This window comes from Lissotriton helveticus, chromosome 5_1, assembly GCF_964261635.1.
Source record: "Lissotriton helveticus chromosome 5_1, aLisHel1.1, whole genome shotgun sequence".
Lineage (NCBI taxonomy): Eukaryota > Metazoa > Chordata > Amphibia > Caudata > Salamandridae > Lissotriton > Lissotriton helveticus.
Window position 1 is genome coordinate 636,489,394 of NC_136065.1, and position 144,179 is coordinate 636,633,572.

A 144,179-nucleotide genomic window follows, 5' to 3' on the forward strand; every position below is an offset into this window, starting at 1 on the left:
GCCCAAGCAATAAGCAGACAATAGTGTTGAGTGACTCACAGTTCCAGATGCTGCACTCCAAAGGCCACCAGCGGTTGTATACTCTTACTCCCTCCAGGCAGCACTGGCAGTCCTTGATTAGGAGTTAAGAGAGGAGCACCCACCACAAAAAGTCACCAATGAGGAGCAACAGACTGTCCTGGGAAGTAATACATTGATTCCTCCGTGTATGGGCTCACTGTGGGTGCCAGAATGTTCTGTGAGGGGTGATTACTCGTGTTCACACTTTGATCTGGAAGCGTGTTATTTCTGCTGGGCCATCACTCTAGTTCACTTCCCTTTGAGTAGCGCTGCCTCAGCGGGAGTCACAACGCCGCTATAACGGGTCGTCGCGCCCCCTCCAGCTAGCATGTCGCTTATGCCCTGGGCCCCACTTGCACTTCCAGCCCCCTGCACTCGGCCCAGCGATTTTCTTTGCGCGGGCCCAAAAGCAGCTGATGGCCGCACAGGCCCGGGATCACTTAGATCAGCACTGCTGTGGGCCCCACTATCGGAGCAGCTGCAATCAGCTCCAACACCGGATCACACCCACCTCACCCACGGGAGCACGAGGGGGCTCGGGCACTTCCTCCAAGTCACTGGCAGCACGAGGTCCGCCCCCGATCTGCCGCAGGCAATGAGGAAAGGCCAGGCCGGTCGCAGTCTCTTCGGTCCGGTGCAGCTCCTCCTTGCGGATCGCGAGGCCCCAGAGGTATGCAATGATTCCACCACTACTCCACTGCCAAGTCAGATCCAGACGGGTTGGATAGGCGGGTAGATGCCCAAATTCATAGTTTAAACGGCTCAGCGGAGCTCTTCTACAGCATGATCATTTTCCTTGCCGGCAAGTTCCGCCCCCTTGCATGGAGTGTCCACTTATGTAATCTTTTCTGACATGATCACTAATACCACACTAAAAATATTAGTAGCTCGATATGATTTTCATTGAACATAAGTAGCTCTTGTTCCAGAAAAGGTTGGAGACACCTAGTATAGATCGATGGGCTAATGTGAACACACAGAATGATGGTGATACCAGACTAGATGGGCAGAAGCTTTACAGAAGGAAATCTCAGATTCAAATTGGGGGAGGATCTGGAGATCACTTCTCAAATATCATACTGCAATTGCCTCCAGAGAAATAATATATAAAATCCTCTATTTTCATTACATGGCCATGCTTCATATCTGGTCGAATTGGCTTTTTGGAAATAGATCCTAAGTCATAAAAAGGCTGTGCTGGGATACCACATACCCCAAGACCAAGGGTTGATTCTGTTGGGATTAGAGAGGTAAGAGAATAGTATCACACAGACATTGCACAGAGCATTCTTTTCTCGGCTCACAAGGGCAGCAAACCCCTGATAGCTTCTCAATGAAAATCAGAGACCCATCCCATCTCATATTACAGTTTCACAGGTCATAGAAGGTCCTGGCCTATGAAAAACTGTCACCTTAAACAAAAGGAAAGAGTTTTTTAAAAGCAGTTGGAAACCATTCATTAGGTATTTTGTTCAGACAGGATGTGAACACTATACACCAATAAGATTGAGGGCTCTCCAGATGTGTGAATATCGAGATTACAGAGTGAACGTACTGTTTGATTTAACAGGGTAGGGAACAGCTCCAAATATGACTGTTGCTAGAAGGTGATAGAGAAGGTTAGGTGAGACTTCTGTTACGGAAGGCAAAGATGTGAGGCTGGGGACAGGAAGGAAATAGAGGGAGGGGAAAGATGAGGAAGGTTGGGACGGGACACTACTGTTGGGGAATGTTATCATGCGTAGGAGTTCAAAATTTACGAACATACGTGACAAGAATTTTCAATTCTATTAGGGACACGGACGCGAGAATTATGCTTCTCATTTCTTTAATTAGAAATCTCAGCAGCCAATCAGATAAAAGTAAAGTAAAATAATACTACAATACCCATGAGCATACTGGGTATCACCTGACAACCATAGAATAACCCCTTATAAAAGGTCCATAAGAGAACACCACATCCTTTTTCTCTGGTAAAACATAATAGTTAAAGTGAAGAAAAATAGTCCAACATGAAGAATGTGGAAGAAAAGAAGTTCTTCACTGAAAACAGCAGTCCACCGGGCTGGAGCAGAAGATTTGATGCTTGCAACTTCAGAAAAACCGGAACCTACAGGTAGTCATCAGACAGTCCAAGGAGACAGAACAACGCACCTCATTTAGGATCAGAACCTGAAAAGAGATATAGAGACGTAATATACCATTCCCCCATGGTAGAAAAGATCACAGTAAAAAAGGGGGGAAACAAGGAGTATATATATATATATATATATATATATATATAAAATATACAATATAAACATGCAATAAATGCAAATAATGCAAACAACATTTGAAATACAGAAAACATGGGTGGGATAATCCTCGCCTCCGTGTCCTTAATAGAATTGAAAATTCTTGTCACGTATGTTCGCTAATTTTGAATTCTGTGTCAGGACCGGAGGCTCCAACTACGCTTGTTCAAAGCTGCGCCACCACAATAGATGCAATATCCACAATTGATTTATAATAAAAAGTCTTAAACATAGAATCAGTTGACCAATCAGCTGCCTTCATAATGTCCATTAAACTCACTCCCATAGAAAAAGCTTTGGAAGCCATAGCTCCATGAGCTGAATGTGCACCAAATGTTGCAATATCGATACCTGCCTCACCCATGAGCTATCTCAACCATCTTGCTAATGTAGCTGGGGTCTCAGGGCGAAAAGCTTTTTGCAGAGCAATCAACAATTGACCATGCATATCTTGTCGCAATTGAGCAGTACTTACCTCATAATCCTTAATACATTGCACTACACAAAGTTTTGGATTATTGGGAAAACTCGGGTAAGTAACAGAGGTAGTATTACACTTAGTGCGTCTGGAGATAGCAAAAGTGACACCTTCAGGTGAAAACCTACGACCTGCAAGATCCAGAGCACGGATATCAGAAACGCGTTTACAAGAAACCAAGCATAATAGCATAGTTAGTTTTGCTGAAAGCTGTTTGCTGGATAGAGAATTATTGGAGGGCCAAGCCTCTAAGAATCGCAAAACAGTAGAAACATCCCATAAATGAACATACTTCGGACAAGGTGGTTTTACCAACCTGATTCCCCTGAGTAACTTGCAAACTAATGGATGCTCACCAGCAGGTTTGTCATTGATTATTATATGGCCTGCAGAAATGGCAGATCGAAAATAATTAACCGTTCTATAACCAAGACCGGAAGTAGCAATTGATGCAAGAAAATTCACAATCAAAGAGATGTCTGCTGAAGCGGGATCCACCTCCCGTTGATTGCACCAACAACACCATTGTCTCCAAGCTGTGGCATAACGTTTGTGTGTGTTGGGGGACCAAGCCTCGCTGATAAATCTGGTAGCGTCTTGCGAAAGGCCTGGGATTTTCCAGCGGTCCTCGAAACCCGCCATGCAACTAGAAGGAGTTGATCTCACTCTATCAGTGGATGCGGGTTGTTGAGAGGGTCCAGCAACAGATTCCAAAGCTGGGGAAGAAGGAGCGGTACTGCACAAATCATCTCCAGAAGAACTGGGAACCAAGCCTGAGCCCTCCACAGAGGAGTGATCAGAATCAGTTCCGACTGATAAAGCTTTGTGTGTGCTAAGACCCTGGGGATCATTACAAACGGGGAAAAGGCATAACACAGAAGAGACGGCCAGACTTGCAGAAAAGCATCCGTGGCCAGAGCCTCCGGATCCGGGCGCCAACTTAAAAACATTGGAATTTGCCAGTTGAGCCGAGAGTCAAACAGATCGATCTGGCACTGACCCCATAAGCGAGTTAGGGACCTGAATACATGAGGATGAAGCCTCCAATCGCTGAAATCTCAGAGGTGACAAGAATTCCAGTCTGCAATCAGATTGTGGCACTCCGGAAGATATTCCGCAATCACTGTGATGTTTCTCTGAAGACAAAAGTGCCAGAAATCCTTGGCGATTTCTGACAGAATCTTGGACCTTGTCCCCCCAACTTGTTGACATACCGAACCGCTGACACATTGTCTATGCGGAGAAGTATGCAAAAGTTCGTCATGCGTGGAGACAGACAACGAATCGCAAAAGACCCTCCCAGAAGCTCCAGGCAAATGATATGGAGAGACAATTCGTCCTGAGACCACCGCCCCCCCGTGGTTATCTGACCGCAACGGGCTCCTCATCCCCACCGACTGGCGTCGGACTCTATCACCACTTCCAGAGACACTCCGAACAGGGCTCGACCATTCCAAGATTCCATGTGTTCTAACCACCACAACATCTCCCACCTCCCCTCCTCCGAAAGAGGAATCTGATCTGAATACTTGAGGCCTTTCTGGAGATGGCGGATTTTGAGTCGCTGAAGTGCTCGGTAATGGAGAGGACTTGGAAATATGGCTTGGATCGAGGAAGCTAACAGACCGACTATCCGAGCTACAGACCTCAATGATACAATCTGTTTGTGTAAAATCAATCTCAACTCCCTCTTGATAGATCTGATCTTCTGATTGGGCAAGAGGAGTTGGCAAGTGAGGGAATTGACTAGAAAACCCAGGAATTCCATTGATTGGGACGGAATGAAAACTGACTTCTGAGCATTCACCAGAAATCCGAGTAACTGTAACAGATCTATTGACCACTCCAAATAAGTCATTAACAGATGAGGGCAATGAGCCATGATGAGAATGCCATCCAGATAAACTATCAGACGAACACCCCGGGCACGCAGAGATTCCACGACAGGCCTCAGGAGTTTCGTGAAGCACCAAGGTGCTGACGAGAGGCCGAAAGGGAGAACTTTGCACTCCAACCAGGGAACATTCTTTACAACGAGGATGTTACCCCGCACTACAGTTACGACGCGTCTTTTACAACGCAAGTCGTAACCACGACTTGCGCTGGAGGGCGCTCAAGGACAAGGAATAGTAGATTTACTATTCCAACAACTTCCCTACTGTATGTAGGCTGGTGTTGGAATAGTAAATTTAACTATTCTAAGTCCAGCACTCCTACAGCGCAAGTCGTGGTAACGACTTGCGTTGTAAAAAACGCGCTGTAACGGTACGCATCGTAATACCACGCGTTGTACCGTCATACATCCCTCGAACCAGACTCCCTGCCATTGGAACTGTAGAAACCGACGATGAGGGCCGTAAATGGGAATCGACAAATACGCATCCTTCAGATCTAGATGGACCATCCAGTCTCCTTCCTAAAGAAGATCCCGCTGAAGATGGATGCCCTCCATCTTGAAGTGTTGGTGAACAACTCAGCCGTTGAATTCCTTGAGGTTGAGAACTAGTCTGGAATCACCCCCTTTTTTCTGAACCAGAAAGACGTTGCTGGAGAAACCCTGAGGATGACGGTTGGTCTGAACTATGGCCCCTTTTCTTAGAAGAGAAACAATTTCCGCGGAAATGACAGCTTGGTCTTGAAGGGAAAAAACCAGGGGCGAAGGAGGATGAGGTTGAATCGGACAACTGAAGAACTCTATTTTGTAACCTTGGACAGTCTCCAACACCCATGCATCGCTCGAGATCAATTGCCAACTGGGAAGAAAAAATTGAATTCTGCCCCCCAACACAACCACTGAAGCTGAGATTAGGCTCACCTGAAGCTGAGGCATTGTGATGTCCTTCTTGATTCCCACCATAGCGTCCTTTCTTGAATTGGTTTCGTACTTTGTGAGTGGGGTGGAAGGAGGATTTGTTGTTGTAGCCTAAGTCCTGATTATCTCCATGATGGGACTGATAACCACGCTGGGTATTTTGGTTAAAACCACGGCCGAACGATCGTCCCCTATATCGTCCGGCCCGTCCAAAAAAATGGAAGAAAAGCCTGTCTAAGGGAGGACTGAGCTTTATCGAGTCCACTAAACGTGGCAACAAATCTAGTAAATTCCTTAAGAAAAGGTTGACCAAACAATAATCCTTGAGCTAAAGGGCCAGACTCAGAAGTTGACAATTCTGCTAATTTCGGGTCTAACTTCAAAAGAATAGAGCGTCTACGCTCACATGACATTGCACAATTGGCGTTTCCCAATTGACAAATGGCCCTCTGAGACCACCCAATTAACTCATCAGGGTCGATGGCGGTGGAAGACTCCTTAGCACGAACTCCCAGGTCCAAAATTTTTGTGAGGGATCCCAGTAAGTCCAACAATTTGTCCTGACAAGAGCGCCATGCTCTATCAATACCTTTTTTGGGATCTTTAGCGTATTTTTTAAGGTAAGTAACCATGGTTGAATCAACCTCCGGTGTGTCAGCTAAATTATCCGCTAAATCTGGCCGAGGACATTCAGACCTTAGACGGGTCCTCACCTCTTTGTCAAATGGTTGACAAATATGGGACTGAACATACTCAGCCACTTCCGCAGACGGAAGCCAAAAAGAAGAGTTAGGGTGCACAATGTTTGAAGGGTCAAATGTAAGGAGTTGGGGATGTGTAGGCGCATCCACTAAATGCTCCATATGAGCCTTCTTAGTGGGAGGAGGAGAGACATCATGGTCCGAGGACATGGTAGAAGAAGTGTCACCATCGTCCGTCTGGCAAGACTGAGAGGCCAGAGCCTCCTTAGAAGACTGACCATAGGAATGGTCATTAGAGAGAGCCTTAGCCAACTTAACAAAATCGGACTTGTGAGGATTTGCACCTGATGGAGCGAGATTTAGAAATATATTTATTTCAACTCGCAAAGTTAAACTCCCATAACAAAATAATTATATTAACGTGAATGGAGTGAATATTACTTACCAATCTAGATTAAATTGCAGATCATGACACGTGGGAACTAATATATGTGCTCATATATGTGCTCCATGTTGCAAATGCTTGTCTGTGAAAAATAATAAACTAATCTTGTCTATTGTCTTTGTCAGAATTTAATGCGGCTGTTTTATTAATGGCATGTGTTTATTTCTGTGTGCTCATGTTTTGTCTTTTCGTCTTTATGTTGCACAAATTCTGTTTGTTGCTGGAAAGCTTTGGCTAGGTAACATAGATTAATGGGTTAATAATTAGCAACGGTGGGTGGGTAACAGAACGAATTCTATTTCTTTCATTAATCGATGTTTTGTGTTTGTTTATACATTAGTTTTACGAATGGGCCTAACGAAAATGGCTGGCAGTGCTGCAGTTTATGAAACTTGACCAGAGTGAAGCCTTCACTCATGCGCAGAGTATTTTGCTGAGCTGACAACGTTTAATGCAGAAGCAATTGTGGTCGAGTTGAATGTGTTCTTGGTGACATTTCCAAGGACAGGATGCTGAATGGCCTGCCGAGATTAGGAAGTGAGGAGTTTCTCCTCGGGAAAAGTATCGTTTTGAGGAAGCAAAAAGGATGGTGAAACTAAGAACAATAAGGGCTATGATGAGGCCCCGGACTTGGTCAGGAGAGCGTGACCTAATAGTGGACTGACATGGCTAAGCCAATTAAAAGTTTGGATTGACAGAAAAAATGTTCGATAAGGATACTTTAGTTAGTCAGAAAAGGTATAAAAACTGTCCCCATGGGAGGGAGGGGGATCTTGCTGCTCATCTTCTCCTGATTCCTGTTAGGCGTGACGTGCAGACGGACACTTTGGAGCACGTAAGGATCAATAGGGCTAAATGACTTTTAATTTTATTCCTTTAGGTGAAGTGAGTTTTAGATAGGGAAATGATGGAAAAACTGTTTATTCTTCATTTAACATGCTAATTGATTTTGCTTAGAACTGTCAATCTGATTTGCTATTCCTCTAATAAAATGCACTTTCCTTGAATAAATAGTTAATAAATAAGATTTTTTGAAAAGACAAGCTGGACTTGTTATTTCATGATCATTACCATCAGCAGATCCATTTGCCTAAGTGACTTAATTAAATGCAAAGCTTTACAAAAATCATGGTGAAATCATTATACTGCAGTTGTATATAAATGTGTATATAATTTGTGAATAGGTTTTATTAATTAGGTCACATGACTCAGTTGCTCAAAATATGTCACGTTAGTTTATGGGCCTTGTTCTATGATTAATGGTGAATATTGTGGAGTTGGGTAGCGTTGTTATGACATATTTTCTACAAGGGCATATTTTCTATATGCTACATGGTAATTACATAGGATCGATGTTTAACATATGTTGAGTTTGTTCATTTGTTACATGTAGTCGAAAGGTTTTTCCTGCAGTGTGAAAAATCCTAGTTGTGCCGGCATATGAGTGGTGTGACAAATGAAGTTACACAGTGCATTTGTTCTGTTTCAAAATAGTGGTTTTGTCATATATCTCTAGTGTTGTGGACGTACAGCACGAATTTAGGGATTTTAGGTGTGCTAGGTAGAATGTAAAGTGAGGATTGTCTATAAAATTGTAGCTTTTGAGTATAGGGACTAAGAGCCTGTTTTAAAACTCAATGCGAAAAGAGTAGAATTTTATCCGAGCTTGTGTGAAGGGTAAGGAAGCGTCGTCTATTCTTACTGGCAAATGTGGATTTCTATGGTTGGTTAAAGTCCTACCAAGATTTTATGTATGGTTAGGGAAACTTTCCGTTTGAAAGTGCGTAAATGATTTTGTAAATTCGATCGAGTCAAACTTTGAATTGCTACTTAATGTGCATTCAGAGGGAAACGAGTTCGTTATTACTTGTTAGATGGGTAGAGTAAAGGTTTACTTTATCAACGATTGTATATTCTGTGAGAGTAGTGTCGTCTATTCCACGCAAAAGAATACTTAAATGATTGTATAAGCTATCACTTTATTTTAGCGAAACAGACAAATGGTTTGTTTATTTGTTGTTATTAATTGAAATTCATTGAAAAAGTTTTCTTAAAATGGCGCTGTGAAAATATTTTGTGAAGGAGGGGTGAGCGCTAAGAGTGAGAGACGAGAAGCTGCAGCGGCTGTGTACGTCACAGGGTTCGCGCTGTGATTGGCTAACATACGTCACAGCTAGTGCACTGATTGGCTCACGTGACTCTGACGAGCTGTTAGCTGATTGGCTTTTCCAGAAAGTGACAATTCTATTGGTTGAGCAAGGTGGTGACGTGGCTTAATCCAATTGGCTTGTTGGTGTGTTTCGCGTACGGATTGGCTAGTTTTGCGGAATAACCAGGAAACATTTACGATCATTTTAAATTAAGTGGATTTGATTAAAACATGAGTTATTACTATAAAAAAGAGGAGGAAAAGCTTACATGGCTTCAGAAATTAAAAAAATTATTTTCACCCGATAAGAAAATTGAGACGCGGGGTGGAAAATTACTTCATAAGTATAAAACACCTGCAGCCTATAGGGAACGTGAATATGGTTATCATACGTGCCTTTGGTTTGATAACTGGATGGATTATACCAAGAATGATGGTGTTTTAGCTTGGCCAGAGGATGGCTCATTTAATATGAGAATTTTGAAAAATTTGAGAGAGAAAATGACTGCTCTTGTGCCAAAGCCTAGACCAACACAATTTGAGGCTTTAGTTGAATGGGAGGATGAGATGTTTCAACTTCAACGGGAAGCAAGTGGTATAATAAGACCTCCAAATTCAAATTTTAAAAGAGAAACCCATGAGGATAGAATGCGTCGATGGAGACAGGCAGACATGTGTGATGGTCTCTACCCACTGAGAGTAATGATTACTGAAATACCAGGTCAAAAGAATACCCAAAAGAAAAATAATATTCAAGAAAGTGATTTAGAAGATCCAGCTTTAGAAGAAATATACCTTACAAATAAGAAGCAAACTCCTTTAAAACCAGCTTGTTCATGGTCTACCCCGATGGTTTCTACAGGAACCACACCAAGTGCACCTCCACTTAATGAGGAAACACCCAGATTTTACCCGAATAATACAGAAACTCCTGAAAGAATAGAAACGAGAACTAATTCTAGTGCATATGGTGAAAGTAGAAATTTTACTGAAACTCCAATTTCAAGAAATGAGACTCTTTCCAGAGGTCTAATGGGTGCTGGAAGAGATGAGGAAACTCTAAGTACTTCAGAATATTTACGATCAAAAGAAGAATTAATTTGGCAGTTAACTAAAGGCATGGAAGCAGTAACAGTTCCAGTAACAATTGGTCCTGTTGAGCCTGTTTTTGATCAAGGAGAAATTAGACATCCAGGTTTGATTATTCCATTAAATGCAGAAATTCATAAAGTGGCTGAAAAATTTTACTCGGAATTAACTGAAATTCATCGAGAGAAAACAATGATGCCTGATTTAACTTTTACTCCAGGTTCATTATGTAGAACACCAATAGGTGCGGAATCAGATACTGAATCTCCAGACAAGAGTGTTGAGAAAACTGACTCAAACCCAAAACTTGATGTTGCGAGACTTAAAGCAGATTTGGAGGAATTAATTATTGGCACAATTGGTCCTGACAGTTTAAAGCATTATCTAGATGATGAATTGTTATTCATTTGCAAAAGCATACAATGGAAAACTAAAAATAAATATGAACAGTTAGAAGAATTAGCTACGAAATTAGAAATTGACCTGAGCAAACAAAAAAATTTGGAAAAAAATTACTGATTAGATTTTACTGAAAAAGACATTGGGAATTTTAATGCAATGGGAAGAATTCTGCATATAAAGGATTTGATTGTGTACATCAAAAAATTGGGTGATTTGAGTAAGTGGAGAGTAAAATGGACAAAGAAAAGAGAGGAAGAAAGGAGAGAAAGGAGCATGGTGACTAATCAGTACCCAATGAGAGAAATAGCAGGAGGTGGTTATGTGCATGTTCCTTGGTCTAGACAGGACATTTTGTTGTTCACAAATGATTTTCCTCGGCTGAGAGAAAAGCCAGTGGAATGGTATCGACAGGTGGACAGATTCATAAAGGTTTCGAAAGTTCTGTGGATTGATCTGGATGGATTCTTTGACATTGTTGTCCCGTCAGATCTTTGGACAGAATGTAAAGTCTCTGTAAGTTGACCAAAGGAAGAACCTGCTAGAGATGAAGCAACAGGTGCTCCTTCACCAGTTGTTATGGATCTATATGATAAAGTAATTGTTTGGTTGAAAAACAAAATTGCCCCTAAAGAAGTAGATTGGGTTAAAATTGACAGAACAAATCAGGAGCCAAAAGAATCAGTGCATTCATTCTATGAAAGACTACTGTTAGTTTTTAAACAGTACAGTGGCTATGAAAAATTAAGTGAAAAGGACATGAGCCACTCTATATACAGATTTGTTTATGGCCTGAGACCTGAAATTGGAGAGATGATTAGAAATGGAATTGTTGGCTGGCAATCACTTTCAGTTGACGATATACTGAGAAAAGCAAAATACTGCAGTGATGAGATAGATGCGAAGCAAAAGAAACTTAAGGAAAAGGCAATGTGGGCACAGGTGAAAGTAGCTGAACAACAGATTGCAAATTTGGAAAACAAAAATGTCAATGTTAATCAGAATCAGAGTCAAGGAAAATTTAAGGGTAATTTTAATAAACCAAAATTTAATGTTAATATTGATGAACTGAAACAAAAGCTGCCTTGTTTTAATTGTGGCGAAATTGGACACTGGAAGCGCGAGTGTAAAAATCTGCCCAGAAATTTAAAAAATGCATAATTAAATCCACAGATGCAGAATAATGTAAATCTGCAGCAACAGCTACAGCGACAGTTAAATGAGCTAAATCTTCAGCAACAGCTACAGCGACAGTTAGCGAATCAGCAGAGTCAGATTCCACAACCTCCTCCTCCAAATTGTATGAGTGGTCAGAGGTATAATTCGGAAACAGGATTCAGCGGAGGTGATCAGGTAATCAGACCACAAAGAGTGAATGTGCCAAATGTTTCTCGACAATTTTTGATGACAGAAAATAGTGGAAGTGATTCTGAGGATTACTTATGACGGTGCCTGAGAGAGGCGGAAGAGTGTGTGCTTGGAGCCACTCTTGAGGTTGACCAGTCTGGTCCATTTGTAAATGGCAAAGTGAATGATGTAGAAATCACTTTTCTTGTGGACACTGGTGCTACTAGTTCTACTGTTAGATCAGTAGAAATAGAAAACCTGCCTCTCTCTGGTGAATCAATCCAAGTAGTTGGTGTAGCTAATCAACAGATTAAAACAGATTTAACAGAGCCTGTAAAAATTGAAATTGGCAAATTCAAAGACAAACACAGATTTGTAGTTTGTAACAGCAGCCCTGTAAACTTGCTAGGGTGAGACATTCTCTGCAAGATGAATTGCAAAATATATTGCTCACCAGAGGGTATAGAGCTTCAGACATTAGAAGAAGATGGGCTTTAAAAATTGACAATGCTAATGGTTGAAGCAGAAGAAAGTAAATTATTTCCTGCATTTGATAAAGACAATTTACCTGAAGAACTGAAAAAGACAGTTAAAGCTGAAATTTGGGATTTGACAGGAAATGAAATGGGTTTGATGAAAAATGTAGACCCAGTTAAAGTCACAGTAAAACAGGGAATAGATTTTCCAAACATTCCACAATACAAAATGAAAGCAGAAACAATTGAAGGTGTCATTCCTGTGATTGACAAATTCATAAAACAGGGTGTTCTAAAAGAAATTGAAAGTAGTCCTTGTAATTCACCGATTATGGGGATCAAAAAGCCAAACGGAACGTACAGAATAGTACAGGATCTGAGAAAGGTTAACCAAATAGTTGTTCCATGTTGCCCAGTTGTTCCAAACCCAGCAGTGATTCTTTACCAAATTCCGCATGATGCAGAATGGTATACAGTCATTGATCTTTGCAATGCGTTCTTTACTGTTCCATTGTATCCAGACAGCCAGCAAATGTTTGCGTTCCGGTTCCAAGGTCATATATTAGCATGGTGTCGTATTCCTCAAGTGTATACAGAGAGTCTGTTTTAATCAGAATCTATTTTTAATCAGTTGTTAAAAATGTCTTTGGAGAATCTAAATTTACCTGGAAGATCGACATTGGTTCAGTACATTGATGATCTTCTTGTAGCAGAAAAAACACGAGATAACTGTGTCACAGATACAATTACTCTTTTGAATCATCTGGCAGATGAGGGACATAAAGTGTCACCTGCAAAATTACAGTTTTGCAAACAAGAAGTAAAATATCTTGGTCACAGAATTGCGAAGGGAATCAGACAAGTGACAATTGAGAGAATCAAAATGATTCAGGGAATGCAACCTCCAAAAACACAGAGACAGGTCAGAATGTTTCTAGGGATGGTTGGCTATTGTTGCCAATGGATTAGTGGATTTTCAGTAATTGCAAAACCATTGCAGAGATTAACAAAATCAGATATAAAAGATCCAATTGTTCTGACAGAAATTGAAATGGAAGCTTTTGAAAAATTAAAAAGAAGCTTATGTGAAGCACCTGCTCTGGGTATGCCAGACTATGAAAAATATTTTGAGCTGTACTGCAGTAATGTAATGTAATGTAATGTAAGTATGCACTTGTATAGCGCGACTGTCACTCCAGGGAGCATCCTGGCGCTGTGGCCCGTAGCCTAGATGAAATGGCCGGAAAAAGAGTCAGCTCACACATCAATCTCATCCATACCAATCACCCTGAGTCTAAACCAGAGTCATGCAGACTGCGTCTGGAAGGTTGAAAACCCAAGTTTTCAGAGCCTTACGGAAAGTGTTCTCAGCGGGGATGAGGCGAAGGTTAAGTGGGAGTTTATTCCAAGCTTTTGCGCCTAGTGTTGCGAGGGATTTACCTCCCTTGGTTGACAGTCTGAATTTGGGGGTCAGTAGCAAATTCATGTTGGCTGATCTGAGGGTACGTGTTGGTACATATTGTTTAAACCAGGGGAGGAAGTATTTGGGTCCTTGTTGGTGGTAAGCTCTAAAGGTAATCACCAAGATCTTAAACAGTATACGTTTATGAACAGGCAGCCAGTGTAGGGCCCTAAGTGCAGCCGAGGCAGATGACCTCCTCGGCCAATTTAGGACCAGACGGGCAGCAGCGTTTTGGACGACCTGCAGCTTATGCAGGACAGATCGATTTAATCCTGCATATAAACTGTTGCAGTAGTCCAAACGAGATGTTATAAGCGCTACTGTCACAGTCTTCCTGGCTGAAGAAGTGAAAGAGAAGGATGTGCATTGTCTGTCTTAATTCAGAGACATGGAAAACTGAGAAAGCCAATAGCATATTTCTCAGCAGTGCTTGATCCTGTTGCAAAAGCATTACCAGGCTGCTTAAAAGCAGTAGCTGCAACTAGTGTGAGCCTTGAGCAAAGTGAGGGAATTATAATGGGATTTCCTGTAAAAGTCTATGTACCCCATTCTGTTGAAATTCTTCTTACCAGAAGCAAAACTCAGCATTTAACAAGTAACAGATTGACAAAATATGAGAAAATTATTCTGGGATCAGATAACGTTTCGATAACAAGGTGTGTGAATTTAAATCCTTCCACATTATTGCCTGATGGTATTGTGACAGAAATCAGGAATGAAAATGACATTGACCATGAGTGCTTGGATGTTTTAGAATATTGCACCAAGCCTAGGCAGGACATTAAAGATGTTCCTTTGCCTGTGTCAGATTTTGTTTACTTTGTTGATGGTTCTTGTCTGAGAACAGAGGAGGGCTTTTTGAGAGCACCATATTCTGTCTGTACAGTTGCTGATGTAATTGAAGCATCATGTCTTGAAGGAATTCGTTCAGCTCAAGTAGCAGAATTGATTGCTTTGATTCGTGCATGTGAAAGAGCAAAAGATTTAAAAATCACTGTGGTAACAGACAGCCAATATGGGTACGGAGTTGTGCATGATTATGGACAGCTCTGGTCTCAAAGAGGTTATTTAACATCTGCAGGTTCTCCCATCAAACATGCAAAATTGATTAAAAGATTAATTGATGGCATTCAATTACCATAAAAAACTTGCTGTCGTGAAGTGTGCAGCTCATAAAAAGGGTGACGATTTTATCACAAAAGGAAATGCCTATGCAGATGAGATTGCTAGGTACTGTGCGAAAAACAATTGTTCAATTAATAGGGAGAAAAATGAAGAACATGTTCTGAGCTCACTTATGCTAACATCAGTAGTTGAAACATGGCAGGGAGTAAAAGATTTACAAGATGAAGCAAGTGATGAGGAGAAAAACACATGGTTAAAAGCAGAATGTAGACAGCGAGAAGAGGATGGAATTTGGACTTACAAAGATGGCAGACCAGTTTTACCAAATAGCATGATTGCTGACATGGCCAGGATGTATCATGGTCAGGGACATATAGGAAGAGATTCTATGAGCAGGCTTTTCAGACAGACTTGGTTCAATCCAAAGTTCAGAATTATAGCAGAATCTTTTTGCCAGAGGTGCTTGATTTGCCAACAAATGAACCCCACAGAAAAACAGTTGTGAATATGGGAACCATAGGACGGGAGGGTGGTCCATTCACAAGGTTACAAATGGATTTTATTGAAATGCCACCACACAACAAATTGCGTTATGTGCTTGTAATAATCTGTTTGTTTTCAAGATGGGTTGAGGCATTTCCTACACGCCACAATGATGCAATTACTGTTGAAAAGTTTCTTTTAAGGGAAATTATACCTAGGTAAGGTTTTCCGGTGACTGTGGAAAGTGATCGTGGAACACATTTTGAAAACAGATTATTGCAAATGATTTGTGAAGCTTTACACATAGAACAGAAGCTACATTGTGCATACAGACCAGAAGCATCAGGTGTTGTAGAGCAAGTGAATGGAACCATTAAGAATAGACTTGCAAAAATTTGTCTAGCTACAGGTATGAAGTGGACTGATGCACTTCCACTTGTTTTGATGTCTCTGAGAAGTACACCTGATAAAAAGACAGGTTTAAGCCCACATGATATTCTCATGGGCAGGGTCATGAGACAAGCATTCATACCAGTAGGAAAGTTGATGACTATTAATGATAGCGTCATTTTGGAGTACTGCAGGAACTTATCTGACATCGTGACTTCTGCGTTCCATCAGGTGGGAACTGAAGTGCAAACAAGAGAAAAAGAACAAGCACCTAATTTATTACCAGGTGTAAGGGTAAGGACAAAAGTTCATCGAAGAAGAAACTGTTTGGTATCCAGGTGGCAGAAAGCAAGACAAGTCATTCTAGTCACAACATATGCAGTGAAGTGCAAGGGTTTGAAGAGGTGGATCCACGCAAGCCATACCATTCGTGTACCTCCACCTGAAAATTCTGATGAAAGTGTCAGTGACACTACAGCAGATTCAGATTCTGAAGATGAACCTGAGAAAAATCCAGATCCTGAAGCTCGACAGGAAAGTCGACATCTGGAAAGTTCAAATGTAAATCAAGCATCGAATGAAAAAGATTTGGAAATTGTGATATTAGACTCTGAAAATTATGAAGATGTGCTACAAAAAGAATCTGATCAAATTGTGATTGTGAGACCAGGAGAGTATTGAAAAGCAGAAAAGAAAGTCTGAAAGCAGGAACAGAAAATCTGAAACTGGGAAGTTGAAGGTAATTGAGGAAGAAGAAGACGAGTTACCGAATACCAGTTATGAAGATAGAGTTCCTAACAGAGTGAAATTGCTGAGTAAAGAAGTACCTGAGTCCAGAATTCAAATTTCTGACAGTGAAACGGAAGAGAGTGATGAAGATTCTCAAATAAGAAATTTCAGAAAGAGGGCTTGGAGTACAGAGTGTAATGTGACCGAGCCAAAGAGGAAATTACCAAGAAAAGGTGATAACTGGCCAAGTGAAAATGAAGGTCTAAAATTCAAATTGATAAAAATTTCAAAGGAGCAAATTAATGAAATATCAAGTCAAAAGGATCATGAGAAGAAAAGTGAAGCAGGGAAGAAAATAGAAGTCATTAGTGGTAGGGTAAAGAGAATTGTAAAGCCAAACCAGAAATATAAGTCCCCTGAGTGGACTTACATTATTATTCCACCTGTAGTGGAGGTCAACAGCAGTAGTCAGGAAGATATAGAAGATAATAGTGACAATGATTGAAGTATTTTCTGTTAAAATTTAGGGTTTTCGTTTTTGGCATAAGGCTGAAGAAATTGTGTTAGGTGACACAAGGTCGAAGAAATTGTGTTAGCTGGAAAACAAATTGTGGCGCAAGGTTGAAGAAAAGCTGTTAGAAAGTGGGGTTTATTTAAAAGAAAAATTAAAATAGGGGGTATTAGAAATTTAGAAAATTTAGACATTTTGAATTTTAAATTTTTGTTTTCTTTATACGGCTCTGTTAAAAGAGTGAAAATGCCTTACATTTTTGTTAATTATAGTTCAAGGTGTTCCATTTTTAGGAGATGCTGTAAGATGTCTTTGATTTGTGTGGTTCTAATAATTGTACTTTGGTTAGTTTTAGCTGTCATTTTCCCTTTTGGAATTGATAAAGAAATGTATAAGGCCAATATGACGAGCAAAGCTTCAGTTAAACAAAATAAACCTAGTGCAAAAGCCAAAACTAATAGAGTTATTGATCATAATCCAGAGATTCATCAAGATAGATCAGTTGATGATTTTTCTAGCAATACTTTTTCAAGACACCTGGCTGAATATGTAAAGGTCATGGAAGTCAAAGACTGTTACATTTGTGTGAAATTGCCTGCTTCTGTTTCGGAGGGAGTGACCTATAATATGCTTCCTCTTACTTATGGCATAACCTGTAGTGTAATAGCTAGCTTATTTGATCAGACTGGTCGTTTGGAGTATTATTACTCTAATTATGATGAGATTTTTGCAAACCTGAAAATTGAGAAAAGCTTAAATAAGCATAAACAAGCCAAACAGATGAGGGGATTTTTCATTGTGACAAATGAATTCACCTATGAGTATGCTTTTAATAATAATTTAACTTGTAAATTGAGATCTGAGGAAAAGTCTTTCCTAAATTTAGTTGAGGAGAGAAGAGCAATTTACAAAAGAAATGAGATGTTCAAGCAGACCAAATCAAAATTCTGGCAGTTAGAGGACGAAAAACTTAATGGTAAATCATTTGAGAATGTTGCTATACACATAGACAAACCAATTAGTGGTAAATTTTGTATTAGGAGAGATAACACATTATTCGATAACTATTTTGTGGGTGCAAGTCATTGTGAGGACACTTATCAAATCATGGGGGGTTGGGGATTCAAAGGTGGCAAGGATCCAATTTTCCCTGGAATATATTTTGTATGTGGAGACAAAGCTTACTATTTTATTTATTTATTTATTTATTTATTTGCGAGTTTGTAACGCGCTAGGATCACTTCCCGAAGGAGTATCTCCGCGCCTTTGGCAACCTAGAAGCAAATAAACAACCTGTCGCTGTGTCTCCATGATTTAAAATAGGAACGTTTTCAGTTGTCGCCTAAATGCGGGGTGCTCATTGCAGAGTCTCAGGGAAAGTGGGAGGGTATTCCACAACATGGGACCCGCAATGGAAAGCGCTCTGTCCCCTTGTCTCACCTTTTTTGCTCTAGGTATCTGCAGCAAGGCCTGTTCACTAGATCTCAAGGACCGCGGAGGCACGTAAGGAGAAAATTTGCTAAGCAAATATAGAGGGCCTTTTCTCAAAAGACACTTGTGCATAATGCAGCACACCTTAAACTTCACCCTTTGTTTCACAGAGAGCCAATGCAACGCAGTCAGAAGGGGTTTAGAGGGTGTTCGAGGGGGTTTATTAAGAACAAGGCCGGCCGCCGTATTTTGAACAACCTGCAATCTAGAGGTAACCCCCTCATTTGCTGAGAGGAGCAACCCGTTGCAGTAGTCCAGCCGACTCAATATCAGGGCTTGTACCAGGGTCTTCCTGGTTGAGTCTGGAAGTAGTGGAAATACCTTCCGCAACATCCCAATTATGTGGAAACAGGACCCTACCACTTGGGCAGTATGGTTTTTAAAAGAGAGGTCCTGGTCTAGACGAACCCCGAGATCCTTGACCACCTGTTTAGGCTCAGGGACTGGGCCAAGGTCTTGTGGCCACCAGTCCGGGGACCAAAGGATTTTGGCTTCCCCGAACAGCATCACCTCAGTTTTCGCAACATTGCATTGCAGGAGGTTAGATGCCATCCAGTGGGCCACTGCCTTCATCCCCTGGGAGAAGGAGTTCTTGATCTCATCCGTAAGGATTTTAAAAGGGAAGAGGAGTTGGGTATCATCCGCGTATGACACAGGGATGAACCCATGGGGTCTCATGATGTTAGCGAGGGGGGCCACGTAGATATTAAATAAGGTAGGGCTCAAGCAGGAGCCCTGTGGCACCCCCTTTGAGATTCCCAACTCCTCTGACCGATAAGCACCCAAGGTGACTGTTTGGGTGCGATCCGTCAAGAAACTCCTCAACCATGCCAGAGCCTTATTTTCCAGGCCGATGTTAACAAGCCTGGCGGTCATGATGTCGTATGACACAGTATCAAACGCCGCAGACAGATCCAACAGGACCAGGATAACAGAGTAACCTTTATCCTGGAACCTGTGTAGATCGTCTGCGACTGACAGCAAGGTGGTCTCGGTGCTATGCCCTGGCCTAAAACCCGACTGGGAGGGATCCAACCCATTAGTCTCTTCGATGAATTTAGACAAATGTCGGTTAACGTGTTTCTCCATAATCTTACCCATAAAGGGGAGAAGGGAGATTGGCCGTAAATTGGCTAAGTCCGTCCAGGGAATGGTAGAGTTCTTCCTCAGAGGTCTCACCAAGGCCCGTTTCCAGTCTCTCGGCACTTCTCCAGTGCTCAGAGATAGGTTTATTAACTTTTGAATTTCTGGGCCCAGGACGTCAGACAGCAAAGGCATAATACGAGCTGGAATGATATCAAGGGGGCTACCGCTCTTGATCTGAGTAGTTAATGTAGTAACCTCTTCTAGTGAGATGGGGGGAAAGCTTTTAAGGCTATCTACGGTTGAGTTCGAACATACATTATTGTCAGGGAGATTTATGACAGCTGTCTCGTTTAACTTAGCAGCCACTATCTTTTCATAGATGGCATCAATTTTCCGCGTAAAAAATAGTGCGATCTCATCACATAATGCCTGAGAGGCATTCTCCGTTGTTTCACAAGCTGCCGGTTTGGTAAATGTTAATAGGATTTTATACAACAGCCCTGGATCTTTCCCAGCCTCTGCTAGTTGAGTTCCTATATAATTTTTCCGAGCTACCCTGATAGCTTTATGATATTTCCTTAAGGAAATTTTATGCAGTTCCTTATCCTCGAACCTTCGAGACCGTCTCCATGCTTTTTCTAACTTCCTGGTTTTTTGTTTGAGCAGTCTCAAGCTTTCAGAAAACCAGATTTCTTGTCTGTTTGCCTTGCGTGCTTTATATATTTTCAGTGGAATGGTAGAGTTTATGGCTGCACTAATAGCCTGCTCAAACCGCTGGAGCTCAGTAATTATGTCCACCGAATGACCAGTGGACAGGTTAGCTTTATATACCTCTCGAAAGGCCTCGGCAGTTAGTTTGTGCCAGGGTCTTCTTTTAGTGGCAAGCGCAGTCTGTATGGCTGGTGTATTCATGGCATCAGTATAGAATTCCAGAATAAAATGGTCTGTCCATTCAACCTGGGTGGAAGCTGCACATATTGTCCGGGGTGAATTCGAGAACACTAGGTCCAAAGTATGGCCTGCCTCATGCGTGGGCCCATAGTTAATTTTTTTTAGACCTAAGATCTCAAGATCCGTTAAAAGAGTTCTGACGTCCAGGCAGTCTTCCAACTCTCCATGCAAATTAAAATCTCCTATTAACAGGAAGTTTTGATTTTCCTCTACAAAAGGTAGTAGGGCTTCCATGAGGGAGATAGAAAAGTTTCCACTCGGGCCTGGGGGGCGATAAACCAGGGCACCCTTTCTTTGTTCCCTTGATGCGGAATTAAGTTTATAAACTAATAATTCCATCTGCGGGGTACTAATTTCATCCAGAATGGTAATTTTAAGTTCCTCCTTATGCACTATTGCAACCCCCCCTCCTACTTTTTTCAGACGATCCATCCGGACTATTTTGTACCCTAATGGGATGCTCAGCGCAATAGCAGGGACTAGATGGGGCTTGAGCCAGGTCTCCGTTATAAAACAGATATCTGGTAACTCCGTATCTATCATATCCCAAATTTGTGTGCTATGCTTTACTAGTGATCGTGCATTACATAGTAGGTTTTTACTCCCCGCAAAGGAATTAGGCTTACTGTAAGGTTCCTCCACGGTGTTGGACACTGTAGTGGGCCTAGCGTCACTGTTTTGCTGTTGATCGGTTCCCTCAGTATTATGGTGGAACTGCGTTCTACATACAAAACACGAGAACGGCCCCTCTAGATGATGGTCTATCTTACCGGCACAAGCAGTCGGTAGACGCTCACATACTGCTGTTAGCGTCTGGGGACATATGTGATCCTCTCATGTCCGGGGGCCTCGACCACACCGCCAGGGAGAGTCGCCATATCCTCCTGCCCCTAGCCCCGTCCTGGCGCGGACGAGCGCAGACGGGCTGGTCTTTGGCTCGTCTTAGGCGCAGATCACTGGTATGGGACGTGTTTTGTTGGACTTGTTTTTCCATAAATATTTAATGTTGACAGAAATGCAGAAGGTTCATTTGAAATCAGCAATCACTTGAATAGATATAAACGAGAAAGTTTTTCAGAAATTCTGGGAGACATTTTTGAAGCAGTAATACCTTTAGTGGGTATAACCCTGAATGCAGGTAGAATCAGAAAATTGTCTACAATTGTTGATAGATTGTCAACTGACACAGCTAGTAGTTTCCAATTAGTGGATACTGAGGTCATTGCTATATGGTCCATGGTAATGCAGAATCGTCTTGCTTTAGACATTCTGCTAGCAAAAGAGGGAGGAGTTTGTGGCATTTTACATGTCCAACACTGGTGTACCTATATTCCTGATGAGAGTAAGAATATTGAGATGTATATCAAACATATTACTGAGTTGCAATCAGAAATTGTACCCTTAGAAAAGGATGATTTTTCAGAACGTTTATCCAAAAGATTTGCTGCAATCAAAACTTGGTTTCAAGAAATTGGTGGTTCAATTCTTGGCAAAATACTGACACCTTTATTAGTTATAGTTTTTGGGATACTGTTGTTAAAGATTAGTTGCCTGTTACACAAGAGAAAGAAATACCTGAGGGAAAAGAAGAGAATATACAAGATCAGAAAGGAACAGGAGAAAGAGATAGAACTGGAAGAGTTTCGTAGAACTCAATATGAAAGTTGCAGACAAACAGCTGAGACAAGTCTTTAGAAATACTAATACAGTGAAAATTCAAAACATGTTCTTCTTTGGGATAAAATTTTGCTAAATTTTTGGGTGTGGTTTGGTGATTTTGAAATCACCAGAGGAGGGTGTTGATGGAGCGAGATTTAGAAATATATTTATTTCAACTCGCAAAGTTAAACTCCCATAACAAAATAATTATATTAACGTGAATGGAGTGAATATTACTAACCAATCTAGATTAAATTGCAGATCATGACATGTGGGAACTAATATATGTGCTCATATATGTGCTCCATGTTGCAAATGCTTGTCTGTGAAAAATAATAAACTAATCTTGTCTATTGTCTTTGTCATAATTTAATGCGGCTGTTTTATTAATGGCACGTGCTTATTTCTGTGTGCTCATGTTTTGTCTTTTCGTCTTTATGTTGCACAAATTCTGTTTGTTGCTGGAAAGCTTTGGCTAGGTAACATAGATTAATGGGTTAATAATTAGCAAAGGTGGGTGAGTAACAGAATGAATTCTATTTCTTTCATTAATCGATGTTTTGTGTTTGTTTATACATTAGTTTTACGAATGGGCCTAAAGAAAATGGCTGGCAGTGCTGCAGTTTATGAAACTTGACCAGAGTGAAGCCTTCACTCATGCGCAGAGTATTTTGCTGAGCTGACAACGTTTAATGCAGAAGCAATTGTGGTCGAGTTGAATGTGTTCTTGGTGACATTTCCAAGGACAGGATGCTGAATGGCCTGCCAAGATTAGGAAGTGAGGAGTTCTCCTCGGGAAAAGTATCGTTTTGAGGAAGCAAAAAGGATGGTGAAACTAAGAACAATAAGGGCTATGATGAGGCCCCGGACTTGGTCAGGAGAGCGTGACCTAATAGTGGACTGACATTGCTCAGCCAATTCAAAGTTTGGATTGACAGAAAAAATGTTCGATAAGGATACTTTAGTTAGTCAGAAAATGTATAAAAACTGTCCCCATGGGAGGGAGGGGGCTCTTTCTGCTCATCTTCTCCTGATTCCTGTTAGGAGTGAGGTGCAGACGGACACTTTGGAGCACGTAAGGATCAATAGGGCTAAATGACTTTTAATTTTATTCCTTTAAGTGAAGTGAGTTTTAGATAGGGAAAATAAGGCTTAGGTGATGGAAAAACTGTTTATTCTTCATTTAACATGCTAATTGATTTTGCTTAGAACTGTCTATCTGATTTGCTATTCCTCTAATAAAATGCACTTTCCTTGAATAAATAGGTAATAAATAAGATTTTTTGAAAAGACAAGCTGAACTTGTTATTTCATGGTCATTACCATCAGCAGATCCATTTGCCTAAGTGACTTAATTAAATGCAAAGCTTTACAAAAATCATGGTGAAATCATTATACTGTAGTTGTATATAAATGTGTATATAATTTGTGAATAGGTTTTATTAATTAGGTCACATGATTCAGTTTCTCAAATTATGTCACGTTAGTTTATGGGCCTTGTGAGTGTTTTATGATTAATGGTGAATATTGTGGAGTTGGGTAGCCTTGTTATGACATATTTTCTATAAGGGCGCTGGATCACACCTTTGGTAGCATGTGAGGAAGAACGTCCAGAAGACGAAGGTAGACAGCCCTGTTGAAAAGCATAATTAGATAGGTGACGTTTCAAGGGTTCAATAGCGCGGACCAGCGCTTTATTTACTGAGTGTTGAACCCCCATGTCAAGAGTTTCCACCAACTCTTGCTCCATGGAGCCAGAGGCCCCTTCATCATAATAATATCCTTCCTCATCATAGTATTCAGCCATATCGACATTTAAAGAGTCAGTAACGCCCACAAGAGGAAGTAGAAACACTGTAGCCAAGTGTAATGCCAAAGGCAAATGAAAGGGGGAGTGGTGAAACCCCGGGAAAGCCAAATAATACAGTCACAAAGTAACCAGTATACACAAATTAAATGTGGAGGGAAGGCTTGCCAGAAAAAACCCACTCTAGGCAGAGCCTAAGCAAATAATATGCAGCCCAAACTGGTAGTATTGCAGTTGGCCGTAAATTGGGGCTTGAAACAGACTTGTGGGCAATGAGCATTTGAACGCTGCTCCCGTGCTCAATATTGCGATGTGCGCACAAAATAAACAAGAAAAATGGCCCCTGCGCATGCGCGGTAACGGCCGCCTGTCAACAATAGAAAAAGCACTACGCGATATAGACTCGCGTAGTCCTCTAGCCCCGCACTCCCGCTCCACTAAACACAAGCGCGGTCGCAAAGCGCCCGAACTGGGGACGCGAAACACACGCTCCCTGCAACGATCCACAACAGGCAACGAAGACGGTGAAAGAAAACACAGAAAGCGACGAGCGCCGCACGGCTAAGAAAGTCAAAGTTAGGAACAACCACCACAGCAACGCGAGGAAAGCCGCACGGCTAATAAAGCCGAAGTCACCATCAAGCACCATAGCAACGCGATAAGTGCCGCACAGCTAAGAAAGCCGAAGTTAGGAGCAATCACCACAGCAACGCGCAGAGAGCCTGCGAAGCGCCAATACAGGTACAGCAAACAGTACGAATGAAATGCAGCTTATAACAAAGCAATACAGCGATTACAAACGCGCTGTAAAGCAAAACGACAATGCAATATGAAAAGTGAAGAGTAAAGCACTTAACTGGCTGCGGAGCAGCAAAGAAAGAGGATATGGTATTCTCTTATGGAACTTTTATAGGGGTTACTCTATGGTTGTCGGGTGATACCCAGTATGCTCATGGGTATTGCAGTATTATTTTACTTTACTTTTATCTGATTGGCTGCTGAGATTTCTACGTAAAGAAATGAGAAGCATAATCTGAGCCTCCGGTCCTGACATAGAATTTATCCTTAACAAAACCAGTATGTTTTGAGCAAAGATATGGTGCATGACTACTGCTCATGTGACCAACTCACATTCTTGGCATAATTTTCCTCATTTGACAGCATCTCTACCATGTACAATATGGATTACTGGGCCACAATTTAATGTTATGGATTTGTGGGGCCCCGGGCATGACACATTTTGGGATCCTTGCCGGAAAGTTTTGAATTTTATTGCCCATTTTGAGCTAATTAAAGCCCACACAATACCCAAAAATATTAAACTATACGTTAAAGTTTCAGAAATAGGATCAGGCAAAAGTAGCACACATATGTCTTGTGCAGGGAATGGAAAATCTTTCAAATTAATCTGGAGACAGATATTGAGGCAGAGAAATAGGCATTGGTGAGAGAGATCACTTTTTTAGAGAGCCCCTTTAAAGTGGCGAGCCCTGGGCAATTGCCCACTTTGTCCATGCCTTGAAACATCTCTCCTGGGCCATCTGATTATCTGCTTTTTTTGGTGTACACCCAACCAGCAGCCCTTATAACTCGGCTGGTGCCACATAGCTAAATATATTTTATTTCTAACTATCATTATAATTTGCATGCCTATCTCCCACAGGACCTCTTACATTTCGCTCCTAGGCGCAGCATTTCAAGACAACATTACCTTGCTAGCAACTCATGCATAGCACAAAATTCTTCCCACATAGGATCACAAAATGTTGTTGCCTACTACCCGTCTGAAAATGCGCTTCAGTGCCTCACACAAGAGGACTAAGTGCTTTATAAATGCTACAGTACAATACAGTTCACCACGGTTCTCAGACATTTGCCTATGGAAGTGACTTTTCCTCAACAGATACATATAGCCAGAGGCACAACTAGAGTCAAATTTGGGGGGGGGGATTTAAGAACAAATTTCGGGGGGGGGCTGAATCTTTAGGAAATCGGCACAGTCAAGCTGCAGGGGCTCTTAGAAGGGGTGAAACAACAACAAAGCCCCATTAACATGCACGATGTCTTTTAAAGACCTGTGAAGTGCTCGGGTGCAGCTGTGAGCGGGCCCGGGAAGTGTCTCATCCTGGGCTGTCACACACGATGGGGAGGGGCTGAAGCCCTTTGAGGCCAATGGGTGTTGCGCGCCTGCATATAGCCATATCTAATTGCACCCTAGAGCTTCACTGTGTCAAAGCAACTGATGTCTATCAGGATGCTTCCTTTAACCCAGGTTAGCATTCTTGTGTTTTTTTTTCAAACTATATTCTGTATGGCTTTCTAGTATAGGTGCCTCTGATTGCTAAAGCCGGATGCCGGGCTCAGCTCAAGTTCCTCTTGGACCCTCAAGCCCAAAACAGCTGAGCTTTCATGTAGCTCCTGCCTGCCACCCATGCTCTAACCTTTATACACCAAGAATTATCATGTTTGATGCATGATTTACATGACACAAGAACATTTTCATAGCTCTGCTTGTTTGACTCAAGTTTGAGCCACACCATGGGTTCGCTCTGGCTCGCATCTCCCTGTTAATTTCTGTCTCGACTTTCACTATTAATTTTTTTGTCTCACCCACTTCCAGTTTACAAGCGCAAGCTTAGTTTTGTCGGATTCTCGGAAACGATCGGGGCTGAACCCTTTCCCCATCCCTGCACGGTGGTTTTGTTGTGTGTATGCCTGAGTATCTGTAATTCTGTATGCGTCTTTCTTTGCTTTCCATGACAGACGTTTTGTCCTTTCTCTGTCTTCATTCTCAAATCGAAATGGAGGAAAGATGTTTCCACAATGCTCGGCTGACCCTGCTGCTACGGTCTCCATTGTAGTCCGTTCTCGAGCTCTAAACTCGTCTTTCTTCACCACACTGAGCAGCTCTAACCCTTTCGTGTTCTTGTTGAGGGGCTTTACTCTGACAGCGAGAAACTTTTACTGCCGCCTGCTGGCGTGAGATAGTACGTACCCCACAAGCTATATGGCCGCAGCTTTGTGACTCTAAGCCCCTTTCCCTGTCGTCGTTCCTCCGCACCCTTGTTTCACAGCCATCGGGCAGGAACTTTGGACATGGAGCCAGCCAGTGGGCGCAGGGATCGGCCCCGAGCTAAAGACCAATCTCAGAATCGGCTGGAGAAGGCAAAACAGAGGGCCGCCCAACAAGAGCTTAAGCAGAGACAGAGAGCGGAGGTGAGAGGCATAGAGCCCAGAGGTGATGGGGCATAGACAGAGATGGTGTCAGGGTGGAATAAAAGTTGTCGGAGGGATAGGTGGTAGAAAGGCAGTCATTTGGGGGTGAACGATAGTTCATAGAGGGGCAGCGTGGTGATAAAAGAAAAACAGAAATGAAAGGTGGTTGAAGACCAGTATGTCAATTAAAAGATGGGCGAGGAATGTAGCGGATCAAGAGCAATATGGAAGCAAAGTTTGGCAGACAGAAGTTACATTTATGGATAGGCCAGGCACTGGCACAGAGGCAGTACCTAACAATTTTCTCTTTAATACGAGCTATAGCTTCACTCTATGGTAAACAGTGGTCGAAGTAGGCTGGGGAACGACGTTACCACGCTTTATTAATCTGATCAACACTGGTAACGTGGTTTTTATTCAGAAAATCAACTGTTGTATTTGAGCTGTGAGTTCCTGCAGGTTGAAAAGGGTAAAGGAGCGTCTACTCTACTGTTAAGTGAGAGAAGGCAGAGGAAGTGGCAGAAGAATTAAGCTGTCTTCTCTACCTGAAAGAAATGTAAATGTGTGCAATTGGTTAATCAGCAAATATAAAGGCTATCTGGGAGCCAGTGCAGGCAAGCTTCTTAATAAAAACCATAAAGCACTAAATATTTAAACCATCTTTTTAAACATTTTGCAACAGTATTTATACTGTGTGCAACCTTGCACTGTGTGTAATATGTTTTTCAAACTGACACATATTCACAGTGCTTTCTGCCACAGGGGTGGACCTCTTAGCTCTATAAACAAACATCACTATTACCTCAGTGCACCGACCAGGTTTCAAATCAGTGGCCATACAGTCACACCCAAAGATATGGAAAGTAATCACATTAACCAAACAGGTTTTCATACCTGAGAAATGCATTTCCCAAAGATAAATGTAAGTTACATTTATTTTTCATTTGAAGTGTGTACATTATAATTTATAATGCAGTTATCCGTAGGTGAAATGTCAATAAAATAGTTAATACTTTGTTCTTTTTAGCAGCGTCTCTGACCCAGCCTCCCACACTCGCTAACCGTGCTCCTACTGTACTCAGGATCACAGTTCCCATACTGTTCATTATGCAATTTGATCGCTGATGGTAAGGTAATGTCAGTGTTCCCGTGCCATAGCCCGCAACTACTTATCTATTAATATGCAAAGGAGATTTCTATTAGAGTACACTTAGACACTTGAAATTCTTCTCCAGCGTGTAGACTCCATAAAAACGCCTCTGGACGGAATGACTGTTTGGGCGGGATATGGGAATTATCCATTATTTAGCTTAATCTGATGATATCTTGGCTGAAAGAAGAACTGATTGATCACGAGTAAGACTTATTGAAGTTTTCAGCTAAGTTTAGTCAAGGGTGACCTCTTGGCATGGACACACATTCTGGGCAGTGAAAGTAAAACATCAGGACAAAAAGTAAAACTGAGGAAAACATTTCAGGACAAAAGGTACATTTTACAGACGCATCTGAGGGTTATAGAAGCCACACAGAAGAAGAAATCAAAATAGGTTTATGGTCTTTGGTCTATATAATACATAACAGTATTGAACAGGCATTTATGTATAATTGGGCTTAATTAAAAACTAAAAAACTATCAAACTTGCAAAATTCCACTTCCTCGGAGGTCCTGGACCTCCGATTTCGATAACTCTGCATCAAATACGTCTACTGACCAAGCAGCATAGTTGCATTCATGGTTATTCCTCAGCTAGGGCAAAAGGTCCAGCTTTGCCCTTCCTATGGACTCCTAGCCATTCTAAATATCTTTGTTAAGCTTTACAATAAAATCTTGATTGATAGTGGTGATCTTTCCAAACTGGACTCGCACATATTAGACAGGGTACATTGACAACAATCAGATGCAAGACATCTGTTTTATAATCGACTTTATTGAAAAAACCTATGAAAATATATTCCAGCAGGATATGCCTAACGCTGTCATGCTCGTGCCCGCTGTTCGACCTCGGTCAGTTACCGCTACTACTGTTTCCGCTTGTTGCTGATTTCATTGTGCCCAGTGTAATGGTAGGTTTTGGCCATTTTGATATTGTTTTTTGGGCTTGCTTACCCCCCACCTTGTTCTATCCTCCCCTATTAGGTATTTTTGCCACTGTGTTCTTCTTCCATGGGGAGTCGGGGTGGTTGGGTGCAGGGCAGGGCTTTTCCTATTCTGATTCACTTTGGGACCTTGCTGATCCAGTACTCCCTAATAAAAGAAGTAACAAGCACATCCTTATACTACTTGATTGGGCGCTAGAATTAAACATAGTATTAATTAATGGTAGGTTTAACATCCACCCTGTAGATACATTTTCATGAGAGCGTAGAGCCCTTAGGTCCCTATTAGGTTAAGCTTTCATCCTGTTGTATAGTATTTTTGGACCCTAGTGTAATTTTCCCGATTCATGCCCTTATATAGGTATAACTCACCATCAGGAGTGTGGAATTTATTCAAATACCTACTTGTCCATGGGGCAGGTTGCTTCATAAATCTACTTGTCCTGTAACAAAACCCACTTGTCCCTTTGGTGCCATGTAGTGCGGCGACAAATTATGTCCGCAATCTCATTATATAAGAGCTCTGATATAGCTTCTCTGATTATGCTAGGGCTCATACCATAGTAGTGTTTGAATACTTGCAATGCCCTTGTGTTGCCACGTTTCCATACCATAGTAGTGTTTGAATACTATACTTGCAATGCCCTTGTGTTGCCACGTTTCCACAGATCTACATACTGGGGCTGAAGGTAGGGGTAGGCAATAGTTCCAGGTTTAGAATGCCCTTTAGAGTTTGTGCAAACCTACTAACTTGCATGTTTTAAGGGTTTACAACAACTTGTCTCTAATACTGAGAAATGTTGGAAATATACTCCTGACAAAGGCAGACTTAAGCCTTCTTCCAGAGTTGGGAAAAAAGGGGTTGGATAGAAAGTGAATTTGCAAACGCTCGCATGAGCAAATCTACACATGCAGATCTGCTCATGCGAAAATACAGTTCACAAATATTTTCTAGGAGTACGATTTTTTTGTCCTACTTTTGTAAATTCTTGGGAATTCACAAAAGCCGTATAGCTGCCCTTATTGCAAGGACATATACCATGGGTGCACTTTTGAGACTTTTTTTATAATTAGGCCCCTCATATAGTCTGGCCATGACCTTTTACGTTTATTAAAATTCTGTCACTCTCTCTATATCAGCTGGCTTCACTGTGAGTGACAGCATTCCGCTCTTTCTCAAAGATGATATCTGCACACAAAGTAGTTTTGTTCAGTGCCAGTAACTATTGTGGCAATGTGTGCTTTTTGAGAACATTTTTTTTTTGCTTTTGCCAATGTTTGTTATCGTGAGGGCATGCAGCTCCCACCCCAATAACATTTTGCAAAAACCATGGCAAATCAAGTCAACGTTGACAAAACTAAAAAGCTGACTACCAATTTCAGAACTACTGATTTTGCCAATGCTTGTTTGTTTTTCTTTCCCATAAACTGAAACTGGTTACACTGATTTTCCATTATGAATATTTTTGGGAGATACTAGCATGCACCAACACGTTACTAAATGATGCTGCAAAGAAATGGTTCCTGAAATTTTACAGTAGTTCAGCTAAATGTTTTTTTCCTGCTTTCATCTTTTGGTCAGCATTTTATTTTGAAAGCAAAGAATCATAAATCTTGCTTTCAAGCTTCTGCAACTATTTGCATCCGATCAGAGAGCATTCTGGGACATTAGATATAGCCTCATATTGCTAAACTTTGAAAATGTGTGTACACATTTTTATACTGGAACTATTGTCAGTAGTGCAGTCAGAGCTTACAACATTTACGTAGAGCGTTCACCCTAATAATAAAGGCGTTGCATTAATGAACCATAAAAACAAGTTTGAACAGCATTCACACATGGACAAAATATTACCTTAACTGCAGGCAGTGCCCTTCCCTGATTCATAATGTGGTACTGCACCCTGGCATCCAAAGGGTTTGTGCTGCAGGGGCCTGGGCCTGGGCCTACTTGTCTCAAGGACAAAATCAACATAAAAACTTGTTGCCCTTGACCCCAAACAATATGTCCTGGACGTCGGGCTATAGGAATTCCACATCCCTGCACCATGTCCTTATATAGGCATAGAAATCATAATCATATTTAGACATAGCTCATGCAGTCCAAATACGGCATGGCTACTTCCACTAGTTCCGAAAATCCACAGCGATTTCTTGGAAAACTCGGCTTCAGCAGTTAGGGACTTCCCCTTGCTTGAATATTGATTTGTCCAAGAACTCATGGAGTTTTCAAAGAACTAAGACTCTTTGATGACGTTATTATGTCCACCTTTACGTCAAACTCGGCACCTTCAAGGTATAAATATGCCCACACTTGCCCAAGCAAACACACAGTGGTTTGGAGCAGATCGACTATCTACTTGCCCGACGCATCCCGCTACAGCAAGTGCCGAAGGAAGCCGACCCTCCAGCAGAAGCACTGAGAGAGACGCTGTCTTTTCTCTTGCCGAGAAATCCAGCTCCAGTGTTTCCAAGCTCCCCTTGCGGGGTGTTGGGAAATCGAGTCCTGAGATTGACCTCCTTCATTCTAAACCAAGGTACGGAGCGGATTAGACCCTAAGAGAAATCTTGGATAGATTCTTGGCAAAAGAATACTAAACTTATGCTACACCACACTTACTTCTTCCCTCGTACTAGACTTAGGTAGGCGTATTTTAGAAGCACCAGTTGAGTACTTTTTAGACTTTTTTTTCTTTATTATATATTTTATGGCTCAGAAACCATACCATGCTTTTACAGTATTATTTCACAATACTCTTCTTGCGGTGTGCCTAATACTTTACAGCCAGTATCGCGATTGTAGCAGTTCATTTCTTCTGCATGAGAAAGAAGACTGTTCAATAAATACTTTTATTGAAAACGCCCGTCTCTCTATTTCTCACAATTAAGTCTAATATATTCGATAGAGACCTAGTAGACATAAGTCCTACGTCACATCTATAGGATATATTATTCCAATGAGCAGAACCTATTGGAAATATAGGAACTACACTACAATCCATTATTAAGACTCTAAATTCATTATTTAGTATCTCATTAGGTTCTAATTTTTGGAGCGGCCATTTCCAGTTCTTGATTGGTCTAGGTTATCAAATGACCTTTTAAATGTTGGTTCTGATGGTGACAGGACCTTTAAGAACCCTTCTAAACAGTATTTATGTGATCAACTCCGGTCACAATGCAAAAGTAAGTTTGACTATTCAACTTCATGTTAACTCTTCTCTAGAAAATGTTTCCATATCTTCCTTTGAGAAATCAGTTAAGTTTTGTCCAAACCTGTATGTCCTACTTCAAAAATGAGTATTCATTCTAGGAAAAAGACTGGTCATTTTAATTGGTTAAGAAGGCAACAAAGGGAGACTCAAATAGCGAGATTATGATGGTCCCTGCAATGTGCTCTTGTTTTAAGAAGTGCTGGTAAATTTTGGATTTCGGTTCATCATTGCAAAGTTCTTGGGCAAAGACAACTTCAAAAAACCGAATCCATTGGGTGAATTCGACTAGCAGCCATATATAGAGCAACTGTATGCAGGTACAGGAAAACCGTATTCTTTGCTTAGAATTTGAGTCTTCCATTACCACCCCCCTAACCCCCTGTCCCCGCCCAATACTTTGAGAAGACCTGAGTGTGGAATCATTAATGTAATCAAAGAGTTGGAAAAACATTTGGATGTTTGGCCTGGGATAAAATTATTGTAGGTATAAGAAAATAATTCCCAGTTCCTCGGCTCTATACTTGAAACAGCTCTTTGATCACTGTATAAACTCCAGATCTGTCCCATCATCTTGGAAGGGTAGTGTAATTATTCCTCTTTATATAAAGGGTTATAGAAATGACCCTAAAAGCTATAGACCTTTTGCCCAATTAGATATAATAGGTAAACCTTTTGTAAAGGACTTTTACACAGACTTTGTGGATGAGTAAACACAAAACATATTCTCTCGATGGAACAGTGTGGTTTCAGGGAGGGCTGTTGTACTATAGATAACATTGTAGCTTTAGTAATGATTGCTGAATATTATGTGAAGTTGAGGAAGGGCAAACTTTATATTGCTTTTCTTGATTTTAGCAACACAGTTGATAGAGTTGACCGTCACCTACTTTGGTAAAATTAATACATTGTGGCATTCCAGCAATGCTATTCAGTTCACTGATATCTTTATATTCTGACAACTGGTTAAAAGTCTTACTCTGTTCTGGATCTGAATATACCTCCAGTATTGTAGTTTGAAATGGCCTTAAAGAAAGCTGTATTATATTGCCCTTGTTATTTTCCCTTTACCTGGCTGATTTTCTTGAACTTATAAATGCACTAAATGCACTCCCTCCTAAATTTGGATTGAAACCAATTTCGCTATTGATGCATGCCGGAGATAACATTTTGTGGTCTCTAGTTCCTGTTGGCCTCCTAAGACAAATCTCGAAATAAATGGTTTTACAAAGGGACCAAATTAGAAATAGTGCGAGTGTATAATTATCTCTGGACTCTTATCTTAAACATCTTTTCATGGTCTAACCATGTCAAGGGGCAAATCTCAAAAGCCACTGCAATTGGGTTTGATTTAAAGAATGTTTTTAACTCGGTGGGGGGTAAAGACATTTCATCATTATCAAAAGTGTATGTCTCAAAAATCCCTTCCATAATACTATATGTGGCCGAGGCTCACTCGATAGCTGTTTGAAAAGTTACAACTGCATCTTATTTAAACTTTGGAAATATTACTTAGTTTTGAGGCAGTCCTACACAATAGAAATTATTAGTTTGGAGTTGGCAATAACCATAGGGCATTGGTCAAATTCTCCGATACGCTTATAAGCTGTTTAGCAGTCCTGAAGATGTTATTAAACAACTAATTTGGGGTGTATTTGTGCATGATTATGAAAGGGTGTTTACCTTTACTACATTTTTGTGGGACCCGGTGGCTCGATTAGATCTCTCAAAAGATATTTTTGGGTCTAACTCGATTAAAATCCTGATCTCGAATTTGAAATAATTGACAAAACTTAAAAGTTATCAAGTTGATTTAGCAAATTTTCAACAAATTCCAAGATTACAATTGAATTTTTCCCTTGTTACTCAGGGTGCAGTGCAGTTTTATTTACGAGCATATTTGAACTCTCATGTGTGGTCTATTTATATGAGGTTTAAGTTTGGCCTGCTCCCATTAAGCGTAAATTAATGGGCTAAGCAAAGGGGAGTCCAGGGGTGCGCAGAGTTGCCAGTTCTGTAACACCATTATACAAGATTTAGTGCATGTGCCTTTTTATCTCCAGGCCTAGAAATTTGGAGGTCGAAATATTTGTTAGCAATTTGGAAAACCATGTCCCCTGCCATACGCAATGAGTCGTAATGTTTAACCTAACATCTGTTAATATGTTATCGAATAAAAAGCTTTTTTTTTTTTATTTTTAAATTCTAAAATTTTATCAGGTTTTTTGAACCAGTTTAAAAGAGTCTGGGGCGAGCACTTGGCCCTTCTTGATAAAAGCATTATTGGTGATGGTTCTAAGAGCCTTTGTCAATGAGCAGTATTTTTTAAAAAATGATATCAGATAATCTATTGGCAAAATAATTTGATGAAGGATTGAGTGGACGTTGTATGACTGCGGTTTTTTAAAATTATGTTACCATTTGATGTATCTATAAATTAAAAAAATATATAATGATTCTCTTATCAAAAAATCAATTTTAGGAGGGGTTGAGTTGAGGATGTTTAATGGTATGTTTTAAATGGTTCATCTAACTTGTAATTTTAAGATGTGTTCTGTTTCCAATTTCAGTGTTTCTGTTGATTCACTGAGTAAATAAATAACTGTTATTAAATGTAGGTGTTCAGAAAGCGCTATTACCTTAACTCACTCAATAACGTCATGTCTTTTAAGAATTAGTTGGTTTTATGTTTGCTTTTGTTGATTCTGAAGTACGTGGTATATGTCTGTATTAAGAAATGACAGTGTTAATTACTTTAAAAAAATGTAATAAAACCTTCTTTGGGGAAAAGTAAATTTCTAGTGATTGAAAGTGCATCATTTTAGTTCTGCTTCTGGTATGGAAAGGAGTGAATTAAGAGGACACTAGCTTTTATTCACTGACACCTATAGCACTGTCTTCTGGCAACCCAACATAGCCTGTCTTTTGAAGTCATGCCAACAATTTTTGATCTAGCAAATGACAAGATGATATGCTTCTAAAATACAAGTCTTGCCCTCCTCCCTCCCCTAGCCAAAACTATAGAAAGCAATTAATTGCCTTTCACCTTGGTGCCACTCCAGTATACCACCACCTGTTCTCCGGGACTTTAACATCCCAGAGGCCATCAATCATCACTCTGTGATATCCGAGCTAAAAGAGGACTGTTTATTACTCTGTGAATTTATCACAACTCCAGCTAGCAGCATTAAAAGGGAAATGTTTATCTAATGATTGTCTGTTTCCAAAACAATGTACCTTCTCGTTTAATCCAAAGGGAGACAGGAACATTTCAAAACTCTAGTGAGACCTCTTAACAATATATCATGAGAGAATTCACTTTAAAATTATCTCATTGTCTTCAGCCATCCCATATACTATGGATGGTTTATTAAAGTGCATGAAAAGAAGACGTTGTTTGTGGCACTTGCAGTTGTTTTTGTGTGCTGTGGTTTTATTGTTGAAAGAACTGGGTGTTGGTACAAAATGAAGGTGGTATGGTACTTGAAGTAAATGAGAGAGAAAAATTACAAAATGGAACACTGGAGTGATAATGAACATTGGCAGATAAATGTGTATTAGAAGATCTTCACTAGGGTTCCAGATAATCACTTCCTACTTTTAGAAGGTGGAGAAAAATAATTTATGCAGTAGTTCAAAACACCAAATATTTTGTTCCCATTGTTAACATTTTGAACTGGTACAGTTTCAACCCATGGGTATGTTGTGTAACTCTTACTCTCTTTGCAACTGGATATTTATATCAAAGAAAATCTATTTATTATCTGTCTTCAATCCCATCTTCCGATCAAGCTACATCAAAATGTAGAGTGATTTGCTGTGGTGAGTACATGGTGATAACGCTGCTGTAGGCTCACTACTAGGCTAGTTGGAAGATGCGTTGGTAGAGCTCATCTATCCGTTATTCCCTATTTTATTCCATTGTATTTGCTTGATTATTTGGAGTAAAATATTCCAGTGTACCACATGTGTAATTATTATACTCTTACAAAGGTGCTAACCTGGGCGCTCTTATTAATTATTTTAATCTTGACTTAAAGGAGAGGAACAAAATGAGCATGTTGAATGCATTGATCTTTAATTAAATGCCTCCTACATACACAGGATCCCTTTTGTACAGTTATTGTATTATTTTGTACAGTAAATGCACAATAATTGTAAACAAATCCATGTGTCTTTTGTCATGGTAAGTGTATGATCTAACTATGCATCTTTAAGAAATAAATTACTTCTTCTGTGGATAAAACCAAGGGTCTTAATACACACACCACACACATATATAGGATTTGGGAATTATATACAGATGTCTTTCATTCAAATGCATGTTATTTGGTAGGTTTTGATCAGATCTACGTTCACATACTCCATTTGTGCACACATTGTCTTGCCATATAAGGAAATAGATTTCAGGACAATATGGGGAAAGAAAGCCTGCACATTTGGCGCAAGTCCCACCTTTGAGTTTTCTGGTCATTAGCTTCTAGAATTGTGCAGTGTTGGTATGTTTCTATGGGTCCAAAATCTGTACACATCTCACTTGCTAATGTTCAGTTATGATGTCATGAGTGATGTAATATGTGACCTCATCAGTAGTGCCTTGCGGGGGCGCGAGTTATAGTTAGCTCAGCTAACTATATCGGCTGAATTTATCTGGTTTTGTGCGAGTGAAATGTCAACCTAACTATAACATCCCTGAAACCTGTGTTTTTTTCAGTGAACTTCCAAGGTTTTCTAAATACTAATTTCTAACTATGCCTACATAGGTAGGACATGTGCAGAAAGAGGAAGAACAACGCAGAAAGAGGGAACTGGGTACAGCAAGAAGCAAGAGATATTCAAGGAGGTGTCTTTGCAGAGTGGTGGACAAACAGGGCGTGGCCTCCAAAATCCTCTTAGCAATCCCACTGTGCGGGACTCACTGGAGGTAACAGATGGGATAGAAGGCAACAACCCCTCATATTACCTCCACTAAGTCTCACACATCAGGATTGCTAAATTCTGAAAGCAGGCCACACCCCCTTTGCCCACCACTCTGCAAACGGGCCTCCTGGCACACAATTGCTGGGGTCCTTAGGGGCCAAAAAGCCTACCTATTCGCTCCAGTAAGCCCCACACAGTGGGATTGCTGAGCAGCTCACCAGCAGTGCGCCAAGGGGCACGTTTGCAGAGTGGTGGAAAAAGGGTGTGGCCTCCAACCACCTTTCAGCAATCCCACCTTGTGGGGCTTACTGGAGGTAAGAGGTGGGCTAGTTGGCCCCTGAGGGCCCTCAGTAGCGAAGGGGACTTCATCCCCCAACTTAGAGCACACCAGGAGGCACGTTTGCAGAGCAGTGGTGAAAGGGGGCGGGGATTCCGCCGAGTTGCGCACCTTTTCTTTTATTTTAATTTTAGGGAGGGGGGCAGTGTGGCCCCCCTTCCCCTGACACCTTTTATGCCCCGGGGACCCCATCCCCCGGGGACCCCATCCCCCGGGGCCAGACCCATTTTTAATTTTTTTAAAATACTAAAGAAGAGGCGAACAAAGCGGTACCCCTTTTGTACCACTTTGTTCGCCATAAGTTGGCATGCTCAGACGTGAGTCCCTTGCTCACTTTGCCACTGGATTCAAGCAAGCCGGGCTGAAGACGGCTGAAATGCCAGAGACCGGTCCTCGGAAGCTTGTTTCCGGTCCAGGGAAGGCATGGCTTGGCAGTTCGGGCTGGACTGTTCCCATGAGGCACAGGGTCAGACTGATTTGCATATGGCCATGTCTGAACTGGGGTGGCAGAGTGGCTAAAGAACGGTGATGGATTAAACCCAAATCTGTTGACTGGGTGTGAGTGTTTGATTGGTTCAGATGCTCCGTCCATCACCACCCCCTTTTGTACCACTTTGTTCGCCATAAGTTGGCAGGGTATGCTCAGACGTGAGTCCCTTGCTCACTTTGCCACTGGATTCAAGCAAGCCGGGCTGAAGACGGCTGAAATGCCAGAAACCTGTCATCGGAAGTTTGTTTCCGGTCCAGGGACGGCATGGATTGGCAGTTTGGGCTGGACTGTTCCCATGAGGCACAGGGTCAGACTGATTTGCATATGGCCATGTCTGAACTGGGGTGGCAGAGTGGGCTAAAGAACGGTGATGGATTAAACCCAGATCTGTTGACTGGGTGTGAGTGTTTGATTTGGTTCTGATGCTCCGTCCATCACCACCCCCTTTTGTACCACTTCACTGGAGAAGCAGGGTGGACGTCACTCTTGGAGCTGTGGGATGCTGGGGCTTCTTGGAGCTTGAAAATCTTCGGTTGGGAGAGCCAACAAGCCTTGGCAAGGGCAAACCGACATGGTGCACCCGGATGCAGTTCCGGTCAGCTGGATAGGGATTACAGTCTTCCAAGTTGCAGGAAAGACTTGTCAGGCATCTGGAGAGCCAACAAACCACCACCTGTCTAGTAGAGCAGGGAGGAGTCTGTGGAACAGCAGGTTCCACAAGTCGGTTGTCGTCATCAAGGTGCCTGTGGAAGCATAGGAGTGACTCCTTCACTCCAGGGGAGATTCCTTCTTGCTATCTTGATGCAGACAGAGTCCTTAGTGACTCTGGAGGATGCACAGACATGGAAGTTGCAGAATTTGGAAGAGACGAAGTAGCAGTAGGAGTCTTCCTACCAGAGGCAGTCTTGTCTTGCTTCCTGGCTCAGTTCAAGCAGCAATCCTCAGAAGAGTCTTTAAACAGATCTTCAGGGGAAGACAGTCGATTCTTGTAGACGAAGTGCGGACGAATCTAAGGATCCACCCTCAGGGGAGCTCTTAAGTGACCAAGAAAGGCGATGGGACTACTTCTATGGTAACCCACCAACAGGAGGGGTCAGGGGCGCTAGTCTGGTAGCCTTACCAGTCAGATTCTCCCAGGGGCCTCTGCCTATCTAAGATTCAAAATGGCAGAATCAAGTGGCCACCTACCAGGGGAGAAGCTGGACAGGGGGGTGGTCACCCCTGTCTTATATGTAGTTTCATGCCAGAGCAGGAGCCAAGGACTCCTGAACTGGTCCAAACTGGGTTATGTAAGGAGGGCACTAAATGTGCCCTTCAAATTAGTCTGGAGGTACTTGGAAGCACCCCCACCCTAGCCTAAGACACCTATTTCTAAAGGAGAGGTAGTCCCACCTCTCCTGCACAGGAAATCCTATGATCTGACTTCCCCTGCCTGAGTTAAGCTCAGCAGCTGGAGTGCAGAACAGTGTCTGGGGTCAGCAGCAGCATTTGCTTGCACGCCCGCGCAGACCCTGCGAGGCTCCACAGGCAGACATGGGGGGAAAAGGTCCTCTAGGGAGCCCCAGTACATGGTGTCATGCATCTAACACTGGACTCGGTGAAGCCGTTATGTAGTTGGACATCTCAACTTGGCCAGTGTCCACTACATACCTTAAAATGGCTTCCCTGCATTTACAAAGCCAGAGAATGGATTCCGGGGTTTGTAGAGACGGCTCTGCTCGTGCAGGCGCACCCTCACACTTGGAACCATGCACCCTGCCTATGGGCTGTAAGGCCTACCAAAGAGGTGTTTTATAAGTTTTAAGTGCAGTGACTGGGATATGAGGAAAACCTTATATCTCAAGTAAAAGGCTGCAATGGCAAGACCTGCAGACACAGTTTGCATGGGCTTCGATGGGTGTCACAATACATGCTACAGCCCATGGGAGGCCCCTGGTATACCAATGCCCTAGGTACTTTAGTACCATATACTAGGGACTTACAGGGGTTCACCAGTATGCCAATTGTGGGGTTTACAAAGTACTTACCAGTAAATTGAGGAGAGAGAGCACAGACACTGGGGTCCTGATTAGCAGGATCCCAGTGTATTACAATCAAAACACACTGACACAGGGCAAAACGTGTGGAAATATTCTACTTTCCTACAGAGCCAATAGACCCAAGGCAGGCATGTCTGATCAGACAAAGTTAGACTAGGAAGGGAGCAAGCCTAGTAGAGTTCCTAGAAGACCCTTGATCGGATTTTACAACCCCCGTCGGACTCTGCCAAAGGGGTCGTCTCCTGGGGAGCGTCGCCTGGAGGGTGAGTGCTTTGAACCCTGTGGCACAGGCGAGAGTCATCTGGCAGTGTAGGAACCACTTGGGGACCCAAGAATTTCAGCCAGGGTTTGTGGCCTGATTTGGGATTCACATGCTGGCAGAAAAACTGACACTCATATGCACTCTTCACTGACAGACATTGAAATAGGACTGCGGTGCTTCTTGGTAGCCGCACAGCCTTCTCCCACTCCACTGGAAAATGCTCCAAGCCGAGCGACAACAGAGGGATACCTTGATCCCACCAGAGAGAAAATACAACAGTAAATAGTGCAACATTGCTTTGGCCAAACATACAATTCTGACAGGAACATAACCATCCATACACAGGCAATCACATTGGACACGAAGTCATGGGTGTGTTCTACCCGAGGTCTATGCAAATAGTAATTCTGGAAAATCAAGACAACAGAATAAAGTAGTATGTAAAAATGTGGACTTAACTCGGCTGCACAGAAGCAAAGAAATTAGAGGCAAAATGGTGCCTCTAACATTTATATTTCTACATCCAAGTTGACTGGTACATGTAACTAGTGATTGTGTGTGGTATTCGTGGGAAATATATGTAACATTTTAATTGGCTGCTGTCAGTTATGCAGTAAAGATTGGGCAGCATAATTGGAGGTTCTAGTCCTGACAATAGTGACTGAAAGTTTAAATTCTATTAAGAACATGAAGGCGAGGATTGTGCTTAACCTTCTTTACTCTTTTTCTCACAGCAACCATTAAACAAACGAGATTGCCCGAGAGGTGTGTGTCAAGAACTACAAACACATGACACAAAACTTTCCAATCATAACTTTAGTAACCATATAAAGCAGGCTGAATATACTCCTTCCTCTTCTTCTTTTTTGCTCAAGAAAGCTATTGTCAACCAGAGGTCTTCTTAAGGCCTTCGAACAAGAATCTATCAGTGTTCAGGTTTCATCAGTTCTGCTCCGAAACTGAAACAAGAAATAACAGGTTGAAGATTCTTTTGTTGCGACAGACGTATTGCATTTGACCAACAAATGTCCGACAATGCATACAGAGCAAATTAACTAGCCATAAATAGTACTTAAGAGCCTACAACATATATTATTTACAATATTATAAATCAAATTACTAAATTGGAACACACAACCACAAACAGTTGGGTTGGTATAAAAAAGATGTCCCCGTTTGGGAGGAATAGTCCTTGCCTCCGTGTCCTTAATAGAATTCAAACTTTCCATAACAATGGCTATGAAATGTTTCATTCCATGTCAGGATCAGAAGCTCAGATTATGGTAATTTAAAGCTTATTTACCACCAACGTAGCCATTTCAGTAGTTTGTTTGAAATATAATTTTTTGAAGGTAGATTCTGAGGACTGGTCTGCTACCCTCAGGATATCCTCAAGTCTAGCCCCAATGATCATGGCTTTAGAATACATTGCACTTCTAGTCGAGTGGACTGGGAAGCAGGGACTATTGATCCTCTCTCTTTCATAACCAATCACACATATCTAGCTAATGTGGGTGATGATACTACGTTGTGAGGCTTTATTAAAGAAATGAATAGTTGAGTTACCCCTCACAGTCCGAGTTCTCTGACACACTTTCGTATTCTTGAAGATACCTCACCACACAGAGTTTGAGGTTTTCCGAGAATGAAGGCTACAGAACCTTGTGGGTGTTGGATTTCGTACATTTGGCGATTGCAAAGACAACCCCGTCAGGGGTAAAACATCACCCCAGTAGATCCAAAGATTGCATATCTGAAACTCTTTTGCAAGAAATGAGCCATAAAGCATAGCTAGTTTGGCAGCAAGCTGTTTTTGAGACAAGCCCGAATTATCTGGCCAAATGGTGGAAATCCTCAACGCTAGGTCAATATCCCATAATTTACAATATTTTGGTGGCGGATGGGTGAGACAACCTAACCTGATACTTTTCATTAACTTGTAGGTGAGAGGAGGTGAACCAAGTATGGTGTTTACTATTGGAGTGTGCCCTAACAGAAATTACAGATCTGAAGGAATTAATGGAAGAGTAAGCTTTATCTCCCTCTGCCAGTTTAATGTAACATTCAATTCCAGGACAATGTCCGCCCTCACGAGATTAATTTGTCTCTCCACCCACCAACTAGACCATGCTGCCCACGCTGATCTGTATCTCTTGTGAGTGTTTGTTGCCCAGGACAGTGGTATGAAGATGGATTCTACCTTTGAGAATCCTGGAACATTCCAGGATTGTCTGAAATGCGCCATGCTATGAGACAGAAGCGTGTCCATTATTATAAGATGGGTTTCTCCACCAAGCCCCTGAAGGATCTGTGGGTGTGATGGAATCATGACAGAGAGGTTGCATATCATCCCTCACAAGTAATGGGATGCAAGGTTGAGGGTTCCATATCTGAGTCATTAGAATCATCTCCAGCTGTTGCAGAAACACATCCACGTGACAAGCCCCTGGGTCCAGTCTCCAGCAGAAGTATTGTGGAACTAGAGCATTCAGTCTGGATGCAAATAAGTCCCTGCTCGGCAGCACCCATCTAAGACAGAGGTGCTGAAATACCTTTGGGTAAAATTGCCAGTTGCTGGAATCCTTTAGGAACCATGAGTTTGAGTCCTGCACAGTACTGGCCTGCCCTGGCAGATGAACGGCTGTGATGCTGATTTCCCCCCTCTGTAGGCAATAGTTCCAGAAATCTCTAGCAATCGCCATCTTTGACTTTGCACCTCCCCCCTCTGAGCTACTTGGCATACTATATCGCCAAGACGTTGTCCATCTTTAAAGAATTTAACTTCTGAACCTGGCCATAGCCAAGCTTTTGATGGCGAAGGAACCCTGCCAGACTGTTGTGTAGGGCTACCTCTTCTTAAGACAATCATCCGCCAGTGAAAATATCTCTGCTGCGAGCTTTCCCAGCCCCAGCGGCTGGCATCTAATTCTATCACTACGTCCAACATCGATCTGAAGATTGCTCACCCCTTCTATGTCTTCTTGTAGTTCAGCAACCATATCCATTCCGTCCTAGTCACCTGGGAAAGACATATCTCTTCCACATATGGCAGTCCTTTCTGACTGTGCTGGATCTTTACATGCTGAAGGGCCCTGTAATGTAGGCGTCCTGAGAATATCCCTTAAGTGGAGGAAAATAGAATTCCTACTATCCTGGCAGTCTAGCGAAGTCACACTGTTGGTGCCACTATCATGCTCCTGAGCTCCCCCTTGATAGATGAGATATTGTGGAGGGCTAAAACCAAGGATGCTGCTTTGGAATCTATGGTAAACCCTAAGGATTGAATGCATTGTTTGGGACGTAGTTCAAGTTTCTCTGTGTTTATGATGAAGCCTAGTTCCTCCAACAGGCACGTGCCATCTGAGACTATTGAAGTACGTGCAGTGTGTATGTCATCAGAATGAGGTCATCTAAATAGATTATGAGTCTGCAACCTTGAAATTAGAAGCCATGCTACAGCTGGTGTTAGAAGTTTGAAAAAACAGCATGGGGGGACGATAGGCCAAAAGAATGAACCTGGAATTACTGTACCTGATGTTTACTAATGCACTGGAGAAAAAGCCCACGAGGAGGAAAAATTTGGAATTGTCCGATAGGAATCCCTCCGATCCAAGGGAACTATCCAATGACCCTCAGAAGATGGATTCCCTGTATTTTGAAATGACTGTAGACCAGCCACCCATTGAACTCTCTTAGTTTGATGACTGGTCTCACTCCCTTGCCTTTTTTCTTGACTTCAAAAAAGTTACTTAGGAACCCTCTTGGTTGTACAAAGGATTCTTCTATTAAAGCTCAATCTAACAAGCTGTTAATTAGTCCAGATAAGAAAATGTACTTAGCTGAGCTGCTGTGAGCAGCAAAGAAAGAGGAGGAACGTATATTCAGACTGTTTTAAAAAGTCACTGAGGTTATGACTGGACAGTTTTGTGTCTTATTTAGTTGTTCTTGACACATGCCTACTGTGTAATGTAGTTTGTTTAATGCATTGTTTAAAGACTGTATACAGTCTTATTTTTATTAAATATTTTAATTAAATACCTGGTGCAATTCATCATCAATACAATACATAAATAACACAATAATCCCAAATTGATATCCCAATAAAAATCCATATTACATAATGTAAAAAGTAGTCAGGGGTTCACTGCTAGAGGTTTAAACGAGGAGGTTATATACACAAATTAATCACAAAAGTGAAAATCAAAGAACCAATAAATAGAGAGATACACATATCTTACTTTATAAACAAGAATCCCTCCACCCTTTGAGCGGAGTCCAGATGTTCTGCCCTAGTTCTCTCATTCTCTTACCTCTACTCGCATACAGGGAGGACTCGATGTTAGGAATCCCTAACAGTTGAGAAAGCCACATCTGAAAGGAGGGAACCGTAGTATCCTTCCAACCTGAAGCCAACATGATCCGGAGGACCGCCACACACATAAAAACAAAGGCTTCCTCTTCCTTATTCAGCCTCAGGTTACCATCGCACCATGAAATCATTAGGGTAGGGGATAGGTTAATATTGATACCTAGCAGCCCCTCCCAAAATTTCTTGATATAAGAAGAAATCTCGGATAACTTATTGCAATGATAGAACATGTGCACCAAATTAGCAGGCCCCACGAGACAACTGTATTCTAAACCACTTCGAGACTGTATACAGTCTCAAAGTGGTTTAGAATGTAGCAATCGGGCGACTATTAAAAAGGTACCATATTTCAACATTTCTGGGGAGCCATGCACTGTCTCAAAAGCTAGGACCAGATACATTTTATGTCCGTACATGAACAAAAAAGCATTTCATAACTGGACACACAGACACACACACGCACGCCTCTGTCTGAAATCTGACTGGTATTCTACGTCTTAGAATTGTGGTTCCACTAAGCAATTTTATCTTTACCATGGTAAAGTAGGCCGAGCACTACCGCGGGCCTTTCGCATCAAAAAGAACTTGCCGAGGTTATGGAAAGTCTTAAATCATCGCTGTGTTCATTCAATGATTTGTTATCTTAAGCTGTGGCATCTTACAACAGAACATTGTGCAGCGCAAGAAAATATGTAACTGCACTTCATCAAAAGCCCAAATACAAGTCTTATTTTACATGACACTAAGTTTCTGGACAACCCATGGTCTTTTCTTCTACTCCTAATATTAGCCAGTACCTTGGTCAGCTCTTGGTTGTCCAGAGGTATGTAAGTGGGAGGGTGAAAGGATAATTCAGTAGGTTGCAGTCCTTCATCAGCTGTTAATGAGAGTTGGGTCCTTCAGCAAACCTTTTTCGATTGCTGCGTTTTTCTTTGTCAACTTGATGTACCAAAATGCCCGGTGCGAGTAGGTAGACTGGACCCATAGTAGGGAGTCCTCTTACTTGCAAGACAAACCCTCATCTTGATAAATATCAATCGGTTTGACGTCTTTCATATGTAACATGGGTCAGTGGCCTATTTGCTCTTTCGTGCTAATTGTTTTGCTTATTTTGAACCTGAAATCACTTGGGCTACTTAGTGTCTCAGAACAGGTCTGACTGTTCTGACATCCCTCTGCCACTCACATAAGCTGCAGAGGTATCTAATAACCCACTCGCATCGAAATATGGGCTGCAAACCCTTATCAGAAAGTCATTTATAGAGGGGCCATAATAACACCTAAATATTCTTTATGAGGAGTAAGTTACCTTCAAAGGTATAACAACTGGTAAATAGCCATTACAACAAGGCTGTTGCCACGCAAGTTGTTACAACGCATGCGATCTAACAATGACTACCATTACAACGCAAACAACTATATTGCATGCGCTGTTAAAACGCATGCAATATAATGGTTATCCACATCGTTGTGAGAAAACTGGGCTGTTCCGTTTGCACAACGTCGGCGTGCACCGCCGCTCTGTCGATGCTGGAACCAGGAGAGAGGAACCACGAGGAGAGAGAGGTAAGGGGGATTGTGCTTGGGGTGGGGGTTACATTTTAAGGGTTTAGGATAGTGTAGTAATGTTTGTGTAGTGTAGGGTTGTGTTTTAGGGTAGTGTTCGGGGGGGTCGTGCAGGGTAGAGTTAGAGTGTTTGGACCGGACTGGGTGTAGGGGAGGGTCGTGCTGGGGGTAGTGTTTTAGGGTATAGGGTAGTGTTGTGGTGTTTGTGTAGTGTAGGGAAGTGTTTTTGGTTTAGGGTAGTGTCGAGGGGGTCGTGCAGGGTAGTGTTAGAGTTTAGGGGGCCGGACTGGCGGTCGGGGGGGGGGGTTATGGTTTAGGGTAGTGTTTGTGAAGGGTAGTGTTTTAGGGTTTAGGGTAGTGTTGTGGTGTTTGCATAGTATAGGGTAATGTTTTAGGGTTTAGGGTAGTGTAGGGGGGGTCATGCAGGGTACTGTTAGAGTGTAGAGTTAGGACTGGGGGAAGCGGGGTCGTGCTGGGGGTAGCTTGTTAGGGTTTAGGGTAGTTTTGTGTTTGTGTAGGGTAGTGGTTTAGGATTTAGGGTAGTGTCAGGGGTCGTGCAGGGTAGTGTTTGAGTGTAGGAACGGACTGGGGGTAGGGGGTTGTGCGGGGGTAGTATTTTAGGGCTTAGGGTAGTGTTGTGTTTGTGTAGTGTAGGGGAGTGTTTTAGGGTTTAGGGTAGTGTAGGGGGGTCGGGCAGTGAAGTGTTATTGTAGGGAGAGGACTGGCGTTCGGGGGAGGTTTGTGCAGTGGAACTACATTAGGGATTAGGGTTGGGTAGGTTGGAGTCACTTACCTTGCAAACGTTTACCATGAGTATACATTTACCACACATGCATTAACGTTGAAATGGCATGCATGGTAAAGGTATAGTCGTGGTAAAATTATTCGTTGTAATTGATATTGTGTAGTAATACCCGCATTGTAAAGGCATGCGTGGTATTTCTATGTGATGTAACGAGTGCTATTCATAACAACTAAGTATGGGTGTGATACTTGACAACATAGCTTATTGGTAGTTTGATTCATCATCTTATTGCTGGGAGTCTTTTGATTACTTGGTATTATCGAAAACTGCATTTTAAGTAATGTTGCATCCATTGTACCCTTAACGTTGTTTTTCTGGCTGTTTTGTGAAGTGTTTCACACTACAATGCTGCCATTTCATAGTTGGGGGCAATACGGGCTTCATACTGAAAGGCACAGAACAAAGCAAAGTCTAATGGTGGTGCACACTTCGGATTAAAAAAAATAAATACAATTGGGGGTGATTCAGATCCTTGATATCAACTTAGTTGGCAAGAACGGATGGAGAAGTCTTGAGTGAGAGCCTAGAATTTTGGCTTCAGCATTTGATCCACAGATAAGTAATAAGTCGGGAATATGGACAAAACATAAGTAAAAAAGTTCATACCCTAATTCAGCATGATCCATAGGCATGCTGGAAAGTGTGTATTTTCATACCCCTACAAAATGTATCTACAAAATGTATCTTATTCAAGTCTCTCAAGGGAAGTTATGCCTTTGGGTCACTAAGTTTGTTCTACCAAATCTTTTTAAGCCTTGGAGAGAGAATGTTCCCTAAATTCTGAAAAGCTCATCATAGATCGCCTACTGCGGGTGTATAATATGAAGATAGATGTTACACAGGCATGGGTTCAACTTGAAGAGATTTGTGGGCAACGCCCAATATCCTAGATTGCCACAGCATATAGAGCTGCATGAATTGTGTGATAATGTAAATGTTTCTACCTGTAATACCTTTCTGTTACGAATACAGAGGCAAGGAGTATGCTTCTTTATCAAAAAAATGTAAATACTTAATAAACTGGTAAATAGCTGCCAACAGTAACCAATAAACGCCACAATACACATGAAGTCATGTGAAAAGCACTTCAAAACTCATGACTAAGACAAAGCAGTGAACTACAGTTAAGTTCTTCAAAGTTCTTTGGCCAGCTAGCATCACATAAAAAAAAAAAAAAAAAAAAGGTTTTACTCCTTCTCTTCTAGGCTTTTGAACGAAAATCTCCTTTTCCGGTGCTGTGAACACTGTAACATTTCCATGTTCTAAAGTAGCAATCGCAATAAACAATCAGAAATTAACATTTAAAATACAATGTACAATAACTTGTATCATAAAAAGAACCTGTAATGTAATGTCCATTTGAATTGAATTTGGGTTGACCACCCTACTAATGAGGCCCAAGTAGGTTGAAACCAGTCTGGAGTTGCTTGTTTCTACTCGACCACCCTACTAATGAGGCCCAAGTAGGTTGAAACCAGTCTGGAGTTGCTTGTTTCTACTCGGAGTGAGCCTATCCTGCAGTTTACATTGGACTGGACCAAAGTTTATTTGCACGTGATTGGTTCCTGTGTGAGACAGCATGGACTGCAAAACAAAATAGACTGGATTGGGGCGCACTGTAATTGCCGGTGGCTGACATTCATTCAAGCGGTCCACCCATCACCTTTTCGATTTCTTCAATAGAATTCCAATTGGCAGCGATATTCGTCGTTCCAGGAAGGTATTCCATCTTGTCCAAGAACCCTTTTCTGCCGACACCCTAGATCTTGTACCTCATAGCAAGTGGACATAGTCAACTGATGACACATTGCCTGTACTGAGGAGGTTGCACCAATGCATCTTGGCCTTGAACATGAATCGGATCACTCCAGGTCCTCTAACCAATTGTTGTGTAACTGCAACTCGTCTCCTGACCACCTTCCTCCAGTGGACAATACTGTACACCAAGTACTTTTAAGGCAGCAGCATCTGTGGTAAGAGTCCGAAATTAGCAGCCCATCCTACTGGTTTCTGGCTCTAACCACAGATGGTGCTGACCCAAAGATTGCTCTGCTATTCCAGGCTTTGTATGGCCCAGCCACCAATGAATCTCTATTGCTGGACTACTCTGTGCATAACAGGCCTTTCTGTAGATGCAGAATGTTGTCTCTCTGGTGGGCACAATAGTGAATTGTGCATGGAGAAATCACCCAATGTAAGAATCTAACATCTCCACATTCTTGGAAGGCCAGCCCGACGCCCAGGACATATTGTTTGGGGTCAATGGCAACAAGTCTTCATGTGTATTTTGTCCTTGGGACAAGTGGGCCTAACCCCATGCAGCACAAATCTGTTGGCTGCCATTTTGCAATACCACATTATGGTCAGGGAAGGGCTCTGTCTGCAGTCAAGGTAATATTTGTGTCCATATGTTAATGCTGTTCGAACTTGTATTTATGGTTTATTAATTAAAAATCTTTATTATTAGGGTGAGCGCTCTAAGTAAATGTAAGCTCTGTACATATTAATAAACTTGTGAACATAGACAGAGCACAGCACAAGATAAGTAAACAGCTGATTGATCCCAACCATAAAAGTTAATTTAATACAAAATTCAGTAATAAGTTCTGTTCAGCATACGATCTTCATAAATTGTTCCAATTGTGCAATATTGATACAGCTACAGCCGGCACGTGTTTCGCCGCCGTTCGCGACTTTTTCAAGGCTGTTGACAAGATCAATGCAAAAACAACAAATGATGGACAGAATGCAGAACAATGTCATACATTCACCCCAGTTCAGACATCTGGGCCTAAATCCATCGTTTTTGTGAACTCCACACCACCCCAGTTCAGACGTGGCCATATGCAAATAAGCCTTGACCCTGTGCCTCATGGGAACAGTCCAGCCCGAACTGCCAAGCCATGTCTTCCCTGGACCGGAATCAAGCATCCTAGGACCGGTTTCTGGCTATCAGCCGTCTTCAGCCAGGATAACTTGACTCCAGTGGTGTGGAGAGCACAGGACTCACGTCTCTGCATACCCGTCCCACTCGGGGTGACAAATGCAAAGCCACTGGAGTCAAGCTATCCTGGCTGAAGATGGCTGATAGCCAGAAACCGGTCCTAGGATGCTTGATTCCGGTCCAGGAAAGACGTGGCTTGGCAGTTCGGTCTGGACTGTTCCCATGAGGCACAGGGTCAAGACTGATTTTGCATATGGCCATGTCTGAACTGGGGTGGCTTGGTGAGCAAAATAACGATGGATTAAACCCAGATCTGTGACTGGGGGTGAATGTTTGGCCATTGTGCAACATTCCATCCATCATCTTGTGTGTTTTGCTGTTCACCCTATGTGGGAAGGGTATCAATATTGCACAATTGGAACAACTGTTATGAAGATTGTATGCTGAACAGAACTTATTACTGAATTTTGTATTAAATTAACTTTGCTGGTTGGGATCAATCAGCTATTTACTTATCTTGTGCTGTGCTCTGTCTATGTTCGCAAGTTTATTAATATGTACAGAGGATTCTGCAATGTATTAGTTGATACTGTGGGTGGCACGGCATGAAGACATAGAGCACACCTCAAAAGAGAGGGTCACCAACTTACTTTAATGCAAACATAGTGGAGGTGCTGGCTGTTTCTCAAGTTCCACTGCCGCCATTTCTTTCTCTTTTAAATGTAAGCTCTGACTGCACTACTGACAGTGGTTCCAGTATAAAAATGTGTACACGTTTTCAAAGTTTAGCAATATGAGGCTATGTATAATTCTCCCAGAAAGCTCTCTGATTTGATGCAAATATTTGCAGATGCTTGAAAGCAAAATTGATGATTCTTTGCTTTCATAATAAAATGTTCATAAAAAAATGAAAGCAGGTAAAAAACATTTAGCTAAACTACTGTAAAATTTCAGGTACCCTTTCTTTGCAGCATCACTTAGTAACATGTGTTGATGCATGCTAGTAGTTCCCAAAAATATTCATAATGGAAAATCAGTGTAACCAGTTTCAATAAAATTATGGGAAACAAAAATAAACCAGCTTTTTCAAAGCCAGTAGGTCTGAAATTGGTGGGCAGCTTTTATGTTTTGTCAATGTGAGAATTGTTTTGGCATGATTTTTGTAAAACCTTATTGGTGTGGGAACTGCCGGGCCCTCACTATTAGAACATACAATGGCAAAAAAAAATGTGGTTTTGGTCTCAAAAAGCACACACTGCTACAGTAGTTACTGCCACTGAACAAAACTACATTATGTGCCGATATGCTCCTTGTGAAAGAGCAGAATGCTGTAACGCACAGTGCAGTCAGCTGAACAGAGAGAGGGACAAAATTTTGATGAACTCAAAAGGTCACGATCTATGCCAGACCAAATTAGGGGCCCTAATAAGAAAGAAAGTTTCAAAAGTGCACCCATGGTATATGTCCTTGCGTTAAGTTCTGCTATACAGCTTTCATGAATTCCCTTAAATTTACATAAGTAGGACAAGAAATAGTATCCCTAGACAATATTTGTGAACTGTATTTTAGCATGAGCAGATATGCATGTGTAGATTTGCTCAGGCGAAAATCTGAGTGTTTGTAAGTTCACATTCCCTCCAATAACTTTTTTTCCAACTCTGGAAGAAGGTTTACATATGCCATTGTCAGGAGTAAATTTCCAACATTTCGCAGTATGAGAAAAAATTAGAGAAGAGTTATTGAAAACCCTAAAAAACATGCAAGTTAGTAGATTTGCACATACTCAAAGAGGCATTCTAACCCTGAAACTATTGCTTACCACTACCTTCAGCACCAGTATGTAGATCTGCGGAAACGTGGCAACATAAGGGGATTGCAAGTATTCAAATACTACTATGGTATGAGCCCTGGCATAATCAGAGAGGCTATATCAGAGCTCTTGTATAATTAGATTGCTGCCATAATTTGTCGCCGCACTACATGGCACCAAAGGGCCAAGTGGATTTTGTTACAGGACAAGTAGATTTATGAAGCAACCTGCCCCATGGACAAGTAGATATTTTATTAGATTCCACACCCCTGTAAGACAGTCTGAGTCCCTTAATTATTGAAGCTGTCTTGACCTTAGAAAGATGGAGGCTTAACCAACACTGAGTTTTTTTGGATTGGATATGGAAAATGATGATGATTTAAATACTCCTGATGTACTGTTATGGTAATCTGTCCTGATCTCTTGACTGTAACTGAGTCCAAATTGTCCATTGTATGAATATTATGTTTACAGAAGCAATAAAACAAAACAAAAATGCTGAGTCAATTGGAAACTCTGTCCTTCGGAATGTAGTCCATCTTTTCCTCCTAAGTCCTCAGGCAAGTAAGTCTTCATATACTCCTGCAAAAGAAAAACCATTGCATTGTGAGCCACAAAAATGTTCAGTAACTAAGCCTCCCTGCTTGTCCTCTTAACCAGGCCACAGATGGTCTCAGCAGCTTCCAAAAACCATAGGGGGATGGTGACAGTCTTCAACTCTCATACATTTCCCCAAATTGTACTTGTGGTGATATCCTTGTTGAGGGTCTGTACACTAGTACCAAGAGGTATGCAGCCTTCATATCTATTCTAGCCACCCTGTCCTTTCACTGCAATCAGTGCTTCAGGTGAATCCTGTGCATATTGAAATGCCTGTACACCAACCAACCATTGAATTCCCTAGTGTGTATTAGAGCCCACAATGCTCCCTCTTGTTTATTTACCAAGAAAATATTGCTTTGGAAAGCCCATAGTGGTAAAAATGTCACCAAAATTACACCTTCTCTTCTCATTCTTGTGCGTTTGGTGTATAGGCTGTTTTCTCCAGGACGCACTGAATGGGTAGTTGTCATACAGATTGTTCTTTCTGCGCCCCCGCCCCCGAACTGCTCTGTAAGAAGGGATAACTTCCACCTGTAAAGGATCTTGATATTCTGCCTTCTTTTCTATGGAACCAATTCCAGTTTGCTCTTGGTGGGAAGGTGGAAATGAAGCTGTGTTGGACCTGCCAACCACCACCCACTTTGCCTCCTAGTTAGCAAAGGGGTTTTCGAGCTGCCCTCCGCAGAACAAGGCCACTCAAAAATGTGGTCCTTGTCTAGTGCAATAAAGGTCTGAACAAACATCCCCATGTCTTTCATGAAGGCTTTTGTGAGCAGACAACCTTGGGTGTCCACAATCGAGCAGCAGCATTTACTAAAATGGCATAGTTGACATTCTCTAAGAGGTACCGAGATCTGTTTGCCCAACAAGAGAGAACCTCTGGATCAACATTTTACCCATTCCCTACGACACTTCAGCCATTCTCTAAAATTGTCAAAGATCTAAAAGATCCCACAGCTACCATGGCATGACTGTGTGGCCTAACCATTCGCCCCTCATCCCACTGGTGTCCTAAGAAAACCTGCCCCTGAACTTGCCCATTTTATTGTTCAGTTCGGATGTGAACATAACATTGTCCTTAATGGAGGGCCTTGGGCAATTCACTACCAGCGGTCCAAGCTTCCCTGTTCTAGGGGCTTGTAATGTCAAGTCTGTACGTGAAACAATACTTTTTGGTGGACACTGCTTCCTTTTGGTGGATTTTTGATCACTAATCTCTTGCAGATCTAAAGTGTATCTCACTCTTGGATCTGGTATCCAGGTTAAGTGGAAGTGTTGTTGGCTCTACTCTAACTTCCTTTGATTGCCTTTAGAGAAATGTGACTAAGGGCTCTAGTAGACACTTTTGCTGCACCTTCTATGGTGTGTGGTATATATCTATATGTGAAGTTAGGCAGTATGAACCTAACTATTTTCAAAGATGATTGCTTTAATATATTTTAAGAAGGTGGCTATGTTAAGATCTGAAGTCCTTGCTAAGTCATTACCAAACTTCACTTATTTAAGTGCATGTGTATTTCAGGACCCTAAACAGAATTTAGTAAACTTTGTTCCAGCATTCTGAAGTTCATAGCTAAATGGGTTTGTAATTACCTATGTATAATGTATTATACTGTTGCTCTATTGTAGTACTGTTCTACTTCTATAATATGCGTATCTTCATTTATAGAGTATAAATATTTGGTAACCGTTTATTATGATCCTATTATGCTATTCATATGATGTGGTGACATAATGCACCACAAGGTTTGTCACGAGAAATATTTACCCAACTCACTGTTGTGTATTATTGTATAGTATGTGCTTGCGAAATTGGAAAATGTCTTGAAACAATACAACATAATCAAGGTGCATATAGTAGCTATCTCCAGGTTAATAACATTGGCACGCTGGACCATCTCCGAGTTGGAATATCCAGGAACTATTCTGCATAGCTTTCTTCCAGTCTACTGCCTGTGCTAGATGGAAAGGTCACACTGTAAACATACAGTGATTGACTTGTATTAAATTCTTCAGCGGGTAGCACTTTTTCTGGCTTTTCAATGGAATGCATAAAAGAGAGACCCTCCCCATTTCACTTGCACTAAGCCGAAAGTTTTATTTTAATACCCAATGTATTTAAATGTAGAACTGAATAGTGGCGTACGACCTGTTTCTAAGCATTCTTGAGCTGGGAAAACATACGGTGCATAGGGTGGAGGAAAAAGGGGCGTATCCTCAAACAGGCCTGGAAAATTGCTGTTTTCCACTGAGTTTTTAGGAAATATTTCTTTCAGGTTGAGAGCAATTAGGGCGCAACGGGCTGAGTTTGACGAGATACTAATCTTGAATGAAGCCGCTGCCCAACCAGGCACTGAAAAAATCTTCAGCGTCTTACCTCTTTACCAAAAAACAAGCTTGTGCTGTATACCCTGGTTCATTCACAGTTGTAAACTGACACTCATTCTTCATTATGACTTATGTAGCCCCCCAATTCATATTGTGCGTAACATGGCATTGTCTAGGGAGATCTCCCATCTTGATCCTGCCAGTATGGGTATCTGCTGTCCTCTGTAGCAAAGCTTAATAGAAGAGTAGAGTCTGCAGCACACCATCCCTCATCCCACCTCGGCTCCCTGACATGCCTGAAACGTGTGGTTGCCTCCTTTTCCTGTGCGGTGTAAATCTTCTGCGTGACCTCATTCACTCCACCTCTACTCTACCGCCAGTTAACAACTGGTGGTCTCATTCCGCAGCAGGCACAGAAGACTGCTGCTAGTCATTTTCACTACTAAAAGAGTGCCAAGAATTCCACAAGTAAGAAGAGGCAGTAAATACGCCAGTAATTGTGTGGTGAACGTGTGAGTTCCCAGCACTCGCTCGCAGCTCTGCTGGCACTGTGAAGGAGTGTTAAAGTCAAACATACATTTTGAGCTTTTGGAATGCATAGTAGTCCTCACCAGCACGTTGCAGCAGAGCAGCAGGGTGCCATTCTGAAATTATTTTGGCTTACATGGATGAATGGTGCTGCGTTTTTAAAACGACCTGAATACCTCTAACATACAGAGAAAATTAATATTGAGGGAAAGCCATTGTTTATCGCTCAATGCCCTACTGAAGAACACCAAAATGGGCCAAAACCGGACTAGAGTTGCTTGATTGCTTGACTTTTAATATTGAAGCAGAACCACAGCTGATTTGCATATGGCGGGTTCCTGTCTTGGATGGCATGCTTGACAAAAAACGATGAACTGGGAAGCGGCCCGAGTAATTACTAGTGGCTGAGAATACTTCAAGAATTCCACCTATCATATGTATACTTTATATACATGTTTGTTCTCTGATGTTATCAAATCTTTATTCACTCCTTGTGGATTGTACATGCTGCTGCTCTATGTTGCCTGGCAGTACTCCACCTTCAGTCTTTGGGAAATATGACTCTCAGTTGTTTTATACTGTTGAGCCCTACTTTGTTTATTAGCCTTCCAAACTCTTTTCCACACATAGGACAGGACAAAACGTTGACTTCATTTGGGAGAGAGTTTGCAATTTTTGTGGTAGTCCTCGAAATAAAAGGGTCCTCCCTGTCCGTAATGAATACTGAACTGGATTGTACCATGGGGCAGAGAATTCAAGTTTTTTTCATCTTCATTGTTTTGATGGTTTTCACAGTGAACCATTCCCTGGCGCACCATGAAATGTGAGTTCTTTTAGTTTCCTTCCCCAACCTGGCAAGGCATCTATTTTAGCATTTTACAAGCAAAAATGTACATGTACTCCCATGGTGAAAAATGACAGATTTTGAATACCTGCAAACATACGAGCTGATGTGTGTTTGCCATACTTTACTTTGCCACACTGGTGGAACTCAATATTCAGTCCTCTCTTGTTACGGTTGGTAATGCAGGTAATCTGCTGAACTTTTTGACTTTTTGCGTTTCTGAGACTGGCCTGTGATGGGAAATGTTAATTCACCCAGGATCTGTGATTATGCACAGGTGCTCCACTTGTGGCCAAAAACTATGAATCGTGATTTCTCCCAGATTGGAAAGCCAAGATTAGATTCCACTTTAGAATGTGGTCAATTTAGTCACTACACCACATCTTTTCCGTGTCCTTTTATTTCTCCCAGGTCCTCCTCACCTTTTCTTTAATTATTTGGTTTCCTTCTATCCATTCTTTCTTTTATTTCAGGCCTCTATCTTCCTGTTATATCCTTGCTCCCTCTCAAATATACTTCCTGTCGTCCTCTTTTCTTTCTCTTATTTTCACTCTTCCCTCCTTCCCCCTCACTTCCCTCTTCATTCTCTTGTCTATTCCCTCAGTTTCTCACTTACCTTCCTTACCTCCATTTCTTCTCATCTTTCAGAGGATACTCGCAGAGCTGATGATTTTCCGATGTTTTAAAATAAATCTCTCAGTTGTGCAATGTTACTTGTGAAGGTACAAGAATAAATCGGCCTTACTCGAGCACTCAAATACAGTCAACAACAATATTACAATGCCGCGTACCCACTTTTTAACAGCAACTTTAAGAAGGAGTAGGAAAATAAATCATCATCAAACTGCATCCTAAGTGCAAACTGAATAAATAGCTATTATTTAAACATATTTGTTTCTATTTCTGTAACTAAAGGAAAGGAACTATGTTTTAGTGTGATTGACCATAGGTTTTCTGCAGTCACTGAAAGGAAGCTAATGGGTAGAGTGGAATGATTTATTGCCCCATGGTGTATGCAGTGGTGAGGGGAAACAAAATATGAATATCGATGTAACAGATCAGTGGATGAAGCTCGATAAGCTAAAGCCCTTCTATGAACGTATATTATGTATAAGCTCCCATTTTTTCAGTTTTTACTGATTTTTACAGATAAATACAGACAGAAAACAATGTTACTGTCTGTATTTATTTTTAAATGCAGAAAATAGTGTGTCTTGTGAGTGACTGTCCATGCTGTTCTCCATGAATTCTAGGCCAACAGCTGAACGCAAACAACACGGGGAGGTAAGCAATGGGATAAGATGTCCTTAAATACAGGCATATATTCGTATATAAGGGTAATATTTACCTGTGGGTGTAATGTTTTGCCATTTTTGGCCGCCTAATTTGCTAAAATGCGACGGGTGTCAAACTTTGAGCGCAAGTTTATCACTTAAATAAATGTGGAAATATACCATTTTATGACTCCATTTGCTCTGTAAACATTAAATGAATATGGATACATACCAATAGAATGGGTACAAAATAAATATGGATAAATACAGACAGAAATGTTAAAACAAAAAAAAACATAAAATTGGGAGCCCTAATTATGCATGATTTCTTCATCAAAAACACTAGTTTGGTGAGCTGTCTCAAAGGCCTGACCTAAAAAGAGTATTAAAGGCTATAATTCTGACTGGACAAACTCGTCCCGACACCCTTTTAACCCCTTGGGCGCGGCCGCGATTCTGCGCCTGTGCGGCGTTTTTCAAAGTGGGTGGGTTTATGACGGCCCCCAGCCGCCATCCGCACACGAGCCCTGTGATGCATGACGGCTGGGGGCCGTCATCCGCATCGAAGGGGTTAAGGCGTAACCGTATTCTTGCTTATTAATGATATCACCTGTCACTTCATTATGTTTGAGTTGTTGGTGTTTGTATAGCTCACACTCTGCCATTAGAATGGCCTTGCTGCGCTTTCAACTGTCCGGGTGCCCCATCATATGATTCCGTTGCAGACTAGAGTCTGAGTCATTGTTTGATAATGTACTGTGTTGTGGTCCATCTTTTGTTAGGGAGTGGAGTTTTGTTCAAAGAGCTGTAGGGATGTGATTTTGCAGTCTTAATAGGTCTGGCAGAAGGCATTTAGGTGTAATGTTCTAAGCCTGGTGTCGGTGATTATGGATGATTGTTGTGTGTCTGAATGGCGGGTGCGGTTGGGAGCAATGTGAGAGCTCACCATTGGTCACCTAAGCACTGTTGTGATTTTGCCTAACATACTGTTTTGTGTGTTTTTTGTTTCGATGTGGTGAATGCTGGAATTTGTTGTTGGATCTATATAGCGCAAGCCAACCCAGAAGTGCAATGTAGCACTATGCGCGTTAGCACTAAAAGAGAGGAATGATGGTAAGTAAGGCCCGTTATTCCAGATGGTGTCATGAACAGAAACTAATGTAACCTATTCCACTCACGGAAACGGTCTCCTGCTCTACACTACTGCTTAATGGCCAGTGTTGCAACTAGAACAGCTCCATCACAGTTGATCTTTTGAGCAGAACCTATGTAACCTTTTAAAGGTGCAGATTTTACCTCCTCCCCGGGCTAAGAGTGGTCTGTTTTGAGCAGTGGGGTTCACCCCATGCCCTTCTCATATTCAAAAGGCAGATCATCTCCAGTTAGGCGAGAGCTCGCACTCTGCTCATGTTTGGGACACCTATGAAAATAATGAAGTTGGTGGGCTTCTGTCCCGCCAGAACAAAACTGAATAGGCCTGCCTCATAACATCCTATTGCCCTCACCCATCCACTTCCAAGGAAGTACAAACCTGTATGTTATATCCCATAAGTCTTTTCTGGGCCCTCCACAACCTACCTGGAAAATTCCTCCTCTCCATAACGTTTTTATGCCTGAAGTATTCACTTTTGTTTTTAGAAAGCAATTATATTTCAGAGCAACGATCCTTAAAAAAGAGCACAAGTGTTGTTCTGGTGAAGGAAACTTACCCAGCTTCCCTTAGAATGGCGGGACTCCAGCTTAGCGTGGATTTGAAAAGAGGTTCGTATTTCAGTGTTAGCACAGCGGTTAACATCCTAAAGCTTTTTTAGATCATCTGAACATTAACTTGCTTGGACATGGTTTTAGCTAGGCTCTTCCACTGCTGGCTTTGCTAGCAGTATATTTTAAATGCAGTCAGCATATTCAATGCAGACCGTGTATTATGGACAGCAGAAGAGCCTGGTTGATAGGGGCATGACCAACACTTCAGTTGCTAGGCTCGTCTCTTCCTCTTCTCTGAGTGGGAGGCAGTCATTTGCGACCAGAGTATGACTGTAAGACCTTTGGTTGAGTCGGCTGAAATCTTGATGTGGAGTTTTCTCTAGTATTACAGTATAGAGATGAAGCACTTGGTGTGGACCAGTAGGAGACTAATGTGTACCCCGTGGTTGGGTATATTGTAATGTATATTTATCCATTTTTGAGTCTGGCTAGTGCGGAAAGAGACAGTGTCATTTTTTGTTTAGACTAGCCCATGGGATCGCTGTTCTAAAATAGTAAACCTTTTTGTAACCTAACTATATAGCTTACATGTATGACTACATTACAGTGGAGGAACAATCCAATAACCATCTACCTCTCCTATCACTTGTCGAATGTAAGCATTCCTTTGCCCCTGTACACAGCTCCACTGTCTTTTTGGCTAGGTCCTCACTATACGTATATCACATTTTTCCTTGCAAATACCACATACAATGTCATTTCTGTGCAATTAGAAAAATATGTATTAATGATTATGACCTCAATTTTGTGAACTAAAGGTTTTGATTGAGACCCAAGCTTTTACCTACACAATTTCTACTAAGTGGGTGTTATAGTTATGATGGAGAACCTACAAAATCCTGAATTGTGCTGCATTTGGTGGGTTCCCTAACCGTTAACACCCAAGGTTAATAACTTAATCACTTCAGACATGCCCTGTAGTATGTAGAACCTGCTTGCCTGCCCCCAGGAAATAGCTGCGTCCAACAAAGCCCGGCCACAGTAGCTGCTGTTGGAATCGCCCGCAGCTAGGAACACTACACCTATGGCTGCGCAGTACGCCACTGGCCACGTGGAATGGCCAGGAGGCAGTTTCATTGGGCACTACAGGTCTATCATGTTGCAAGAGGAGGAAAAGTTCAGGGGCCCCAGATTGGCAGCACGCCAGTTTGAAAGATAAATACTCTGCAGCAGCAACAGTATAGATTAGAACCAAAGTTATCAAATGTACTACTTAACTGTATTTTGTAAATGCGGCCAAAATTGGGCAATGTTTAACAATAAATCTCCCAGAACCATTATTGATTTTTGGCTTGTCCCCTCCTCCACATGCATTTACCCGGCCCGCCCACACTGGTCATGCCTCCTTCCCTTTGCTTACTCGGCCCATGGGAGATTTCGACGGACATGTGTGTGTAGCATTACTCACTTGTGCTATAGACACTTAATACCACTTTACTTACACAGTCTATCATAGGTGCGCTCAGTGGAGTTCCAGGATGGCCAAACCCATGCAATGTGTTTCAGGGTTTCCATATATTAAACATGTTTACATAGATTTGCCCCAAATAGAACTAATTTACGTAGTTAACTAGAGAATGGAGTGAAGTTATATACTCAAAATCTGTGGTTGAGCCCACGATCCCTCTTTATTGGACACACTCAGAAACGTGCATGTCTTGAAGCTTGATACATTTAGGGAGCTCAGAGCCAGGCTCCTTGCAAAATGAGTCACTAATGTAGTGGTCCAGTTGAAACGGAGTGTCACACAATCAGTTTTTTTAAAGAAATACCTAAACGGTTGGCATGCAGGGATTTTGGTTGGTTTACATTCATACTTTGAAGTCATGTCTAGGGCGCAATAAACTCTACATTGCATCCCCAGTTATTAATGTCTACAACGAGTGCAAGGGCCTAAAGGTTATCCTAGGAGCCCAGTGCCGAATGTCAGGGTTACCGATTACCAAGGCTACCTTTCGTTTATTCCTCCTCATGCCTCTTTCTTCCACCACCCTACAATTCGTCTTTATCTCCCTCTTGCAGATTATTTTGCGACCCTGCTTGCTCGCTTTCTCAGTCTTTTCTTATTGTTCTCTTTCTGCTGTTTTCTGCGTTTTTAGATTTTCTGCATCTTACCCCGATGGTTAAATTCTAATAATAAAAAACATAAGTCCTGCTCTCCACAAATGATTGCCTGTGCCCACCACCTGCACAGCTTGAGCACTGCATCGCATCACCTTGCATTGCTATTGTTTGGGCTCTACAGCGTGGGCTGCTAACAGCAGACCTAGGTGAGCTCTCGTTTCGCTGCAGCTTATATTTCCATTCTGTATTCTCGAAATTTCTCATGGGTGTGGCACAGTCGGCATTGGGACATAATCTGTTCCAAAACTAAAGGTTTATGGAAAAACAAAGCGCTTTTGTTTGTGGATGCTCCGCTGACCATATGCACAAAGGAACAGGCACTTACTTTTCGTTTTCATTGTACCACTGAGTTTTATTTTCCAAAATGTTTTTCAGCGTTTACATTTTCAATTGGTTATTATGAAGCGTCTAAGCTAACAATGTTACCTATAATGTTTATCTAGTTTGCCATTAAAATAAAGGTAAACCGGAAACCACGTACTAACAGTATAATTGTTTAAAAAAAAAAAAGTATGTGCCATACAAAACATTTTGATAACTCGAATATTCATTTTGCATACGGTATAGAATTTGTTTGATAGGTTATATCTGACATTTATTTTTAACTTGCCAGAAAGATATCTGTTTTGTAAGGAAGTTTAACAGTTTATCTTGGAGAAGCTTGTATAACTTTAGAAAAGAAACATGAAATAAGGAGAGTTTCTTGTTGGCAATATGACAGCCATACTGCAGGGCACTCAGCCTAATTGAAAAAAAATTAGATACAACTGCAGATTTACATTAATGTGTTTCATATCTGAGGCATCAGCAGTTAACATTGGGTACTGTGGACCTTTGGGAAGTACTAAATACAATATAGATTTTGTAAGGCAAGGCTCCAAGCAGCCCAAAGATTACAAGTTAAGGTTCCATCTCACCGAAACATTAGCCTCCCCACTTCTTGTCCTCAAGAATACATAGTCATCTTGAGCCAGTCCTCTTGACTGACGCTGATCTGCCCATCCATATCTCTATCCAGAGCCTTAAAGGCACGGAACATGCCATCCAGCCGGACCATGCTGCTGATAAAGTTATCAAAGTTGACATTTCCATCATCGTCTGCGTAGCGGCGGACCAGCATTTGTTGCAGCTGCTCATTGAGCTGAAACCCAGAAGCCTGCAGGGCTGCTGGTATTTCGGAACTCCTGATGAAGCCTTCCTGATTTCGGTCGAAACTTTTGAACACGCACTGCCACTTCTTGATGTTGTTCCATAGGTACTTGAACTGGTCAAAGCCCAGCTTCCCTGTGCCATCACTGTCCATGACGGCCACCATGCTACGGCATGAGTCCAGGCTAAAGCCTTCGGTCCTCAGGTCTTGGTGTCGAGTAACCACCTTGTTCAGGATGTTCATCAGCTCCGTTGGGCAAACCTGCATGTCCTCCCCGGCCAGCTGCAGGAAGAGGCGGCGGAATTGGCGGACTTCTGGGCTTTCATTGGCTTCCACATTGGTAAAATTGCTGCGGGGAGGAGGTGGGGGCTCAGGGTTGTAGCTTGCTGCTGCTTCACTGATGATGTTGATAATTCCTCCGAGAATGCCACCGGCACCACCAAAACCCCCTCCACCACCTCCACCACCTCCACCTCCTCCACCAGCACTGCTGCCGCCACCACCTCCACCACTGCTGCCACCCTGGCCGGGTATCAACCCTCCAATTACGTTCATTATGCCACCTGCCTGGCCACCTTTTGATATTCCTCCGAGTGCCTGTTTCACGAGGAACATTTTGACTGGGTTGGTGGTGGTCGTAAGGCCGTCTCTGGGGGGGTCTACGAAGGGCTTTGCTGGATCCCGGGGCGAAGCAGCGTTTTCCTCTCCGCCTGCCTCTGCACACTGGAACGGGATGCTCCGCCTCGATGCGTTCTTGTTCGCCTGCCAACTGTGCAGGAAAGTGGGAGCTCTGAGTCACCGACCCTCCCTCCCCGCCCATGTCTGTGCTGCCAAGAGACAGCCGAGCAGGGCGCCTCCGCCGCACGAATTAAAGGGGCACCACCTCCTCGCCCTGACTGGAAGTTCGTGTCTGTCAAGAAATGATGAACTGCGTCTGCAGAAGAGATCGCTCTTGGTCCAGTGATGGGGCCGAGGTCTGTCCACCGATCTCGTGCTGATTCTTTTTATTCAGCAGTAATGCATACACTGTCTTCTTGTAGTCCCGGGATGTACTTTTAAAACCATACACGTATTCTTTTCTATTTAAGGATCCATTAGCCGCTCACTCCGGGGAACAGCTGGTCCCATAGGAAGCTGTCCACTGCTCTGGCCCTGGGACTGGGACTAGGGATGTGAGAAGTGCTGCAGCATCACCGGGGCACCCTGACGCAGTTTATGGCAAACTAAGGATTAAAGAGGCTTGTGTTTTGATTTCTAGCATCATTTGTTCCGTGTTATCGCACAAAGTTAAAGGCCAGGCAGGATCTGACAAATTATTGTTCCTTCTTTCTATGAGTTCTGCGTGAAAGGCTTAAGTACTTTGCTTGTAGGACACCTGTCAAGTACTTCTGCTCACGTAAGAAAGTAAATATTACAATTATTTAAACTTATATCCACAGCAAGAGAAGTATAAGCGAAGTCCGTTTTCTTTTCAACTTTAAGTGTGTTGGAAACTAAGAATTTGGAAACAAATATTTATTTGAGCTGGCAGGTGTTAAAACTTGCTCTCATTTAATATTTCTATGATTGTGATAGGTGCTATTTTTATTTTAAACTGATAAAATGTAAGGTCTACACTTATTGTATTTTCTGACATAGGAGTGTAATGATAAATGTATAATTGACGTAGAGTTCCATTAATTTTCCTTCTTACATGTTTGTGCTGGTTGAGAGTGCCGCACAAACCGCTCCTCGATGCTGAAACCAGTTTTTACACATCACACTATGCGAGTAAATCATGGCACTTATTCTGGTATGACCAGTTACAAAAATTGGTCATACTGAGGCCACTACTACTATTCCCCACCTTATCACACGTTAGCCCATAATGCAGAATAACATTAATACTGGAAATACTGCCCTCTGTCCTGTATGTGAATCCTGGATTCCACACACTTTTGTAGCAAGTGGAAAATGTGTGCGGAAAAGCATTGTTTCACCTGGTGAACTTCTGCACCTGGTAAAACTTCTACTCATGGGAGAAGGTAATTCCACATGCATGACTCGGAATCAACACCTATCAATTTACCTGTAAAACCACTTGTGTGATGAAATATTACCATTTCAGTGAAAATGTAAAATCGTACCACAGCATGGAAGGACCTTACAACATCACCACTAGCAAAGCGCTCCTGTCAAATATCCTGTTAAAATAGTGCAAAACATTCAGTAAATGTTTAAAGTGAGGCATGATGCATATTAACACAAACTCCCCACCACTCCCCGGATCGAGGGATAATGCACAGCAAAAACGTATCTTCTGCATTTGGGATTTACCTACCATTTTAGCTCAGTGGCCAAAAATAATACCATTGTGTTTCTTTTAACTTTGTGAACTTGGGTTTCACATGTATTGCAATGTGTCATACGTATTCAGTAAATATATACATTTAGAATAACTCTTAAATTGGGTTCCACACCATTTTATAAGACGACTAGCAGCCCGTCACGACGTTGTCCGGATATGAATTGCTGCCGGCCAGTAGTATATTGTTTTGTAGGATTTCGTTTAGATAGCATTTCTTATCTGTGACAGGCCTGTGAAACGCTCCGATTCACAGTGCACTGCTGATGCACTTAAGAGTGCGCGTTCAGTAGTGTGTGAACTCGAGTTTCCCTAATTTATTTTTCCTTGCAATATTATATATCGCGAACTCGACAACATGGCATGAGCACAATTTACATTACAGAAGAACACATTCATTTGTGGTAGGCACGGGGAGACAAAGCGATTTGCCTGGAATCACAAGATGTTGAGCTGATGCCGAGATTCAAACGTAGCTCCCCAGCTCTAAAGTTCGCAATTCTAGAACTTGTGGCGGGAGGTGTGTCTAAACGTGTATGTCGGTGCTGGCCATCAATGAGAGAGACCTGTGCATTTTTCAAATGGGTGGTGAAAAAATATGAGTGTTGCTGGAGATGTGGGCCGCCGTGCCCCCAATGTACTTACCGGGGGAGGGTAAACACCCATTATTCCGCAACTTTCTTTCCGCATACCATCACTCCGCATATTTTCATTACGAAAGTACCATGACTCCGCAATGCCATTATAACGCATGGCATTACATTTTATATGCTTTTACCATGCATGCATTTACAACGAAATTCGTTGTAAATGCATGAATGGTAAAAGCATGTTTTTTTTTTTTTTTAAATGTTTGGATAAGGTAAGTATGGGTATAGGGGTATATGTTTTGGGGTACTGAGGTATGTTTTGGGGTGTTTGGTTATTTTAACGGTTCAGATATAGTTTTGGTTTATGGGGTACAGGGGTAGTTTTAGGGTTTAGGGATAGGTATGGATTTTGGGGGACAGGGGTATTTTTAGGGTTCAGGGCTAGGTTTGGGTTTTGGGGTATAGGGGTATTTTTAGGGTTCAGGGGTAGGTTTGGGTTTTGGGGTACAGGGGTATTTTAAGGGTACAGGGCTAGGTTTGGGGTACAGGGGTATTTTAGGGTTCAGGACTAGGTTTGGATTTTGGGGCACAGGGGTATTTTAGGGTTCAGGGGTAGATTTGGGTTTTGGGTACAGGGTTATTTTTAGCGTTCAGGGCTAGGTTTGGGTTTTGGGGTACAGGGGTATGCTGTTAATGAAGTTTGAGATGGGGCACGCTGATACTCAAGGGGGTTAACCCACATCAACCAGTAGTCCAGCTGAGACCACCTTACTAATTCACATATGCAAATGGCCCTAATCAAAACCGAGTCGCTTAAATGGGCTGACTTGTGCAGAACGCTCAGATTTATAGTAGCACTTGGGTTTTTCACAACCCATAGGATTTTAGTTACTTGACGCAATAGTCCACATCCACCAACTCAGAAAATTGTTCCAGCACCACTGAAGCAGTAAATTCAGGGATGAGGGATTAACAGCTTGCAAACAAATGGAAATTTGAGTAGGTATCCGAGACTTGATTATGGAGTGGTAGCAGTCCAAATGAGCAATATGGTAGTTGAGTGAGTAAATGTGGATGACTTGTGAGCCCTAGGAGTTTAGGTGCTGATTGGGCCTTTTGGTACTCTTAAGGTGGCTCCGGATTGGGCCAGGAGAGTGCAGCATCAGAACCTTCTGGGCATGAGCATCTATCCTCTGATCAGGCTACCACTTTGCAAGGACCTCCATTCTCAGCAACAGGGTCCTCCACCCAGGTCCTGTGCAATGTACCGCTACATGCGTGGAGTTTGAGCGGTGTCAGTTGACTACATTTAATCTGCCGCCTGAAATGTTGGATGTCATCCATACAATCAGGTACTTTCCACGAAATGCATGTATGCCTGGCACTGGGACACATTTTTGGGCTTATGTGGCATTTGCAAGACTGACTCTTTATAAGCAAAGCTATCAAACGTCTTTCTGTTTGTTTTATCCTCAGCCCAGCAAGGTCTTAAAAGTTATTTGTTGGCCCGTTGCGCTTCTTTATGTTTGCCAGACAAATCACCTGTTATGATGACAGATATTAAAGGTTTGACACATAAACGATTTGTCATACCACAGTGGGACCTAAATTGGTCTTGACATTTCTCATACGTACCCTCTTTGAGCCAAAGCATAGCTGCAGGCTCCACCTCCTTATTTTAAAGACTGTCTTCCTCTTTGCATTTACTTCAGCCCATCAAGTGAGTAATCTTCAGGCACTTTCGCTGTAGCCACCCTACTCAACCTTTTTACCAGACAAGTTGAGGCTGAGTACTTGAATGGCATTCTTGCCAAAAGTCGTGACTCCCTTGCACAATCCCTCACTATGACACATTGTTCCTCCTCACTCATCGAAAGAGGAGGAGAGGCTCTATCGGTCAGACTCCAAAAGGGGCTTTAAGCTTTTACATTGATTGTACTATGGGCTATCAAGTAGACTAAAAACTATTTGTGGGGTTCTCCAGAACCAAAAAGGTGAATGCTATGTAGGAGAGGATCCTGTTGAGGTGCATAGTCCTCTGCATTAAGATTTGCTATGCATTGGCCAAGGGTCTCGTGCACACTGTGCCATTGAAACAAAGGTATACCAGACTGATGAGCCCTATCAAGAGCGAAACTGTGCTTGGGTTGTTCAGAGAAAGCCTGGCAGTTCAGGCTGGACGGTTCCTATTAGAGCAGGGTGAAGACTGATCTGCATATGGCTAAGTCCAAACTGACGTAGCTTGGGGTACAAAATAGCAATTTGTAGACACAATCGCAATGGACTGCACACCGCTAGCCCCTCCTCAGGATTGCCCCTAGGGACTCTGGTACATGGAGTTCTTGAGTGGTTCACCCCAGTGGGTGCAAGTAGGTACTTGTTGAACTGATGATCTCTAGACCCGATACATGTCCGGGGTTTTTGGATATCGCCCGAGACATGGCTCGGGTTTCGGGATAACTTCCCTCATCAGTAGAGAAAATAGTTAGGGGTGGAAGAGAAGGCCGCCAAGCAACCGTCAAAGGCCTCGATGCCCGAACCGGCACGCAGGTGCGTCGTCCAGGAGCCCGTCGGCTCAAAGCTCAAGGGAGCCAATTTGTAGACACAATCGCAATGGACCGCACACCGCTAGCCCCTCCTCCGGATCGCCCCTAGGGACTCACCCTCAAGACTAAAGACTCGGGTAGAAGCGCACCCGCTGATGCCGACTACATCGACCATCATGCTCCGGGGTCACACGCTGATGGGACGAGCAGTATGCGACCTCATTCGGACATACAAAATAGCAATTGACTTCGATTCAGCCCAAGTAATTAGCAGTGGATGAGATCAATTCAAGCTTTCCATCCATCTCTTTTTGTATACGTCAACGCGCTGGCTAATAAAGACCTTCCGGAGGGTCAGAGAGCCCATTCTTCCAGGGCTAAGACTGCTATCACTGCATTGGCACATGGAGTGCTTGTTCTTGGCATATGCCAAGCTGCGATGTGGGCGTCAGTGCACATGTTTACAAAGCATTACTGCCTTGACAGTTGGGTCCTGCGCGAAGGGCACTTCGCCTGCTCTGTCTTTCAGGACGTTTTGGTCTGTGTCCTCTCCGTAGACTCTCTGCCTAGTGAGGTACTGGTTTGGTATTTATTCTAAGGTGATGAGTCTATGGTTAGAAGTATCCATCAAAAGAACACTGGAGATTTCTCACAGCCCTCCCACCTCCCCGGTTTGTTACCTGGACTCTTTTTTTAAGATGATAAGAGTCCCAAGAGGTTTAGCACAACAGCCCTTCACGATCCACTTCTGAAGGCGCAGAAAGAAAAAAGGCAAGAAAGTGGCTACAGCGCACAAGGGGATCCTCATATGCAACTCCACTACATCCCTTCCAGGGGGTGTGGAGTCAGCGTGGAGCCACATAGTGTCACCTAGCCATGTGCAGGATCACAACCGTGGAGAAACTAGTCCAGATCCATTCTGGTGCCTGGGGAATATTCTAAGGTGAAGAATCTGTGCTTAGATAGAATGTTCACCAGAAAGAGTGTTACCAAAAGTAAGTAACTTCTGCTTTTATACTAGGGATGATTACAAAAAATGAGCTAAAAGAAAAAAGAACTGTGCAGGTCGCTGGCCCTTTTATGTGCAGAAGGAAAGTTTGTTTTTGGGAGAACCACATGCACTGGGCCCTGCCACGAAGAACCTTTTCTCCTTGTGCGCATCTGTTTGTTAACCAGGTGGTTTCACCCTCACCGTCAGTATAGACCTGTTGGGTTTTGGATTATGATCACATAGATGGCTTAAACAACGCTTAAACATAGACTTCAACATACAGTTCCTGGAATGGAAGAGAAATTATATAGGCGTGCTTTTAGCAATTTGGAGGGGGACACTTAGTTCATATTTGGTACAAAACCTGGTTTTCTTGGCAATAACATTTCCTTTCTATGCTTCAACGTGAAAGGTATCCTGGTTGATGGCCTGTACAGCTGCCATATTTTTATTTAAAATCTCAACTGCTCTAGACAAGTGGCTGCTGGGCTTGGAAATGTATGGACAGGCACTGTTATACACAAATTAATTTGTGCTAGTCAATTGTGGAAAGTGTGGATACCAAAAACAAACTGGACATAATTAGTCGGGTAACATGCATATTGAAAATGGACTGAGTGATATTTTAAGGTTTTTCCATCTATTTACTTTAGGGTTTAATGGATGGAAGACTTGCATGGCATTTCATTTCTCTCACTCTCGTTTCATGCATTGTTGGAAAGCGGTCTAATGGCAATATGCTATCTCCTTTTGAAACCAGAAAAATTACCTCAAGGAACTGATGTCCCTGGCATTCTGGCAGAAGGATGGGAGATAATGGAAACAAATCCTTGGAAATTGTCCCCACCCAGAAGAAGTTCAATACAAATATAATTACTCATAACTATTTCAACTCGTACCATGAAAGTGGGCCACTCGCCTGCTGACTGTGCTTTCTCTGTAGTGCCACTAGCAATCAAGATATTCATTGTTTGATGCTCACCATCTGCTGGAGGAGTGGACTGTATTCTTTATTTGTCAATATGCAAACGTCCATTCACCGTTAACCATGTAGGAACTGTAAGACTTCAAAAAAATTTCTGGCCTGCCTGCCACAATGGCTATAGTTTAATATTTTTTTCATATGTTCACAGGAACTTCATTCTACGTTCTGGTGACATCGTAGGATGGCGACAACCAACAGCTTGGACATATTTAGTTTTCAGAACTTAAAAGTTACAGTAGGCCCCATTGTTCCTGAGATATATGGTGGCATTTTTTGTCTGTCCTTATCACACAGTGCTTTTCGATATACTGGCTGATATTTGTGGTTTGTGTTTGGGAAAGAGATCCAGCTCTAGGCAATTCGAATGTGAGCCCACAGTCGAACAAGACATTGCCGTAATTCAGTTCAGTGCCTGCAATGTCTCAGGAAAGCATTGTGAATTTGGAGTCATCATATACAAAGAGGCCAATATGCCTCATGACTTTCACAAGCATTTATGACTTTGTTCCATAATTATTTGCTGATCCAATAAAACAAAAGACAATCCCATTTGCTGTTGATATTCTTCACTCAGAGAAGGTGATGTTCTGGATGTTCTGAATGCAAGCCGCTGAACTATGGAGTTCTCTTGCAGCAAGGGATTCAAACCATCATTAGTCGCCTAGAGTTCAGGCGCCTTGGCTGCTCCCTACCAGAGTCTGCTGAAGACATCATATCGGTGTTATTCAACTACCCATCATCAATATAGGAATCAAATAATCCTATTTAATATAATGAAAATATCCAACAGCTACAATGAAAATATCCAACAGCTACACCCAAGTCTAAATGATAATAATCCAGCATCAGAGATCCAATAAAAAGGCTTAAGTGTAGTGTCTTGCGAGTTAGCAATGACTGAACCCTTTTGTCTCTTGCTGGACTCTGTGGAGCTGTAACTTAAGTTTTTGAACGGAACACAGTGAAGGCTGATTTTAGAATGTTGAGTTTTAGTCATTAGCGGGTACCCCAATTGGGGAAAATGCTACATTTGGCTTACAAGGTAGGGGATAAGTAACCCAAATATCAGCACTCCCCCAGAGAGTTTGCTGTGATCTAAGCAAACTGCTCGTGTGTGCCACATGTGCCATCGCCGAAGTACGGAAGCGACGCTTAATGCATGTTGAGTCACAGCGCAGCACCAGCTGCAGAGAAGCATTTGAAGACAACTTAAGCATTGAAGAAAATACACAGTGTTGGCCGACAACCTGCTGGTCAGGCCATACGTAAATGTACCGCGCTGACACGCAAGATAAAGTTATGATGCATTATATGGAGTGCTAACGGGGAAGATGGATACAACCAGATTTTCAAAGAGCAGTCCGTGATAATCGAAAAAATGCTAAATAACACTGCGAACAGAAGCGCTGTAAGGCGATGGTAAACCAGATATCAGAAAGTGCAAATTACCCTTTATAAAAGAGAAAATAATTAACTAACTGAAGCCATTAAAGAGTCATCTGCACTAGGTGAAGTGGCTCAAGGAAACGTGCCCAAGGTTGTGCTTACTGAGCCGTCCATATCCGAAATGTCCAGCCACCAAAACTCCCTAGTGGGGCTCAGAACAACTTCACAGGTCTTCGATGTATAAAGAGCCAAGAGCGACTCTAAGAATAGTGACATTTTTCAGATGCCAGTGAAGAAAGTCAGGTTTCCCATTCTCATTAAAGATGATCCAGAGCTCCCGAGGGCCAAGGCTCCCGGGGAGTGACGGGTTTCCCCCAGAATTCTATCAGACCTTTATTGATACTGTTGCCCCAGGCTTGTTGCAGGTGTTCCTCCACGCTTTTGAGACAGGTGTTCTACCGCCCACCATGAATCAAGGCGAGATCTGCATGATTCTGAAACCAGGAGGCGACAAATGCGATCCGGCGGCATACAGACCCATTACGATGATTAACACGGATGTCAAGATCCTAACTAAACTATTAGTGAACCGCACATGACGCACCTGATACATTCCGATCAGTGCGGATTTATACCAGGGCGCAACACGGCCATGAATCTGCGACGGCTGACTCATATCCTACATGAAGTTCGCGATGGGGATGACAAACTGGTTGTCGTGTCTATTGATATTGCCAAAGCGTTTGACACGGTTGACTGGGGCTACCTCCTGGAGGTCCTCAAGGCGGTGGGCATGGGGCCTAATTTTTGTCGCTGGGTTCGCCTGATGTATACGGCCCCCTGCGCCAGAGTGAGGTTGGGCGCGGGGCGTTCTGCGGAATGGCGGCTCGGGCGGGGAACGCGGCATGGGTGCCCCCTCTCGCCGCTCCTCTTTGCACTGGCGATAGAGCCGTTGGCTGTCAGGATACGCGCGGAGATGGCACAATGGGGAATCCTGGTGGGGGGACACGTGTAACGTGGTCTCCTTGTATGCGGATGATGCTCTTTTTTACCTGAGGGCGCCGGATGAATCGCTACCCGTACTACTGCAGCACCTCGACCGCTTTGGAGAGGCATCGGGTTTGCGGATTAATCGTGCCAAATCCTTGATCTTCCTGCTGGCGGGATATGGGGTCGACCTGACGACGGGCGCTCCGGATCTTGGACTGCGCTGGGAACAGGAGGCTTTTCGGTATCTGGGTATTCAGGTGGCCCGGACAGACTCGCAGTTGCTGGATCGGAATATAGGCCGGATACTTACCTCCTTGCAGAGTTCGAGAACATTCTGGAATACATTGCCGCTCTCCCTTATGGGTCAGCTCGCTGTTGCAAAAATGGTGATGCTTCCCAGGACACTATATGTCCTTCAGAATTCACTCTGCCCTATCCCGCTGCGGATGTTTCGCACCCTTAACACCTTATTGACATCGCTGCTCTGGGCGGGCCGTCGCAGCCGGGTGGCGTTACACACCCTGGTTCGGAGCTGGGAGCAAGGAGGTCTGGAGGCTCAGAGGTTTGACTTGTACTATTATGCAGCACAATTGCTGCCGGCAGCGAGGTGGTTCGCGGATGCGGAGGGGTGGGAGTTGCAGCTGCTGGCCGGGAGAGCCACTGGACGGATGCTACAGGTGGCGTTGATGAAGGGGAGGGGAGCGGACGCGACTCTTCCTTATGTGGTGCGGCATGCGGCTGCACTCTGGCAGAGATGTGTGGAGCGGGTTCTGCGGCGGGCCCCCTTCCATAGGGAATTGTCAGTTTGGCTCTTGGCGCCTATTGTAGCTATGGAGGAACAGATGTCCTTTCGGGATTGGAGGGCTGGAGGCTGCGATACTCTAGCGGACATGTATCCGGGCGATTTGTTTGTCTCTTACGAGGAGGCTGTGGAGACCTTTGCCCTAGGGGGTGGACAATTTTTGCATTACCGTGGTCTGCAGGAGGTGGTGAAAGAGATGTGGCCCCAATACCCGGAGGCGCCTACGACCTCTTACACTCTGAACATCATCCTCACCTGTGGTAGGGGTCGCCGGTTGATTTCCTTGCTTTACTCCGCGCTCCGTCAGGACTCTGAGCCACCTGTCCAGCCCGCGTGGAGCGCCTGGGAGACGGACCTGGGGGAGACCCTTGATACCGGGCAGCGCAGGCGTGTGGGGGGTCTCACACGTAAGGTCTCATGTAACGCACGGTTTAAGCTCACACACTTCAATTTTATGCATCGCACATACTTGACACCGGTCTCTCTACAGCGCATTGTGCCAGACAGGGAGGACACTTGCCCTAGGTGCAGTGCTGAGGGAGCGGGGTTTCTCCACTTGGCCTGGGAGTGCGCTTTGGTGCATGACTTTTGGACGGAGGTGGTGGGACGGATAGCCTCCGCTACCGGCCTTAGCATAACCTTGACGCCGCTCCACTGTCTGCTAGCTCTGGTCCCCCGGCCTCGGAGAAGGAAGGTCCCCTATAAACTGTTGCAGCTTATGTTGGTCCTGGCACGGCGCAGGGTAGCCATTACCTGGATGGGGCGGAGGGCCCCTGAGATTTCTGTATGGCTGCGGGATGTCCGGGAGTGGTCGTTGGCGGAAGAGACTCATATGCAATGTACACGAGGAGACGAGAAGTTGCAGGAAGACCTGCTGGCATGGAGAGTGATGTGCACTGCTGGTTTGACATTGAATGACTCTGAGGGGAATAGCTCAGAACTGTTCACCTCTGAGGGATCGGGGACTGATGGGGAAGGGGAGGGTATTGGGGATGATTAGTTTGGGACTGCCTTGGTGCGCTCGCCACTGCCTGAAACTCACAGTTGCCACGAAACGACCATACTGTAAGGATGCTTTTACAAGCCCAAAAGCCTAACCGATGATCAGCGGTGATTTGGTCCCTAATGTGCCTTGTATGCAACAGTTCTGTATGATGCCACAATTTGGGGGAATGTTGTGTTTTTTCCTTGCATAATCAAAAATAAAGTTTAAAAAAAAAAGATGATCCAGAGCCAGCACGTCACAAGGCTTCACAGATGAGTTACATAAACCAAGTCATCGTGATCCACAAGCAGTGTCATTAGGTTCCACACTGGTCTACAATGCTGCTGCGTTCCTGAATCTACCACCACCTTTCGATACTGCCAAAAAGCAAAATATTCGCAATAGATGGATTGTGTGGATAGAGACATTTGAAGATTTCAGTGATACACTTGAAAAAACTGATAACAAAAAGATGATCAAATACCTCAAAAATCTTGCTGGTGTAAATGAAGTCACAAGGATGATACCATGAACTGACGAAGAAATCACATACCCTCTGATTAAAGAAACTTTGAATCTTAAGTTTAATCCTATGCCCAATGTAGATTACGGAAGATACATTTTCAGTCAAGAACAACAGAAAGTTGGTGAAACCATTGATACATTTGTGGAGAGTCTCGACACACTCATCAAACACTGTAAATTCAATTAATTTAATGACAAAGAAGCCATATGTCTTAGAGTTATTGATGGATGCTTGTCAAATTGGAACAGTCCAGAAGCAACGTTCGGCGTGCACCCACAAGGCAAATCAGCTACATCAGTTTAGGCAAATAAACACTGAACGAAGTCTATTGTCCTCTAAATCATTGTCAAACAGTTCTTCTGTATCAGTATCAAGTGAAAGTGAAAAAGATGGTTGTGCCATGTCAATGTTTACCTCAGCAAAGCGTGCGCATGTTGGGCTAGCGGAATATGAAGAAAAATGTCAGTCAAAGAAAAGTCGACATGCCCAAAGCACCAACGTCAATCAAACATCCGAAGATTACACTGAAAGTAAATGGTTGTTGGATTTCTTTCATCGTTGACAGTGGTGATTCGATAAACATTATGTATGCCCAAGTAGAAATATAATGAATTGTCTCCATTACCGCAACATGGGCTGCATCGACACCTTTAAAAGTCAACGTTCATTTGTAGTGACAATGAAATTCAAGAAAACGAAGGTGCAAGCACCCATCCATGTGTTTCAGGGTACAATTTCAAGTGCCTGTCTACTCAGTTTTAGCACAGCTGCTGATATGGTACTGATTTCCAAAAATACACAAAATGAATACACACCCAAAATAGTAAGTCAGTTCCCTTCACTGTTTCATGGTTTATGAAAGCTTAAGACTATGAAAGTAAAGCTGCATAATAATGAGAACGTCTGTCCTGTTGCTCAAATACTTAGGCTAATTGCTTTTCATTTACAAGATGCTGTTGAAAAGGAACTTGGGAATTGTTACTTAAGCATGATATTGAGCGTTCTACTGGTCCGACGCCAAGGGTTTCTCCCATAGTGGTAGTGCCCAAAAAGGAAAGTGAAGGAGCTGTACGCATAGGCGTTGACATGCGTCGGGCAAACAAGACATTTGAACAAAAACGACATCCAGGTCCACACATTGCTGACATAACACAATTAAATGGTGCAAAGGTCTTCTCTCACCTTTATTTGAATACATGTTACCATCAGTTGGAACTCGAAGAAAATTGTATGTACATTACAACCTTTTCTACACATGTTGGCCTGTTTCGATACAAAAGACTTCGTTTTGGTGCGTCATTGGCTAATAAACTTTTTCAAGATGAAAAGGAACAAATGATGGATGGAATGCTGATCAATTCAAACATTCACCCCAATCACAAGGATCTGTATTTAATCCATAATTCTTTTACTCAATTTGCAACCCCAGTTTGTACCCAGCCATTTGCAAATGAGTCTTGACCCTGCCCCTCATGGGAACAGTCGAGCCCAAACTTCCAAGTCTGGTCCTCCCTGGACCAGAAACAGGCATCCTGGGACCGGTTTTGGGGCATCACCCATCATCAGCCAGGATAGCTTGAATTCAGTGGCGTAGTGAGCATGGGACCCAAGTCTGGGGTGAATGTTTGGCATTGTTCAACATTCTGTCCATCAATTATTCTTTTTGCATTTGTCACTCCAAGTAGAACTTGTATGCCCAGACCTGTGTCCAGTGCTCTCCATGTCACTGGAGAGAAGCTAGCTTGGCTGAGGAAGGGTGAAACCCCGAAACTGGTCCTAGCATGCTTGTTTCCGGTCCAGGGAGAACCTGCCCTGGCAGTTCGGGCTGGACTGTTCCCATGGCGAGCAGAGTCGACTGATTTGCATATGGCTGGGGTTAAACTGGAATGGCATGAGGAGCAAAAAAACAATGGATTTAGACTCCGATCTCTGTACTGGGGTGAATGTGACATTGTTCAACATTCTGTCCATCAGTTGTTCTTTTTGCAAACTTTTTCAAGATTTCATTCGATGTATCATACAGCCTGTCATTTATGCATTCAATTATAGCGATGACATATTGGTTTTTGGAGCTACACAAAAAGAGCACGATAAGGCTCTCGCACAGATATCATTTAATGTCCGATGCAGGTTTGACTTTAAATGCAGATAAATGTGAGTTCCACAAGACATTGCTAAAATTCTTTGGCCATACCTTTTCTGATGGTGGTATGGCACCCAATCCTGCTCGGGTACAAGTGCTGTCAAATGCTGATCCCCCACAAGAACTTTCTATGGTGCTTTCATTTCTTTGCATGACCAGCTACTGTTCCAGGTATGCGAGACTTCGCCACTGTGAGTGCTCCATTGAGAGAGTTGACGAAAAAGAATGTTTTATTTCATTGGTCACATGAATGTGAGAAAAGTTTTAAGAAAATCAATCAAGCCATTGAGAATGCTACTGAAATGGCTTTTTTCGAACCGAAGCTTCATACAGTGGTTGTCATCGCTAGCTCAGTCTGGTTAGGCGTTATCCTTGCCCAGCTCAGCGGACACGCGAATGCTCAAAGGCGTATTGTGGTATATGCAAGTAGGAGTTGGTCTCAAACAGAATGTGCTTATTCACAACCTAAAAAGGAAATGTTCCGCCGTGGGATGGGCTTGTGAACATTTTCATGTATTACTGTATGGAAATCCTTGTAACGGATCATCAAGCTTCATTAATTATTTGGCATTCCAAAGGCCAAGATGCCTCCTCGCATTGAACTATGGAAACTACGTTTACAAGACTACAATTACAACATTGTGCATCATCCTGGGAAGGATCAGAACTCTGCTGACTACTTTTCCAGAGTGCGTATACAAGTCATGATACTCCACCAATCCAAGAGGCCTGAAGCCTATATCAATTTAATTGGAAAATCAAACACAACAGCTGCCATTTACATTACCCTAGATTATCACTGACGCGAGCCATGATATTGGTATGCTTAAGTTGACCGATATAATCACACATCAGTCTTGGAAACAACACCGTCGACCTCTTATCAGTGATTGCGAATACCAAAAACGCAAAAATGTCAAAGATGAACTGTCCATAACTCAGGTAGGAGTATTATTGTGAGGGTCAAGGATCCTGATTCCGGAGAGTCTGCGGCAGAAAATGATTGAAGTGGCCAATGAAGGACTGGTTTCCGTATTTCGATGAGCGGGTTGAAAAGGAATTAAATGCCTGTCATCTATGCAACTGCCTTTCTACAAATTTTACTCAACACACCTTAAATATGTCAGAACTCCCGAAGTATGCCAGAGAGACAGTGACTTTTTCGGTCCACTTAACAAAGGACATCACCTTATGATGATTGTGGACAAATACTCATGATTTCCGTTAATTGAGTGTCTCTTATCTGCCACTCAAGACTGAGACATTGCAAGACTAGATGGCGTCTTTGCACTTGGGGTGTTCCAGCCACATTGAAATCCGACAATGGCCCTCCTTTTAACAGTTGAGAGTACCAAGATTTCCTAGAGCATTTGAATGTAAAGCATCAGATGGGCAGACCTCAGTGGACACAGGCTAACTGACTTGTGGAGCACTTTGAGTATACTAAAGAAAGCAGTGCCACATGCTACTCTTGAGAAGCTCCATCTAAGAACTGTGCTAAATTCTAGTGTAATAGCTTATCGTTCAACACCTCACTCGTCCACAGGTGAACGTCCTGCGACATTGATGTTCAGGAGAGCAATGACAACCAAGATACCTCAGTGGACCAATCAGAGAGACAAAGGCGAGAGCGTAACCCGTGAGAAGGACTTGGTTTGTAACCAAAGATGAAAGCGGATGCTGAGAAAAGGACGTAGTCTATAAGAGAGGAGATCAAGTGTTTGCAAGCTAAATACGGAAAAGAAAATCTGATGCTTCATTTGATGCAGAACCTTTTCAACTGGTGCAACCAAGAAACGCATGCTGACTGCCCAGCGCCCTGGGAAGTCTGTTACCAGAGACTCTTCTCACTTTTGGCATTTAACTTATCGTTCATCAGAAATGCATGTTGAAGGAGATACTGGTTCTGAAGCACCAGTGACTGCTGTTGCTGCTCCACCGTCAATGCAGATCCTGGAAATTAATAGTGACAGTTCCCAATGACAAGATCAGGTCGAACAACAAAAGCGCCAAAAAGATTGATCGGGAACAAAAAAATAGATAGAGAGAGAGAGAGAGAGAGAGAGACACAGAGAGACTCTGAGCCAGACTCGCTTCTTTCTTGGATATTTTATTCTTTTGTGACTCGTATCCTGGGGGTCCAGATTTTTGCAGTGGCTGTTGTTTTCTCGTGATCCTTCATCTTCAAATATATATGTGTATGTATGTATGCATGTATGTGCATATATGTATGTGTGTATATATGTATGTGTGTATATATGCATGCATGTGTGTATATGTATATGGTTGTATGTATGTAGGTGTATATATATATATATATATGTGTGTATATATGTATTTGTATTTGTATATATGTATTTGTATGTATGTGTGTATATATATATGTATGTGTCATATATATATATATATATATGTGTGTGTGTACGTGTGTATGTATGTGTATATGCGTACCACTTGGGTAAGACCTTTTCATGCACAAAATCTTGGCAGGGCCCACTGTGGCGCACTGAATGAAACTACCTCTACCACAAGGCATTGGGGCTTGATAGCCCACTGGGGCAGGTTCAAGAGTTATTTAAGCACTGCTGCTGGGACTTTTGTTGCATTGCCAGTGATCTAGGGCTAAGGTTGCCTGAAATGCATATGGCGCTTTTACCGAAGGTGTGAGCACGACTTTTCTGCGGCCCGCAATAAAGAAGGTGAAAACTACCATGTGTGCAGGCGTTCTCACAATGGTGAACTTTTTTGTGTGGTGATTTGAATTGCGGCGTGCGGCGTCGGGAGAACGCCGCGACGCATAATAGCGGGCCTGCAACACCTGAAGTTTCGAGTGCTGTGAGGACATGGAAGTCCGCGATTGTGGGACTTGGAGATGGCAGCAAAGTTGATGGCTTTTCCTCAAGTAAATCCCCTTGGGTACGACATTTTCATGCACAAAATCTTGGCAGCGCCCACTGTGGCGGACTGAATGAAACTACCTCTACCACAAGGCATTGGGGCTTGATAGCCCACTGGGGCGGGTCCAAGAGGTATTTAACCACGCCTGCTGGGACTTTTGTTGCATTGCCAGTGATTAAGGGCTAAGGTTGCCCGAAACGCGTATGGCGCTTTTACCGAAGGTGTGAGCACGACTTTTCTGCAGCCCGCAATAAAGAAGGTGAAAACTTCCATGTGTGCAGGCCTCTCACAAAGGTGAACTTTTTGTGTGGTGATATATGTGTATGTATGTATGTATGTATGTGTATGTATATATGTGTATGTATGTCTATATATGTATGTGTATAAATGTATGTATGCATATGTATTTGTATGTATGTATGCATATGTATGTATGCATATGTATTTGTATATATATGTATGTATATGTGTATATATGTATGTATCTATGTGTATATATATATATATATGTAGGTGTATATGTGTGTGTATATATGTATGTATTTGTATGCATGTGTGTATATATGTATGTATGCATGTGTATGTATGTATGTATGCATGTGTCTGTGTGTGTATATATATGTATGTATGTTTGTGTATATATGTGTATGTGTGTATATATATATATATATATATATATGTATGTATGTGAACTTTCAACTCAGCTGGGCTTCCGTAATTAGGCGGCAACATGGAACATTTAAAAAGCAGCGGATGGCAGCTACCGGTGTAATGGCATTTGAAAAAGGTAATCCCAGCCGAAACGCGTCATGCCTCCTGCTGAAATAAAGGTGATCTTCTAATTTCCCCGTGTGTCCCTCTGGTTCCTTTCCTGCTGGGGAGGGATCTTGTTCTTCATTGTTTGCACACTAGTCCTACATGTGCTAAAGGGGGACCTGCCTCGCAAGTGGCCGTAGCTACAAGGGCAAACCGCTTCACAGCAGTTTTCTTTCAAGGTATTAGATCAGCTTTGGCCCCCGCATCCCCAGGACGTTGCAGTGCCGCTGTGAGAGACAGTGTGTGACTTCACGCAGAGACCCGCTCACGGCAGTTGTGTCTCCGTCATTTGCTTGGACCTGGAATTGTGTGGTGAGACGTTAAGGGGTCCCGGGAGAGATCTTTTGTACAGCCGGCATACCGGGACATATTTACCTGCACCCACACTCCCTTTAAGTTCACCAGCACCTACTATAGGGAAATGAGTTGACGTTTAGGGCTTACCTGCCAGCCAAAGATGGTGCTTCCTAGGTAATGCAGTCCGCAGATGGGGACTGCGTTCAAGCGTTCAAGTGAACTTTCAACTCTGCTGGGCTTCCGTAATTAGGCGGCAACATGGAACATTTAAAAAGCGGTGGATGGCAGCTACCGGTGTAATGGCATTTGAAAAAGGCAATCCCAGCCGAAACGCGTCATACCTCCTGCTGCAATAAAGGTGATATTCTTTCCACGTGTGTCCCTCTGGTTCCTTTCCTGCTGGCGAGGGATCTTGTTCTTCATATGTATGTGTATGTGTATACATGTATGTGTATATATGTATGTACGTGTGTATGTATGTATGTGTGTGTATGTCTGTATATGCATGTATGTATGTGTATATGTATATGTATGTGTATATGTTTGTATGTGTATGTGTATGTGTGTATATGTATATATATATGTGTATGTATGTATATGTTTATGTATGCATGTATGTATATGTTTATGTATGTATATGCATGTATATGCATGTATGCGTATATATGTATGTATATGTATATGCATGAATGTATGTATATGTGTGTATACTACACGTGAACAAGGCTTTCCGCCGGAACGCGTTGTGTCGATTTATCCTGGAATATTAATCTGGTTGTTTTGCCTAATTCTTCCTGAGAGCGAGAGCGCATGTTATCGAAAATTGCTGTTGGAATTGGTAATTGACGGCTTGCTCCGCCGGAGTATGCGCCAACCTTCACTGGTCCCAGTACCTCAGATGGAGTTTTTGGTAATTTGTATTTATATATGTATGTGCATATGTATGTATATATGTGCATGTTTGTATGTGTATGCATGTGTATGTATATGTATGTATATGTATATATATATATATGTGTGTATGTATATATAGTGTATATATATGTGTGTATGTATATATATATGTGTGTATCTATATATATATATATATATATATATATATGTATGTGTGTATGTATTGTAATTGTATTTATATAGCGCTTACTACCTCTGATGAGGCGTTGAAGTGCTATTTCGGCGAGGAGCACGCTACTCCTGGACCCATAGAGGATTAGTGTTGAATTAGTATAGTGAAACATGCAAGTACATTTTAAGTGGTGGATAGGTTAGTCAGTTATAGGTTAGTCAGTTATTTGGATTCGGAAAGATAGCAGAATTTTGAAGAACGCTACTCCGGAAACCCATAAAGGATTAGTGCGGAATTAGTATGGTGAAATATGAAAGTAATTTCAGTGGTGGATATTAGTCAGTTATTTATTTATTTATTTTATTTAAAGAGTTTTCTATAGCGCGAACATGACTCTTGGGTATCAGAGCGCTTCACATTATAAGAGGTAGGTTAGTGACAAGTCTTGTATAGTATAACGAATTCAGTGATATAGCTTAGGTAAGCATACAGCTATAAATTGTTAACATAACTAAAGGGTTAACACAAATAAATACAGTGACATATACAGTGACCTGAGGTAGATTTAGGATGCAACCTGTGCATTCTACCTTCAACAATCCTGGGTCGGGAATAGAGTAGTGCCGACTGGAGATATCCCCAGTGAAACCGGTGACTTTCTCTTCACTTAGAATGATGTTCTGTCTTGGCAACATCTATGTCACAATGCTAGTGATGAACTGTCTTGCCTATTGCAGGAACTTACTCATTAGGAAGCTCTTCGTTTCCCTCTTAAAGGTTGCTGTGTTTGGAATTTTCCTAATGTTTGGAGGAAGTGAGTTCCATATTCCTGGGCTGCTCCTGAGAAAACTCTATCATATGTTCTCTTGGTATATATGGACGAATTTCCTCGATCCGGTGAGAAGTTTTGCAGCTGCATTAAGGCATGCTTTTAGAGATGCTGTTGAAATTTTTGGTAAACTTGCTAAAGTTGTACATCCATATTCAGTTCTCGAGATAACTAGTGATTGGAGTGCCAGTTTGAGATCCGCCTTAGAGATGAATGGTTTCACTTTTCTAATGTAGTTCAAATGAAAACGGGCGTATTTTGCCATTGATTTGATGTGGGCTTTCATGTCTAGGTTCTCATCCAGTTTGATTCCTAGTGATTTCGCTGAGTCAACTAGGGTAGGGGTGCAATTTAACGCTCTGATCATTTTGGACCATTCCTTCACTTCTGTGTGGTTCTTTGGTGTTGAGATTAGTAAGAATTCTGGTTTTTGTGCATTTAACTTCAGATGATTGTTAGTTAGCCATTGTAAAGACATTTTTAAGGCCTCATACATTATCTTGATGTCTTCCAGGGACGCGATCTTGATGTATATCTGGGTGTCATCCGAGTACATGTGCTAAGATATTTTGAATTTTCAGAGAATTTCTGTGAGAGGTTCGACGTACAGGTTAAATAGTAATGGAGATAATGTAGATCCTTGAGCGACTCTAATTGAGTTAGGGCATGATGGTGACAGTGATTGGTTGACCAGGAAGGAGGGATAAAAGGGAAGAAAGGTTTGCATTCATGTAGCACCTGTTACCCCTGATGGGTGTTGAAGCGCTTTTCTGGCGAGTAGGACGCTACTCTAGAACCCATAAAGGATTAGTGTTGAATTCAGTACAGTGAAGTATGAAGTAATTGTGGATATGTTATTCTGTTATTTGGATAGAGAAGGGTAGGTTGCAGGATAGAACAGTGAAAGAGGTTTGTATTTATATAGCGCTTGCAATCCCTTGATGGGGTTTTGAGGCGCTTCATTGGCGAGTAGCATGCTACTCTGGAACCCATAAAGGATTAGTGGTGAATTGGTATAGTGGAATATGGAATTTGAGATGTGAACATGTTAGTCTGTTATTTTGATTGAAAAAGATAGTGGAGGGACAGAAGAGTGAGATTTTTATTGTAGGTCCTAGCAGTAGGAGAAGGCTTTTGGATATGTAAAAAGGGGTTTTTGAGGGGAAGAGTCAGAGGGAGGAGTTTATAAAGGTTTGTTTTGGGGGATCTGTATACTAAAAAGAGGTGTCAGATGATGGAAGGAGGGGTAGAGAGTCTAGAAAGGGTTATTTTGGGGATCATAGTAGTGGTATGGTGTATGGGATAATTGAGAGAGTGGATGTAGAGGATATATTGATAGATGTATAGGGTGAGAGATAGGGTAGTGCATTGGAAAGAGTAGTAGAAAGAAGTTTGAGATGAGTCAGAAGGTTGGGCCAGAGGATATATTGAGAGAAGTATAGGGTGAGAAATAGGGTAGTGCATTTGAAATGCTAAAGTAGAAGAAAGTGATAAATATATAGATCCATAAGTACATTGAAAGTATATAGATGCATAGAGGAGGTAAGTATATATATATATATATATATATATATATATATATATATATATATATATATATATATATATATTAAAGATATTGATCGAGGTACAGGATGAGACATAGGGTAGTGCATTGGATATGTTTTTTCAGGAGAAAGGTAACAGACACACAGATCCAAGTACACGGAAGGTACATATATGCATAATGGGAGTAAGTCCATGAAGACCAAAGATGATTTTTATTTATTTATTTATTTATTTATTTATTTACAACAACATAATTGTTCTACATGTTTATACAAAGCAATACACAAAGATAGGTACAAATCTATAGTGAAAATAAATGCTTATATACAGAGGAATATGCTCTAAATTTCTGTTTGCTTACGGGTCTTATGTGGGGAAGAGCCTAGATTCCCCAAGGCGTTTTTAGGTCGAGCCTAAAGCATTGCTTTAGCAATGCTTGTTGGCGAGATTATAGTAGGCGACCTAAAAAGTCTACCCAAACTGCGGATCGAACACAGTGCATGTAAGCACAACCACGTGCATTTCGTGCGCGCGCCGAGGTCCTCTCTGCTGCCACTGCAGCTCACTAGGCTGCACACCCCTCGCTCGCCAATGTCCCTCCCACCCTTCCTTTGATCTCCGCCGCAAGTTCTCACAGGCTAATTGCCCTCCCCCAGCACAGAGCGCGCATTGCTTGTTATCTTGTTACTAGTTGTTTCCCTCCGTTTGCGGCCCTTCACGATTTTCACCCCTTCCCTCCATCTGTATCGCCTTTAACCCTTGTTGCACCATACACCCTCCGAATTCACCCCCTTCTCCCCTTTATTTTCGGCTCCTCCCGTGGTTTTGGACTTGATGCTTTCGTCTGCACGTTTCTGGCCCCTCCCTGTGCTCTCCCTTCCAGCTGGGCCTTCTCAGCCCTCCCGACTCTGGAAGTATCTGCACCAGCAGCTTCTCCGCTGACTTAACTCTTAATTGAGTTACAGCCATGTATGTGCGCCCCTTCCCCCCTGGGAGCCACTGACAGCAGTTCCAGGAATGCAGGGACCTCCCAATCGGAAGGCTCCCTGAGGCCTGCCACTGCGAGTGAAATCAACCCCTCATATTTACTGGGCAGCACTGCCCCCTCGCCGATGCCACAAGCCCGTCACCGGTACCAACTAGCCCCATTACGTCACGTGCCAACCAGACAAGTGTTCCACTGCTAACTTGGGTCTCCTCCCTTTCTCATCCTCGAGCCCGGGAGACACATCTGCCCCTTCTTCGTGCATTCACCTCAAAGCCCTCCCGCGCATTCTCGTGCCAGGTAATTCGCGGCCCCTGCCCCTGCCAGGCATGGCTGTCCCCTTGTGTCAGGTCACAGCCCCACCGATGTCAAACCAGTTCCCCTCCCTGGAGAGCAGCTGGGCACCGCCCCTCTTGCTTTCAGTTTAGGGGAGGGCGAGATTGCGTGCCAGATTAAGCACAGGATGTTGTGTTGCTGATAATGTCCCCCTCACCGCTCAACCCCTGGACTTTGCCTCGCTTCCTCTCGCTTTTACATGTCTGAGAACATAATGGGTTTATGTTTTCCTGAGCATTAGACCTCAGGCTGGCGGGCTGTGTTCCCCGGCACTCTCCAACTCACGCGAGTGCTCATTCACAGCGCTCACTCCATTGTCTCAAGTTGGCAGGGCGCCGTCAGCCCTCATTACTGGGGGCACGCAGGCCGCCATCTTCCTAAAGCGCAACAACAGCTCCTACTTACTTCAACGTTAAGTGTTTCTTCACTGCACGAGAGACTGTGCACGTGCAGCACTCGTCTGTGGTCTGCCCTAATGCATACAAGGATTTAGACCACAAAAAACATGACCACATAGTGCTCAGAGTATGCAGGACTTAATGGACATTCACCTGTGTGTAAGGGCCGCAAAGCGTGGCCTTAAGTCATACCCTTTGCCACTGCTCATAAGAAGAATCACGCGCTGAATGTCTGCCGTGACGTAGCCAGGCACATTTTAGTACCACGGGAGAGGCAGTAGGTATCGGTATGTGCCCCAGAATGCAAAGGTCCAGTTAGTGTAGCACTTTATGTTGATGCTAGCCAGCTTCTAAGTGCTCAAATGATGGCAGAGGGTGTGTCCAGAACTACACACTTAGCACTTCAGTAACAGGCAGTGCTTTGCTGTAGTATACGAGCATTGTCATTGTGGGAACCCCGAAACATCACGAGATTTGGGGCTGCTTAATTTGAGTCGTAACAATATTCTCATCTGGGGATGAATGCCACAATGTTTCTTTACCGAGCAGGAGGAGAGCACATCACTGTGTTACTACTTCAAATTACCTATAGTGAAAGGACATTTGAATCAGGATTTCAGTTATAACTTTCACTGCTTTTGTTCCAATCATTCCAGATCGCTACGACTAATGTCATTACCAGTGCAACCGCTACTGCTTTCATTTCTACTCCCACTACTACCAGGAGTACAGCCCCTTGCACTAATATCGCTAGTACAACCTTTGGTTCTATCATGACAGCTACTGCTACTCCCACTACTACTGTCAACTTCACCTACTAAACCTACTACTGTTGTTACTACTGCCAATGATACTAATATCAGTGCTACACATGCTACTGCTACTATAGTTACACCTGCGACTATAGTTATACACCTGTTACTACTACCACTGCCGAAATTAATACTAGTTCTACACCTACTACTTACTAACACTGCTATTACCACTACTGCTACAGCTAATACTACTACTAGTAACATCGGATTATATCCGATGTGCACCTTTCCATCAGGAATAGTTGACAGACAGTATAAATGTTTGTCGTGTCGCCCACACCATCCCCAGGGTCACCCTGCGTGACGGATGCAGGGGGCTGTTCTACAGGTGCACACCCAGAGGGGCGATACGCAAGGGCAGCTTTGATGATGCCTTTCCCGCACCCGCTAAATGTGCCAGATGCTTTTATCTGTGTTCCCTTAAAATCACTTTCATGTGGCACATGGCTGGCATCAGACGGGGCACACACACAACAACAGAGTTATTAGGAGGGAGATAACACTTGTCTGTTCAGAAGGCACAGAGCCAACGTTGGTCTCAGCAGCGACAGGTGTGTGGCATATACCGCAGAGGGCAGGAAAGCACTAGGCATTACTGAACGGAACATAGCATGTGGCCACTAGCTGAAGACATGGTGCCAACGGTGTCAGCACTGTTCTTCAGTGTATGACTACTACAAAACTCATTCAGAGGCCTAGATCTTCATTTGAGGGCGCACGCAGGAGCAGTGCCAAGCAGGTGTAAGTTCCAGCAATGTTGTAGTGTCTGGTCTGTGTCATCCAGAGCACCAGCACACTCTACATGCTAACTGGAGAGCGTGCACACCTACACTGTCAGTGGTTGTGCTCATGCCGACTTTTGTGCCAGAAGTGTGGGATGTAGGGCCTGTTCAAAGCACAGCATCCGTGTGTGAGAAACAACATATCTCATCTCTGTGCATGTTCACTGTGTATGATGTACGTTGTAGGTGGCGCAGCGGTGCCTGCGAAAATCAGACCCCCAACGGTAGATGCTGATGTTTATGGACATAGACGTCAGAGCTGGCATTACCAAGACAGGTGTCATCATCGCGTAGTACAAGGTGCGCATCATTGTGTCAAAGCCCGGTTAGTGTGTGAGTGCAAGTTGCGTGTGAGTGTCCGGGTGTGTGTAAGCATGAGTCAGCATGTGTGAAAGGGGTGGTGTGTGTGTGTGTGTGTGTGCCAGCCTGCTGCATTGTGTGTGTCTCTGCCTCGGCAGGACCCCGGCTCTTCCTGGGTCCAGGCGAGGAATGCGCTCTCCTCCCAAATACTCAGGCAGCCTCCTCCCTCACTCCCTCACACTCCCTCTTCCTGCAGCCTCCCCCGCCCCAGGGACAGGGGCCCACCCCTGGCCCATCCCCAGTCTGCCCCACATCCTCACCCAGCCTCCCCCCCTCATTTCTCCCCACCCCAGCCTCTCCCTCCCCAGGGACACCGGCCCTCCCCCAGCACGCCCCAATCCGTCCATCACTGCTTGGCAGCGCCTACCCTGGCACCCAAGGCGCTGGAGGCGGGGGTGCTGCACCTACCCTGGACCCAAGGCGCTGGAGGTGGGTGTGCTGCGCCTACCCTGGCCCCCAAGGTGCTGGAGGTGGGAGTGCTGCATGCTCACCATCTATACATTCCATCTTGCATTTTAACATACTTTTTTCGTATTTTTATTCATCCATTTACACCCCTTTAAGTTAACATAGCCTTAGCTTAACTGTATAGTTGCTATAGAAGCTTATAGTATGCACTTTTTTCTTTAAATTATCACTGCGCTTACAAAACATAACTAAAAAACATTGCCATTTACAATGTCAATAGCTCCAACTCCAACAAATGCGAGACCTATTGTATTGCAAATGCTTGTTTTCTTTTGTGCTGTTGTGTGGTTTTGAGGGGTGTCAGGATGTCAAAAGCTTCCTGTAGCCACTCATAGATTTTGAACCGAAGTTATTGTTTCCAGATTTGTACTTGATGTTAGTTGTGTTTCTAAGTGTCCCAAATTGAGTTTGATCCAAGGCCGATAGGTGGATGGATGTAGGCTAGTTTTAGGTTTATGTTGGAAAGCAAGCAAGTGGTGGTCTGACCATGTGACTGAAGTTATAGTTTGAAAGGTAACTAGTTCAGTATTAGCAAAAATGGCATCCAGCACATTTTTTATCTGTTCATAAACGGAAGTTACCACTCAAATCAGATGTCAAAGTAGTCCATCACAAGGCACATGAAGTAGTAAGATCCTAAGTGTTTTCAAGTATGTTCTTCCTGTTTTCAATTATTTTTGCAGAACATTTTTCACATGTATTACCACAAAAACACGACCTAGACCATACATTTCTTAAGAACATGGTCTTCTCTAGTACAAGGCAACTAACACATGTACCATCCCTCACAACTGCAGGTTGTTCTATTGTAAAACAGTGAAAATCACTGAACGTACCGATTTGTGATGCTCACTGTGTAAAACGTCTTGAATCAAAAAACTCTGGACCCATGACAGAAACAGCCACAAGGTACAGCACATTATGTTAACGTTGATAGCTCATATTTAAAGAACACACTCCCATTTCAACTTAAAAAGCAATTATACTAGCAATTAGAACAACAGAATATTGAGAGCTTGATTGAAGGCAATGGAGAAGCTCTTGGTTTAGAATGGCTGGTGTAAGCCCGGAGCTCCAACCTTCCAATGTTTGTCTTCATCTTTCAGTCTTTTTAATTTAGAACATTCCAGCCTTAGTGGGTAGATCTGCCCTTCTGCCTAAAGCTAAACTGGTTGTCAAAGGCCCTCTCCCTCGTTAAAGGCCTGGTTCAGGACCTTTAACAAGCGGCATAGCCCTCAGCAGCCGGAGCTAAGGCTATATTAGAAAAATGGACTGCTGAGAGATCCACTGAAGACAATATGGTGGCTCGGGCTAATAATGGCTGGTATAAGCCTTCTGCTCCAACATTTTGATGTTTGTATTTGTGTTTTTCCCTTTTAAATCCAAACATTCTCCTCTCAATGGGCGTCCCTTTCTCATAGCCTTACAGCCCTACTGCCTCTGGCTATACCGGTTGCAGAGGCCCTCTACCTTGTTATTTTCAGGGCCTTTAACAACCGGGACATCCCTCTGCAGAGAGCTATAAGGATAAAAGATGTTCACAAAATTTTCAACATTAAATAAATAAAGTAAACATACCGGTTTTTAAGCAGTGCTCATCAAAGTCGGAGCAGCAGCTGTTGTAGGTCTTGCACAGGTTGTCGCAGAGGCAGAAAGGGGGCTCGGCCTCCACCAGTTCCAAGCATCTGCCTTTGCAGGACCCGGAATGCTGAGCCATGGAGAATCGGACAGGACAGAGGGCATATGTGTGTATGTATGTATGTATGTTTGTGTCTATGTATATATGTATGTGTGTATATATCTATGTATGTATTTGTGTATATATATCGATGTATATATTTGTGTATATATCTATGTATGTGTGTATGTCTCTGTATGTGTATGTGTGTATATATCTATGTGTGTGTATGTATGTGTATGTATGTGAGTGTGTATATATATATATATATATGTATGTGTGTGTGTGTGTGTGTGTGTGTGTATGTATGTATGTATGTATGTATGTAGGTGTGTATCTATATCCTACTGGCAGCCATCAGTAGATAGTTATAGTTAGGACCTAGTTTCTATAGAAAAAGCATTTTTGGACTTGCCTATAACTTTGGCGTCGTTTGACCAATCTTCATGAAATTTTCCCAAAAAAGTATCAAATTGGGTTCTGTGTGTCATGGAAGGTTTGGGGGTGATCCGTGTAGTGGGGCCCGGGAAATTGGGGCATGAAATAATGTTGCGTTTGTAATGTTCCCACAGGAACGCGCAGTCGAACCTACAGCCCGAATCGCTGGGCGGAATTTCACCAAATTCGATTGAAAGGTAGATGTTGTTACACAGATTATTCTTTTTGATATTTTGTGCACATCCGTTCAGTAGTTTTTGTGAAATAAAGTCTGAACAAAATAGTGATATCTGTGGTCGTGGAAATTTCGTGGCAGTTTCGATGTGAAATTGCAATGTCTTCGAGGTAAACCACGAAAGCACCCCACGGGAATTCTGTGATTGGCTGGGCACAACCTGAAAAGAAAGTTGCGGCTGCCATTTTATCGATCTGGAACAGTTCCCGGGGCTGAAAATTTCTGTGAAAGCTAAGATAATGGATCAGGTTGGAGATACTCTGCTCCCATGTTTGAGAAATGGGGGTGTTAGTGACACAAGCTATGTGTCCAAAATTGATTTTGCGTGCGATATTTGCAATGCGACTGCCAGCGCGGCCCCCGTGTACTGTCGCGGAGACATCGTGGCTATTGTGACGTCTTTGCAAGTATTAGTGAAAATGTAGAAAACAATATATATATTGTACACATTCGCTGGTCACTGTCACAGACTCATGTACACTATCACAAACTCACTCAGATACTTTCACACCCATTCACATACCCACTCACACACTTATACATCTAGCCACTTACCCACTCAGATAGATACTCATGCACCACTCATATCCATTCAGGTACTCATTCACCCACTTACAGACTCACTCAGAGTGACGTGTACATGTACAGACCCACTTACAGACCCACTCGAACACTCATGTATGTACTCACAGACCCATTAAGACACTCATACACCCACTCATGTATCCACTCAGACACCGATACCGTCCCTCACACACTAAGTCACAGACCCTCTTAGAGATGTATGCACTCAGCCATTCACTCACTCACCCACTCAAAGACTCACACATCCACTCACAGACCCACCCAGACACTCTCCTTCCCCAGTCACAGACCCACTCAGACACTCATGCATGCGCCCATTACCTCACCCACTCGGACCTATGCTCTCTCACAGACCCATTTAGACACTCATACACCCACTCACAGATCCACTCAGATACTCATATACCCACACAGTCACTCACACACCCACTTACAGCCCAGCTCAGAGACTTATGCACCCAGTCACTCACTGATACACTCAGAGATTCACGCACCCACTCACGGTATTTGCTGTGTGTCCTCGGCAATTGTGACGTCATCGCGGAAACCCAAAATATCTTGAAATAAGATGATTAATGTACTTTTTACATAAATAGATGACAAGTACAACAATAAGTGGTGCACCATGCATTTGTAATGTTCAATATCAAATTATAGAAAAAAAATAAAAGGACGTTATAGTTATGAACTAGAATTTTTGAACCCTTAGAAATTCACTGAAAACAACAAAGGTTCCAGGGACGTTATAGTTAGGCTGACATTTCACTCATACAAAACCAGAGAAATTCAGCAGTTATAGTTAGTTGAGCTAACTATAACTCACGCCCTTCGCAATGCACAGCTTATGACCTCTTACATATTACATTACTTATGACCTGGTCAGTGACATCACTGATGACCTCTCAAATGATATCACTGATGATGTTATCCACAGAATCTGACGCAACCACTCACACCTCCATATAACCTTTCATACACCCACTCAAACTTCCACACTACCATTCCCAAACCCATTCGCACACCCATACCATTACTTACACAGCTACTCACTGATTCATAGATCAACACACACATCCACTCAATCACCCATACAGGCAGTCATACACCCACCCACTAACTCACTAATACAGCTACTGACATATCCACTCATAAACCCATACAATCACTCACAAAGGGTTATTCACCCATAGTTACTCACACACCTACTCACTCACCCATACGGTCAATCACACATCCACTTACTCGCCCATACAGTTACACATACTCTCACTCTTATACAGATACTAACACGTACTCACTCGCCTATATAGTCACTGGCACAAGCACAAAGGGTTATTCACCCATAGTTACTCACACACCTACTCACTCACCCATACGGTCAATCACACATCCACTTACTCGCCCATACAGTTACACATACTCTCACTCTTATACAGATACTAACACGTACTCACTCGCCTATATAGTCACTGGCACAAGCACAAACTCGCCCATACAGCCACTGTCGCATTCACTCACTCACCCATACAGTCACTCACATACCCCATCACTCACCTATACTGCCTTTCACATATCCGGTTACTCGCCCATATACCACTGACACATGCATTCACCAACACAGCCATACACACACACACACCCATACAGCCCTTCACACGCACACACACACACACACACACACACACACACACACACCCACTAACCCGTAGAGCCACTGACTCACTCACTCACTCATCCATGCAGGTAGTCACACACCCCAACCACCCACCCACACAGACCCTAAGACACCCATAGAAGGATTCAGACAAGCAATCACTCACCTATACAGAAAGTCACATACCCACTCACAGACCCATACAACCACTTAGACACCAACTTACAGACAGATGCAGACACCTAATCACTCACTTATACAGTTAGCCACGCACCCACTGAATCATCAATTCAGGCACTTCTACCCCCAGACATTCACCTATACACCTTGGTATATATATTTAACACTCATAAACGTTTTTAAAAACACTGAGTCACTGGATGATGTCATCAGTGATGTAATTTGAGATATCACGGATGTCATCAGTGATGTCACATCCCATGTTATGAGTGATGTAATATGTGGGGTCATAAGCAGTGCATTGCGGAGGCACGTGTTATAGTTTAGCTCAGATAACTAGAACTCCTGAATTTCTTTGGATTTGTACGAGGGAAATGTCAGCCTAACTATAACGTCCCTGTAACCTTTGTTTGTTTTTTCACTGACTATATATTGAAAAAACAAAGGTTACAGTGACTCTATATTGAGGCTCACAGTTTAATCGTACGAAACCAGTGAAATTTAGCAGTTATAGTTACCTGAGCTAACTCTAACATACGCCCCCGCAATCCACTGCTTATAAGTGAGTGGCTGAAAGTATAAGTGAACTTGTAGCTATCTCTGTAACTGAAATTGAGGCTCCATGCTTTTGTGAACATCTTTCATTTGTTTTATGGATGGCAAACTCTGTGCAGTACTTGGCATAGAGACCTGCTAGTGCAAAGGTAACTTATTCAACTCAAACAGACATCTGTCAGTGTCTTAAGCACAAAACAGCATCCTTTATGGCATATTGTGCATGGTATGAAAACAGGATTTCTCACTACGACCCTTAAGGTTGACTTATCACAAACGTGCTGCCTTTCGCTTAGCATAACAGTGCCTCATCAGTGGTAGTAAGTGTTCTATAAATTCCCATATTCTACCAAAAAAAGAGAGTATATTAGAGAGATATAGAATAAATACAATGGACTTTGAATAAGTTCATACTCTATCCTTTTAGTCGACAACTAGTCTGGAATTTGTTGAAGTACATTTTGAATCGCGCTATCCTAGTTGAAAATCCATATTGTAAGATTAGACATAGGTTGGTTGAATTGAATGCTGTGCTGATTTCCACTTGTGCACGCCCGCGTCTCCTGCTTTTTGACTTGTTAGTAAAATGAGGGATTTTGGACCATTTAACAATCACTGCCTCTAAAGTCACTCTGGTTCCGTAGGTGCATTCAAATTGTCAGTTGGCTTGCTTATAAAAGGCACAGGAGGTTTGTTGTTATTCCGGAATGTGGCAACTGTGGCTGTAATTTAAAAAAATCTAAGGCTCATTTCTCCTCTGAATTTCTCTATAGTAAGCAGGGTGGAGAATTTGGATTGGTCTTGTACTGTTTTCTTCACACCTACTGTCAGTGCTTAATTTGAGCCGGTGGGTTCTGGTGCTCTGCACCCCCACTTAATTGGTTTCCAGAGCTCAGTACCAGCACTTAATTGTCAACACTGCACTTATGACGGTCGTTTGGCGCTGCTCATCTAATTTAGAGATAAGTGTAACAACAAGTGTTTATGAATACAATACACATTAGAAATTGGAAATACCTGCCCCCCCCCCCCACAAACCATTCCTTTAGTTTTGGGGACCTGGAATAATCTGAACTGTCGCACTTACAGGCGAGAGAGATCGTTAGTAGCTGTTTCCTCAGCGATGACAGGGGTGAAGGGTGCTGCAAGCTGCAGTGCCACCCTGGTCAGAGCCCTGGCACTTATTATTTTACAAAGTAAGCACTGCCTACTGTCCTTTTCGAGAAGGTTGGAGAACCCTGAAGAAAGGCAGTCAGTTGATTGAAAGCTGATGCTCTGTGATGTTATTTTTATAACTGCCTGTAAGTATCACGTGCCTGGCAAGCTCCTATGAAGGCTTCCAGACCTCTGCCTGGCTCCACGAGCGGCCTTGAGTCATTGTGCTGGCACACCCCACATTCCAAAAGTGGTTGCAGCTCACACATCTGACTCGGGCAGCAGCTTGTTTGCTGTAGAAACACAGCAAATTCTTTGTTTTTAGACCCCAGCATACCTTCTCAAATCCTTTTTTTATTCATTCTAAAACGTTCATCGACAGACCAGTCTACTCCTCTCTCATTCGCCTCCTTAAACCTATGGTGTGACCTCCCTATTCACCCTGTCCCGTTCAGTCTGTGCTCTTCCTTTGCGTCACTCACTCTTTCCCATAACTATGTTCCCGCTCTGCTCTCTGTGAGAACCTTAGGGAAGCAATATGTCCAAGACAAAGAATACGTTTATATATTGCCAGATAGAATAGTGTGTCCCACCAGTGTGTGGGAATGCAGACCGTGCTGTTTGTATTCACGTCTTAATCGGTTTTCATGCATTGTTTTATTAGTGCAGGTGGGCGAGTCACTGAAGGCTCGAGCCAAATGCCTGGCTGTAGCTCGAGAGCCTCCCGGTACCTAGAACTCAAAATGAGCCGCGCCTTCTAATGGCTTCTGCCTGCCCTGCCGCCCATGCTCTTACTTCATTGTTCAAAGTTGCCTTCCCAACCCATTTCCCCTGCTGTCTTGCTGCAGAGGCTCCGACTCCGCCCACGCGGATAGCTTTCACAGTGCAAGCACTTTCATGAAAGTCTAATGACTGAATCCAGGAAACCTGTCTGTCATCAGTCCCTGCTTCTTTGCCTCCGTTGAACAAACTATGTGATCGGTGGCAATTAGTTTATTTTACTGTGTCTCCATTTCCTTCATCACTGCATTTGACAGCACATCGGACTACTGCATTTGAGAATATCTTTATAAAATCCTTTCTTGTACGTGAGTCGCATATAGGAGGCAGCTGGCATCCGACGTGACTCTTGGTTGGCTACTGACATCTTTGTGAGGTCAGATGGGTGGGTGGTGGTATGAATGTTTATAAGTTCTCCCTAAGAAATTATAATTTCGAGGAAATTACTCTCCGGTCAGCAATATAAACTCGCGTATTAAAGTGAAACGCTCCCATGTTACAAGGAAAACCTTTTTGAAATGTGAAACATGTATTTATTCTGTGTTTTATAAGATGTTTGTTGCACAATTCCCTTGCCAAATATTTTGCCGGCTCTACTCATACTTGTGCTCTTGGAGCCCAGGCTGACCCTGGAATCGGCTCTGCTCTCCCTGTTCATTTCCCTTCTCTTCAACCTCTATATATTAGATAGTCAACAATGAATCACTGTCTCATGTAAGAGAAATGGTGTTCTGCATGTGAGATTTAAAATGGTTGGGTATGCAAAGAAACAACTCCCGGCTAACTCGATCATTAAACAGTTTAGTTATTTAGGATCAACATTATTGGTTGTGATAAATAAATGTCACACAAACTATAGCTCAATGATACACTGGCATCACACAGCTAGTTCACATAATGATCTGTTGCTTGGCATTACATAATGCCACCTCTGAGGGAGCGAGTCCAGCTAAACAGAAACTGGAATGTGACTCAGGAAACTATGAAGTACACATCTGTTTTTTTTTATGTCAAGCTGCGGTCTGGTAGTAAAATATCTATGGTTCGCTTATCTAGAAAATATGAGTTTATAACTAGCTAATTGCTAAGCATTGGATATCTTTATTGTCAATCATATTTGCTTGCTTCTTATTCGATAGCTTGCTCTGTCCATCTTGGGTTTGTACTTGCCCTGGATCATACCCTCTTTACTTGTGTCCTTTCACTGTTCACTTTTATCAAACTAATTTTTTGGTTTGTTGCTTAAGTGCTTCACAAAAGTGCATGTGGTTTCCAGTTGTCTTCCTCCTGTGCTTCCCTCCTTTCTGGGCACTCTGTGTTACCTCTTATGTGTGTGCTTGCTGTGCGCCGTGTTCCTCTTTCTCCCTCTCGCCTGTGTACCTTTTTCCCTCTTCCATACTCGCGTTGCTTTGTCACTTGTTTGCTACTTCCACCATCCCCCTGTTGCTTTTACTCATGTGATGCTTTTCCACTCCCCGTTGCTTAACTCCACTCACTCCTCCGTTGTACCCCACCTACCCATTTTTATATTTTGAATTACATTTTTAAAATTTGTTGCATGCAAATAAAAAAGCTTTTGTGCTACTTTTTTTTTGGTAAGTTTATTTATTGATCCATTTTGGATTGGTAAATAATTTTTTTTTTTAAAACATTCACATTATTTTGCATGTATGTTAATTCGTGATTATGCATAAACGCATACGTGAAGAAAAAAATGACATGTCCACCGGTGGTGCCATGACCTTTTGATTATACTAAAAAATATATGTATAATATGCTTGCTTATAGGGGCTTCCAGCCAACACTCTTAATTGGGCTTCAGCCATTGGCTAACTTAACTATGAGTTTCTGCAGTCTTCCCTTTGACAAGGAGACCACCAACAAACAATGTAGTTTCCTTGAGTGCCAGGGACTGATCAATCTGTGCGTTACCTTTTATTATTATTTTTTATTTACTAATGAGGGCCCTCCTGCAGCAACCCCAACAATACAGTTTTGCAAAAACCATGACCAAACAATCATTGATATAGACAAAAGGCTTGCAGCCCATACCAAACCTAAAGGATTCTATTTCGGATTTCAAAGGAAGGTCTTACAGGGGCGAGCTGAAAGGTTCCTAATTGGTATCGCTGTGTATATTGACATATTCATTTCACGTCATTGTAAATTATTCACAGTGTCTTCAATAAAAAGGGCCATCTTCCATCGCTGAAAAATTCTCTCGTTCCATTCTCACCAGGGGCCATATCGCAGAATGTGCCCGGGGGCGCAATGGGCATATGCTCCTGCTTTGTGTGCCTTCAGTGCACTTTTGTATTACAGAAGGGGCCGCAGACGCTTGTGCAGCCCCATCTATAATACTGATAGCGCTGGCACCACATGTGCAACAAAGGCTATCTCAAAAGGGCACTCACTCATTTGTCTCTATGCCTGTGCTGTATTATGGACACGGGTGCAAAGGCAAAGAAGCTGTCCGCAGCTACATTTAAAAGTGCGTCACAAAAAGATGGTGCACTGTCAGTGTGCTCCCTGTTGGCAGCTCTATAGAGGGGGAACCCCTCAGACATCCCCTTGCAGGTGGGTGCAGTCACTCACTGCACCTGCCTGCGAACGGATTTCTAACCCCTCATCATTGTGCAGGTGGGCTGCTGCCTGCACAGTGAAACACAAGCAGCTTTGAAGCGGCTGCTCCATATTTCACTTGACTGTGCTGCCCCCCGGGCAGCACTAGTTCGCGGCTTCCCTGAGGGTAGCGCATTCTCTGTAATAGGGTGAACTTTCACTGTTTGGTGATGGTTCACCTATTTATAGCTGTACCATGGCACAACCAGGAAAAGTGCACCCTATGTGTAGTAAGGGCCCTGATGTCTCTCCTTCGAACTACCTCTTGCCTGCTTCCCCATTACCCATTGAAAAAAACTCTGGCCAAAAACAGGGCTACTTGAAGTTGTGATGACCCAACCCCACAGTGGAGTACATTTCTTTTCTCCACACTGTGAAAACAATACATCAATCAATCAATCATCAAATTTGTAAAGCACGCTACTCACCCGCTAGGGTCTCAAGGCGCTGGGGGAGGGGGAGGGGGTGCCGCTACTGCTTGAAGAGCCAGGTCTTGAGTTGCTTCCTGAAGGAGAGATGGTCCTGTGTCAGCCGGAGATGTGCGGGGAGGGAGTTCCATGTCTTGGCGAAGGAGAAGGATCTTCCCCCGGTGGTGGTTCTGCGGATCCGTGGGACAGTGGCGAGGGCGAGGCTGGCGGAGCATAGCTGGCGGGTGGGAGTGTAGAACATGAGGCGGTTGTTGAGGTATGTGGGGCCCGTGTTGTGGAGGGCTTTGTGTGCGTGGGTGAGGAGCCTGAACGTGATCCTCTTGCTGACCAGTGCAGGTCTCTCAGGTGGGCGGAGATGTGGCTGTGGCGGGGGATGTCCAGGACGAGTCGTACGGAGGCGTTTTGTATGCGCCGGAGTCTTTTCTGTAGTTTGGCTGTGGTTCCCGCGTAGAGGGCGTTCCCGTAGTCCAGGCGGCTGGTGACGAGGGCCTGGGTGACCGTTTTCCTGGTTTCAGTCGGGATCCACCGGAAGATCTTTCGGAGCATGCGTAGGGTGTTAAAGCAGGATGATGAGACGTTATGGAGTACATAATAGACAGTTAAAAATACTTAAAATATACCATGAAGACTGAAGTCCGGAAAAATAACTTTGTTAAATTTAATTTCCTGTAATCTGTTTTTTGAGCTGTTACCTCCATAATCTTTCCATATAAAGTACTCGTTAATAATTATTCACCATTGCATAGTCCATTAAGCAGGTGTATGTCCTAAATCTGGGGAAGCATGCAACAGACAAAATAATTAACTGTATTCTAGTCACCGGTTATGCTTTTGGCAATGTGGTGCTCTCTTTTGGGGCTACAGTGGAGTATTTTCACGATGGGGTCCAAGGCTCCAGGGTCTTTGGAATAATATATTTCTAGAAATGGTAGAAACTATAAAGGGGATTCTTTCTTACATAATAGCTTTACATGTTACCACAAACCTTTTATGCCCTATCTGAAAATCCTCTTGGAGCACCATTAGTTTTAACCATTTGCATGGTTTTATTTAAAAAAAATATATATATATATATACATTTTATTTTGTTCTTTTTTCGTTATGCTTTCTTAAAAAATTTCAATCATGCGATTTTGAAGTGAATTGGCAGTTTCAATACCTTTGAAGCTGGTCACTCTACTCTGGCACGCCAGAGGGCTAACTTATTTCTTCTACACATAGGTCCTTGTAGTGCGCTTAAGATTGTCTTTTATGTCACCTGGTATAATCGAAGTCCTAGGTTTCATAACTTGTTCTGTAGTTTCTATGTTTGAAAACTAGATTTGTTTCTGTGAGAATTTACTGCTTTGCTTCTCACGAGGGACCTTTGGCTCCCATTTGCATAGTTCAGGCTTACGTCCTGTGTCACTGTTTCGCTTAGACTCTGTGGGGGTCCATCTTTGTACGACCATGGTTGATCAGTGAGCCTGTGGGTCCTCACTGTTTCGTCCCTGGATCCCTCCCACAGGGCCTGAGGCATGATGCAGGTCTGCGAGGACAGTGAGGTTTTCCTCTCTTAAGGGGATACTGGACATACTTGGATGCAGCTCTCACTAAGGTTAAAAAAAAAAAACGTGTCGTCCAAGGCCTTAGAGGGGAATTTCTAGCCATCTACCTGGCACTAAATAATGGTACTGTAGTAGCAGAACCCTGCCAGAATGCACTCAGTGACCGCAGTCAGTCACCAGTCGGTCGCAGGAGAGCAATTAGAGTTGTATGTCCAAGAAGGATCCAGGCAAGTCACCGAAAATGTACAATTTCTGCTGGTCATCTCATCTGTGGCAACTTTTAACTCCAATGGATTGGCACAGTCTGGTCTGACTAGAATTTGAGTGTCAGGACACCAAGCGTGAGGTGCCCTAGATAGTATTTCAAACAAGTGCTAACCCAGCCGGTTTTCATCCCGATGGAAGTGTCCTCCTTAAGACTCCTGACAGTCTAAATGTTCTTATCATCTTCCTCTGACCAACACCAGCTCGGACTACCCTGGTTTCATGTGCTGTGAACCTTGGCACCCTTATGTTGATTTGTCTGCCGGCAGTTTGATCACATAAAGCAGTGCTAGGTCCAGAAAGGTTCTGCTAACATCTCTCAAACACCAATACTCTCCCTTCAGACATACCATTAATAAAATCCAAAGCCAGACCAGCTGCAGCCTACGCTAAACCCAGCATTATTAACCAGGTTTAGACCTAGAATGTTTCTACTAGGTGCCCATTAGTATGAGCCAAGCATACATCTGATTTTATAAAGCACTGAGGTCTTTGTCTTGTATTTGTTTGTCAGAATTGTTGCCAATCCAATTGACCTGATCTCTCCATCATTCACGTTTTACCAGTGTATGTAGTTCCTAGCATCATTCAACCCTTTTGTGGTATGGAAATCTGCATGTTGTGATGTCAGAATAACTCTTAATTACTTTGTGAGACCTGTGAATATCTAGGTGTTATGGGAGTAGTCCATTGCTTCCTTCCCTCGGTCTGTCAATAGACACATAATTCATGGAACATGAGATAGAGACATAGAACGTTTTTTGGTTTATACATACCTCGTTTTTGAAGGTGTCTAGATAAAGGTGTTTTGAAATCAACACCAGTTTTATTTATGAAATGGTTTTCATTTGAATAAATAACATAAACATGATTACAACCATTTAAATTCGGTACTTGTGTGTAGTGGTAACAACTGACACCTACACAACGTACTCCTGTGTTTAGAGAGCCTTTGGGTACAACCCAGAATATAAGGCCCTCATTCTAATCTATAAGAGCCATTTTAAAAATAATAGAAACAAATAATCATGGGTGGGCCATTATCAAATGTGCAAGAACATTCACCAAGGGTTGACATTAGAGACATTAGAGGGCTAGTGAAGTGCTTTCCGTTTCAACAGATTTCTGCTTGGTCCTCGCCATTCTTCAAGAAGGAGTAGGGTTACCTTGATCATCTGTGCTTACCAGATTCATCCATTACAGTGATTGTAAAAATTAATAACATTTGAAATACGCTGTGGATATGATTTGTAGCCGGCTGTGCTAATACTTATGTAAATTTTAAAGCACACCTACCCTCTAGCCTACAGCCCTATTATATCTGAAGTTAATAAGGAGATGCAATGTTCTAGTACCTTTACTCCCTAAGTTGATAGTCTGCAGTCTTCGCTTCTCAGCTTGCATTCAACTAGCAGGATTTTTGTTGTCCGACACTCGGAAGCTTGAGGTCGTACTAATGACTTGAAATCTGTTGAGCGAAAGTGGATACACGTATATGTCACACATTACAGTGGGCACCATTTCTAGGTACTAGTCAGATGTGGCCACTCTCCTTAAATGTGATGAACCTTGGGCGTAGGGGAGTATAGTCTGCACATTTAGATATACGGAAAGGCCCTCAAAACAAAGGAGTCTTGCAGAGCTTATATGCTTTGAATGGTTTTTTAAAGATCTTATGATTAGACTATCCTCTTTGTTCTTGCCTATGTTTTTCACCAGGTAAGCTCTAAGACTTGCAATCTAAGTTTGCTGCTTGTTCTTTTGACGTTTTCACATAGATGAGATTCTTCTTTGGTTCACTATTTTTTTCTGTTATTTTCCAAACCCTTCAACTTGAGAGCACACATGGTATGCACGGGAGAGCAGGGAGCTGGCCATCCAGTCATTCCAATGGTCAATGTTGGCTCTTCTTTCATTTCAAAAAGCTTGAGCCGCAGTTTATGGTTCTGCAGCAAGGAGAGAGGGTATGGGCATAAAGTATTAGAGTTCCCGTAAAAATCATGGTTAGAAGACACTATCTCTTTGTGTTTTAGGTCTCGTTCTTCACCAGTATATGCAGCACAAACATTAATATGCATCTGAATGACACCATCTATGCATACCCTTCATAACCGGCGCTTCCTTTGTCGCCCCTCTGTAGATCTATGCTCTCAACCGAGTCATGACTGAGCTGGAACAGCAGCAGTTCGAGGCTTTTTGCAAGCAAATGCAGGCTTCTGGAGAATAAAGGCGGATGGCATTCCTGGTTTGGCATCTTCACCTAGAAGGACTGAAGGAAATCTGGCTCATGGGAGGAGCCGGGGAGGCTGCCGCGAAGTAAAACACGTTCTCCTGCGATGTAATCTGCACTGACTATGGCGGTCGATGGACAGTGATGCTTGATTGGAAGGGGGTGAGGGAGGGGGTTGCAAATTTAGGAAAAAACGTGTTTATTTGCGTTATAATCCAACTGCACTGCCTTTGAATTGTGATAAATCCGCTGTTCCCTCCACACCACTGTCTCTCTAATGAAGAACATTGTAGCCTGGTGGTTACCGCAACATTTCCTTTCCTTTCTTGTATACTGTTTTCATATTGTTACATTCTTTTAAACGGCTTAATCAAGAATGTTTTTAACCGGATTGTTTTATGGTTTTTATTGGTTTTTTTAAAATAAAATGCCTGGGGTCAACTCCTCATTTAAATTCTGCTCATTGTGACATGTCTCAGTTTTTCTGATCTAAATCTGTAATGGACGTAGGTCAAGATTAGCGCATGGTTCCAGTAGCTGACCAGAAGTTGAAATGCCCTCAATGCCCATAACAGCCGGTTTTGCTGCCAGTATGTATTTAGCATCAGGATAGGCTGTAGTCCGAGTATGCCCTTGGTGTATGTTGGTTTCTAAGAGAGCTTTGGGAAAAACCTATCATGCCTAATAGCATTCCACAGAGGGCACATAGCAAATTAAAGTTCACCCTTTTATGTCTCCCGAGGTCTGTATTTCTTGGATCAATCCTTACCTTCACATTTATAACAAATCTGCTGCGGAGAAACATCAAGGTACATTTAAAGCGTAATTCAACTGCCGTGCGAGAGGGCTTGACCCCCTCATACAGCCAAGAACATTTTCTCAACCTAAAATAATCCTCTTATTGATAAAGCAATTTTTTTAATAGTAGATGTTGAAACAACAGTGTTTTTTTGTTTAGGAACTTCGAAGAACCAACCATATTTTGACCCTTGGTAAGGCAGATGTCAAAGTGTAGTAAAGAGATGTCAAATTCTCTTAACCAATTACTTTTACGACCTTAAATGTAGGAGATCTTTGACTTATATCCTCAGGTTTTCTGCCTCTAGGACTCCTCGACCTCCAGTGGGGGTTCTTTAAAAGTCTTTTTGTGTTCAAATCATCTTTATTAAATTTTCAATAAATAAACAAATAAATAATGGTAAACACACTAGTGATGGTAAACATAATGGTAACCAGAAAGATAAAAGAGAGTATTGACAAATCATAAGAAATACAAAGTAATGTATGTATATATAACATCCCTGGTTGTTAGATACTTATGTCAACTTTCCAGAATTTCCTATCAGTATGCAATCTCTCTTCACTTATTTCAATGACATAACAGGGGATGTGGTGTTTACGTTTCAGTCCGTATTATATAATTCGTCTGGTGTCATCAGGACCAGTGTCATCTGATCAATACAATTGTATCAAGAGAGAAGGGAAAACCAAGTCCATGTATTGACAAAGTCCATAAATCAACTGCCACTATTTGACCAAATATCTACTCACCAAACTTTGTCACTCACAATATATCACCACCTCAATGTTCGGGTCACTACAAGGAATAAAAATATCCAATTATTCAGTGGCCTATAGATTGTATAACATACGTTGTTCCTCAGTGCATATTCTCCGTGCCACAAGCTTGATGAGTGAATGATATTAATCATATTATTTCTAGATTAAATGGAACCGAAACCCACCAAAGCCTTGCTTCCCAGTGAATCATATATGTCTACAAAAACAAAACAACCACATCTCCTATGCTTAGAAACAATGTTAGAAGCAAGGTAGGTTTGCCCGCTACCTCTAATCCACCTGTGTGAAGTGACTCCAGCACACCTAATCCTCTGTTCACAACACTCCATGCTTAGCACACTATTGCACGCAAGTATGATCAAAACTTGCATCAAAGACAATATCTTGTTACTATATTAAATGTGAATATCTGTACAGCCCTCACAAAGCGAATCAAGCAACTCTGGGCCACAATTAATCAGTCCACACCACTCGTGAACATGAGTTTGGTAAAAACTTACATCAAATAGTATATCCTGTGGGCCGCCTCCACCACTTTCAAGTCCTACTTAATGGATCGATTAAAGTCCACACTTTAAATACATGTTGGCTTGATTGATTGCCTTTCGATGGCTTTCCTGCTATAGCCCCGTATAAACTGTTGCCTGATCAGTGCAACATTGGAGAGGATACCGAGCCAGACATCATTTTGGCATGGTGCAGCGTCACTAAAGATCTTCTTCAGCCAAAGATCTTCTTCAGCCTTGTGTTTTCTGTTAATTGCACCACTCCTCCTGTGTGCCTTCCAAGGAGAACCAGTTGGGACCATCTGCTGGTTATTCAGTTCAGGTCTATTCAGTTTCTCTCATCCTTAAGCCCAACTTTGAGATGGTGGGCACACGCGCTAAACATTTGGTGGGATGCTTTTTTCTTCATCCAGTTACAACTTATGGCAACAATGACTCTGAGTGTGGGAGGGAGGCTTAATGTGGGAATCCTTTTCACCACCTTCCGGTACAGATTAGATCCGTGGCTCCACTTAAAGCATGTTGGAGGTGAAGGTATTCTTTGTAGCACTGAAAATCTTCCTACCAGTGAGATCTGGAATGATCGTGCTAGAGCTAGACACCAGATTCCTGCTGTGGGAAGAAACAAGCAGGGGCAGTAGAGCTACCTCATTGGGTGATCAAGGATGGCATATTTAACCCGGTCTTTCAGTACCAGGGCAGACTAGCTGATCAGATGTTGCCTCTTTCCATGAAAGTGGTAAATCCACCAGAAAGTCCTAAATTCTTTTTGAGTATGGGGTTGCCGAGCGATAGATTCCATCGCTACATACATTCCAGATGCATCCGTTTCAGCTGCATTTGAGAGAGTTCTGTGGCATTGGACAGAAAATGTACATCTTTGTATGCCGTCCACTGATTCCAACGATCCCTTTAGAAGATCATAAACCCTGAATAATTATAATAGTTGTGCAAACTTGTCCTTGACAAATTATGTAGTCCGTCTTGCTCCATGTTTTTTTAAAAGGACCATATCATCCTCCTCCTTTAGAGTAGAGACCTCCTGTCCATGGAAGCAGTGAGAGGGAGGCATGTCTCCATAACATGGCTCCATTTTAGTGTGTGACTTTCAGGAGAGTTAGTCTTTACGTAACTTGGCCTCCAACAAAGTATCATGGATGTCCTTGTGGCTACCAGGTCATCCACCAAAAGAGCACAATAAAGGAAAACATGACTACGGTTCTGCTATTGCACCATTGCCAAAAGTGAAAAGCCCACTTATTGGGTGGATGATTTGTGGACCGCAAAACCTACTTGGGGCTTATCAGGGAATAGTATACAAACCAAAAACCTTCATTTGTCTTATGTACTGGTTTCCTTTGACTCGGAATACCATAGTTTCTTGGGACCCCATTGTAGTCCTAACTTGGATGATGGACATGAATACCCAACACCCAGCGAGAACACACCACAAGGGAACACAGTAGGGACACATGCAAGTCTCTGACTCAAACTCTGATGTGTTCAGCCGAGGACTCATACTTGTCTTTTCACCTTACCTGAGGTCGGTCATGAGATAAATCTCACGGCGTTTATTATGCTGTATCGGTAAAGTGAAAACATGTACAAGAGCTTTTCTTTTTCTTTTTGTTGTGATGTCTCGCCTACTAATAGACGACGATCTATGCACATATAAGATGCAATGATTTCTATTGCTGTTTTACTCAATGTGTGGAAATGTGAAAACCAAATTAAAAAAATTGAAACAAAACTAGGATGATGGCATCATGTAATCTGAAGCTTCTCCCATGGAAGACTTCTTTCTTGGTGGTTATAGCTGTCTAGAATTCTGATTTAGATAGTAGTGCACCAATATCAAAATCATGGTTTCTGGGACTTGCAGCTGTTCCCTGTACGCAATCCTGAGTACTTAGTGGCACAGCGATACACAAATACCTACATTAGCCATTTAGTTTGCATTATGAATTTGTTTCCACGTTGATCATGGCTTGCACTTTTATTAAGTTTCTTATTTAACCGTTTTTTGTGTACTGCTATCCCGGTATATTACCTAGTAGTGGTTTTCTTTTGTTTGTAGAGAAGGCCAGACGCGCTCCAGGGCACTACATTTCTGCCGTGAGGGGAACGGCTCACAGCTGCACACCACGCCGTGAGGGGAACGGTATTTGCAGTCCTTCCAACGCCGTGAGGGGAACGGCCTACATCCCCCAGAAGCCCCTGCTTGGCGTAGGGCTGAAGCATCATCGCAGCGCCGGCTGCAGTACTCAAAGCCCCGCAGCACCCCTGCAGCGTGGGACGCGCTACAGAGTACTTAATTTCTGCCGTGAGGGGAACAGCATTTGCGGTCCTTCCAATGCCGTGAGGGGAATGGCCTACATCACCCAGAAGCCCCTCTTTGGTGCAGGGCTGAAGCATCATCGCAGCGCCGGCTGCAGTACTCAAAGCGCCGCAGAACCCCCACAGCGCGGGACGCGCTCCAGGGCACTTCATTTCTGCCATGAGAGGAACGGCTCACAGCTACACACCACGCCGTGAGGTGAACAGCATTGCGGTCCTTCCAACGCCGTGAGGGGAATCGCCTACATCCCCCAGAAGCCCCTGCTAGGCGCAGGGCTGAAGCATCATCGCAGCGCCCTCGCAGCGCCCCCGCAGCGCGGGCAGCGCGCCAGGCGAAGCCAGGGCCAAGGAGGGGCCCGTCTGCCCAGTCAGAGCCCGGAGGAGGCTGAGCTGGGCCAGGTTCCATATATTTGGCATATTTGTGTTTTATTTTTTATGGATTTGACCGGATTAGTCGTGGAGCCAAGAACAGTGGTTTGACTGTTAGAATTGTGGATTTAAACGAGGTCAAGCTCCAGAAACAAGGTACTGTTGGCGGACCAAATAATTAAGTTTATTTTATTTTAGTGTTTGTAGAGACATATCCATATTATACTTGTAATTCCTTATTTTTCAAATGAGGTTACCATACGTGTTCCTTCTTTACCCTTTGCTTTTTATTTGCCTCTTATATAGGGGGCTATACGTGCAGCAGATTATACCACCTAGTATGGGCAGACGCAAGGGTGTGCCTGCCCCAGCTAGTATGGCAAAGGGGAAGCAGGGCATGTCTCTTTCAGTGTCCACGATGGATTCGTTTTTGGTAAAGGCTGCCTCTGCATTAGATAAAGAAATTGAGCAGATGCATAGGCGCATCTCGCGGTCCCCTTTGAAACCTGGTTCTAAGTCACCTGTTGTTTCCGCTGACCCTCTCATACAGGACACTTGCTCCCAGCTAAATACTATCATATTGGAGGATATTAGCGATGCTGGGGAGCAAGATGCCGGTACTTCTAATTTAAGACCTATCACTACTATTGCACTCTCCAGTGGTTCCTTTATCTCCCACAATTATAGTTATAAAAAATCTGGAGGCGGGAAGGAAACCTCTAGAACACAACAATATTCTCTCGCCCAACCGAAGTGCTACCCACTGTACCTCAGATTACCAGCGAGCTACCGCAGCCGAGGGGTGGGACTAAAAGGAAAAACTTAACCCTGGGTGGACTTCCAGAAAAAAACAAACCCTAAACTGTTTTGCGAGATAATTCCCTAGGTTTAACAGCAGCTCCCCCTGGCTCTTAACGAGGCACTAGCTACACTAGAGGCTTCCCTGGCTAACCTACTAGATGTGAAATTGGCCCCTATCTCTGAGACTGACCCGTATTGAGGAGTTTTTATTTGCATCTACTTGCAAGCCACCAACCTCTGTTGTATCAGACTCTGTCACAGATCCGGGACAAACTATTACTGGGGCAATAGTGCACCGATCAACCAAAGAAGCAAGCCAGATACCCCCCAACGTGCTTCACTTACTCCACACCTCCTCACACTCTAGAGCCTCAATGAGGTTGGAGGGTGGGACTGTTACAGAAGATGCAAGACTGCCTCCTCCTGACTGTAACAGCGTGAGAGGGTTTGATAGTGCCTCCTTTAATTACCCCCAATCTAAGTCTAGAAGCCATGAAATTAAAGCCACATGGGAAGAAGCACTACCAGTAATAGATCTCCCTCTAAAAACAAAACCCTTCATTGGCTTTCACTAAATACTGTGCTGGGGGCTAGAGTGGCTAGAAACATCATCATGGTTCGCAGGGTTAGCTGGATAGGTAAAGGTATTAAAAGAGGAACAGGTGATTGTAATCATCAATTTTGAGGATCCACACATAGCAGGCAGGATCCTGTTTGGAGATACTCATAGAGATCTGAGCACGCTAGCCTCAAAGATTAGGGCTCTAGCTTTAGGTCATTTCTATAAACCCCACTATGCTGGAGCACGTTCAGGTTTTGATCCAATATCTTTAGACCCACATGGGACTTTTTAGGTCTCGCGACCTATCAATGCGCGCAAGCGCATTGAGCGGAGCGAGAATTCAAGTGCTCGAAAACCTCGTGAAACCAAGGGCTTCTTGCGCTGCGGTTTTCATTAAGTTCACGTGAATCACGTGACCAAACAAGCACGCGCATTCACGGCCGCACAGCACATCAAAGGGCTTCGCCCAGCGTGCGCTCTGCGGCTTCTCCTCCCCTAACACGCTTCTCCTCCCCTAATTAATCATGGCTGGCCGGCCGGCCGTACTTTCAGTTTCCTATCTACTCTGTCCCTTTGTCCGCCGTTCATGTTCACTACCTAACTACGCTACGAGATTTGTTTAAATGTTGACGCCCACATCGTCATTAAACCTTTGAAGACGGAGTTCATCAACACAGGACACGGATTCACCGTTTCATTCACGGTAAATGCAGGGTCATTGGTCCATCATTTAGACATTTTACGAGTGACACGCCAACCCTCTCACCACTCTCACTTAACTATCTACTCTGTTCCTTTGTCCGCCGTTCATGTTCACTACCTAACTACGCTACGAGATTTGTTTAAATGTTGACGCCCACATCGTCATTAAACCTTTGAAGACGGAGTTCATCAACACAGGACACGGATTCACCGTTTCATTCACGGTAAATGCAGGGTCATTGGTCCATCATTTAGACATTTTACGAGTGACACTCCAACCCTCTCACCACTCTCACTTAATTATCCCAGTCTCATCCGCTGTCCTTCCCCCGCACTTCATCTTGTACTCACCTCCCGCCACCCCTCCCCCTTTTCCGTCGCCACCATTTCTTCCACTTCATTCATTTCCAGATTTTTCCCCCGTATAATTTCGGTCACCTTCATCATTCATGCTGTTAAACAACAGCTACATCAAAATATAAAACGTCAAAAAGGTCGCTCTTTCTGTTGCTCACGAAGTTTGCTATGCAAACAAGCACTGGCGTTGCCAATAGGTTTCGCATTTGGAAAGTTGGAGCTATTGGTTTTGTAAATGACATTTTATATTTATAGATTGTTATTGACAATGCCAATAACGATATATAAATATAAAATGTCATTTACAAAACCAATAGCTCCAACTTTCCTACTGCGAGACCTATTGGCAACGCCAGTGCTTGTTATGAATCATCCCTTAGGCACATACAACAGCCGTTTCATGAGGCCCCTCCCCTTGTTGTACTTACTGGCCATAATGGCCCTAGGTTACATTTACATAACAGATTTGCCCCATTATCAGGGATGGAGAGGTGCGAGTGGGAGCACACATGAGCACTGAAGTAAGAGAGGGTTCGGTTGCTGTTTCCATCATATTGCAGCCACATAAGCTGGTGATTGAATCCATGGGATATTCAGGCGTAGATGTGTGTAACGATGTAGGTGAGGACAGTTTAGTTGGCTCACAGCCACCACAATTTCAAACTCTAGCGATTGACACTCTGGAGGTGGATAGCACACTTAATAAGAACCTTATATCATGGAATATAGCAGGTTTGGCGAACAAATTTAAAGACCCGGTATGGATCAAATTTGTGAGAGAATTCCTTGTTATTAACCTCCAGGAAACTTGGTCGACAGACTGTGATCTTTTTTTGGAGGGTTATCGGGTCTTTTTTGTGCTTGCCACACCATCAGCTCGGGTCAGACCCATGGGGGGACTAGTAACTTATATCTCTTTGACAGTGGATTGCCAGAGTCAGGTTATTCCATCACCTAACCCATTCATACTGCCTATGATACTGAAGCAGGGAGACAAAAGATGGGGTTTAATTAATTTTTATAATGCAGTGTCATCTCCTTCAGATTCTAACAACATTGCTACCCTGGGCAGTTTTATTCATCACTCCTATAGTTCTATTCTCCACAATCTTGTGATTGCCGGAGATTTTAATATTCATTTATGTGGTAATCCCATGACTATTAAAGTTTCGGAGATGGGGTGTCCCTGTTACAATGGGTTTCATTTTGAACATTCAACGATGGGAGAGGCTCTGAATAACTTATCAAACGATTTGAACTTTATGTACACCACGTCCATCTCTGATTCTAGTCGCAACTTCTCTGTACCTACCTTTAAAGGGAGAGGGAAGGGATCATTTATTGATTTCCTCGTCCCTGCAGTCGTCTGTTGGCAATTTCCATATTGCAGATAGCATGTATAGTGATCACAATCCCATACATGTGCAACTGCAGGGTCCTTTGGCAGTACGGGTTGGAGGCGAGAAGCCTTTAGGATTGCTTAGGGCGAGCGATAATAGTCGTCGGCTAAAATGGTCCCAGATTTCGCCAAATGCCTTCCATCGGAAGGTTAGAGAATTGTGAAACATTGAGGTGGGACTATGTCTGGATGCTAGCTCCCCACCAAGCGAGGTAATCAAGGCATATGCTTCCATCGTAAGTAAAGTGGGAAAACTTTTAAGCACCACTGGAGGCAGATCAGGGCTGCACGGGCCAAGATGGTTTGATGCTGCTTGTTCTAAGGCCGCTAAAAAGCTAAGGGAGTCTTTGTCTGTAATCCCCCGAAATATTCCCCTAGTGCGAGCCTGTAGAAAGGACTATAGGGATTGCCTGACAAAGAGGAAAGGAGCACTTAAGGATGAGGCCTGGAAGGCACTGATAGACTCCTGTACATTAAAGAGTAGCTCAAAGTTCTGGAGCATTGTTAATGGTCCGCTCTTTGATGAAACTACGACAAGGGCTCTCGAATCCCACATGACGGATGAGGAATGGGTACTCCACTTCACCTCTATGTTTTGATGTCCTAGGGAGCCCTCCTTAACGCTAGTCATATCAGTAATTCTCCTACGGTGACGTTAGAAATGGGTGAGGTAATGGAAGGTATCCTTGGCCTACCAAGTAATGAGGGCCCGGACGGTGTTCCCCCGGACCTTTTTTAAATCAGACCCCTCTTTTTGGGCTCCCATCCTGGTTGCTGTGTTTAACACAGCGGCGAAGCATGGATGTCCTGAGTCCTGGGTGACCTTGACCATTGTCCCTGTTTTCAAGAAGGGGGATCGGAGTAGCAATAAGTGCTACAGGCCGATCTCTCTTCTCGATTCAGTGGTTAAGGTTGTTAGACACGTAATTTTGGACAGATTGCCCAGCTGGGCGGAGGAGTTTAATATCTTCTCCGACGTCCAGTATGGTTTTTGCCCCGGTAGGTCAACTGTGTCACAGTGCCTCAATCTCTCCTTAATATTAAGTAAATATACAGTTGCTCATTCGGGCACTGTCTATCTTGCCTTCATGGACTTGTCTTCAGCTTTTGACTGTGTTAACAGAGCCAAGGTGTGGCAGTCCATGAGGGCAAGGGGGGTGGATGACAGCCTAGTAACCTTTTTGATAGACCTACATAGGTCATCTGGGGCTAACATACGGTTCTCCCAGGAACTTAGGGTTACTAGGGATTTGGACATTAAGAGGGGGGTAAGACAGGGGTGCATGATGGCCCCCTTCCTATTTAACTTTTATATAAATGACCTGGACAAGGCTCTGAGTAGCATGGAGATAGATTTTCCTTATGTAGGGCGCCATGGTCTTCCCGTGCTACTCTACGCAGACGATGCCGTCTTATTGGCAAGAAGGGCACTCGGTCTACAGACTCTACTGGATGCTTTCTCCAGTTTTATGACGGATCGGGATCTGGACATTAATCACACTAATTCTTTTGTTATGCAGGTGGGCCCGAGACCAAAGAAGGTTTTCCAGTTCAAGGTCGGATCTGCTCTTATTCCTTGCACTAGTAAATTGGGGACCTCAAATCAGTAAAAACAGGGGAGCCATGGAGAGGGCCAATGCAGCAATGATTAATTTCTCCTCCAAGATAGGGAGAAGACCAATAGGCGCAATGCTGAAGTTGTATCATGCCAAAAGTGTGGCATCCGCAAATTATGGGAGTGAAATCTGGGGCCACAAAAAGGTTAACACTCTACAGATAGCAGAGAATAAATTCTTAAAGTGTCTGCTTTTGGCCCCTCAAAGTCTCTCTGATATGGTGGCTCACGAGGAATTGGGTGTTCAGTATCTGCGCCCCATAGTATTCTGGTTAAAATGCTGGCTGAATCCGGAGCTATACTAATAACAAACTGGGATACTAGTGGCCAAATGGTATGTGGCTAAGAAAGAAACCGAAGTGGCGTAAACTGTGTCATATGTGTGTGTCTCCACAATGTACAGAAAACCCATCAGCCCACCCAATGGCGGAGCATCATCATCTGGGATTTTGTAGAAACAAACTGGTATCTCTTCTAGGTGTCTCACTAGTTGTTATCGTGAGACATCCTAGTCAGGATCCACCAGTGATGTGAAACAGCCAAAATGAAGATGCAGTGGTGCTGGAAAACAAATTGCAGTGTTGAAAATTGTGTGAAAACGAAAAATGTGAAGCTAAAATTAACTATTATGATGCCAGAGGACAAGTTTATTGAGGGGTCATCATAATGTCAAGATTAAAAATAGTGTTAGATAGTATGAATAAATGGTAAATATCTTGTGATAATTAAGAAGGTCGACATGTTTCAGTCATTCATGGAAGGTAGGTAGACCAGTACTATATTCCATCAGCATATGTGATTGATATCCATCTGGTATATCAATTTGACTTACCCAGAAAACTCTTGGGATCAGACCTCACCTCTCCTGGCACTCGCTCAGGCAATGAGGCCCGCTCTATAGATATGCAAAAGAAAAAAATAGCAAGAAAGACAAATATTATCCTGCCATTTTTATATTAGCAATCATTCAACCTTGGTAACTGGTAAAGACACGAGGGGACAGTCTATGAGAGACCCGTAGATGTTTAATGATGTTTGTTAGAGACTTAAATTTGGAGTATCCCAGCTCGAGTTTTCAAGAGTTGGTTTGGTGCCTTAATAGACCTATGGTTACAACACCTAACCTCCTTTGACTGTGCTCCCCTCATCATTGACTCAGCAAAATCCCTAGGAATCACCATAGACCAACACCTGAATATGCAGTCGCACATCTCTAATGCCACCAAGGGAGCCAATCACAATTTGAGTATACTAAGGAAACTCAAACCCTTCCTCCCTCAGGCTGACCTAAAAATGTCAGTGCTACCAAGGCTAGACTATGGAAGCACCACTCTTTGCTGTCTCCCCAAATACAAGCTGGCTCCACTGAGGGCATCACTTAATGCTTCGGCTAGACTGGTATCGGGAATTAAAAGAAACCGCCACATCTCTCCGACCCTGAAAGCTCTGAACTGGCTGCTTACAAGGCTAGAATACACCTAAAGGTTGCCTACATGACCCATAAAGCTCTACATAACAATACACCCAGTTACTTAGCTCTAAAGCTAGAAAGGTCGGGAGGTTGCAGGCAACTTCGTAGTGCGAGTACTTTACTTCTGAAACCACAATCCTTCCATAAGAAGGGAACTGGTTACAGAGCTTTCTCAGGGATTGCACCAAAGATTTCTTACACAGAACCAGGGCGAGATAAGACATCCAGATCCCATTCAACTCAATCTTGTGAATTTTAAACAGAACAGGTGCACCACTTCTCAATATAAAGGGAAAAGCAAATATACAATATATTCCCACACAGCAGTGTTCTTCCAAAGTTTCCTTTAGTCAAATATCAAAAAAGGTTTTATAAAAACAAGGTCATAAGCATCACTAGTTGAAAGTGGTACAGCCGGCGCGTTTCGTCCTTGAATGGACTTCTTCAGGGCTGTAGATGCCAAACACATAAATATACATATAAGTACACATAACTAGACATAATTACAAAACACATATATTGTGGAAGAGGTGTGGCGCCGCGGCCAGGGCGACTGATGCTGGAATCTGGGGATCACGGTTCGATCCCCGGCTCCGGCGGCAGTTTAGCCCAGCACCATGTGACTCTGGGCAATAGCTTGCTTAATCTTCCCGACGGCCCCCAGCGCCTAGAGACCCTAACGGGTGATTGTGCGCTTTACAAATGTGGATTAACGTTTAACGTTGCAGTCTTGATTAACGTTTAACGTTTATTTTATACAAACATATAAAACGATTATTAAAAACAAGTAAGGACTCTTTTTATAGTCCAAGATAAACATCCAAAACACAAGTGTTGGCATGTAGAGCTGTAGAGTTGTATACGCCCACCCTCCTCCCCGGATACCTTTATCCATTGCAGTATTATCTTACTTAGATACATTACACATGGACATCTTTTTTCTGCTTTCCTACTAACTCCATCATTACCCTTCATGGCAAAAAACAATCTGGGGATGAAGTCGATGCCCATGTGCAGTGTCACCATAAGAATGAGTCGCCTATCTCGTGACTAACAAAGACTTCTCGACAAAAACAAACTGCAAACATCTGAGCCCAACACCAGATGGCGATTATATGCTAAAGTATAAAATTCTACAGCTCTACATGCCAAGAACAGATGCATACTGGTAAGTAGCTTTTTCCTTTCAAGATCTAGGAACTGAGTCGCCAAGTCCTGTAATGGCCGTTAAAATGTTTTTTTCTGCTTTGCAGCCAGCCAATCAGATAGTACAAATTTCTTCCGAGCACTCAATGTCCATAAATTACAGTCTTTCAAATCATCTGTATTCTCAATTTATTTTCTTCATTGAAAAGTTCATTTCTACTAATCCAAAACGTTCTGACGCAGCCAACACGTGTTTCGTCTGGTCAATGTCGACCTTTGACTTCTTCAGGGCCGTCTGTATAGTTCCTCTAGTTATGTACTTTTCTTCGTAGTCAACCGCTAAAATCTTAAGTTCACGAAATTTATCTCTTCCGTTTCCCTCCTGATTAAATTCGCCAAATTTTATCTTCCGTTATTTCAGTTCTTCCATCTAGGTGTACGAGTACGACACCTGTTGTTTTCTGAAGTGTTCCAGAGTCCATAGCGTTCGGATTCTGGAACACTTCAGAAAACAACAGGTGTCGTACTCGTACACCTAGATGGAAGAACTGAAATAACGGAAGATAAAATTTGGCGAATTTAATCAGGAGGGAAACGGAAGAGATACATTTCTTGAACTTAAGATTTTAGCGGTTGACTACGAAGAAAAGTACATAACTAGAGGAACTATACAGACGGCCCTGAAGAAGTCAAAGGTCGACATTGACCAGACGAAACACGTGTTGGCTGCGTCAGAACGTTTTGGATTAGTAGAAAGGAACTTTTCAATGAAGAAAATAAATTGAGAATTCAGATAATTTGAAAGACTGTAATTTATGGACATTGAGTGCTCGGAAGAAATTTGTATAGTCTGTAATCACCCTGGTGATTTGTATGTGATGTCGTGGTAACCGACTTCTTTCAACCTGAGCACCGATCTTATACAATTTGATTATCTACATTTACCTTTACACGCAGTGCGCTCAGATATAACTGTTACCATTCCCTTTGTGAGCCAATCAGATAGCTCCGTTCCAGGGAACTGGTTCCATGTTACCAAAATGGTAGATCAGAGAAAAAAACTCCCTGGGCCAATCAGAAGATGATACATATGGGTTTAAGATTTGATGTCAATCCATTTAGCTGCTTTCGAGAAATTAATGTATAAAGAGGTGGTTATCACACCTTCATGCCCACCCAGAACACCTCTTTATACACTAATTTCTCGAAAGCAGCTAAATGGATTCACACCAAATCATAAAAACCACGGTTTATGAGTAAACTTCTAACTTTGTGCTGAATGTGGTATCATTACATTCAGGCATTTTCTTTCCTGTATCAGAGATAACATTTTCTTGCACAAATTAACATGGGGAAATCCCACTTTTGCCCTACCCCCTATGTTTCTTGGTCATGGTTGATTGATCAGCATGAAACCATCCAAGAATGAAGCAGTGGTGGATGACCTTTTTGTACACACAGAACAAAAAACGTTTTTCCTATGGAATCTCTGTTCTAACTATAACTACATATTGGCAGCTACAAGAGTTGTTTATCTGTCCCGTCATTGATGACTTTAATGACTTCTTCCACCTTGGAACACAGAATAGAAGTGGTTTACTGACCTCCTGAGTGTTTGTTGTCTCCTTGATATATAAAAAAGGAGACGTGTTGATAAATGTCTGTGTGTGTGTATTATTATATTTGAGTTTATAGAGCGCACAGATACCCAGGGGTTTCCCGGCGCTAACAGAGCAAAAGAAGCAGGGAGACAAAGAAGAAGATGAATTAGGCAGAGAAAAGCCAGGTTTTCAGACCTTTTCTAAATTTCAAATAACAGGTTTCAAATCGCAAAGCGATGGGGAGAGAATTCCAGAGTGATGGCGCCAGATAGGAAAAGGAGCGACCACCCACTCTGGTGCGTTTGAAACGAGGCACGAAAAAGGTGCCAAGAGAGGAGGATCTGAGAGTACGCACTGGACAATACGGATGGACCAAACTAGAGAGGTAGGGGGGGGAGTTACCTGTTTTAATCCGGTGCATATAACAAAGGGCTTTGAATTTTGCTCTTGATTCGATGCGCAGCCAATGAAGGTTGCGCAGGGAAACAGTGGCAGAGGCAGTTCTGGGCAGGTTGCAAAGCAGGCGAGCTGCCATGTTTTGCACCACCTGTAGTTTACGTATTACCTCCTTGCTAGCCCCAAGGAGTAGCACGTTGCCATAATCCAACCTGGAGGTAACCAATGCCTGGACCACAGTTCTTTGAGTGTCTGGCGGGAGCATCCATGCTATTTTCCTCAGCCACCGCATGATGTTAGTACAGGTGGCTGAGACTTTCACAACATGCTGCTTCATGGATAACTGGTTGTCAAAAGTGACTCCCAGGTTGCGAGCCTTGGCAGAAGGAGCCGGCAGAGGACCCATTTGCTGCGGCCAGTGCTTGGGGCCCCAGAGAGAGGTGTCAGGACCGAATAAAAGGAGTTCGGTTTTGTCACCGTTGAGTTTTAATTTATGGGTCTGCATCCAGTTGGCAATATTGATGAGCCCGGATCTAAGAGATGAAGAGGGAGCGTGTTTATTAGAGGAGAGAGAAAAAATAATTTGGGTGTCGTCCGCATATGAAAATATCGAAAGCCCAGATTGTTCTGCCAAAGAGGCAAGGGGACTGACATAAATATTAAAGAAAAGGGGGCTTAAGATAGAACCTTGGGGTACACCGTGTGGGGACAGGAGGGCAGTGGAGGCAGAAGTAGGGGAAAAAACCTGAAAAGTACGTGCGGACAGAAAACTAGCGATCCAGGCTAGAGCCGTGCCATGGATGCCAGCGGCCTTTAGGGTAGAGAGGAGGATATCGTGGGAGACGGTGTCAAACGCCGCGCTTAAGTCCAACAGGATAAGCGCCACCGTCTCCCCTCTGTCCACCTGCTGTCTGATAGCCTCTGTGACACCTAAAAGGGTGGATTCAGTAGAGAATCCCGCCCTAAAACCAGACTGGGATGGATGAAGAAAATTCATATCCTCAATGTGGGAGGAGAGGCAGAGGTTAATGTGTTTTTCCAGTATCTTGGATAGACAAGGGAGTAAAGATATGGGTCGGAAATTAGAAGGGTTGCTAGGATCAGCATTAGTTTTTTTGAGAAGAGGAACCACCATGGCGTGTTTCCAAGCTGCAGGCACGGTGGCTTCCAACAAAGATGCGTTCAGAAGGGCAAGAATGGGTAAAAGAACGGAAGTATCAAGGGTACTTAAAATTTGAGGGGGCAAGGCATCAAATGGAGAGCCAGATTTGATTTTTGCCATAAGTTTAAAGAAGAGTTCTAACGAGATAGGGTCCCATTTATCAATAAAAATGTGATGGGCATGGGTAAGAATGTCCAGGGGAGAAGTGGTGTCAGGGTCTGTACTGGGGGGGTTGACCAATGCCCGTGGAGAGGCATCGAAACCGGCATAGATGCGATCTATTTTGTCCCTGAAAAATTCAGCAAGTGTATTGCATTGATCTATATCCAAACAGGGGGCTTTTGGTGAATTGGTTTGTCCCGAAAGTTCTTGGACTGCTCTAAACAGAGCTTTAGGGCGATTTTGGGCTGATAAAATAGCGGTGTTTACATAGCTTGCTCTGGCCGTTTTACACAGGGAGTGATAGTATCGGAGTTCCGTTTTATAAATTTCTTTATCCTTGGGGGAATACTCAGATCTCCATCTACGTTCAAGTTTCTTACACTTAGATTTGGCACATTTAAGTTGGTCATTAAACCAGGGGGCGGGAGGGTGGGTAAAATTTAATTTTCCATTACGGGCCGGAAGACATACGTCAATGGCTGAAGATAGCCATGTGTTAATTGAACTTTCATCTTTAATGGTGATGTTATTGGGTAGAGAGGGTAGGGTTGTAACAAGCTGGCGATTCAGTTGTAGCAGATTGAGTTTTTTCCAGTTTCTATTCGGTCTGAGGGTCTGAATGTAAACTGGAGGATCGACAATAGCACACGTCAAGATGTTAAATTCGACAATGTAATGGTCGGACCAGGTGATTGGTTTAGAAGGGAGGCAGGTGAGGGTGTCAAGATTCGAAAGGATGGGATCCAGTAAATTACCTGCTTTATGTGTAGGGCCCATGTTATGAAGATGAAGATTAAGAGCGGCTAAATCTTGTAGCAGATGTGTAATAATAGGACAGAGTGTATTATTAAAATGAATGTTAAGATCGCCAAGGAGAAGAAAGTTTGGGGTTTGCATCACTAGAGGAGCTATAATTTCCGATAAGGAAGATGCCCATGCGCCAGCAGCGCCAGGAGGACGATAGAGTAAAACACCCGAGAGGGTATAATTAGGAGTCAATAATAGTTTGAAGTAGCCAGCTTCGCAACTAGGTATGACTAAATCCTCCCACTTGCATGAATAAGTCCGTTTATAAATGATGGCAATGCCACCTCCCTCTTTACCCTGTCTATTACGGCTCACATAGGTATAGTTATTAGGAAGAGCTGTAGCGATGTCAGGTCCCGTACAGTCATTCAGCCAGGTCTCTGTCAGGAACAGGGCTGCCGGACTGTCGGAGACCAAAAGATCAAAAATGTCCCTCTTATGCTTAGGCAGAGACCTGCAATTCAGACTCAAAAAAGTAAAATCAGTGGAATAACGCATTGGGGAAGCGAGCACTTGACCTGGAGAGGGCTTCCCAGATATAGAACTGGGGATAGGGGTAAATGAGGGTACTGAAATCAGGGTCAAGGAACAGACCTGGCAGGATGTAGGAGCATCCATAGGCCGAAGGCAGGGGCAAGTGGTGTTGGTGGGGAGACGGAGGGATCGCAAGGCATGGCTAGAGTAGTACAGCCTGGGGTTTGAGGGATGAGGAGCAGGGGGGATGGCCCCTGGTCCCGTCTGGTCGCGGACGGGCGCAGACGGGCTTAACTTAGGCGCAACTTCGGCGCGAAGTCGGCGCCCCCGCTGCGCCCGTCCGCTGCGCCTCCGCCACTCCCCCATATTAAATAGTCCGTTGTAGAGGGTGGTTAGTCCAATCCCCTTCCCCGTAGCGCTGAGGGCGGAAGTGCCGCTTTCAGGGACTCGCCGCTCTAGGGCACAGCCAAAGTGGAACGAGTCCGAGCGGGATGCACAACAACAAGTAATCTCGTAGTCAGATTATTAAGAACACAGTATGCAGTATTAAAATTCAATGTTTAAAAAGCAGTTTCCTTAGCAGCGAGGTAACGTGGCAGCCTGCGCTGCTTCTTAGTCTCTAGATGTGCGCGATCGTATTCTCGTGACTTAAGTAGCCTATGGGGAGCCACGAGGCGAGGGCGGCTAGTCCAATCCCCTTCCCCGTAGCGCTGAGGGCGGAAGTGCCGCTTTCAGGGACTCGCCGCTCTAGGGCACAGCCAAAGTGGAACGAGTCCGAGCGGGATGCACAACAACAAGTAATCTCGTAGTCAGATTATTAAGAACACAGTATGCAGTATTAAAATTCAATGTTTAAAAAGCAGTTTCCTTAGCAGCGAGGTAACGTGGCAGCCTGCGCTGCTTCTTATAGCATATATATATATATATACTACCCACTTGTGTGGCATGATCTAGTGCCCAGGACATGAATCGATCAAACCAGGGTCAATGGGAGTCCCCAGACTGTTCCTGCCAGGAACACTGGATGGTATCCTTATGGATTGCTGTTTACATCACATAAATGCAAGGAAAATGTTATTGTAGGCTAAGTTTGAGGTTACCAGGATATTGTAGGTAAGAAAGTGTTGTGGAATTCACATGAAGCACAACACCCTGATCTCACCTCGAAGTATAGTTTTCAGAAATCTGTGTCTGGTAGGTTTCTCTCGGTGGCTGCATACCCAAGGGCAAAAATTGTACACGTTTGCCAGGGCAAGTGGGCAATATTGGGAATTGGCTCCACTCTCCTGGCCCACATGTTAAACAACACCCAAAATAATTAAATGACGTCTCTATCATTAGGGTAGGATGTTTTAGACGCATGGGAGCAGAAACACTGTTAAGGCTTTAGGGGAGAGGGCGGGGCAAACTGTCAGGATGGGCCAGACTCTTCAATTAATTTATATTATAAAACAAAAACTACCATCCAGTGGGATTTCTACCACTGGGGCAAATTTGGGGAAGCCCCCTCTCTGCCCTCTGGGGAGGCATAATATTGGTTGTCCCTTTTGAGATGGGAGTAGGGCCCAGTGTCAGAGTGCAATGCCCACACCCCATTTTTGTCCCTAATGAAAAATCCCTGGTGTCTAGTGGGCTTTCTACCCCATCCCTGGGAGCATCCAAGAACAATTGAGAGAACCAAGACTCCCAAATAAGGAATCCGCTCCTCCAGGGCAAGCACCCTGCCAGGCGCGCAACCCAGAGGCATCAAGATCATCCGAAATTAAGCAAACATCTATTTCAAATCCGCATGAAGGGGACAGAAAAAGAACCAATGGCCCAACCTGAAGCCCAAATCATGAACAATCAACAAGGGACACAGGAACTAAGAGTGCCCACACTATACTCAGACAAACGGGGTACTCACTGGCAAAATGGCCATACGACAAGGGGGCAAAATCAAAGCAAACTCCTCCAAAACAAGCAATGACAAGTCCAAACACAAAGACCTCCTCAACAGCTGAAGAAAGTAAACACCTGGAAATCCAGGAAGTAAAACTATGCAATGGACCAATGGCTACAACATACCGATCACCAGTGAAACAACAAAGACAAGGAGTCAGCCGACAGAGGTCCTGGTCTTTGACCCCGAATACACGTCAAAAGGGCAGCAGGACCTGCTTAACCGCGGTAATATCCTCAGACTAATGGAATCTATCCCCAAATTGGGGGGTATAAGCACAAAGGACCTAGTCTCTGTAGAATTTTTACCTGCTGTTAACCCACAAAGCTCGGAGGTAACTAAGACAACTTGGACTTCAAGCAACATTGCAGACATGATCTTAGCTGAACAAGAGCTACTCAAAAATTGGGGAATCAAGTTGGTCCCCTTTCAAAAACCAGCCTACCCCTTACCATTCCTGAGCAGGACGAGCCCAGCGCCAAAGATACATCAGGTTCACAACTTCAGTGTACTCAGGGACGCACTGGGAAGCTCACCAAAAAGGAACAAAAGCAGCCCTTGGGATCGATCAGAAGCACGCTCAATGGCAGCAGCGGAGCCTCACCAAGTACCATTCCTGAGCCGGACGAGCCCAGCGCCAAAGAAACACCAGGTCCACACTTTCAGTGCACTCAGGGACGCACGAGGAAGCTCACCAAAAAGGAGCATAAGTAGCACCTGGGTTCGATCGAAAGCACGCTTAACGGTAGCAGCGGAGCCACATCAAGTTCCAACAAGGGAAACATTGTCCCGTACCATCTTCATATGTCCTGAGGAGGACTGACACTACTCACAAGTCAGAGCCGGCAGCTGCTCTTGGAATATCAACGGCCTAACCTCAAAAATGGACGACCCAGATTTCCAGCACTACATCTCCCTTTTTGATATAATAACGCTGCAAGAAACTTGGCTCAAAGCCCCACAGCACATTAAGGGCTACACTTGCTTTGCCACACCAGCCGCAAAGACTAGTTGGTTCGGCCATCACTCAGGAGGTCTGGCCACCTATGTTTCCACTACAACAATAGCTTCAGCAACCCTTATGGACTCATCCTCAACCACAACATTAACAGTTAAAATAAGACTAGTCCTCGAGAATAAAGAAGAAGAGGTATGCATAATTAACTCATACGTCCACCCAAAAAATAAAGCGAAAGACTCATGCAAAATTACCAATCAACTGGCTGAGTACGCCACCCAGATGGAAAAGCCACTCTTCCTTCTGACAGGGGACCTAAATCAAGATCTATTTGGCTCATCAGAAGGAGAGGAGGCACTGGCTCTAAACAGAATCTATAATATACCATCGCAAAGCGCCCTACCAAATAGGAAACAACACCTCAATAGCCGCTTTCTTTACGACCTAGAATATCAATACCTTCAGGCATTGAACGGAAGATTTTTGACAGACTCTCCTCCAGTAAAATTCTTTTACTCGATCACAACGAGCTCCATTCTGGACTATGCTTTTGCTAGTCTTGCGCTATTTTCATACATTTCGGGGTTTAAAATTGGAGACAAGGGTGACAGCGACCACCGCCCCCAGGAGTGACATATAATATCAAAGACGCCAACCTTAATCAGGCCAGACATAGCGCTGGGGCCGACCTACTCCCTGAATCAAAAAAGGATCAAATGTACGCCAGGTAATTCGACCTTTCAAGCTGAAGCTGCACGCCAACTTTTCGACATCCAAAAATCAACTGCAGCCGGGCATACTACTTACTGGGATCACTTTACGGCAACACTGCTAAAAAAAACTTGCAGTTACTGTCACCCAAAAAGACAATCCTCACAAAGAGTGCAGCAAGAACAATCGAAATAAAGAACAGAGAGCACAACTAAAGAAACAAAAAAGATTAGTAAACTTGATGCTACGGAAGCTGAGAATAGCCCCTAACAACATCAGCCTACGAGCAGAGTTGAAACATCAAAGGGCAGTGCTCAAACAAACAAAATGGAACATCAAGAAAGATGTCAAAAATGAGGCCTGGGCTAAAATCCTATACGATATAAATACTAACAACAGCGCCCGTTTCTGGCAAACAGTGAATGGGATCATGCGCCCCCAGTATAAAGAAATAGGATCTCACATCACTGAAGATATTTGTATTAAATAACTCTCCAGTCACTTCAATTACCACACAGAGCATGTAGGAGCACAAAAGAGGACCAATAAGATTACAGAGATAAATTGCGAAATGCGTACGGTAGAGACACTGGGACAGGCCTCTCGAGGCATAATTACCAACCCCCAAGATAACTCGAGGATCCAGCAGACAGCCTTAATCAAAAAGCAGATAGCCAAAGGCAGGAAAAAGGGTGCCCTGGGACCAAATGGCATCCCACCTGCCCTCTACAAAGCAAAGAACATAGAGTGGGCGGACATCATGCAACTTCTATTCGCGGAAAGCAGGGTACTAAACAGAATCCCAGAATCCTGGAGGGAGTCGACGATCGTTCCTATCTACAAAAAAGGAGACAAGACTGACCCAAACAACTACCGCTTACTTGCCCTTCTTGATAACGAGGCGAAATATTTTGCTGCCACTATATTAGAGGAGATTGCACTTTGGGCTGAGTCAAACCTGAATATACCACTGAACCAGACTGGCATTCGGAAAAAGACTGGAACAGCAACAAACATCCTTGCCATTTCATTAATTATCGATGCAGCAAAATCCACAAAGCTCCCGCTACACTTGTGTTACATCGACTTCAGAGCGGCATTCGATAACATTGAGAGAGGCAGACTATGGGGGGAAACTGGCACATTGGGGCCTACCGCAGTCGACCCTAAACATGCTGATGCTTCTTCACACCGACACCTGGGTGCAGGTGAAACTAAGAAGCGGCACTCATCAGTACTCAAAAGTTCGAACCACCAAAGGACTCAAACAAGGGTGTGTGCTTGCGCCAATTTAGTTTAACCTCTTTATGGTGGATCTACCAAGACTGCTTGATGCCTGCAACTCCAATTCACCGAGGATAGGAGGAAAACTCTGAGTCTTCTGTATGCAGATGCCGTTGTGCTACTCAGTAAGTGAGAAGAAAGGGTCCCAGTAGCATAGGAACATGTAACCACACTAATGAAAATAATCAAAGAAACATAAATTGAGTCCACACTGTTTACTTCACAATGGGAATGCGTATTGAATATGCAAGATTATTATACACAATAATAGATCAATAGTTTACAAAGTGCCCCAGAGAGAGAAGCGGGAGGGGTAGTGTAGTGTTGTGGGGAATTGGTGAGGAAGAGAGTGAAGATTCATAAGTGACAGTAAAATCAGCAATTGTCGATCATTTGACAAAGTTACAAACTATGTACACAAAAATGAGACCAACAGGTTCATTGGATTATTCAGAAAAGATCATACTCCAAGCAGTCCAATAAATGAAAGCAATGGGGTGTGGAGTTGACGATAGAGAATAAACAGATGTCGACGTTTCGACCCTCAGACGTGCAGATATCAGTAGTTATCTTGCTGTGGGGTCTTCATCAGGACTGGAGGGGACACACAACCTATTTAATATATAATTATGTATTGTAAATACGGGAAGCATAGTCCCTGTATCTATTTCAGACGTTAAAGCACATCACCCCAATATGGGTTAAATTAAGGTCAATATATAGCATCCCATACGGATTATTGGGACAGTGTCAACACGAAGAATGCAGTAAATTTGAATAGCGCTAGAGCGTCAGATTTATTTAATACCATCTGGTCACGAGCACTTGGGGATAGGCCAGATCTAACTGCCACACTTACATTGGTCTCCAACGGCTTCTGACTGAAATGCATAAATACGCCATGGAAAACAACCTAAAAATAAACCTCAGTAAGACTCGCACAATGTCAATTAACACCAACAAAAAACAACAGAAGAGCTGGTCTCTTGGTGGTTTAAAAATTGAGCCAGCTTGCGAGTACAAATACCTGGGAGTCATCTTTGACAGAGAAGGCGCTTTTGCGCAGCAGAAGCAGGAAATAAGAAGGAGAGGAGCACTGATTGCCTTGACGATGAAAAACCTAGCAACCCAATTGATGGGTCCGACTCTGACCCCCTTCTTGAAAGTAATCCAGGCGAAGCTGCTACCCATGATTACCTATGGCAGTGAGGCTATGCGGGGAAGAGACTCAAAAGACTTGGATAGCACACAGGTCAAAGCTTACAGAACAATGTTCTTGCTTCCGCTTTACACCTCTCAGGCTCAAATAAGACTGGAGTTTGGTCTGCAAAAGCAAGATTTAGCCAGGAACGGGGCATACATCATTTGCTGGCACAAACTTAGAAGCGCCCCTACAGATACATTAAACTCTCTGCTATGGCAGGACATACAAGGCAGGGATGCTTCTCAGGCAAGAACTTACTTGCATGCAGCATTGGAAGCTACCAAACTCTCAGCGCTCTGGGACACACAACTTGGGCACAGCACTTTTAAAAAACTAGTCTGGAAAAATGTTAAATCACTCTCCTTACTGGAGGATAAGGCACTATTCTCTAAAAGATCGCATGCATGGAAGACCCTCAATTCTTACAAATCTCTAACACCACAAATATATCTTAACCAGGGTTACCCGAAAGCCACAAAAATGAAGTTCTTAAAATACAGACTAGGGATTCTGCCAAGCACAGAGCACCTACCGCCATGGCTTTGGAAAGACGGAAATGAAGCTTGCATGCTATGCAACTCAAAGAATGGCGACATTCTCCACGCTACCTGCTTATGTGTAGAACTACAACAAGCACGCCAACTGCTTCTTAAAGGTGAATTCAAGCAAAAAGGGATCAGCACCAGAAGGCAAGCGGTGCTCACTTGCCTGAACCCATTAAACACCAAACTAAACTGCAGATATGTGAAATTTCTCGCAACGGCCACGCAAAGAATGCCAAGATTGCCAAAATCGGGGGGCAATAGCATAGACTCAGGCCAACAAGCAGACGGACAATATTACGCAAGGATAAATTCACTGCACATGTCCGTCTAGCACCAGAGGGTCACCCTTGCAGAAAGCAAAATGTTAGCGGAAAAAATAGCACATGCTCACCACTCAATGTAAAAAATGTGTTTTGAGCAGCCGTATTGAGTTCTCTTTGGTGCAATAGTAATGAACTTCCAATTTTATGTTTTATTTGAATGGTTTTAAATAATGACGTCTTAAGAATTTGTTGTAACATGTATTGCAATGGTTTTAATTAACTATGCATAATAAATCTTTACCTTACCATCCCTGGGAGCAGATTTGAAGCAACTTTCCCAGTTGGGACAAACCTATCTTCCCCGGGGAGGGGGCAGAAGGACTGTTCAACCCTTTTTGGTGTGGTGGCATGGCCATGCCCATGATGGGCAGCCCGACTCAATTTATTATCACTATTCCTAGGTATCTAGAGGGCTTTTTGACCCAGCCCCCCCACCCCTCCGGTGGAGGCCCATTGGGGCACGCCTCCAGTTTCCCACAAGGAGGGCAGAAAGACTTTCACCCTTTGTTGGGTGTGCAAATGGCCATGCTCATGGTAAACAGCAACCCACCCCTATTGTTTTTCTCTCATAAATATTCCCTGCTGTCTAGCTGGCTTTCTGCCCCCTCTCCGTTCTGCTAAGGGTACCAGATTTTATTTGATTTATCATTTATAAAGCGTAAACAAATGCTAGCGGGCGTCTTGGCGCTGCTCAATAACGAATAAAATGATAGACAGGAGAAACGGAGATCCGAATCATGCTTAGTCTTTAAATCCTTCCTAACCTTCAGTAAAGAGTGGGCCGTTTTTAACTCCAGCGGTAACCGATTCCTGTTCGGGGCTGTGCAGCTTACTATGCTCCTGCCTCCCCAGGTAGCCAGTCTGTGGGTGGACACTACAAGATATCTTGCTGAGCAGGATCGAAGATTTCCTCCTTGAAGTTACCATCTAAATCTGTCTTTTAGATGAGGGGCCAAGGCCATGGAGAGTTTTATAGGCCATACAAAGGCCTTTAAAGGCAATCCGTTGTAAGCCAATGCAGGTTTTTTTATGGCTTGGGAGGCAGACCCATAGCTAGAGACCTTCATCAGCATACGAGCCGCCGTGTTTTGTAAAACTTGAAGTTTATTCAGTGATTTGTTTGGTAGGCTTGGTACAGACCATTGTAATAGTCTAGTCTATATAGAACTGGTGCAATAATAACAGTTGTTAACAGATCAAAAGAAAGGAACGTAGCAATTTTCTTGACTGAACGCAAGGCAAAGAAGGAAGCTGAAGTGACTATTCACTTGTACTTTGTAAGATAATTGGTTGTCGATCAAGACACCCAGATTTTTTACCTTCTGGATTGGCGATGGTAAAGTGCAGAGTTCCTCAGGCCACCTGTCCGGTGTCCAGAATGTTGGATTATTGCCAAACAAAATAACTTCAGCCTTTGATTAATTCAGTTTTAGTCAGTTTTGATCCCTCCACCGCCACAGCACTTATACAGCTGCAAAAGGTCTTATCCACCTCTGCGCTCTTATACACTAGGGAAACCACTATTTAGGTTTCATCAGTGTAAGAGACTAATGACATCCCAAAGGGTTGGATTTATGCTGCTAGGGGGGGGGGGGGGTAACGTACAAATTGAACAGTGTTGGGCTGAGAGATGAGCACTGAGGAACCCCTTGTTGGACTTGGCCCTTTTTTGCAGGGTCATCCTAAAACTTTTTGCCTTCCTCCTGTATTTTTGTGTCCGACCTGTTGGTGGTTTTATGGCTCTGGTTACTTTATCACTGCTGATCAGTGCTAAAGTGCATGTGCTCTCTATGGTAAACTTGGTAAGATTGGTCGACACCTGTTTGGCATATTTAATTTACATATCAGTCCCTTGTACAGTGGTATCTCATATAGCCAGGGCCAGTAAGTTAAATGCTCCTGGTTGGCTTGCAGCACTGCTTGCGCCACCCAACAAAGTAGCCTTTCAAACCTGTCTCAAGCCTCTGTAGGGCCTGCGCCCGCAGTTTACTGCCCCTCTGATGTGTCACATAAAATGGTTGCCACTTCTGTGACTCCCCTTTTCCTACATATCAGTCACCCCTAAGGGTAGGCCTATCTATCCCTATTCGCAGGGTGCGGTGTAGGTAAAAGGTAGGACATGTGCCTTAACTGTGTGGCATGTCCTGGTAGTGACAAACAGCCTATTTGGTTTCACACTGCTGTGAGACTGCCCTCTCATATGGATGCACTGTGGATTCCCTGATATATGCTTCAGTGGTAATTCCTGACAAGAGAGGGGTAGGGTGATCAAGTTTGGTATGTTTGGAATAGTGGTGATAAATGCTACGTACTGGTGTTCGCGGATTTATTATCACTATTTTAAAAATACCACTTTTAGAAGTGGGCATTTCTGTGTGCTATGTGTCTTTGTGCTTACCTGTTGTGTATTGACTGTCTGGCCTTGGAGTGACAAGGGCTGGGCAGGTGCAGAGGCTCCAGAGAGTCTGGATGAATCAGCGCTAGGCTGAATTGGCCTGGTCTGCATTTGGAGTGGTGGAAGGAGTAGCACCTGCACTTGAATAGGACTGTGCCTGCCTTCCACAATGATGGCTCCGTCCTCCTGTGGTGTGTCTGGAGCCAAGGCTTACACTAACAAAGGAGGTTGCTGTGCACTGAAAAATATATTCTAAAGTGCCCCCAGAACTGGTTTGGACTGGGCTCAGAGCCCTGTGCCAGGGGGAAGAACAAAGACATTGGCACTATAAGTATTGGGGCTGTGACCTCATGTCTGTTGAGCCTGCATGAACTTGAAGGGAAGACACTGCGTGTGACCAGAGGATTGCTGTGCTGGCAGGGAACTGCAATAGGACTCCTGGCCATGTTGTGCTGGCCTACTGAAGAGACTGCCTCTGTGGCTGCCAGGATCCTGTGTGCTGGCCTGAGCCTGCTTCCTGCTGTGTGTGGTCCCCGTGATCTGGGGCCTGTTCTTTGGGACTTGAGGTCAGCTCAGGGTGAGCGCTGTGTTCCACCCCCAGTTTACGTCTCAGCCCATGTGGAGGGCTGCTATGTCTTGGACCCTGCAACCCAAGCGCTTGAGGTGAGTTCTTTTGTGGCTGCAGGGAGCGCAGAACGAGTGCGGAGACTTTCACTTCATTGCGGGGAAAGCGTGCAGAGCAAGGCTCCCGAGTAATTTGGCAGTACGTGCAGCAGTGCCTTCCCCCAAGGGTCCTGGAGAAAGGGGAAGGGATAGCTGAGTGGAAGCAGCGCTCTCCCTCTGCCTGCCCATAACGGCTGTGAGGTGATCAGGGGGTTGCTTGGCAACCGGCTCAAGCAGAGTGCGACCCCATCCAGTTTCCAGAAGCAGGAATCTCTCTGCCGCCCCAGCCACAAAAAGACCGCTGGATTGCTATCAGAGAGCTGGAGGTCCCACTTCGGGCAGAACTGCGTTGCTAGTGGACTTACTCTAGGCAGGGAGAGCTCAGTCTTGCCTCCCCCGCAAGGGAAGGCTTGCACCGTAAAAGGAAGTAATCCAGCAAGTGGTGGTAGGGCCAGAACCCGCCTGAAGCATGGGGACAACGAGAGCCCAGTGAGAGCTCCAGGGGCTGAAAGCGTCCAGGCTGCCGGAGGAGAGGCCAGCTGAGGAACTGAGTCTGCATAACCTGACTTGCCCAGTGTAGCAGCCGCCCTGGATGGTAGCGGGCTGCTGCCCGAGTGACACTTAATTTTAACAAGACTTAAATAAAGACGACTTTGAACAAAAAGAAACAACTTAGAACTGGGAGTTTTTAAATGTGCACACAGAGACTGTTTTGATTACCATGATACATTGCATGGTGCTGTTTTGATTACCATGATACATTGCATAGTGCTGAATCTATTGTGTTTTTTTATTATGTTTTAGGTGTACATTGCTAGGGTTGTATCACTTGTATGTGTTGATAATATGTACATGCTGCAGGTGGTTACTATGGTGCACTGCTAATTATGTTTTGATTAAGCTAAGTGTACTCCTACCAGTAATTACTGGTCCTTAACTGTACTGTTTATGACAGTAGCCCGATTAGTCTTGTGATTTATGTAAATCCCTGTGACGTCATTACTAGTGCTAGTGGCACAATGTAATACATGTGATTGCTTTCTAATGTGTTTTTATGGATAATGCAAAGACTATTTTTATATAACCTTGTGTGGAGTTTCTTTTGAGGTGTGCCTAGTGCGTCGCTGCTGTGTGTGTGTTGCGCAAACGCTTCACACATTGCCTCTGGGATAAGCCTGACTGCTCTGCCAAGCTACCAAGGGGGTGAGCAGGGGTTATCTTCAGCATGCAACTCCCTTACCCTGACTAGATTGGTGGTTTCTGCCTGGCTTAGGAGCATTCCCTAGCCTACCAGAAATCCCATTTCTATCAGTCCTGCTCTTAGGGTGGGTAGTAAATGTCAGCTATAATTAGGGTGCAGTGGCCCATCATACCACTAAACCTAAAGTGGCTGCACCCGCTTTAAAAATGATACTCATGAGAGCAGGTGCTGTTAGAATAGAGGTACATGTGTAGTCAGGGATGCTTCTAGAACTTCAATTGAAGAATTTTCTGCTCTTAGCGGAGTTACAGTGTGACTGTGCTCTCGGGCATCTTGCTGGGTAGAGCTGTTATTTTTAACCAGTCATGCAATGGAGTATTGAATTCTGGAAGATACCACTGCTGTCATAGGCCTGTGTTTAATAAATTCATTATCTTCTATGTGCATTGGGCATGGTTCTGTGAGCTTTCTGCAAACCCTTCAATTTTTCAGTCACACAAAAGAAAGCACTGACTCAAAACCAAGTGCCTGTCAGACTTGTGTAAATTTTTAGGTCTCGCCTAGCGAACGCAGCGCTTGACGACACTCTATTGTGGCTTTTGGTAGCGAAGGGAGACAAACCATGTGTGCGCATCGACAGGCGATGTGCACGCGCATGGCGTTTCCTCTCTGCTTCACACTCTCCCACCAGCGCGCTTGTTTTTACTTGGATTGAGCTTTCAAAAATGTGTCACTTGTTCTCATGTGCTAGACGTGTCAGGGAGGGGCAAGGAGCAAGGCACCAAGGCAGCTGACAGCGGGTGGATTGAACGGCATCCACACGATTTCAGCATCTGCAGTAACTGAGCTTTTAAGGGGGGCTTACCGAAGGGGCTGCTAAGGTTTCGGCTTCCGTAGTCCTCTCTCTTTCCCTGTCATTTCTAGTGATAGCCTTTTGTTTCACAGTCTTAATTTTTTATCGCTTTTCCATCATTCCTTTTCTGTTCCACAAACAATAGAACTCCCCAGAAGCATGTGTGCACTGCAGCTTTTACAGCGAGCAGATGCGTTGGAGGCAGCTGTGCTGAAAGCCTGATCAAACCTTCTCCCGGCAGCAAGCCTCGGGTAACCTTCTGTCTTTATGCAGCGGCAAGAGAAGTATCCAGTATTAAAGAGCATTAGGCATCCATTTAGATTATACGTTGCATAATTCATATCTTAGATCCATTAAATAGCAGCCAAAGCCCCTGCAGGCTACGGTTCATCTTACCTCATTGTTTTTCCAGGGACTCCACAGCTGCAGGCGGCGACGCAGCCTCTGCCTGGTGTTATTGTTAGCCCCAGGCGCTGGACAGTTGGAGACCGGGCTCTAAATCAAGCCCCCGGCAGTGATGACACAGGACGTCACCCCATGGGTTATTTTTACAACGGTGCCTCTAGAAGCGTTTTACACACGGCTGGGCACGGGCATGCCACAGCAACACGTTTCATTTTGCTTCTGTGACCCTGGGAGCTACATGTCCAGCCTTTTGTTCAGCTACAGGGACGTTGGGAAACACTGCACTTTGGAAGTTGTTTCTTTAACCCCTTGCGCGCTCGTGACTGAACCATTCCGTCACGAGGCACGGTGGAGCTGTGCTGGTGACGGAATGGTTCGGTCACGGCCCGGCCGCCGTGCCTGCGCGGCGCTGATTTCGCGCCTGTGCGGCGCGTTCTATTGAGTGGGCGGGCCGTGACGGAACCATTCCATCACAAGCACAGTGCCACCGCAGCTCGTGACGGAATGGTTCCGTCACGAGCATGGCGGAGCCGCGCGGCCCCCCCCTGCCCCCTAGCGCCACGGTGGAATTACCGCCGCAGCCAAGGGGTTAAAGGCATCGCTACATGCACGATGGCTTTGCATAACATAACACAGCGTGACTCAATGTGACATGATAAAGCATAACATGATGAGGATAAAAGGAAGCTAACGCAAACAATTCCTCTTCATGATCGTTTGCACTTGGGTACCTGAACCGTTTTTCAGTAAAGGGTGGTTTAGTCCAGTTCTCAAAAGCCTTAACAGACATAACCAAAACTGGAGCGGGTAGTTTTTACTACATAGTAACCCATTCTTAGAACCTGGATGTTTAATTAGCAGCTTATTGTTCAACAATATTAGAAAGTGCCATCGTAACTCTGTAAAACAAGCATTTGCAATGCAATTGGCCTCGCATTTGAGTGAGTTTGAGCTATTGGCATTGTAAATGACTGCCTTTTATTTATATTTTTTAAAAACCTACAAGCGGTGCATAAACACAAACTTTGTGCTTATGGTCCTTGTTTATGAGAAAGAAGCAAGGGTGGCAGTCAAAGGGGCACAGTTACTGCCAGCCTTGCTTCTTGTAAACAATGACTATAAGTACAAAGTGTATGTTTACGCACCGCTTGCAGGTTTTCAAAACACATAAACAAAAGGAATGATCATTTACAATGCCAATAGCTCAAAGTCTCGCAAATGTGAGACCTATTGCATTGCAAATGCTTGTTAGATGGGAGAAGCAAGATGGCGGCTGCTACTGCAGCCGTGTGAGGACCTGTGGCGTTCTCCGCCTGAAGTCCGACCCGACCTGGACTTGACCTGGAGTTAACCGGCGTTTGCTTCGACGCTGCGGGCTAGAAATCTTATCCAAAGTATTCGGGATAAGCTGGGCTAAGCTGCGACGCTGTTTGCGGTTACCTGGCCGTTCTCTGACGACGAAATCTGGCGTTTCTGGAGAGTGAGACCCCGCGGTCGGCATTTCCACACTGCTGCCGCTTGGCGGGTGCGGCGGTTGGACGCTGCTAACTCCCCCTTGTCACCGGTGAAGGCAGGGATCGTGGCATTTCATTTGGGGATCATTGCTGCTGCGGAGATTGGTGTGGTGCGGTGGCTGGAGTCTAGCTGTCCCGGGCGGAGACACGGAGACGCGATTCACGGCGTTTCTGTAGGAGAGGTGGGGGCATCGGCAAGGACAGGCCCTGGGAGCTGAGCGGAGAGCTCTCTTGTCTATCACCGCAACATTGTAGCAGTGTTCAAGGGACTGCCAAAATTGCTGAGTACTACGTCTGGGGTCTCATCCAACTCAAACGGTGAGCTGTTTCATTCAGTGTTGAGTCTGGATACACTGTGGCGTCTTTTTTTTTTTCTCTTCAAGCTACAGGTGAGGTCTGCAATATTTGATAAAGGCTGGAGAGCAGAAAGAAAGAGGAAAAAGGAGAAAAAGGGGAGCCAAAGTGAAAGAAGATTAAAGACTCTGTGTTTGACTCAATACGGCTGAAATTCTGAGTCTTTGTTCCGAAGGCTTTTTGAGGTTTTTTGAGATTCATAAACTATTATAAACTACTATAAACTGATACAGAGATTTCTCCAACTAGCTACAGAAGGGTTGGAACCTGTTAATATCAACATAACAACTGAAGGTTCAGTTATGGCCCCTAAAGGTAGAGGCACAAAAAAAATGCTACTAATGTAGTTAACCCTGTAAATATCACGCCAAGAGCTACAGAAAAAACGACAACACCAGCGATGACAATAACAGAGTCAGAAAATCGGAATCTCCAAGCAAATGGGACTACTAAAGAGCCCATAATACCTGAACTATTTAGGAAAAAAAACACACCTAATCCCTCTAAAAACAACACTAATGCGCAGACCTCCTTCAAAGCTTTATCTGGTGCCACTCCGAAAAATCCTGATGCAACTCATTTAGCTAAATCTCCTGTAAATTTGGCAATGATAACATCTGAATTGGAAGCCGGAGTGGGAGCAGGAGTGAGTGATGTTGTACTATCCGAACTTTCTCATGCTGTAGAGGAAGACAGAGTTTTGTCTAGGATGAATGAACAGCATGATGCAGACTCCATTGAATCAGGGGGCCAATTTTTTTCTATGTCTGATGTGTCGATAACATCTGAAGGAGACCTTGATGAGGAGCTACTTAGCGAGGGTAATTTGCTTGTAAAAGACTGGGCCGATGACTGTAATCAAGCTTCAGAAGGAGATTTGTTTGGATCCGATTTGGTTTTGATCGAAGGAGCCTCAAATACTGTCCGTAGGGTCATAGAGGCCAAAACAGGTGAAAATATAGGCTCTATAAGTCAACCGCAATGGGAAGGGCCTGGTATGAATGTAGAAACTGATCCCGAATCTCCAGAGCTATTGGAGGGAGGTGAAGAGGTAACATTGAAGTCAATATATAAATTACAAACGTCAATGTACAGAATGATTATGACACACAGAGAAGAAACGAAAGCAGATGGGCTTTGCACGCAAGGAGCTGTCCGCAAGCTTCTGAATGTTGTTCGCCAGTTGGCTAAGTCGAGTACAGATACTAATCTGAGAGTACAGGAGACTGAGATCCGCATATCTGCGGTAGAAGATTAATTAACTTTACAAAAAACCTCAATCAAAGATCTCGATAGTAGTAGACAAGATGTCGATTGGAAATTAACCGATTTGGAAAATCGCGCACGGCGTAACAACCTACGTATATTGGGAGTAGCAGAAAAATCAGAAGGAAAGTATGCACAACGCTTTGTTGTAGAGATGCTTTCAGATGCCTTCCAGGATCTCAAAGGATGGGACTGGGATAAAGAAGTTATAAGAGCTCATCGCTTCCCTTTCAATCAAAAACATGACCAGGAGGGGGGAAACAAAAATCCAAGAGCTATTCTTATAAGTTTGCAGAATTATTTACTTTGTGAGATTCTATATGATTTGGCAAGGCCATCTAAAACTAGAAAGGGTCTGGGGCATGAATTTTTTGTTCGACCAGATTTTTGCTCTGCAACGGTGCAACAACGCTGGAGACTTAAACAACTAATGGCACCAATACAATCTAAAGGGGGGCAAGTCTTCCTTTTAAATCCAGCTAAGCTTAAAGTTGTGCATAAGGGGAAAACTATCTTCTTTGTATCAGAGATTAAAGCACAACAATTTCTAGAGACCATGTAATAATGAGTTATAGGACAAAGGTCAAGGATAAGATTTATTTGTGGATTCAGTGGGCGGCCCCTTTTTAGATGTGCTTTATCTCTACATCTTTTTTTTTTTTTTTCTCCTTTTCTCTCTGTGCCAGTGGTATATTGGGGCAGATTTATGATGGGAATGCGCCACGTTTGCGTCACGCAACTGCTGCGTAAACGTGGCGCATCCCTACGACCCATTTACAATGTGACGCATCTAGGCAGATGCGTCACGTTGTAAACCCCTGCGCCACTCGTGGGCGTTCCGGCGCAGGGTGGGCGTTCCGGGGCAGGTGCGCCTCGCAAAAGTGGCTGAGTGAAATCTATAAGATTTCACTCAGTCACTTTCAGGCCAATGCTGCGTCAAAACCCTGCGCCTGCTTGAAGCAGGCGTAGGTCTTGACGCAGCATTGTATAGATGGGGCACCCCCGAGCCTTGCTGGAGCTGCGTCGCGCTTGCGACGCAACTCCAGCAATGCGCCACCTTTACGGCAAAGATGCGTCACGCATCTGTGCCGTTTTTGCCCCATGGTGCGCCGCATTGTAAATGCGGCGCACCATGGGTGGCGGAGCAGCGGCGCAAAATAACTGGCGCATCCCTGGGGATGCGCCAGTTATCATAAATCTGCCCCATTATGTTTCAGGTCGGGATGGCACGGGCGGAACAAACAGCTCACACTCACTTATCATCAATGAGGGCACTAGTCCTTACGCTTCCGGTGGGGGGTGTTGGGGAAAGGGTGGGTTGGGGGGGATGACTTGGGAGGGTTGTAGGTGGGATTTCTTTTTTTTTGGGGTGCAAGGTCATACAGCTGAAAGATTTTTTCATTCTAAGTTCATTTTAAGTTCAGGATCCATTTACGGCAGGTGTCGATTGTTGGAACTCTCTGTTATTATGTTTAACTGTGCTAATTTACTAAAAGAATATAATGGCTAAACTGACGATATGCTCTATTAATGTTTGTGGTTTAAATGATAAGAGAAAAAGAGGTATAATGGCTCAGATGTTAAAAACTATGCGGCTGGATGTAGTCTGTGTACAAGAGACTCATATTGCTTGGTCTAACAGAGGGTGGTTAAAAGAGCTCGGATTGGAAGTCATAGGGTGCTCTCGTCAGAGCTCTACAATCAGAGGGGTTGCAATTTTAAAGAGATTTGGACTGGGGGAAACTAAAAAAGTGAAAGAAGATCCATTAGGACGATGGGTTATTGTTGAACTTAAATTTGGAGGATTGATTATTACTATATGTTCATTATATGCATCTATAATTGATGACCCCACTGCCCTTAATCACCTAAGTATGAAGTTAGCTCAATGGTCATCTAATATCATTTTATGTGGAGACTTTAATCTACATTTGGATGAAACATTTGATATTTATGGCAGTATTCCTTATAAAGGCAGGAAGAAGGTGTTTCGGGCATTGAAAGAGATAATTCAAGATTACAGAATGCTAGATGTAGGGTATGAGAAAAGGGGAGGAATGTGTGAATACACTTTTTTCTCTGCCCCGCATCAAAAACTTTTTAGACTGGACTACTTCTTTGTATCCAAGGCTAGAATGCGAGAAGAATTAGAGATGAAAAAGTTAAGGTCGCTTGAGATTTAGCTTATGCAGGCGTGTAGTAAAGGTGCAGTTACTGAAAACATTATAAAGGAACTTACAATCCTTAAAGTTAAAATTCACCAGGGCTTTGCTATAAAGTTTGCTGAACAAGTACCTGCCTTTAGGACAGAAGTTTATGAAGTTGGAGAAAACTCTGGTAAACACTTGGCTAAGAGGGCCAGACAGAAAGCGACATTTGCTAGTATTGATAAAATAAATAATTTGACAGGGATGACTGTTAATAAAATAGAAGACATTCTTAAAGTATTTAGTGACTTCTACTCTAAATTGTATACTGAGGATGTTAGGTTAGATTGTTCAGATCAGATTACTCAATTTATTGATTCAGCTGTGAATATCACCTTATCTAGCGAAGAGAAGGAGAAATTAGATTCACCATTTACTTGGGAGGAAATTGAATTCTCATTAATGTCGTTAGCCTCAGGAAAAGCAGCGGGCCCGGACGCTATACCTTTAGAGTTTTTTAAACAGTTTAGGAGGGTCTTAGAAAATGAACTAGTGGATTTATGTCTAAGATCTCAACAAGGCAGTGCCCCTCAATCATGGCATGATTCTATAATTACTGTGTTTCTTAAAAAAGGCAAACCTCCGTTATTACCCTCATCTTTCCGTCCTATATCACTTATAAATGCCGACAGTAAAATGTTTTCTAAAATTCTAGCTTTACGATTGTCTAATATTATTTATCCCTTGGTCTCTATTTACCAACATGGCTTTATCCCTGCTAGAGACAGAGCTGACCATATTCGGCGAGTGATCTCGTTTTTGGATTGGTCCCAAGCAACTCGGTCTAATGTTGGACTTGTATTTCTAGATGCTGAAAAAGCTTTTGACCGAGTTGCCTGGGGCTACTTGTGGGATCTTCTATCTAGGAAGGGATTAGGCCCTGGTATTATAAAAGCTTTAAAAACTCTGTATATTGCTCCTAAAGCGTATATTCGGATTAATGGGCAAATCTCCGCTCCCTTCTCAATTACCAGGGGCACCCGACAAGGATGTCCCTGTTCCCCTTTACTTTTTGATTTTTATATTGATCCTTTAATCGTTTTTTTTGGGAGCAGAAAATTAAATCTATTCATCTAGCCAACGTTAATTATCGGGTTTTAGCCTATGCTGATGACATAGTGATAACTACTACTGATGTGCAGACAGCCCTTTTGATGACATTGCTAAGCAATTTGGGCTTTTTTCCGGTTACAAACTTAACCTGGAGAAAACACAGATTCTTTGTTCAGGAGATAACCCGCCTTCAAATATCACTACCACCTCAGAGGTCACATACTTAGGAATTAAGAACTCCCTGCCGATAGAGCAGATACCAGAACGCAATATAAACCCCATATTAACGCAAATTAATGCTTCGCTGCAGCGCTTAGACCACTTACATTTATCACTTTATGGTAGACTTAGTATTTTAAAAATGATGATTCTACCAAAAGTACTCTATTTGTATCGTACAATACCATTGGAATTTCAACCGATTTGCTTTAAAAATCTAGATAGAAGTACCTCTCGGTTTCTATGGGGTTATAAACGTCAAAGGAAAGCATCAAAGAAAATGATGCTTAGTAATGAATGTGGCGGATGGAATGTGCCTTATTTCCTTTTTTATTACCTATCTGCCGCATTGCAATATATAAGCCCTTTAATTATGGGAGATAGAGTAGAAATGTTGAATTGTCAGACCCCGTCAAATTTATGAAATGATTATGGGCGAGAAAGCCAAGGGCAGCTTTCTAAGGATTGTAGAGCCCAGCTATTACAAAAAAACAAAATATAAGATACTGAAGGCAGCTTTTGGAGTCTGGCAAAAAGTTTGAAAACACATAAAACTATGTAAATTAAATTTCTATACTCCCCTTATATCAAAGGGCCTCTTACCAGAGATTTTTTGTGATTTAACTATGTACAGATGGCAGCAGAAAGAAATACGGTATCTGGGAGATCTATTTAGCCATGATCAAATTGTTTCCTTTCAGGACTTGACGAACAAGTTTTCTGTGGGACGAAATGACTTTTTTAAAATTTCTTCAACTTCGAAGCTTCCTACAGAACCATCCTTCAATTCTCCCAGCCAAAACTCCATTGCTAGAACTTTTGCAAAAAAAGCCCCGCATAGGAATTATTTACTCAAGTTTAATTCAGGAATATGGGGATGATCTAGGACAATGCCAACTGAAATGGGCTAATAGCCTAGGCATACCTGATGTTGATATTTTGCTATCGATTAAAATGGGCTCTGATTGTTTAATAACGGGGATGATGAAATCCCAACACTTTATGTGTATTCATAACCTTTATTATACCCCAAGTAAAGTTGCTAAGTGGAGTACGATGACAGGCACGAATTGTAGTCGCTGTGGGCTATTTGCAGCTGATGAATTGCATATGTTTTTTTTTTTGTCCTAAACTTTCTACACTGTTTCAACATATTGAAATTTTTTTGTCCTTGATTGTTAAATCTGATATTAAGATAACTGCGGAATTGCTGCTGTTGGGTATTGATCATACTGTTATTAGGCCAAGACCAACTTCTTATTTTTTATTTCTTTGTATGGCCGCAGTGAGATCCTGTATTACTAAGGAATGGATTAGTTCGGACCCGCCTTCATTCTTTATGTGGCGTGAAAAATTATTGTATATGTATAACATTGAATCTGCTATATACAAACTAAAGGGGGCTAAAAAAAGAGTTTTGGGGGAGAAAATTTGGGCACCAATTGCCGAATGGATTTAATTTATTATACTGTTTAATTTATGTGTGTTGTAATTTGTTACGTACTTTTCGAAGACATTGTGTTATTTTCTTAATTACGCTTCACTGTATTTCCTTGCAATAAAACAATAAAACTTTATTTAAAAAAAAAAAAAAAAAAAAGCAAATGCTTGTTAGATGAAGTCATGAACTCAGACTAAAGGAATGATTTTTTATTTTGCCAAAGTCTTTAGCGAGAGATTCCACAAAAACAATTCTGCTTTAATGGTGGTTTTCTGCACCTACAACGCAATATTAATTTGTAGGTGAGTCCGCTTCAAAATATTTTGAATAAGGGGTAAGTGCCTACCCTGACACTGGTTTTAGGCATTTGTTATTCAGTATTACTGTTTTTCAAAAATTCTTTTAATTTTGTTTGTGTAAACGATACACCCAACATGTAAACAAAACACATATGTCCCCAGACATATTCTTGTTTTCTGATGCCCCACCAGCATCATAAAATAATCTGTACATGTCACTGAGAATCTCCCTTTAATTTGCAGTTGAGGGTACAACACTGCTAGCAAGGAAGAAATGGCCTAATGTGCTCACCTGTTTACCAAATAAAGTCTCATGGAATGCCTGGGAAAATGCTGCTGCAGGCTCAGTTCACCATGACAGAGGGAGCAGGACATGAAACCAAAACACAGCCTCTCTTGCCATTTCTGCAGGCTAACACTGTGGCACTCGTAGAAGGACACCCTCACTGGCTACCTATGTTAATGAACCCAACCAGCCCATCTGCTGGGGCTCACATCCGCTCCTGATCGGAGCAACCCAGGACCCTTTCCTAACCCTGACCAGGTCTCCTAAGGGAAAAAAGCTCTAAAATTTTGCAGAAAAAGTTACACATTTCTTGTTACTTTCGTTTTTGCTGAGCAGCGGCAGCCTCGCTGTATTTACACATATAGACATGCAGCCCTGCCAAGTATCACGCATCAGGCGTGATACTAACTCATTTCAGTGTGATGGTCTGCATCACCGTACTGAAATGCATTGTCACGCATTATCGTTATAGCACTTCAGCTGTCAAGCTGTCCGTTAGCGCCGCTATACTGACTAAACTGAAGTGGCTGGTAGCGCTGCTCACAGCACTGGGCTAGGGAGTTGGCTGAGGTTGAAGCTGTTGTCTACTAGTGCTACAATGTATCAATAGATCCCCCCCTCCCACATTACATTCTGATTGACGTCATAAGCGCCATGCAACGTTACGTCCTTCTGCGCAGCCTGCATTTACGTTTATTGGAGGCATGGAGCTAAACTAAAATCACCGTGCAGAACGAACCCCACGGGACCACGGCGCATGTGAAGCCCACTGTCCAGCAGTGACACCTGCTGCTGAGCGTGCTGCTTCAGCTTAGCGCACCCTGCATGTCACATGCGACTGTTGCAGCGGCCAGGATTCTGAGGAGAGGGAAGGGCAGTTGGCCCGTATACCGAATTGCAGTTACAAGCCTCACAAATAAGTGTAGTGACAGTGTCACTGTGAGACTCGGCAGGCGAGTGGTAATACACAAATGAGCTTCTTAGCAGCAGCGCGATCAGCTGCCTGCGGGTCGGTGTCTGAACTGGAGTCTCCTTTCTTTTTTGCATGGTTCATGTAAAAGAGAAAATGAGACTCCAGTCCAGACACCGACCCGCAGGCAGCTGATCGCACTCTGCCGCTAAGAAGCTAACTGAAACTCGCTGTAGGCAAGATGAACCCCGCTCAGTGACATCGGCCTCTTAGTAGTGTCAGTGTGGGGTCGGGGACACAGGAAGCCCAGTCAGTTGCCGGGAGGACATGACATCCTAGTCCCCAGGTCTCTCCCTTATCATGCCTTGGTGTGGCAACCAGCTGATCCCCCCTCATAAGCCCTCTTGTGATCTGAGCTCAGGGGGCTAGTGGTGCACAGGACATCCCATGCACTCACCTATGGAGGCGTGACCTATTTCAGATCGTAGGCTGGACTCCCAAGGCCCGCCTCACCAACTCTGTCGGGCCACTTCAGCAATACACGTTGTTGGGTGCGGTCACTGGCCACATACTGAGGGCACTGGGTCGTCATTTAGGGAGCGCACTGGATTCTTAGTTAGCGGCTGATGCCACTCCTGCCAGTGCCAATTATCAGGTCATGCAGATTCAATCTGCGTTTGCCGTCTCAGTCCCACCAGAATTGCTTGAACAATGTAAACCATGATATGAGACCCCAGTCCAGACACTGACCCGCAGGCAGCTGATCGCGCTGCCACTAAGAAGCTAATTTGTGAATTAACACTCTGCTCCATTGAGTCTCACAGTTTATTTAAAACAGTCAGAAAATCAGACTTTAGTCCAGAGAGGTTCTGTGACCTTCCATATATCGTCTTTTTGGAAATGTTTTCCCGTTCAAGCTTTGCAGTTACACACAAGCATTCATGCATAGCCAATTAAAAAGCCAACTCGTTATTTCACCTTCTCTGTTCTCAACTTGTCTGTAAACATAAAAAAACTATTAAAGTATATAATTGAATCAGAATACAAAGAAAATGGCACGTTTCCAGGATGAAAAGCAAGGTAAATGCAACTGACCACACGCCAATACATATTTAGAGTTATCATTGTTTTTAACTACTTGTTTCAAAAATGCGAGATGTTCGGCAAAAAGAAATATTTAAAAGCATCATTTCGGGGGGCGTGGCGTGGCTTGGGCGCCGAGCTAAGATGGCGGTCCCAGCTTGAGCTCCGCCCCGTAACGGAACTCGTTTCTGTCTGGAGAGCTCTATTCTTGCCGCTCCTGCCCTCGGAGTGCCGGGCTTTCATTCATGAAGATGCGGTGAGTTTTTCCTGCCGCTTTTGGAACGCCTTTCTTCCCGCATTTGGTATCTACTAATGACCGCGATAATCTCCGCATTGAACTCGCGGGCCGCCACCATTTTACAGTGCCGCGCCCGCGTTTTGTTTTAACGGCCCGTTTATTCTCCCTCTCATCTCTCTGGCAAGGAATGTTTTCTTCAAGGGCAAGAATATGTGGCCTATCTCTGTTATAATGTTGGCAGGCAAATAATGCTGCATATTGACTTAATGCTGACTGGAAATTTTGTCCTCACTGAACACTTTTCTTTTTTTTCTTCATTTTTTTTTCCAACGTGGTGTGCTCTGTTTGACCTGCTCTGCACAGTGGTATGATTTATGTTGGCACTACTGTTGGTTTTTCTTCTTTCTCGTGCTAATCAGCTTTTCTGGCAATATTTCTCATTTTGGAGTCCTGGGCGGCCGTCATTTTTGGTCGCTGATGCCTATGATTCTTCAACCTTCTTTATTGTGACATT

The 144,179-nt window shown here is 43.3% G+C and overlaps 2 protein-coding genes across 2 annotated transcripts; one reads left to right on the top strand and one right to left on the bottom strand.

The window, feature by feature from the left end:
- The first annotated feature begins 26,733 nt into the window (after positions 1 to 26,733).
- On the top strand, positions 26,734 to 103,322 carry LOC144753324 (small vasohibin-binding protein-like). Its single transcript, XM_078641060.1, has 2 exons — positions 26,734 to 27,160; positions 102,774 to 103,322. The coding sequence occupies exons 1-2, from the start codon at positions 27,041 to 27,043 to the stop codon at positions 102,858 to 102,860; spliced, it is 207 nt and encodes a 68-aa protein (XP_078497186.1). The 5' UTR covers positions 26,734 to 27,040; the 3' UTR covers positions 102,861 to 103,322.
- LOC144754800 (calpain small subunit 2-like) lies at positions 61,802 to 63,388 on the bottom strand. Its single transcript, XM_078643015.1, has one exon. The coding sequence runs from the start codon at positions 63,239 to 63,241 to the stop codon at positions 62,423 to 62,425; it is 819 nt and encodes a 272-aa protein (XP_078499141.1). The 5' UTR covers positions 63,242 to 63,388; the 3' UTR covers positions 61,802 to 62,422.
- Positions 103,323 to 144,179: the final 40,857 nt, after the last annotated feature.

What these genes read in the sequence shown, in the direction of transcription:
- LOC144753324 (XM_078641060.1), top strand. Translation starts at nt 27,041, where the DNA reads ATGGAGCCAGCCAGTGGGCGCAGGGATCGGCCCCGAGCTAAAGACCAA. An exon ending in AGCAGAGACAGAGAGCGGAG is followed by an intron (nt 27,161 to 102,773) that starts GTGAGAGGCATA and finishes GCCCCTCTGTAG; the next exon opens with ATCTATGCTCTCAACCGAGT.
- LOC144754800 (XM_078643015.1), bottom strand. Translation starts at nt 63,241, where the DNA reads ATGTTCCTCGTGAAACAGGCACTCGGAGGAATATCAAAAGGTGGCCAG.